Source organism: Vigna angularis, chromosome 7, assembly GCF_016808095.1.
Source record: "Vigna angularis cultivar LongXiaoDou No.4 chromosome 7, ASM1680809v1, whole genome shotgun sequence".
Taxonomy (NCBI): Eukaryota; Viridiplantae; Streptophyta; class Magnoliopsida; order Fabales; family Fabaceae; genus Vigna; species Vigna angularis.
The window spans coordinates 15,809,828-15,929,505 of record NC_068976.1 but is presented as its reverse complement, the minus strand read 5'-3'; the positions used below and the strand labels follow the sequence as shown (position 1 = coordinate 15,929,505).

Below are 119,678 nucleotides of genomic sequence, written 5' to 3'. Positions count from 1 at the left end.
TTAATTGTAATGGATTTATAGTGCAGTGCAAATAGTGCAGTTTGCCCACCCCTACTTATTTGTTGTTTTTCATATAATTCTTAATAGCTACGTACTATTTTATTAACTATAAACAAGTCTAAATCATGTTAAATTCAATCATGACAAAGCCACGATAAAGAAAATAGAAAGCAATAAAATGTTTTAAATGGGAAGACTTTGATATCATTGTTCAAATAGAGAAAAGTCTGAATATTGGAGTACAAAAGTCCTACATATTTGGATGAGATTATTTTATGAAATGGTATTTATAAATATAAATGAAAACTCAAAATCCATACAAATCAAATCAATAAATTAATAATGTTGTCAATAATGCTGGTAGTCAGGTGTCAATGTTGTCAAACGTATCCTCGTCCCGTGGTATGGAAATGAAGACGAAGATAATTATAGAGAATAAGAAAGACCCAACTGAGGAACATGTCGAGTCTCTATTACCTAGGAGGATGAGCGCGTAGATCCTTTGGTTAGAAATCAGTTCTCCAAGTTTAGGTGGTATAAGATTTTAAATTCGCGATTAAACATCTTCTATGTTTTTTATAGGGGTATGTCCAAGGACATTGTGTCCCTTAGGAGGGTAAGCACCATTGACAATGTTTGTCATGGTCGAGAAAGGTATTTTCTTCAGTTACATGTCCGAGTATCTTTTGACGAGTTCATAATGGATGTGTTTAGGCTTCTTAACGTAGCTTCAACGCAATTACATCTGAATAGTTGGAGCTACCTTCAAGCCTTTAGATTATTGTGTAAAGCTTTGTATCTATCTTCTACTCTGGAGTGTTTTTTTCTATTTTTACCTTACACGGCCAAGGGATCCAATTACTTGGTTATCCTTGGTAAGTAAGTCCTGCTATTTGCCTCTTAGGTGTCTACTCTCAATCCTTCAAGAAATTTAAGAATGAGTTTTTTAGGGTACTGATTAACTTTGTTGGCCGCTCACACTTTTATGATAAAAATGATAATAAAAAGTCTTCTTCTATTGGACTAACAATCATCTTAAGTACAAAGAATGATTAAAGGACTTCCTATTTGAGGTGGATCGAAGAATAATATAGATATTAAAACAACTTATTGAGAAGTTGTTGGCTAAGAACATTGTTAGGGTTTACTTGTCCATTAGGTCGGTTGTTAAGTTAGATAATAAATTCAGAATAGATTATAACTTGACATTTTTTAAATTAATCCACACATTTAAGTTACATGGTTTAACATTTAGTCAAAATAGAAGACGAGGATAGATATTAAACACAATTTCTTTTAAGTGTTTTTGACTAATTTTGACTAAACTTATTATTTTAACAAAGTAAATTGATGTTATTTATTTACCAACAATAGTATGGGTTTTCGTAGTTACCATTGACAGGATTATTTTTATTCCATGGTAGTGAAAGTTGTTTTACCTATAATAATATAACTATTAATCAGCTAATTTAAGTTAATAATTTCTTGTCACGATTAATAGGTGTTATTTTCCAATTGACATTATTGAAATTATTTTTGTCAATATTGGTTAGTTATTTATCGACCTATTAGAGTTTTTTCAATCAATGTAAACAAAACTAATTTTTCTTACGAATGTGAGTTTATTTTTCCTTTGTTATCGATAAAAAATGTTTTTCAAAGGACATCATTGTGTTATTTTTTCTCAAAAGTTGATCAAGTCTTTCTTTATAATGTCAAATGAAAAAGTTATTTGATAAAATTTGATTATATTAATCTGTTTATCGACATGATTAATCGGTTTAATATTGATTAAATTTCTTAACCGACATTAATAAAAAAAAGTTGAGAAAAATAAACAATACTTTTAATATTTTTATTTAACGTCAATCAAATTAATTATAGACGATATCATTTAAAAAATACTGACCAATATCAATAAAAGAAACTCTTTTAACTTTAATTGATGATGTCTGACATTTTGATTAAAAACATAATCTTAACTAATATTGACAGAAAAAATATCATCTATTTATAATATTGAATTATTAAATATTGTTTAATTTTAAAATAAACTTTTATATTTAGTAATAATTAAACTACTCTACTTAAAAATTGTTTTAACTAAATAAAAAATTTAAAGAATAAAAAAGTTTAAAAGAAAACAAAATTCAATGAAACTCTTGGAAAGTTGTAAATATCCATGTGAAAATACAATTGTGTGAACATTATTACATATATTATATATGCGTGAATATATCGCTATCAAAATAGATAACTTGGCTTGACTCGGTCCGACTTATTACGAATAGGTTACTTAGTGAGTCAACCTAATCCAGTTTACTTGTTAGAAAAAATTTCAATCTGGTTCGACCCATTATGGATTGATGGATTAAATGGGTTGGCTCACTAGCTCATTTAATTATATTTTTTTTTAAAATAAAAAAATTACAATTTTTTTTAATTCAAATATAACTAAATGTTACTCTAAAATGATGTTAAACTTCAAAGACAATTCAAAATAAATAAAAATATATCATACAATCCAAACGTAATCCAAAAACATGTACAAAAGATGAACAAATAAGTTTTTAATATTGATAATTTTTGTATCACTTGTTCATTTATAATATTAGAGTATTGAATAGTAATAATATAGAACACAAAATAATAAATAATTAAATTAAATTAGATGGGTTGGTGAGTCAACCCGACTCACCACGAGTTCAACCAAGTGAGTGAGCCGAGTTGAAAACTAACCCGCATAAAAAAATCACATTTTTTTCAAACCCAACTCGGTTCAAACCCGTGGTGAGTTGGTTGGCTCGCGGGTTACAACCCATTTTGACAACATTAATATCTATCATTTAAAAAATATTATGATAAAAATAAAATGGTTTGTAATTTAATATATATGTAAATTACATTCAATTGGTATGTGAAGTTACTTACTTTAATTTAAATTTGGGTTTTTATTGTCATATTAATTGTTAGGTTGTGAAATAAGTGAAAAATCTATGTTTTTAAAAAAGATTTATATTTCATTATATCTGAAATTAAGGAATGGTGGATGATAGATTGTAGAGTTAATACATGGAAATAGTTTATCCTATATGTCATCTCTTTATATAAGCAAATACTAACCATTTCCTAGTCTCATACTAATATTGGAAACGAGTAATAAATAAGACTTGCACCACAACCTCAATATGTTAATGTGGATCTCTTATCAACATTAACTATCTACAATCCTAAAAAACAATATTAAATATCTTACTATGGAGAAATTCATTTATTAACAGACAATAAATATATAACAAATAAATAAAGTTAATTTCTTACATAACTTTACCATCCCACAAAGTTATAACAAAGAGATCAACCAAGTTTGTGAATAGGAATACATTCGTTTATCTTTATAAATCAATTTCATGTATAGATAAATCATCCACATACATGTCAACATTCACACTACCCACATAGGATGATCAATATGATCTCTCCGACAAATGGAGATCATAGATAAGAGGCATCACCCTCTATTATAACATATTTATCCAAATAAAAAATAAAATAATACAACATAAGATAAAAGTAACAAAAAAACATTTTGAATTGCACAGTTCAATAACCCATTTCTTATATTTCGAATGTCTGTTTAAAAAAAAAAGACACTAGTAAAAAGTGTATCTTTTGATAGAATAATTTAAATTTTTATATAAAAAATATCAATTTTCAATCACTACAATTTTATTTTTATTGTTACGTAACATTACTATCCTACAAAGTTCTAACAAAGGGGATCAACATAGCTTGTGAATAAGGATATATTTGCTTGTTCCTTAGAAATCAATTTCATGTATATAAACATCCTCCACATACATATCAACATACACACTATCCACATAAGAGGATCAATGTGATCTATCCGACAAATGGAGATCATAAGTAAAAAGCATCACCCTCTAACATTCTAACCATGTTTATCCAAATTAAAAATAAAATAATACAACATAAGATAAAAGTAACATAAAAAAACATTTTGAATTACACAATCTAGTAACACATCTCTTATATTTCGAACAACAATTGTTTGTTTAAAAAAAATTACACTAATAAAAAATGTATTTTTTGATAGAATAATATAAATTTATATATAAAAAAATATCAATTTTCAATACTAATTTTGATTAGGTCATCATAACCATTTCTTTATTTTTCTTACACAAATGTGTCTCTCTTAGTTTTTATAATATATTAATAACAAATTACCGCATAATTAAAATTTATTATTAATTACAGATTTAATTTTTATATTAATAAATAGTATAAATTTTACTCTGAACACTTCAAGTCTTTAACAACATAAATTCCATTACCGAATAAAAATTAGTATTTGGATAATTTCTCGTTAGAGCCCAACTTGTCGGAAAACGAGAAAGACACATATTCTCTGACTTCCCTCGCAACCACATCGCGAAACCCCCCCGTCCAACCTCCGCCGCCGCTACCCGGCGGCGCCAGAGTCAGCGCAGTCAATGGGTCATCCCCAAAACGACGTCGTTGGGAGGCCCTGCGCTTGAGCGTGGCGTTCCAGTGGTTCTTAACGGCGTTATCGGTCCGGCCCGGAAGCAATCTCGCAATGGCGGCCCACTTATTCCCTAACCGGTCGTGCGCGTGCAAGATAATCGCGTCCTCACGCGTGGTGAACGGTCGGTGCTCCACCGTTGGACTTAGCTGGTTGCACCACCGTAACCTGCACGACTTCCCAGACCGGCCCTTTACGTGTAGGCTTATCAAGGCCCAGTTTTTCGGCCCATGGGCCTCCACAAGCCCAGTCAGAACCCTATCTTCTTCCGCACTCCACGTCCCTCTTACTCTAACACCATTGTTGCTGTTATGATTATTACTAGGATTGGATTCAGAAGAATGAGAAGAGGATGAAGAAGAACATCGTTTGGTTCTTCTCATTTTACTTTTTGGATTTGATTTTTGAGTCAGTCTGATTCTGGTTATATATGAGAAAAAAGAGTGTGAGGTTCATGCACGAGTGCAATTCAAGGGAGCTTCTAGGAAGGTGGGTGAGGGATTATGTAATTTAGGGTTTGGAAAATGTGTCTTGCACAGTCTCTTCAATTATTTAGGGTTTCTATGCTTAAAAAAATTATTATTTTTATTTAATTCTCTGCTTTATTTTATCATCATCATAATATGATAATTTAAGTAATTTATAATAGTTTCTTTATTGTAAAATAATAAAAAGAAAGCTCAATTTTCATTATGAAATCCAAAGTTTTATGGCTGGCTGGCTAGCACTCTTGATTTGATTGATTAGGTTGTAGAGTTGCAACGTTGTATTATTGTTCTTACTATTCTTGATTTCGGTTTGTGTTATGTTGTTTCCTTTGACTGGTTTTGTCGCATTGCTATTTAGTAAACGTCTTTTTTCTTTTCATTAATGATTATTCTCTTTATCTTCTTTTGTTGGATAGCTGCTAGTAGTTTCAATAGTATAAACAAAGAAGTAGATGATTTAAATATTAATCTAAATAAATAATAAAAGTATATAATATTAATGTTAGCCTAATAAATGCTAATTTAAATAAACAATAAAGCTAGTGTGTAGCCAACTCTAAAATAAATATAATTTGTAAAAATAATAAGATGCAACAATTAGAATAATGCTAGTTTTATTAACTTTTAACACTTTTTGAGTTAGTGTTAGTTAAGTTTATACTAAGTTCACATTAGCACACATGTTTTAGTTAATGATGGTTTAGAATCGATTAGACCGATTTTATTAATGTCCAGTATTAAGTGAACTTTGTTATATCGTCACTTATTGCTAAAAATTTATAGCATCAAATATATCAGTGTACTAAATATAAACAATTTGATAAATAACTTAAATAGTTATTATTATTTGTTTGAATATTAAAATTATAATTAAAAATACTTAAATAGTTTTTAGACACAGTTACCTTAAGTTAAAGGAAAAGCACAGTGAGGAATGTTATTCTTATTCCTCCTCCAATTTATTGCGTAGACTAATTTAAATACACTTACCTAAGGTTAAAGTAACAATAAACACTCTTTTTTTTCTCTAAATAAATCTCATATAATTGTAATTTCATGACTATATTAGAGAGATGTATATATAAATACTCTTAATACTCAACTACAACAAAATTAAATAAAGTTTAATGGATTCCAATATGAAAAAATGGTGATAACAATTTTAAACGTTTTTCTTTTTTTGCATATTATTTCATTGGTTAAACCTAATAAAAAATAAATAAAACAAAAATGTGAGGCCACCTTTATTGATTGGTTTTCTCTCTTTATTTATATACTTTAGTAATTTTCAACTAATAAAATAGAGCATGATGAATATCTCAAATATAAAAGGAAAATTTAACTACTTTTACCTAATTTAATTTAATTACATCAGTGTAGAACTGACTTTCAATTAATTACATTATTACTAAAAAAGTTCTGGCTAAGGATGCCTTTTAGAAAAAAAAAATTATTTCCAAAAAAGTCAAATTAACCTTTTATTAGCTAAACTTATATTACGAATTGAAAAATAAAAAAGTTTTGTAATAAAATTTTTACAAACTCACTTATCCATACATTAATATTAATTTATGGACTAGTTAATTTATTTATTTTTCCTTTATATTTTTATCTTTTATAAGTTTTACCGAGAAACTCCTACACAACTTACATACGTACTACTTATAGACCTACTTTATATTAAATATTGCACCCTTCAAATTCACATTATTCTTTTATTTATCTTTGACTATTATAAGCCTTTTAATATTTTATCATATAGTTATAGTTTTACTCTATGTTTTGTCCGTATATATTTTAATGGATAACAATCGCATATAAATATGTTCTGCTTAAACATTTACTGAATTACTTTTGAGTGATTTGATTTATCAAATGAATTTTATATATAATTCTGTTTAAAATAGGAATTAAACTCATATAACATAAAATATATGTTTCACTTTATGATCCATTTGGCAGAAATTAAAGAAATGGACAAATGAAAAAAAAAGTGAAAATAAATGTTTATTCAATTAAAAAAATGGTAAAAAAAAATTCATCAAATTAATACAAAAAAATCATCTCAATGTAATCTTTAAAAAAAAATCATCTCTCAATATATTTCAATTCTTCTCTCTCCCATTCTTATCTGTTTCATATATTCCAAACATAAAGCTTGTCAAACATGGCGACACATGATGGCGATAATGTTAATTAATACCCTAGGTTTGAGAATGGCTATGCTATGACTTCAGTTTTGCAAACTCTTGCGTGATAAAAAATTAAGTCTCATAATAGATTGGTTTAGAATTATGCATTGTTTTTTTTAGCATTATTCATTACTAAATCTTCAAATAAGACAAAAATTATCATTATTTTATAGACTAAAAAGACTTATTTATTTCACTGTTTGCACACCAAAATATGTGAAGAGAATTATATATTATATAATCTAAAGAAATATATAGATAAAAGTATATTATAATATAGAGTTTTGAACCACTATACTATAAGTTGATACGAGAGTTTAACCTACATTTCTCGTAATGAAATATATATATTTCTAACATAATTTTAGATATTAATAAATGATTCGATAGTATTCTAACAAATAACAAATTTAATTAGGATAGATTCTAATTTATGAGTCTAATATTTATTTAAAAATGAATTTAAGTTCAATCCAACTTTACAAAATTGATTTATAAAATAAGATTTGTATTCATTATAAATAAATCTTATTTCTAATCGATGTGATATTCCATCATATATACAGTAAGTAAAATGTATTTTAAAAACATAGTAGCAAATATTAATTAAAAATAATAAATAAAAATGCATTATTAAAGTTAGACTTTAATATATATATATATATATATATATATATATATATATATATATATATATATTTGATTCTGAATTTGGAGCCACTACTTTATTTTGGTGGGATAATTATCACTTTTATTTTATTGGTGGTTTATTATTTCTTAAAAGAGTATGGTAGAAGAGCTAGCTGGTATGTCATCTTTGAAGTCCAGTCTCACATCTATTAATACAAAACTAAAATTAGGTTTGCACTTTTTGTGATCTATTTTCATTCTTGAATTATTACCTAACATTTCTTATATTGTTCAATTTTAATTGTTTCACTGAATCTCTCACTCTATTGAGAAGTCAACAAGTTTTAAATTTCTCATAAAGATATTTTATGAATATAGAAAAAAGAAACTTTTCATGCAAATTTGATGATAAAGAGCATTGTGAGGGAAAAATAGAACATGTGATCCTACGGTTCACGTAGAACTCGGGAGGACAACAACAAGTGTGATTGTGATTGTAATTTTGGATGAAAAAGTTAGAAGATATGTGTTTGATATGAATTGGTGTGCATTTGTTTATTTTCCAAAAAGAGAAAAGGATTTCATTTCAATTTTGGCATGAAGGTGGAACCATGGTGTCCCCTTTGGTCCCACTCAACTTTTAGAAGACTATGAGAATCCTCAGCTTAAATAGTTATTTAATTAGAAGTGGTGAATTTGATATATGATACAGGGCATGTGGGTTAAAAAATATTCCATCTCTTTTTCATCTTCCTATTAAAATATATGGATTGACTTTAAAGATAATAACAAGTAGATATGAGTTAAAGATTGAGACATGTTGATTGAAGTTAAAGGTAAAAGTTCATTATAGTGTGTGAAAATTGAAACAAGTTAATTTGGATTAAAATGAATCAATTCGAGTTAAAGATTGACAAAAATCAACTTAAATGAAAAATAAAATAAGTTAATCTAGATTGAAGATTAAATGAATCAATTAAAACAAAAATTTTCAATTATAATAAAAGATAATGAATATTTACCTTTTCAAATTATGACAAAATTATTGACTTCTATTGATTATAGACAGAAAGAAAAAAAACTCATAAATCAATCTTAAATTAAGAGATTTTTGTAAATATTTTGATTTTATGAATTTTTTAAATGAAGAACTTTTTTATTCTATAAATTTTCTTAACCCTGCCTCGTGCTAATTAAGACCAAATTCTATATATTGTGGGAAGTCTTACATCGACTCGACTAGAGATAAGGTCAATTTATAATATATAAGTGGATGCAAATTTTATTTTACAAATTGATTTTGTGAGGTTGAGTCAGACTTAAAGTGCATTTCTTAACATGTTATTAGAACTATGTATCCTAACAATATTTGTTAGGTTCGGAGTCTACTTCTTAAAATATATATATATATATATATTAAATCAAATTGAAAAGTCTAATTATTTTTTTAACAAAAGAAAATCTTATTATTTGATGGTATAAATAAAATATAATATTATTTACGAAGAAACTATAAATAGAGATAAATGATAAAAGTATTGAATTTATTTCTACAGGAAAAGTTTGTTGTTGTTGAGTGAAGTGTGATGCCCAAATTTAAGTGGGGGTTACAAATAGAATGTAGACAGTATGGGTTCACAAAAGCCACTTTTATAATCCAAATATATTGAAAATTCAAATTTAGTTATTATAATATGATTTTATTGTACTTTTTATCTCATAAAGTTAATAATTTTGACCTTTATAATTCTAATTGCCAACCCTTATATTTAAAATATGTACAATTTTAATTCACTATGCAATTTTTTTTAATGATTTTAATGGTACACCAATTCGATCAGTTAATTTATTTCAACATATACGATAATTTATTTTATAATTTATTCAACATTAATTATTTAATATTTACATTAAATCATTCAAATTGTAAAAATTAAATAGTTAACACCACGAATATGCTCGTATGAGTTAACAGTCACATATGTTACGAATCAAATATTAATTTAAAGACTAAATAAAAGTGTCCGTTTTCTAAATATATATGAATTAAAATAAAGTAATTAAAATGATCTACACACTGTATTAATTAGAGGAACAAAAATGTATTAAATTGAAGTTTTTTGATATAGGTATTTAATCACAAACAACAAATTTATTCTTTTTATAACAATTAATTAATAATTGCAGTAACATTGATTTTATATTGGTTGATGAAGTATCACCATTTAACATTATGTTATGATCCCTACCTAACTATTAAATTTCAAAAGGACAGTGACATTTTGTATACAAGCCAACATTTTTAAATGTGAATAAAAATACAATTAAGTGTATCTTTGCTGTGCATAAACAGTTATCAAAATTATTCATCACTGAAAAAAAAATTATTTTGGATATTCCACATCCAACATATAGGCGTCAATTTGATGTCGGATGTATTTTAATAGACGTCATTAAACGTCGGTTTTTACACTAATCAACGTCTTAAGTCTATAAAAAAAATACTTTTCAATTTTTGATGAATTCCATTTAACCTTCAATATTGTAGGAGTTGATGTCTAAACCATATTTGACATTCCTAGTTAACGTCTAAAATGTCATTTTACTTATAAAATTATCACCAATTATTTTTTATATTATATTTTTTTGCGTTAAACGGCGCTACGTTAAATGTTATTTCTGTATTAGTAAATTTTACATATTATAATATACAAATAAAAAGTGTAAATGATTATTTCTACTGTCAGACTTCATTAAAAATGCACCCAAAAATCTCCTGAACGGACGCTAGGTGTCAAGCGACGAGGATCCGAAAATCAGATAGTGGAAGGCAGGTGTCGGTAGATGAGCGGACGCTCGTTTTGACATGGGAAGCAAAACTTGATTTTTCATAAAATTCACGTCACACTCTCTCTGCATGCACCTTCTTCCCCAAACTCTGAAAATCTCATTTCTCCTCCTTCTCACTAAAAGCTCTCCCTTCTCTCTACCAAATCTCACCCTTTCTCTTCTCCGATCATCATTCAGGCACCGTAGAAGCACTTCCGGCGTCAAGAGCTTCAGTTTGAACCGATCGGTTTCGAGTTCTGAACTGGTAAGTTCTTCTTCTCCTTTAGTCGTTCGTTCTTTGGCACATGCAAACCAACTTATGGCTGCATGAGTTCATAGTCTCATTCTGAACCATTTTGGTCTGTTGTTTGGTTTAGTTTGAAGAATTGTTGAGCATGAGGGTAGAAGAAATTGTAGTCAGGCGAACCTTAATTCTGCCTCTAGGAACGTTCGTTCACGCTCAGAGGTAAGGGAAGCTTATTAATTTAATTTGTATGATTATTTGTATTGCATGAATGTTCGTTGAATTGACTGAATTAATATGATATATTATGGTTGCTATGTTTGGATTGTATGAAATGTGAAAATTTCTATGATATGGTTGTATGAACTTATGTAGATAAATGTTGAGAAATGAGTTTGAATATAAATGATTCTGGTATGAAATTTCCCCTATGAAAGTGTATGTTCGTCACTGAACGGTCATTGACCGTTCGGTTTTTCTAATAAACTTGGTTAGAATTGGATTCTTTCATTTGGGAAGAATCCTAGTTGAGGACGAGCGTCTTAGTTTCGAAATATTGTGCATGAGCGTTCGGCCAAGCATAGTTGGTTCTTGGTATTCGGTTATAAACTTAAGTTTATACATATGTATTTGTATATTTTCGGTTATTCTTAAACACTACTCCAATAGTATCTTGGTATATTTATCAAGTCTTCTAATATAAGTTTTTAGTAGTGCTCGGTCTTACACCAAGCGTTCATTCTCTTTCCTATAATTTATCTGATGAAAATAACGTTCGTCCAAATTAAATAGATTTTCTCTATCGTGCTCGGTCATTGACTGACATTCGGTTTTATTGATGCTAAATCCAAAGAAGCTAAGTGTTCATATGCGTTCGATTTCTTCATGGAAATTCTTCTAAGTATTATTTTTGAATGTCTTGACGTGTCTGTATCCATTGGTTTCGGCCTAGAGCCTTAGTACTGGGCATGGTCATTTCGGTGTACGGATGGAGCTCTTAAGAGTCAGTTCATCTAATTGGCTCACTTTGTAATTAACGTTCGTTCCATTCGTTTCTTGTGATATACGATTGTACTCGGTTTCTTTTTCAATCTGATAGTAACCCTCTTGGTCTAAATCCATTCTGGAACTGGAGACCTCTCGATCTCGCTTCAAGTGTTCGGTCTCATTCTGAGTTAGGGTTGAACGTTCGGTATTTGGTACCTTTATGGATCTTTGTGAGAAATGTTTAGGTGAGATGAATAATAATGAAAGATAAGAGAATATGATCTGGATGAAATGTGTTGGATTATGGACGATCGTTCCGGGGAGGAAGGACTCATGAATGAATATTGGAATTGGTAAAGTATGAATGTGGGCATGCTAAGCTGGCGGTTCATCCTGATGTTCCGTGAGCTCGTCCTCACGTAGAGGAGGGTAGGTCATGTGTGGGAACGGTAGGAGGTCCTAGTCCTTATGGTTAATTTGGACAGATAGGACTAACCTCGGGTGGCAGCTGTTGAGGGTATCCCAGTTACTACATCACCCGGGTGCACGAACGTCGTAGCTACACAGATTTCATACAGTCCGGACAGTCAGTCTAGTATTAGGTTTTGTATGAAACGTATGATGAATTATATTGTTTGGTTGATTGTATGAAATGTATGTTTATACATTAATTAAATTACATAAGCTTACCCTATGTTTCCTGTCCTGTCTGTTTTGTACGTTCGTCTTTGTCATTGCAATGATCATCCATGTGGATGTGAGTAGAAGGAGACGAGCTGTTGGAAGAGGCGCTGGAAGAAGAAAACCTGGTCGAGGTAGAAGTTAAGACTGAATTGTAGAACGTTCGGTCAGTAGTTTAATTTGTTTGTAAGGTGGTCGTTCGATCACCTTCTCCTTTTGTTTTGATTGACCGTTCGGTATAGGTTTTTTGTAAATCGTTCGGTCAGAATTGTATCCATGTGCAGCTTTAATTTCTCGTACCGCTTTGTAAGGCCGTTCGGCCATAACCGTACGCTCTATCTTAGTGTAAGATTGATCTGTGTTTTTATTCAATGTGATTATTCTATTATATAGTTTTATACTGTATTTTTTGGATGTTACACCTACCATTACAAATAAAAGTATAAGTAGAAAACTTTTTATTTTCTTTGAAGAAAATCAACTTTGATCTTGTTTGGAGTTGAAATTAATTCAATTTACTATAGGTTAAATGTGAGTCAGATTTTAGTAGGAAAGTTGGTGTTAGAAATAGAATAAAAAAACTATTGTGCTTTACTTTGAGGACAGCCAATTAATTGCTTATTTAATCAAATTAAAGAGCTTGAATTACTGCTATCTAATGCTAGTTAATAATTCTATGAATCTAGTTTGTTTCTTTTTCCTGCTTTAGGTTTAAACTGTATCCTATTTCTACAATTAGTTTCTCACATTGCAACTCTTAAAATATCTTGGTTTTTTTTTTATATTTGATTAAAAATAGTCATAATTGTCAAGATGAAAAAGACTTAAAGTTTATAATTGAACTTGATTATCCAATAGCCAAATTGATTTTGATATTTGTTCTTGTTTGCAACAAGGTCTTAATGGAGATAGTTAATCAAGATTTTTTTCATGGTCTTATACATACTATTCAACCAAAAGTTAAACATTCTTAACTTACCTAACTCAAAATTGATTTTGATTCTAAGTTGTGTGTGTGTCTCAAAATTGATTTTGATTCTAAGTTGTGTGTATGTCTCAAAATTGATTTTGATTCTAAGTTGTGCGTGTGCGTGTGCATGTGCATGTGCATGTGTGTGTGCGTGGAGAGTGTGTGTGCGTGGAGAGAGAGAGAGAGTGGAGAGAGATAGATAAAGTGAAAATTTTGGTATTATTATTTATTTTAAAATTTATATAAAAAAGGGTAGGTCAATTTAATCCAATGGACAATGAAATATACAACTTCTAGGCAGTTGCTTCCTCCATTCCAATATAGAAAATTCTCATTTTGTTCTTTTGAATTAAACAATCCAAAAATTCATATACAATGTATAGTTCAAAAATTAAAAGATAATATGAAATCTAAAAGTAATTTCTGAATTATGTAATTTCAAAATTAAAAATGACTTTTAAATTGTGTAATTGGTGAGTGAAATGACTTTGAGATTGTATAATCCGAAGCTATTCACTTTTAACCCTTTTCCACTTGTAGAAGTTATTTTTGTTATCTGATTTATAAAGTTAATTTTAACTTATGGATTGTGCAATAAATTGTGCAATGACTTTTGAATTTATTTCAGAAAAAACAAAATGAGACGAGGTTGGAGGAACAAACATATGAAGGTGCAGGAAGAAATTGCACAGCTAGTAAGAGATTCCAGTGAGGCCCAAATCCTTTTTCTTAGACGTCTTATACTAATCAAAAGCAACTCATTTGGTAAATCTAATTAAAATCATTAAACTTTTTTAGTGTGATTAATTATGTTTCAACCATGATACTAAAACATATATATGTAGTGACCAATATAACTATATAGTAATAAATAAATAATACGGTTACTTTTGTTCCATATCGATGAAGTAAATGTATATTAAATTGATCGTGATGATTTGCAAATTGCAGCTCACATCGTTTATAATTATATCTATACAAAAAAGAAAGAGAAATGACAGGGTTAACACAGCTTAAACCCACTTATCTCATATTACAATTTCAACAAAAGAATACAACATTTTTTTTTACGAAAAGAAAAAAACCAAGAAATGCGTAAGAAACTTGATGATGGTAATAAGCAGCTAGATTCCAAAACCAGCCAATCTTCCGAGAATCCCTTGTCTGTAAGGTAAGAAAGTTCTCTTCTTCATATCCTTTGACTCTGCTCTCTTCATGGCATAGTGCAACTCATGAGCTGAAACTTGTCCCTTTCTTCTCGACGAATCCGATGATCTGAAACTCGACGACCCTTTAACCTCCTCGTTACCATTCTTCTTATAGTACTTCTTCAACGGGTCCTTGCCCGACCCTCTCCCTTCAGAGGCACTTCGAAAAAGCAAAAGATCCGTCAACCACCACCTCTTTGAACCCCCCTTCGAAGAAGAACTCGAGGACAACACGCTAGATTCCTCTTTGTTACTCTTAGGTTGTTGCTGTAGTTGTTGTTTTTCCGCTTCCCATCTATAAGGAGAGTGCGATCGTGTCACCCTACGGTTCGAGCTCGACGACGGCAGCTTCTCTTTTCCTCTTCCTCTTCTTTCTTCACTTTTAGGATCCTTGGAATCGCGAGATTCATTCAAAGGTTTGATTTTTCCGCCGTCGAAGAGCTCTTCCGCTGAACGAGAAGACTTGTCGGATTCACGACTCACGGAAAACGCGAAACTGTAATCATCTTTGTCGTCATCATCATCTTCATCATGAATTTTGTCGGCAGCAGCTTCGAATGAAGAGGTTGCGGCGGATGAAAAATATTCAAACTCCGAGTACAATTGAGACAACCTTGAAGGACTGGTCGGTGCACTCAAGAAGTAATTTCCAAAACCTTTTGGCGAAGAAGGAACACTGTGATAGATCGAACCCATGTTGCTTCCAAAATCGAAATTATCCATAGTTGGACTACTCGGACTTTGTATCACCACTTCCATATCTTTCTTCAATCAAAACTACCTTAACCTAATAGTATCTGACACCTAAAGTTCTTCTACCTTCTTTGTATTTGTGTCTGTGTTTGAATTTCTGTGTTGGGTTTGTAGCAAAAGTTTTGTGTGAGAGATGTTGGTATTTATATAAGACATGGGGGTGATGGTGAAGGAGTGGAGGAAGGTGAGAAGAAAGATCATTTGATGTAGGAAAATTAGGGTTGGAGATTGTTTTGTTGACCATTTTTGTTGTGTCATACGTTAATTTAGCCGCCTTTTAATACCGTTTGTTTTTCTTTACATGAAAATTGTCTCTCATTTGGTGCTAGCTGTGATACAAAATCGTGCGTAAAGAAAACCATAATCAATACCCAAAATTGTTGACCCACATGGCTGAATTTTATATCTTTGGTTTGGTAAGCATCTATGTAATAATATAAACTCATATATAACTATAGGAAATTTTACGTGGTGACAAAGGATTCAATTAGGTGGCTCCATTATTTAATTCATGTCCACGTTTCAATATAAGGAAATGAAATATTTAACAAAAATACTATTTCACCAAACAAATTTATAAACGTCGTTCAATGATAAAAATATATTAAAAACATTATCCAATAATAAATGTTATGTGTACTAGTCTCGTATTAGTGATGAGAATTACGTGAAATCTCAGTAAAGAGAAAAAATGCTTTTGAAAAAATATGCTTCGAGAAGATTTTGATGTGAAGGTATTTCTAATTCCTAATGTATTATTTATGTACACGCATGTGGGTTTACAACACTATTGGGCACTTTTCAATGGTTGATGGTTAATTTACATAATTACCCTTAACTTGGTCAATTGAAAGCTGCTATTAAATTTTAAAAAAAACCATGGATTATTATTATCATCTTTGGTGAAGGTAAGGGTAGGAATGTCTTATAATTTCTTATAATCTAGAACCACTTGCTAATTCAACACGAATAGAAAATAATTTAATAAATAATTACAAAATTACATTTATTTTTTTAAAAGGTTGTCTTATATTTTATGGAATTTGGATAATGATTGATGAGGATGATGGTGAAATTCGTGGTTAATGATAAATACTCGAAATAGACCACAATGTGGATTTGCATGCAGAAAACAAAGTACTCTTAATTTGATGATAAAGACTTTATGATAAAAAATATTTTTGCAGAAAGCAATTTAAAATTATTGGTGATAACATTTGCATGAAATAAAAATACATTGAAAGCTTATTATTTTAAATGTATTAGTTATTGTTGTGTGGCGTGTTGCTTTTGACAATATCGTTCCCACGTTAGAGGTCACAAACATGTGTGATTAATGTCTCAACATGACTTGTTCACCACAACAAACCTTCTAGAATTGACCCTTTACTTGCACTGAGTGCAAAACAAACATTACATCTTATCTAAAAAGAAAATAAATAAAATAATAACATTAATTAATTAATACAAGTAAAATCATGATCAAACTAATAAGATTTATATTAAAAAATAAATTTAAATTTTATTTATTCATACAAAATCAATCTATAAAGTAATGATTATTCTATTCATATATTTTAAATTTTGACTTTATTTTTAATCGGTCTAAAAATCCTAACGAAATGGAAAAAGAAAAAAATGAAGTGTATATACACAAATTTAGTTTAACAAGGATTTCATTAAAAAGATAAAATAGACTTGAATTAGATTTACGAGAATCGTACTATTTTTAACTGAAAATTTTAAAATAATAAATTTATGAGTTTTTTTTAATAAAAGTGTTTTAGTTTTTTATTTTTACACAACATGATTGTCATTTGAATTTTCAATTGGTTTTACTTTTTTAGATGCATGAGATATAAAATGAAGAGGGTGGTTAACAATAATTAGTATGAATTTTAAAATATTGATTATATAAAGAAATTAGAACTAGTTGTGCAATTATGCTTGGTGTGGAATGGTTCAAGTCAAAGTCAACGGTTTGACTTGCTCATAATTTGTTCGTCTAGAAGAGGGCAGCATGTGTGTATTGCGGTCTTGTAGGAACTATTTGGCTTTGCCCAATTTCATTCATTACACCTTTTCCTTGTATTTCTGCATTTTATTAGTATACCCTTAATTTTTCACCTAATCTTTAATTACATAATTAATGTAAAAATAAAAAATATTATACATATTTTACTAAAATGAAAAAGTTTATTGCATTTTCTCTCTCTCAAACAATCCTAAACAACACTTAAAAATGACTAAATAAAGCTTGTTATAAATGAAAATCTATATATGTGTGATATAACTTTTGACAAACAGAATAAATTTAAAATTCTCATAGTGAAAGTAGGAAAACATCTTAACAAACATTAATTACAAATCAATTTTTATTTGTTAAAAAATATTTTTTTATGAGTAAGTAATTTTTCTCTTTGTTTATTAAAGTTAGATAATCAAAGTGATATTTAATTTGTGTTGTTCGTTAACGTGATTAATGTTTAAAATCTAAAATATTGGAAAAAACATCCAATTGAATTTAATGATAGAAATAGATCAATTGTAATCAAACTTATGTAATAACTCTTGAAATATAATGTGATGAGTTAATTATAAATGCACAATAGTGATTAAAATTATTTAATTTTGATTCAATTATTTAAGAAGTTAGAATTTAATAAATTGATAATTTAATTTATATTTATAAATATAAATTTATTTTAAATTATTTATAGGAGGACTGGTGTTGTGGATCTAACTTTAACCTATCCACATCATAGTATATCACTTCTTTTAATATATTTGTTAATTGTTGAAATAATCACTTCAACTTCAAATTCGATTTTTCTTACTTTATTATCTTTTATTTATACAATTAGAACAATATCTTATTAAGATTTGATATTTCTACTTAAAACAATTACTACTTGTATACTTATTGCACCTACTTAACAAATGTCATAGTCATAGAAAATTTAGATCTTGTTCTTTTGAGTGGATTTGAGAGGATTTGAAGATAAATTTTTTTGTTGTTTATTTGAGTGAATTTGGAGGTAAATGAGAGTGAATTTAGAAATAAATTTTTTTAATTTGTCACGTCAATACAATTTTATACTAATTCTCACAAATTCACTCAAAAGAAGAAGGTCTAAAGGATCTTTTAAACAAAATAAAAACATCAATACATAAGAAACAAAACAGATTAAAGATGTTTCGCTACAAAAATTTGTCTAATGAAAAATATTTTTCTAATTATAACTTAATATATTATGAAAATAACTTTTTCGAAAGAAAAAGTTTTTTAATAAAACTGAAAGATATATAATAATGAAATACCTTATTATGACTTAGAAAACCTAAAGTGGTTTTGTTTGACTCAAAAAGTGAAGATCCACCTATTCCACCAATCTTAGGGTGTGCTTGTTTATTCCCTTTGACCTTTATTTTTCACCTTTTCAGGACAAATAGTGGAACATGAAAAAACTGATTGTAAACACAAAAGAGAATTTACTTTTAAAAAATAAATAGAAAACTACTTGTTTTTTAAAGTAAACAAATTATACTACCACATACAAATAAAAATCTGCTTATTTTTATTTAAAAGTATTTAAAATAAATAAGGACAAATAAGCCAAATATTCAATATATATAATCATCTTCCTTAGAACTTTAGCGCATTACACAAATGAATTGAAATAGTTTCTGAAGTCGGTATAAAAATAATTTTGTTAATTAATCATATAATAGTCGTTTGCAGCTCACGTGCAAAGAAATTAAAATGAACAACTTATATAATTTTCCTTTCCACACATTTTGAAATGGTAATATAAATTATATAGTAACAGAACCTACTTGTAAAAAATATCAATTTGGAGCTTAATTTTGGTGGACCAACCACTGTTAAGACACGCTCAAGCAAATGAATGAATATAATTTAATATTTAAATATATTTTTCTCTGTGTAATTTTAGTTGGTAGTTTGAGAGAAAAACATATTTAATGCATATATGTTTGAAAAAGTTGTATATAATTATGGTAAATTATATTTACTTATTATTTATATTTATTTTTTATTTTAAATTTGTATTTATTCATGTATTTAGTGTTTTTTCGATAAAAAGATATAATATTTTTCTATTTAGTTTAAGTTAAATGTTATTTTGTCTTTTTGTAAAATATTATGTAGGAAAATGAAGATTTGAAGAGTTTTGGAGCTTGTTGTCAGGACTATTTTCACTTTAATCATAGTTCATTCGTTCAGCTAAGAATAAAAACACTTGTTCAGCGAATATATTGTCTCGCTTGATGAGACAGAACAGTTAAAATCAAATCAAAAGTTGATATTTTGCTCAATGAGTGTGTTCTCTTGCTTAAGGAGAGGTGAATTTTTGGAAATAGTTATTATGTCGTGAATTAACGAGAGAAAGTAGTTTTAAAGTAAGAACACAAGAGAACTCAAAATTTCGGTAAGAGACAATTTTAAGACATCAAAACTTCGTGCAACCATCTATTTCCACCAATATATGTTTTAGATGTACAGGAGCACTTACACTCCTATTACAATAGGATTGGATGTAATGAACTTAAATTGATGTAAATTTTCCATTGTAATATAATCTCATCGTGTTCATATGTTTTATCTAGATTATAATTGTGTATGATGGAATACCATGATATCTGAAAAATATCTAATCATTAGGAAATAAATGAGAATTTGGATATAGATAGAACAACGATGTGATTTGGGATCTACAGATTGACTCAATCATTTTGGTCATTCTAATCACCTTAATTTTAATGCAAATTGTATGTTATAACTTGACTAAGGGATTAACAATTTGACATATTGATTTATAATTAGTTGCTAAATCATTAAGATAATATGTTTTAATTAAAGTTGTAATTGATAAATAAATATAATTAGAGACTTTAATTAAAGTATATTATTTTATATTGGTGAAAACATGTGTTCACTTTCTTCTACTATAACAATTTTTTTATTAAATTATAAAATGACTTTTAGCTATTAGAAAATGTTAATAAATTATAAAATATTTTATATAAAAAATATAAAAAAAATATTTTTATGTTTTTCATTATTTCATTATTTATTTTTATATGTTTTATTTTATAGCTGTTTTTTTTATTATGAATAATTATTGGAATAAAAAAAGTAGTTATTAAAAAAGTAAAATTGAAAAATACTTTTTATTATAATGAATGATTTAAACTAAAAAGTAGTTATTAAAAATATAAAATTGGAAAAAAAATTGCTTATTTAAATTTTATAAAAAAAGTTATTAAAAAGGGTTAAAATAGAAAAAATTGTGTACACTAAAGTTTGAATATCCTTTATTGCTGTACTTGTACATATAGTTATTATGAGACAAATTTAAATTATATTACTTATCAAAATTAAATCATTATTTAAATATATTTTTAAAAATATTGTTTATATTTTTTAAATACTATATAAACTTTTTATAGCATAAAAACAGTCATATAAATAATATTTTTTTGTTAAAATTATATTTTTATAGTTTTGACAACTTTTAAATATTTATATAAATTAAATTAAATTTTTAGAAATATTTAATTAGTTTTATGGAAAATTTTCCACTTAAATATAATTTATTATATCTTACCATTTTTTTTAATTTTTATTTAAATATTTTCTTTTACTGTTTTTTTTTTTTCATTCATATAACTTGAATCAAAAACTATGTTTTAGAGAAATGAAATAAGACCACTTCAACGAACTATTTGGTTAAAAAAAACAACTTTCATTTAACAAGTTCTATTATTCTCTTGTTTCTATTTATGTTTTTGTTTTTTCTTGTGTCGAGTTCCAAAATTCCAACTATAAACACCAAGAGGATGATGTTGCAAAAGAGAATCAGGACCACTTAATATTCACTTATTTATTATCATCAATTAAGTGTACCAAAAAAATTATTAAGCATCCAAACCAACTTTTTTTTATTAATCATTTTAATTTAGAATGCATAATAGAGCTCAATTTTACATTATAACCAAATCATCTTTTAGTAAGGGTAGAATCTAAATTTGTTGCTTTTTATTATGTAAATATTTTGTAAAGACTGATTTTGTAAATATATTTTCAAAGTTTAAAGTGTTAGATTCCACTCCTATCATCATGTATTTTAAAAAAAAAATTAAATTTGTACAATTTCATTTTTTTTCTTATTTTGAAATGCGAAAATGTCTTCTAAGTTAAGATAGAGATTAAATTTTGCACTCTCTAGAAGAAAGAATTTTTTTATTATTTTTAATTGACAGTAGATTTGTGACATTATTTTTCATTTTGACTATTAAGAAGAAAGTCTGTGTTTGAAGAAATCAATTTCACATTGTTATTCAGGTTTATTTTTCTTTTCTCTTTAATTTTTTTTATATATACATCAGTTATTAGTTTATGCATTTGAGCGTTTTCTTTTGTAATTATTACTGTGGCTTTTTATTGTTGTTGATTGTCATAAATTATTACTAGTTTAGGGAAATTAATTTTGCTAAATATTTTAATATTTTGTATTGTTATATTGGTGTTTTTTTAATCACAAACACTAATTGTTTGGTGTATTCTTCTTAATCGATCGAATTGAAAAGCAGATAATTGAACTTTCTCACCATGAAATTTAATAAACTGATTATCCAGAAACAAAAAAAGGTTTAATTTAAGTTTGTTGTAATATAATATATAAGAACGTATTATGGACAAACAAGCAACCCCAAATACCAAATCACACTGACAAAAGATAAAATTGTAACTTCAAGGTGTAACCCTAAACTTTGACTTCTAGATCACCTCTGACCAATTCTTCTACAAATAATGTATTGTATTAAAATATTGTCGAAAAAATCTGTATCAAAATATTTTGTTCTCTTTTAGGAAAAAAGATTTAAACATTAAAAAAAGGATGAATGAACATTGAAATGGATAAGTAAAAAATTCTTACAAGATCAATTAAGAACAATCATCATTAACTCCAATGTTTAAGTAAGTATAAAATAATGGAAGTAAATAATTTCATATCTTATTATAATATTAAAAAGGAGGTCTTTATAAATCTTTTGGACATATCATTTGCTTGTAATCAATGCAATTCATATAGATTCTAACCAACCATTAAGTACTCTAAACATGAATCCATTATTGTATATTTGATTAATGCTTTGTGATGACTTCACAACACTAACACATGTAAATATAGTGGATAAGATAATTGAGGATTATGCAAGATATTAGAAAATCTAAATGTAGAAACGATCATGTTATGTTATATAACATCTCCAAAACTATATTATAACTTTCCTACTCTAACTAAGTTATAAACTCTTGGTTTCTGAATTTTGTTTCCTTAATGCGTGTGTCTGAGGGGACCAGTGTGATGCAGAAAAAACATTATGGTCTGGTTTATGACTACAACTTCACAGAAAATTTTTCATAGAAGATAAAAAAATGTGGTTTGGTTCCATCTTAAAGCATGTGGGTATGGACCAGTTGAATCTTAAGGAACCCAAATGTGGCCATCTAGTAGGGGTTCTCTTGGTAGTTGGAAACACAAGAATACAAAGAGAAAACTTAGTTAATGATTCATCTTTTAAGTGGCAAACGATGCTTGCTGCTGCAAAGCAATGAAAGCGTGGTGAATGCCATAATGGAACTGCAGTTAGAGCACTTTGCAGTATCAAAAGTATACTCATTAATTGAAGATCACTCTTCTGTCTCACCAAACTAACCTGCCATAAAATGGACCACAAGGTGTTTGCGTATTGGTTTAATGTTGGACTCTATAATCTTCAGTTAATGCGAACACCCTTTTGTTCATTGATTGACATGAAACAGATTGGTTTAATGCAGACCCTCATAACTTTATCTGCCTCTCAATGCAGTCACAAAAAAATCATCTGAAGAGTTTGAAGGGAGGGAGAGCATTCAACTGAGGTTTTAAATTTGGTCCCATAACAAGACTTGTAGTTTTAAGTGATTGATATATCATATTGGTTTAACAATGACTCAAATTTTATTGGAAAAGATACACACTTTGCATAGTTCAAATTCCATAGCTTATACAGTGATTGTTTTATTCACTTTAGTTAAGAAGGAATCTGATCATTTCTTCCCAAAGGGGTTGAGAACAGATTGTCATCTACATTGTCTGTATGTATGATCTACAGTTGTCTACAGAGTTGCAGTGAAGCAATGTACATGGAACTGAAGTGAAATTATGTGCATATCAAGTATCTAAAGCTGAACTCATATGGCATTATTTGTACAAACTGTGAGAGGGGTTCAGTTTTTCTTTCCTCTAGCAGTTTTATGGCTTGTTTCCCAAGTTCACTTGGTAACTGGAGGCAGATCCAGTCCAGCAATGATTCCAAGTCTTTTGCAAAGTTCAGTAAATACCAATCCAGCAGCTTAGGGAGAGCAAACTTTGAAGTTGAAAATCCAATTGCTGCATGTAAGAACTCTCTTTTGGCCACTTCCAGTTCATTCTCAACCTGAGATGCTGTGTAAACTCTCACCTGCATTTGGCATAGTTCATGGAAAATTACAAATTGAAAAAGGGGATAGAGTTGTCAAATCTTTACATGATTAACATAATACTGTGACTTTGTTTGATGCATGCTGCCAACCTCACCTAATGGCAAACAACTTGGTTGTTGAATGGTAAGTATATCAGATTTTACAATTCTGCTTTAAACGTCATATCAAAAAGATGATTTTTTATGAAAATGAGTAGAAATTACTCTTGTTTTCAAATTTCTAATGATGCAAAGAGACAAAAATGTTAATCATGAATGAACAGCATCAAATGTGGGGCTATGAAAGATTACATAATTCTGTGTAAACTACTGATCAACTTACTGCAGGAGAGGACCAGGTTCCACAGGAGAGAGCAAATGTAACAAGGGGTTCTGACAGTTCCAGTCCATACATGCTTCTTACTGTCATTTCATGATTTTTTGTTCCCTTGGAAAATGTCTGTTTGAAAACTTAGTGGTTAACTCTTTATTCTCATCCATGGAAAAGCTAGAGTTGAAATGGAAAACACTTACAAATCTCCAATGATAAGGAAGTCTAAGAATGAAGTGCTCTATGGTTGTTGCACTTAGCACATGTCCACCCACATTTATTGTTGCCTGAGTAACAAAAGAACAACATAAATTGTTGTTAACACACTTACACTATGTTGTACTAAACTGAAAGAAAAACAAGCAAAATAAGAAACAAAAGCTATTCTAATTGTCCATGGTATACCTTCCTCATCAGTGCAACAGCCATTTCAGGACTTTCTGGTATGCCATTTTCTATAAATGCCTGAAGCAAAGTAGAACTAAAATACCATCATTTATTATGCTTTAAGAAGGTAATTAAGTTCACCACTTTAGATCATTGAGGAAAGATAAATAAATTGTAAGAAAAAATAAATAGACACAGATTACACTAAATGTTGTTGTAATGAACATAGCCGACATACATTCATCATACAGGAGTTGTAGATGTTTATCCAGAATGCGAGCTTCTCCTGATGGTTGAGGTTTTCTAGGTTGACAGATTCTAGTTTCCTGAAAAGAAGTCTGCAAATTTCACAGAGTAAAAAGTCTAAAACTTCTAATTTCACAAATAATGTCAAATTAATGTCATGGAAAAAGTAGACTCAGTATTTGAATGTAAATGGAAAAATATTACATACTTCAAACGATGCTGTAAAAACAAAGTATTTGCAGTTCGTTTTGGATTGAAAGATTTAGCATCAATTTCACATAATTGCTTGTATGGACCGATATCCCTCTTCCCAAATTCCAAACAGATGCCGTATGGATCCACAAACTCTGTTCCTTCATCACAGTTTTTAGGTCTTAGATCACACAGGTGTGGAATGTCACATGCAGAACCTGGATTCTTCACAGCACTCATTCTCAAGAGAATGCTTGATAAGCACTTCACAATATTTTCTGAAATTATATTTGGTCTCTCAGCTTCTGGTGAACTTTTATGTGTACTATGGTTTCTCAAATCTCCAATTTGCTGGCTGTTCAACCTTGGTTCTTGCTGCACATTGTGAAAGCTCACATTCATTGACTAAGAAATAGTTCTTCAATTTCATCTTCTGGCTATATCATGATATCACAACTCAAAATTATTTCTAAAGTATACTAAACGTGACACACCTTTATTTTTGGATGATCCAACCTTTTCTGTGGGGATTTATTGTGAAGTTTTCTAATTGGATATTTGTTCATATGGTTGGATGATTGATTCCTGCTCTTGGAAGAATTACTACAGGATTGATTCTCCTTATCCTCTAGCAATCCAAAAAAATGAGGAAGTCTGACTAATTATTTTCAGCAGAAACTGAATTAAATGAAGGCTCAAATCTGAAGCAGCAATTAATTAATCAAAACCAGTGAAACATAATTGAGTTTCTCACCTGTGAGAGTTGTGGTAGGCATAGTTGCAGATGATGCTGCAGATTTACCAACTGTTTGGGATTGAAACTTCAATTTTTCCAACTTGGGACTGTCCATTGTTGAGTTTGACTTGTTTGGAGGAGCTGAAACTGAATGTTCAAGTTTCCTCATAGAATATGACATGTAGACAGCTTCCTGGTACAAATCCTGCCTGAAATGCACAATCTTCTCTTCAAGCCTAACAATTTCCTCTTCCAGAACCGCCACTTCAGCCAGAAGAGCTAGTATCTATAGTTTTGAACATCAAATTTCAACACAAATTTCATTTCCAATCTCTTTCTAACATATGAAAAGACTGGAATGCTTGTGTTCAGAAAAAGGACTAAAGGAATTCATATACTAACGTATGGAGGAAGATATGGAGGAAGACGAGGTAAAGCTCCCAATGGCCTGTTGAAAGCCCTCTCCAATGCTCTATGAATATTCTCTTCATGCCTAAGCTTCTTCTTCAACCTATCCACCTGAAAAGTTGGAGAATTCAGCTCAGTTGCCAGCTACAATAGACCACAAAATCATACCCCAAACAAGGACAAGGAACAGTAACATTGACATTGCATTACATCTTGTTTCAAAGCCAATTTTCTTTCTCTGCTTGAGGCTTTTCCAGTTTTATTTGCAATTCTCGAGCTTCCCTGCATCATCTACCTTCTCATTCAATGCAAAACAAGTCAGAATCCACCAAAGAAAAAAAACAAAAGACAAGAACAAATATCAAATCAAATCCAGAAAGCTAACAAAGGCTGAAACAATGGACTTTTGAACGAATAACCAATCATGGATTATGAAACATGTTTTTTCCTTTTCTTTTAACACACCCTCTTTTAACACAATTAACTGATCTGTGTCATGTTGTTTTTGTCTCACCGAAACCAAAGCCAAAGTTTATGAAGAAAGCTGTTACGCTCCTCAGACACTTTTATAATAAAAAAAGTGATTTTGGGCTATTACTGTGCAAACTGTTTTTCAAACACAGAAACGACATGGATGTACCCTTCTCTGACTTCTGAATTTTAGCAAACTTCAATTACTTTTTCTTGCGCTATTGGAATTCGAGCTTTCCTAGTCCCGACCCTTCTGTTCATGTTCTCAACCTATGCTAAAAATCTGAAACTACCACTCATACCCACTAGTAAATTTCATAGCCAAATTCATTGAAACTGTTCTCAATTGCTCCGGGTGATTAAAGATCAAACCTTTTCTTTTTTATCTTGGCATTAAGAGAACCAGCTCAATGATCCAGAATGAGACTGAAACACCATCAGAGAAGAAGAAGCAAACGCTTCAATTCACCACATCACAAAGAACATGGTGAACACAGAATCACAAGCAATCAAATACTATACATGGTCTGTAGAAGAAGAAGAAGAAGATGGATGGTGGTGGAGAAGAGTGTTCCACCGCTTGAGATAAAAAAAATATTATAGTGGAGTGGTAGGGGACAGAGAGAGAGAGAGAAAAAGAGAGATGTGTGATGAAGGTACTAGTTTGGTTATGGTGAATGGAAGTTGAAAGCAATGGCTGGTTGTGTGAAAAAGAGTAGAAAATAGAGATAGAAAAAAGAGCTTCCAATTCCAACCTGGTCCTGGATTGGATGCAGAATAAGACACAGCTAGCTTCTCAGATTCAATTATCAATACCATGAAAAGCCTCCAATCTCAGCTTATGTCATCATGAACCGACATGCATATTTCCCTGTCTTAAATTTTTTAACTCCAAAATCTTCGCGCTTTAACTCAACTATTCACCTTCACCCTTTGCTTTTAACATCTTCTCTTCCTCACATGGTTTGTGAGTGTGTAATTAGTGCACTCAAAGTAATGATTAACCTTCTGTTATGGTGCTTTTAAGCACCATTAGAAAGCAGATTTTGATGGGGATTGATTACTTTTTACTGTGGATAATGTGTTGCAGTTATTTTATGCAGTAGATCAGTTTATGGGGTGCTGGTTTTTCAGCCAAAAGCTGCACAAATCACATGCGTTGCCATGTAGGAACTTTGTTTCCTGTTTGCTGATAGATTAAGAATTCAATCTGAATGATCTATCATACATTTTATCACTGTTTCTTTTTTTCTTACTGTAGGTTATTCTGATATAAAAAATAGAATAATGTAATTAAAATAGAATAACGTAAACGTAGTGCTAAATAAAAAAAATAAGTTTTTTTTTATCTCAATCTGTATTCTCCACTAAGTTCACATAAAATAATTATTAAATAATAAGAAAAACTCATCTGAAGTGTTTAAAATATAAAATCATGCTGGATTCACGAAGCTACTGTCAGAAAAAAAAGTTATTGGTTGACTAAAGATACAGCGAAGAAAGAAGACAAAAATCTAGATAAATAAAAAGAAAAAAAAACTTTATAAATTTTAAACTTCTCCTTCTTTCGAATTTCATATTTTTCTCTGTTTCATCGTGTTAAATGTAAAATAATCGATAAGTAAAAATGCATAAGAAATATTTTTATCTAAGGTTATGATTGTATTTTAATATAAGAAAAAAATCAACACGTTTACCCAAAAATAATACACACAAAAAGGTCCTGGTCACACACATAATCATCTTCATAATTGAAAGCACCTTTTTTTGTGATGACTATTTTTCAACCTTTTCAGTACAGCTGATTCAAAAGTATAAAATAAAGTTTAATGATTATTTACAAAAATATCATAATGAAGACAAAGAACTATAAGCAGAACTTAATTCTTAAATTAAGTAGTTTCTATAAATATTAGGTCCCAATTGGATTTTTCTTCTCTAATTAACCTAATTTAATAGGCAACAATCAAGATTTTGAAAACTTAATCCTTGTTTATACATTAGATTGGTTTTTAGTTTGCAGTTTCAAATTAAGCTAATTGAGTTAACTTTTGAATAAAATAGTAATTCAAATAATCAAACTTAATTTGTTCTAATTAAATTTGATTTTTTTATTATAAAAAGTTATTATGCTATGGTTAGACGAAAGACATTTTCAATACTCAAAAAATAATTAGACACTATAATGAATTGGAATGATTCTAACTAGTTTTTTCTCTATGTATAGTAATTACGTGGCCAAATGATAGTGTTGGGGTTATTCTCATACTAAAAAAGATTATTTTATAATAGTTTTCTTTCCTTTTAGGAATTGTTAATTAGTATTCTATGTAACGAGAAATATGGGGTAGATCTAAGAATTTTATTTAAGATAAATAAAAACATATTTAACTATTTTATATAAAAAAATATTTTTTCAATTTTTATTTTTATCTTGGAAAACGCAAGTTAGTTATTTACATTAATTTACAATTTTTATTAGATCTCGACTTTTTAGTTAAATATGACCACCGAATTTTTAAGTCACTGATTTCCTATAATCTAAAAATAAGCTTCTCTTTGACATTAGTTTAATAATCACACAAATTTTTATTTTCATCAAAACAATGTGCTACATATTAGTGTAGTGTCATCATAACTCTCACTTTTTAAATCTAAATATTTCTTTAATTTTTATTAGTTTTTCTATTCAATTGTATCATTTATTATTATGTTGATTTTTCTTCCCTCTTTATGTGTTATTTTGATGGAGGGTGTCCAGTATTATTTTTTGTGTACACTTTGCAATTGGTTAAAAAAAATGTAAGAGAATCTTAAATTAGAAAGCTAGGTTTTCTATGTTTGATTTATCTTAAAAAATAACATTCTAAAAAATATTCCGAAATGATATTTGTCAAGTTTTCCAAAAACAATTTATGAGATGTGCGAATCTAAAAGTTTCTTGAAATAAGTTTTTAATAAAAATAGAGTTAAATTTATTAAATTACTCAATATAACAATATATTTAATATTTGAGTACAAATCTAACATATTTCTCTTTGAATGTTAGAAAGTTTAATTATATAAATGTTTCCAAGAATACTTTTACAAATTAAATCAAATCTAAGGCATTTTTGTGAATGATGCTTTTTATGAGTTTTGAGAAATGATTAGGCATAAAGATTTTCCTCATCTACCAAACGTTCACTTATTAAGATGAATTTTGCCATAGAAGTTTTTAACTTTTTGAGAAAGAAAAATACGAAGAAAAAACATGGTTTTCTATATAATCATAATACATATGAGAGTAGATGACGAAATGTGTATTTTTTATATTTTATTATAATTTTTAATATAATTATTACTATAAAATGAGTATTTTAACCTATGTCCATGCTAAATGGAATTATAAAAATAACAAAAAAAATTATGAATAATTATCGAAGTATTATCTATTTGATAATTTTTACAAACTCATTATAAATTAAATATTTGAATCGCACATTAAGTAAAAGTTGAAATGTTGAATATCATATAAAAAAAACATACTTAAAAACTCGACTATAACATTAGGAAATAGTCATATACAAATGGTTAGAGACTACAAACAATGATAAGTAATGAAATCTTCGTAGAACACTTAAGTGCCAAAGATAAAGTTACCTATTAATTTTAAATGAGAAGCCAAAAACATGAGTTTTTTTCTATATCATTTGTTCTATTTTTTTTATTCTAACTCTTATAGTCAGCAATTTTCTATATCATGTGTTTTGTGATTACTATTTTTATGAGGAATTGGTTGTGTTGTTGGTTTTGTGAAATTTGGTTTAGAAAAATTGATCAAACCTACATGGTGCAAAGGCTAGCTAGAGTATAGTATGATATTTTGTGTCTTTGGTTTGAATGAGTCTTGATTATTTGTATTTAATTTGCAGTGTCGACGTCAATTGGGCAGCTATGAGTGTGGGTATTATGTAATGAAACACATGCATACCATTATTTGTACAAACATAACTGAATCATGGAATAAGGTATTAAAAAACTAACTAAATAATTTAACTATTGATTACAATATTGTTTTAACTCTATTATTTTTTTTTGTAGATCTTTAATGATTCATCTTCCATAGAAGTTGCAGACATTAAAGACATTACAAGGAATTGGGCTTCTTTTACTTTAAGTGTTAGTAGAAACTTAGCTATACTTCAATAGTGTAGGTAAATATTTGGATTTAATATATAGTTTTATGTATAAATGATGTATTAAATATTATTAGACAATTTAATATTTTAAATGATCTCTATGTTGTTAGTTTCATTTATTTTGTTAATTTGAAACTATATTGATTATAAATTGATTGGATGAAGAGGAATATGATTATAATTTCATTGGATGAACAGGAATATGATTATAATTTCATTCGATGTCAATTTGTTAAAATCAATTTTTTTTAAAAACATATATTATGACGTATTAAATAATTTACGTTATAATATATTGATTTTGAAAACAATTTATTATGATAGGTGAAAAATTGTACGTCATAATACATTCAACATATTATGATTGATAAAAATATTTACATCATAATACATCACATATTATAACGTACTAATACATCTACGTCATGATACATTTCACCATTTTATGACGTACAAATGAAAATTTGTCATAATAAATTGTGCATATTATGACTGATTTTAGAAACTACGTCATAATATGTTCAAGCTATTATGACGTAAATTTCTGATACGTTATAAAATGTACAGACATATTATAACACCCAGAACTATGTCCCCAAGAACTACGTCATAATATGTGATTTTTCTACGTCATAAAATGTGATTTTTCCATTAGTGATGATGTTAAGTTATTTAATTTTTTCTTTTTTATAAAAAGAAAATAATTACTTTTTGAGAAGTAATATGGTGAAGGAAACAATATCCCAAAAACAACATTTTAGAGTGATATGAAATGAGTTATACTAAATTGAAAGAAGATATTCAGTAAATATTACTTTTGAAAATGTAAATGAAGATAGATTTTGGGAAATAATTATCATGGAACAGATTTAGTATACATGAATTTTAAACTTAATTTAATCTAAATTTATACTTATTTATATATTTTAAATTCATTGTATCTTTAATCAATGTAAAACTTTTTACTTTTTTTGTGTGTATAAGGTATTTATAAATTCTTTTTAATATTTTTTACAAAAATCATAAGTTACATCATAATATCACGAAATAAGCTTTTAATGTAAGACCCGTAAATTTTGGGAATGGTGGGGACATGGTGGGCACCATATTTTCATTTATTGGGCTGCACACATCAAAGTGGAGGGTCCTCCTTTTGTTGGCTATGATTGAAGGAAGTGTTGAAAGAAGTTGATGGAAGGAGCACATCATACAACTCTCGGCATCCAGCAGATGGAGAAATCACATTTCAATTATTTCTCTTAAGTGGAGACAACATAATGAAGAGAAGGGACCACCACCCCACTTGGAGAAGCACCTCACGGTTTTTCTCTCTAGCTGCACCGAAGTGTCTTCTCTTCCTTCCTATTGATGAGCTTCAAGTAAAGACACCAAGGCAACCATGAGAGACCAACAAGCATACGTAGCTGCCACAAAAGAAGTCCAGCCATTACAACCATGGAAGAAAAAGGGGAGAGAGTTGCTGGAAAAATCTGGAAGAGTTGCTGCAAGATCTGGGAGAGGTGAAACGGAGAGCGTCCGGAGCTGCAGCTACAAACCTTGGGAAGATTGATTCAAGAGGGGTGTTGGATGCTGCATCCAGAGAAGTGGAGAGCTCGTGGATTTGGAAGGTGATCCGCACACTGTATTTCAAGAATTTCAAGGAGGTCTTCAAGAGGTAAGGGGAGCTAACTCAACTTGGTTTCTAGATTTTTTTGTGGATGTGACTATGATTCCAATTGCTTGATTTTGATGTGGGGAGCTGTATGGAAATTGATTTTTGGTTAAATGAGTGGAATGATTTCAAGAAAATGATTCAAGTGGGTTGTTACTATGGTTTTGACCTATGAAATTTTGGTATGAACTCTATGATGCAAAATTGTTGAATATATAATGGATTAATAGTGGATTTTCGTTCTAGCATGATAATCTATATGTGTATGAAGTTTTTGGTGGATTTGAATGTGAAATGAGATGGAAACCATGATAGTTTACCCTACTTTTTCATCAAGTGCGAAAATGGTTTGTTTTGGATGATTGATGAAATTTAGATGGATAAATTGATGATTATGGAAAGAATGGTGTGGTGTGAATGATTAATTGGTTAAAGTCTAATACAAAGTGGAATGATATTGTTTGAAGGTATTTTGGAGTTGATTTTGAGATCAAATCTATGGGGGTTTAAGAATTGACTTAATGAAGTATTGGTTTTAAGTGAGAATCTGTAATGAATATCAATTGATTGGATATTTACAGAGTTGTTTATGATGGAAGTTAGCTAATAGGTGGTGAAGGTTGAATTAGTAGTTGTTATAGTGTGTTTGCCATGTGGATTCAAAGGTATTTTAGGGGTATTGATAAGTGAAAATCTAAAGAAGGTAAATCTGAGGTAAACTAAACATTTTAAGCTTGATAGTGAGTGATTCAAAACTGGTTTGAACGTTGAAAGTGGTAGAAAATGGAAGTTAGGTTCCTTGGTAGTTTATATGTTGAAGTTGGATTGATTTTGGACTATTTTTAGGGGTTTTAACAAGTGATATTTTGAATTATATGTTCTGGGCTGTAGGTGTTGATTTGAAATCTGTTATAGAGCCAATTAGAACTTGTCCAAGTGGTTAGTTTGCATAAAACAAGAGTATAAGGTGTAAATTTGAGTTTAGGTGTTTTTGGAGTGTCAAACATGATGTGAGATACCAAGTTTCGGGTTTGATGATCAATAGATGTTTGATTCGAGTTATAAATATGTTTTCTCATCAATCCTAATGTTTAGGAGGTCACTTTGATCATTAGAATAAGTCTCAAGTGCATAAAAAGCCAAATCTGCACTTGCTGTCAACTGATACGGCGCTCCAGCGCCCTCGGGACGCTCTCCAGCGCGCTTAAACTGGTGCAGGTCGCGCTCCAGCGCCCTTTGGTCGCGCTCCAGCGCACCTAAACGCAGCAGCAAGGTACAGAATTTGTGTTTGATAGTTTTTGGGGTTCCGGGTGTCCGTTTTGGACGTTTCTTGAGTCGTTTTGGAGGTTTTGAACCCTTCCGGAACTGTTGGTGATGGTTTCAAAGCCATTTTCTTTGTCTAAGTATGAGTTACGGGGTTTTGTGTTGTTTAGTGGTTCTTTTAGGATTGTTATCGTCAGGTAAGGTGTATTGGATTGATTATTGTTGTTTGCTTAACAGATTGTCATGTATGAGGAATGTTTGGAATGCATGATATGATATGATTTATGTGAGAAGTATGTGAATAGTGTTCGGATGAATAGTGTTCTGTATAATGTTGAATTTTAAGTTCCTTTGCTTTTGGATTGAATTATGTGTACCAATGTTTGGAATATTATTTATGACATGAATTATGTGAATGTATGAAATATGTCGGATTTGTTGTGTTAATATGGCGGTATTTGATTATTCATAGTTGTGGTTAAGTTTCAAAGTAACAATATGATTCATGGACGTAATTCCATGATCCTCAAGGAGAGGATACATGGTGGTGTTTTGGGGTTGTATAGAATGATTACATGGTAGCTCAGTTTTGGGGGTCATCCTGAAACTCCAATGGTCTTTCTTCTCATGTAGAGAGGATTGAACATGTGGTGAGGAGTAGCAGGAGGTCCTAGTCTTGGATGCTTCCATATGATCCAAGGTGAGTGATAACGGATTAACCTCGTGATTGTGGCCGGGCGGGAGTGCCCAAAGTTTCACCAGGCGGGAGTGCCAGAGCGGGAGTGCTCAAGTTCCATAAAGCCACTACGAGTGCAAGACCCGCCATAGTTCGGTAATCATTCTGGTCCGGACGAGTCGGGATAAAAAGTAACAAGTCAGGGTTTAATGTAATAAGTCTGGTGATATTGATTTACCATGTATGATTGACTTTTGTATATCACGTTAAATTGTATAACATGCTTTTTATATCTAGCTCACCCTTGCATTGTTTGTGTTGTGTGCTGTTTGGGTATGATTCGTTGGCGATGATCATCCACTTGGATGGGAGCAGATGTTGTCGAGGAGAGTCCTTTAGAGCAGGAGCTGGAGGATACTAAGGTTGCGGAGTAGTCTTCTTAGGAGTTTCCCATATGGACACGTGTAGTGTTCGACTCTTTAAGCTATTTAAGTTCGAATTTCCGTTTTCTTTTATTTCTGGATGACTGTAAATTTTACATTTAATTACACGTCATGATCCGACTGTTCTCTTTATTGGAATGTTGACGTCTTGATTATGTAATATTGGTTATTATATAATCGGGATGTTACATTTAACATCTAACATTTAATATCAAATTAGAAAGAAAAAAACAATGTAAAAAATTACTAATAACATTTTTATAAATAAAATGAACAGTTAGACATTGAATCATCTTAAGAAACGATATTATATACACTTTAAATCTCATATACATTTTAAATAATTATTTTATAGGAACGGCTAGATAATATTTGACTTTGAGTTTACTATAATAAATATGATTTTATTTTTGCTAAGTTATATTTTGAAATTAAGAATATAGATTTCAAAGCATATCTTGTATGTATATTTATTTGTTGATATTTTTGCGTACATATTAATACGTCATTCTTTAATTGTATTATTAATTATTACGAAATATAAAGAAAAAAATTATAATCTTTTATATTTTGAACCTAACTAAATATATTTTTATGAAAATTTCAAGTTTTTTTTTTTGTCAATTTTGTAAACCAACGTTGGACCAAGGCTTCCAATAGATATAATACAAAATTAAAGCAGTGAAAGAGAGAGTTAAAAGTAATTAAGAAAGTAGATGATTTAGACAGCTTGGGTTCCTAATCATCCAACCAAATATTTCTCCATACTTCTGTCATGAATTTTCCATCTCCAAATTATCATTTGAAATTGACGTAAAATAATTAATTATCAAATTAAGAGTAATTTCGTTGTCTTTTTCATATAATTTCTTAATCATATAAATTTTGTAGGTGATTAAGTTGCTGCTACCTCCTCTTCATCACCAACACACTTTATAATATCCTTTTAATTGTTTGGTCAAATTCTATTCTTCCATGCCCCACCTCCACGCTCTATTATTTATTATTTATTATTTATTTAAGACCACAGAATTTCACTCCATTATCAAAATTATTAAAAAAAAAGTAATTCATTTTTTAAAAGTGATGAAAGGAAAACTATCCTATGAATGACACAAACTCAATTTATGATACTAATATTTAATTGTTCGAATAGAGGAGTTCCTTATCAAGGTTTAAAAAATAATAGATGAACAGTTTTATATTAATGATTTGTAATATAATTCACAAAAATATCTTTAAATGTAATAATATTTAATGAGTCAAAGAGATGAAATTAGATTTTTTTTAAAATAGGATCGTATAAAATACGATTTCAAAACTATTATTTTTCTAAGAGAAAAATGAAAATTCTAATACTAAATTATGTATTTTTATTGTCTAAAATTATTGATCAAGATCTATTTAAAGATCAACTAATTAAATTATAATTAAAAAGTATTTCATATAACTATTAGTAGTATTTCATATAGATAAACTCATAAATATATTACATTAAATATTTTTAATAGAAAATGATAATAGGTTTCTTTATATATAAGTTGATTTGATTCTTATTGGTATTAAATTCTTTGGTGTATTTGTTTCGAAGATTCAGTCACCTTCATAAATTGTTCAAATTATTTGAATATTATTTTCTCTAAAATATCAATTGAAATAATAAAATTATTCTTCAAAATATAGTTTTCTTATAGGAAGTTTATATTAGTGAATATTTAAGCAAATGTATGTTAATGGATATTGGAAGATTGTTACGTTGTGTAAAAAATGCATAGAAAAAAACATTTAAACCACTTTTAAGTATTCATTTAAGATATCTATTTTTATGGTCGACATATCCACAAGTATATCAAGAATAAATTTTCAAGGAATGTGCAAATATGGATCACCAATCATTATGTTCTAAAACAAAGTGTTCATAATGAAATTCGCTACAGTTATGGCTGTAAAACTCAATTTTAGAAATCGAAATAAAAAAGACAGCCCTTAAAAAACCTAATGTCTCTATAGAGAGAGCTTTTTGGAATAATCGCCACTTATTTGATATAATATTTCTATGATGAAATAACTCATTATTAAGATAGACAATTAAGGTTGAAATTTTATAATATGTTTTTTAAGAATGTTATCTTGACACTCAATTTATTTCATTAAATATATTTTATTCAAATTTTATGAATAATCAATGTCAAAATAGTTTTTTCTCATTGCTCTTATATCAGCCGTCTCAACAAGCAATCTAAGTTTCAATGGTGGTCTCATGAGATGAATTTTTTGAACAATGAAAATTTTGATTATAATCATCAAAAATATTCAAACCACCACTTCAATCTTACTATCGGTTGAAATGTCTATTCTAAATTAGATGAAAACAACTTGTTTTACAAAGAAATGATTAATTTTTAATTTAAAATTTTTAACATCTCTACGATTGTATCACGTCAAAAAAATTTAGTGTAAATACAAATCTCACACTAAATGAAAATAAGAAATTTGAATTAAAATATAATAAGAAAATTCACAAATTTATACTTTGAGTGATCATGAATATTAAATATCTCAGTGATGTAAGATCGCATGCTATGAATTCCTTGTACGTTGCCAATGTCTTTAATTCTTCTGAAGTTCTCTTATATGTACCTCTGCAAAAAAGGATTGCACCAACAACGAAGATCTGTAACATTTACTCCATGCATAACAAAATCTTTATATATTATTTTATGGTTTAATGTTTTAATAGATCTTTGTTTTCGTCCAACATTTTAAATAGGATCCTTTCTTTTTTGGCGTTTCAATTGAATCCTTATTTTTATAAAATTGAATCAAATAGGATCTTTTTGTTAAATTGATGAAACGACGTTAAGTGTTGTATCACCTGGTATGTTGACAGTATCTGATACAACACTTAACGCCGTTTTATCAATTTAATGGAAATGTTCTATTTAATTCAATTTTACAAAAATAAGAATCCAATTGAAATGCAAAAAAAAAATCCTATTTAAAATTTTAGGCGAAAACAGGAACTTATTAAAACATTAAACCTTATTTTATCCTTTTTTTTTTTCTCCAAAATAAAGCCAATTAATGCATATATATTTGGTATAGTTCTGGAATAAAATTTCACCCTAGACTTTATTTTATATATATATATATATATAAAGAGAGAGCACTGTCCTGCTAGTATGCTATTTCGTACACATTTTGATGGCACTCAGACCCACAAATATCACTTCTTCATTGTCATCTTTACGTGGCCACAACGGGGCAACTTTTGGATTTAAATGAAAATTAAGTTTGACTGAATTTAATTAAAAGTGATAAAAAAATAATTTATTATAACTTTAAAGTAGTTGGAATTTGAGGAGAATATTGCTTTTAACTGAATTTTAAAGTAATGTCAAACTTACTTATAAACGTAGATGCAAGTATTGATGATTCAATAAAAAGAAAAGGTTGAAATTAAAATACTTACTAAAAGTTCACATATAAATGTTCCTCATTGTGTCAAACTAATTCAGAATTAATAAACATGTAATAGTTTTAGTTTTACTCTTTTTATATAAAAAATACTAGAAGAAGGGATGAGATTCCGGTCCAAAACAAAACAACAACACCAATTTCAAAGAATATTTATATTTTTTTTATCTCGTTTTAAAAAAAATAGAGGGGCTCAAAGTTAATCTAATTTTAAAATTAATCACAAGTTTTTTCGTATTTAGTGGAGAAATTATTTTTCCATTTTTTTTGAAAGTTGCTTAACTAATGTAATTAGAATTTGATTTCAAAATAATTATGAAGTTTGTAGTTAAACATCAATTACAAATATACTTAAAATAATGTAAAGTGAAGATAATCTTCTTCTCATAAATAGATCTTTATGTATAATTGAACTGAATTTAAATATCAAATTTTAATAGGTTAAATATTTTAACAATTTTGGTGAGTCTAGTATTCTTAGTACGTAACGGATCATTATCAATTATTGATAAATATTTAATTTCACAATCAAATGTCTAATCTTTAATGTAAAATACTGTATTAAAAAGAACTTTGATCTAGTAAAAACAAAGTCAAAAAGATTAAATCCCAAATTATTAATTGGATGGGATAATATTAATTGGATGTTCAACCCACATACCTTAATATTAAGAAAACATAGTATTGGTTGGATTTCTTGCTTACTCTAATCTTTGTCGGTGTCTGAAAATCTGTAAATGAATACAGAAATTAGTTTCCAGAATCATAAAAGCTTAGATGATTCTAAAATAAAATGCGAGAAGTAGTTTCTGAGTAGTATTTTGATTGCCCCAACATTCGTATCTGGATACATGTTACATGTTCTACGGCAGTGAAGGTGAAGAGTTTCTGTGTACGTATACAGTATACCCCACATATATATGTACGTATACAGTATACCCCACAAACATCTCAGTTAAATCGTTCAGCATTCAAATCACTGTCCTCATCACTCACTTTTCATCCATCATCTGCACATTCTCTTTCTTTTCAAATTTTATATCAGAAATCTTATAATATATATACTGGTATTACGATGATATTAACGTGTTGAGTTAAATTTAAAATTTATTTTTTAATATAATATTATAATCATAAATTAAAGCCTATTTTAACAAAATTTAATGTTTATTAAATTTATTATTTTATCCATTATCAAATTATCATTGGACACAATATTTATATCTTCCTATGACATTGCTTTAGTATACATATATAGTTAAAAAGAATAAGAGATCGAACTACCAATTTACAACGAATGATAACTGTTACATGGGGCATGCGAAAATACTGTTAAAATGAGACAAAGTGACAGAAAATACAACACAAGTTTGATAATTTTGTGGTGAGACCATTGCTTGTCAGCTTCTATATGGGTCTACCTTCGACTTTGCCACCTTTTATTTTCGGAGGGTCCCTTTTCTTTTAAGTCCTAAAATGGTCAATAGTTCAAAACACACTTCAAAATCTTAAAATATAAACCCTAATTTCGTCGTACCGTACCATGACACACTTTTACATTTATTTAACACATGGTATAAAGATAAAATAATCATAAAAGTGTAAAATTTTGTACTTTTTTATAAAAAAGAGAAAAAAAACTAACTAAGAATAATATCAAATGAATATAAAAAATTTAGATGAATCAAATAATATTTTTCTTTTTTTTTTCAATCCAGTTATTTATTCCTCGATTCAGGTGTTCTGGATTTTTTTGTTTTTCATTCACCTGTTTGTTCGTGTTGCAACAACATTATTCGTTTGTCTTTCTCTGTGTATGCATCTTCAAACAACTTTAGGATGAGGATTTGAATTCTCACTATCGTTTCTTCTTGTGTTTATTCATTTTTAGGTAAAGATGTCTTGCTACTTTTCTAACATGACACAAAGGTGCTAGCTAGCCAAGAAGTTGTTTTCATCTAGAACCATTTATATTAGTTTATAAAATTTCAAAACTTTAGAAATTAGCAATTAAAAACTTTAATATAAGTGTAAAATAATGTGTAATTTTTGTATTAGATGAAAAATTATAATTTTAAGTGTTTTTCAGACGGAAAGTTTGAAATTATATATTATTTCAGCAAATTCTTCTTCTTCTTTTAAATTTCAAATTAGCATCTAAATAAATGTCATAAGCTAAATATACAAATTAATTTCTTAAACATTTTTATTTCAGTCAAACGAGTTTATAAACTAAATAAATAAACTATAAAAATCATACTTGCACTATTACGTATAATTTTTTACTTGAAGATCATAGTTTTTAATTGAAAATTTATTGTGACAGAATATGTTTTTGACGCAAGAATTTCATTTTTGGCTGAATTTGTAGTTCCAAGACTTAGGTGAAGTTACGTTTTTTATTTCTTTATTCTTACTTTTACTTGCATTTATTTCCAATAATTAAAAATATATCATCAACTTAACTAAACTTATCAAAAAACTAATTTTGGGCTAAAGAAACTGTAGGATGGGCCTCGTTGTACTTCAAAGGAATTGGGCCAATGAATCAAAAAACAGAACTAACTGATAAACTTAGGCTTTTTCTTCCTCCACCCTTACAATTTCTAACTGTATCCCCCTAATCTTTAAAAATGATATTTTATCTTTCATAAACCTCACCTATGCATTACTTGATGCAAAAATATTTTAAAACAAGTTTTCGGAAAATTCTGAAGCAGGATTTTTCAAACATAATTTCATGAAGTAGGATTTTTCAAACATAATTTCATTAAGAAAGTTATTATATACCTAACTCAATTTTATAAATTTAATTTATAAAATAAAATTTGCATCCACTTATATATTATAAATTAATTTTATTTATAATCATTATAAGATATTTAATACATTCTTCTCCTACACGTACATATATATTTTGTAAATAGAATTAAATATTAATAAATGATTTGAAATAGGTGAACAAACAAACAACAAATTTTAATAAGATAGACTTTAATTTATGACTCTTATGTTAAAATATAATTAACCAATTTATACTCAATTTCGTTTCCAAAAATATAATTCTGGTCCTTTTCATTTGCATGAACATCTTTTTTCCATTTTCACTTATTATATTATTCATTCAATAATTATATTTTCAACAACGATTTTCAACAACGATATTCAAGTAGAAAGTTGTATATTATATTTAAGAATATAAAACTTGTTAGAATATATAAAAATAGTATAATTGACTTTAGAATTGTTTTGCGTAATATACTAATTTTGTTTCACATATTGATTAAGAGTTCTTTAGGTGCTTTGACACTTTATTATAATATTTATTGTAAATATAAATCATTAATTAATTGAAATTTGAGAAAGAAATAAAAAAAAAGTAGAGTTTTGATCAAAGTTTTAAAACTTAGAAATGTCTTATCCAAAGTAAAATCACTAAATCTATGGTATCACACTTAAAAATATTAATTTGTGTGTTTTAAATTAGAAATCCTAGGAACCAATGCATAACAAATGTATTTCTATTGTTTAATAAATTATATAGTGAGAGATAGGCAGATACTTATAAAATGTAAGAAGCATTACTAAAAGTATCATTCGGGCAGAAAGAAAGAAAAAAATATTTGGAGCCCAAACCAGCTTATTTGGCAAGTATAGTTAAAAATGTGAAATTTGAGATTCTCAATTTTAAATAAGACTTTAAATTATAAAATAAAATATTTTAAATTCTAAAAATAAAAATATAAGTAAAAAGCTATTAAAATAGGAATAAATCTTTTTACATTAAAATAAAAGTTGCAAAACCTAAAAGATAATGCACGTAAAATAAAAGAGACAAGTCATTAATAATTGAATCTTTCTTTTAAAAGACGCTAAACCAAAAATATTCATATCCACACGTGCCTACATCATCATACCCATCTCAAAAGCTCTTTCAAATCTTCCACTAACAATTGCTTACCAAATATTAGTCCCCAAAATTGTAAAGGACAAAATCACTCATAAATAATACGGTGAACTACTATACTAATTAAATACTTTTCATCATTATAGAACTTATTCATTTCATATAATAAAAACTTATGTCACTCTTATATAAGAAAACTTGTTAAATGAATCATATTACTATAAATAATTTGTATCTGATATAATAAACCACAACGAAACCCAAAAGTTATTATTGAAGATAAATGTTGGAGGTTCTTTTAATATTATTTATAATATATACAAGTAGAGAGATCATTTCCGTCTTATAAATTACACACGTGACGACAATTTTCACTTTATAAATTAATTTTATAAAATAAATTAAATTTAAATTCATTTTTTAATATAATATCATAATCTATTATAACAAAATTTATTGTACCTATGAAACTACCTACAAAGATTTATCTTATACACAAAATATACAAATCTCACCGTAAAAGAATGTGTATTATACAATCTTATGTCAACTAGGAATTTCCAGAATATAAATAAGAAAAACCTTGTTTTTAAATTTTGTTTTGAGAGAATAAGATAACTCTCTTCTCAAAAAGAAAAAAAGAAAAAACACGTATGACTTATAATGTTCCTTCTTGATGGGACAGATAGTGTCCATATACATATCAATGCATGGATTTCTCAACCATTTTCTATTTCAATTATTATTATATGAGTTAGGTTTATGACAAAAAAAAAAGAGTCTTAAAATAAACACATTGGTTTGGTTAGAAACTAAATTCATGTATGCCTAATGTTTTGCAGGTTTCATTTTGTTTGGTTTATTTTCTGACACCAATGCACTGTGTTTGGGTAATGGCACACGACACTTTCGTCTGAATATGCAACATAATAAAATGAAAACCTAAATTTATGATATCAGCTTCATGTCAATGTTGTAGTAAATGAGCTACAGAACAAACCCTCTTTTCAAAATATTCACTCGTCTTCACACCATTAAATATTCATAAATCCAATTATATATATAATTTCTCATCAATGGAACTAATCATTTGATGTTCACATATACACCACTTTTATAATTTCTACATTCAAAACTGAAAACAATGCTTTCATTTAAATTTATATTAGTTATATATGCTTTCATCTTACCAAATAATAAATATATAATAACATTATTTCCACAAAGTCAGAGCTTGAACTGCCTTCCATTAAATACTAATGATTGTTGATTAAATCAAGATAGATATATATATATATATATATATATATATATATATATATATATATATATATATATATATATATATATATATATATATATATATATATATATATATATATATATATATATATATATATATATATATATATATATATATATATATATATATATATATTGAAAGGTTTTGTATAATTTAAGAAAAAAAAAAGTTGTGAATGGTGAATATAATACTCTAACAACAAAAACATAAATGAGTTAATACATATGTAACATCACTTTATTCAGTTGACAACGCAAACACATCACAAAAGAGTATATAACTTCTCATCACCACCCAATGAATGATATACATTGATTTTTGTTCATATATTATCAAATAACGATAGATATTTTTATTAATAGGAATCTTATATTTTTTTTTCTATTGAAAATACTATTTAAGGGTATGGACCAAGGATTCAAAATGTAATTTAAAGTCTCGAAAGAGGTATATATATATATATAGAACGGAACACTGAGAAAACAACATAAAAGAGGAGTCCAATGTTGTCAAGAAAAACTGTTGTGTGGTTGATGTTTTTGTGTTGGTGGCTGTTTGGCATATCATGCGAGGGGAACAAACAAGGGGAATATCTGTACAGGTTAATTCGATCAAAGAGGAGTGATGAGAAAGGGATGTCATCAGAAGAAGCTTCAGTGGGCAGAAATGGTGGTGATGAAGATTTATGGAAGGTTGAAGAAGAAAGGGTGTTGATGGAAGGTGACAGAGTGAAGGGTTTACCAGGAGAACCAGAAGGTGTAGATTTTGATCAGTATGGTGGCTATGTAACTGTGGATGCCAAAAGAGGAAGAAGATTGTTCTATTACTTTGTAGAGTCACCTCAAAATGCTTCTAACAAGCCCCTCCTTCTATGGCTCAATGGAGGTAACTATTTCTTATATTTTCTTTCTTTCTTTCAATATGCTATGTATACTATCAAATAATCAAAGCCAAGATTATTAAGAGGTGGGTTTTAAGCCTAACTCAATCCCATAAATCGAGGTATAGACATATCGTGCGTGATAGTAGAAATTGGGTGGTTCGATAATGACCCGATAGCGGATGGAATAGAAATGTCCAAAAAACAAGAAATATCGTTAGGATAAGCTTTTAATCATGACTCTGATACCATATTAAGAAGTGGATTTTAAGCCTAACTCAACCCCACAAAACTGGCTTGTAAGGTGAGGTTTGCACCTCACTAAGATATTATAATTTGGCCTTATCTCTAGTCGACGTGAAACTTCCAACAAAAATCGTGATTAATTTGGTATACTTACATCAATTTTTTCGTATGTATTATTTATGACAAAAAAATTTAAAATAATTTAAATAAGTCAAAATTTCACATTGAATAAAAAATAATAAAATATATGATAAAATATTTATAAACTCATTATTATCTTAATATGTGTATTAAGTCTCGTATCATATATATAATATAAACTCTTCTACAACGTAATCCATAAGTATAAATGGTGTCAAATAATTTATATATACATATAACCTAATAATAACCTCTGTATAGAAATATAAACCTTACAAAATTTTCATATTCGTTTAAGTTTCGTAAAAGGAATTTTTATGAAATATGTAAAATCTAATAAATATTTATAGGAAAGGTTTTATTACAAGATATGAGAGGTTAAAATAATAAAAGAATTGAATTTATCTCAACAATTAATAAAATCAACTTTTTGCTAAGGGGTTAGATTTTTTTTTAAAATTTACAATATAAATGGTAATTTTTGTGACATGATATTGAATAAATGATATTTCAAAAAAAAAAGAATCTAAAAAGCCTATTTAAAAGTATTCCTTTTGCCCCCAATAATAATAAAGTGGACTCAATTATGATGAATAATACGGCACCATGACCCCACCCTTTATATATTGTAGCAATAAAGGTAGAAATTAGGTTTTTATTTATTTATTTTTTATTTTTTATTTATGATTAATTGATATATAGTGTGAGATAATATAGATTCCCAATCAATCGTATGATTGAACAATGACAACACAACTTATACATATGCTGTAATGGAATTCTAACACGGAAGCCATAATTCATTACTGCCACAAAAAAATTATTAAAATATTTACAAGTTTAATAAGCAAGAAATACTTAGAAGTTTAGAATACTCTTATTGTTATAAGTGTCCATGCAACATTGGAAGCACGAATCTCATAATGTCTTCAATGGAAATATTGTATATCACCTCTTTTACTATGTTTTATTTATTTCATACGGAAAGTTAACATGTTTCTATCATAAGAACAAAACAATATAGTGTACAATAATTATATCAACAATCTTAATATCATAAACACTCCATTAATGCTTATTATCCATTCTTATCACTCTCATAATTTCATAACATGTTATCTATATATTATTAACAGTAAACTAAAATAAAAACTGTTGAGGGATTAAACTTAATAACTTAATTAAAAATCTTTTTAATGGACTAAATAGCTTAATACTAGATAAAAAATATAATTAACTTATAATCAATTAAAAACTTATAAGTTAATTTTTTTTAAGAGAGATTGATTTGTTTTTCTATTTTTCTTTTTGAATAGTATGATTTAGTCTTATATTTTGTTTTTGTGTAGTTGAAATATCAAAGAATTTATAATGATAATTATTCTACGTTTTTTAAAAATATAAATTAAACATAGAAATGGAAATATTTTCCTTTTCTAGCAATGTAAACAAACTTTAATGTAAAAAAAAAAAACCACTGAATGTGTGATTTTCAGGACCTGGTTGCTCTTCCCTTGGATATGGAGCCATGCAAGAATTGGGACCTTTTAGAGTGAACAGTGATGGAAGAACACTTCGTAAAAACGAATATGCATGGCACAATGGTAAGCATCTCTATACATATGCAAAATTACATGATGTCAAAATATTAGAAAAATATGTTTTTTTCTCCACCATCCATTTGACAACAACTATTTGATATTTATATTGAAATAAAATGATTAAAAAGAATAAAAAATTTGTATTTATAATAAAAAAGAAAATAAAAAATAGTGAATAATTTTGACACTCAAATAAAAGTAAAAAAATTGAGTGTGAAAATACCATTTTTCTAAAATATTATCTTTTTTCACTTGGAATTCATAACTTAAGTCTCTCAGTTTCACAAAATTTATATTTTTTTATCGAAATATATATTTTGTGTATAAAATTAAATATTAATAGGTTGTTGGATTATAATGTATAGAATGATATGTTTAATAAGTACAAATCTATTTTAATATTATATTAAAAAATGAATTTTAAATTCAATTCAATTATATAAAATCAATTTGTAAGATGAAGTATGTAAACTTTAAATTTATCTTATGTAGTTGACATACAACTTCTTAAGTGAAACTCGATTTAACAATACACATAATGAAGAGACGAATTTTTGTATTAATTTCTAATGAACCATTTTTGGTAATTGGCAGTGGCAAATGTTATTTTCCTAGAGTCTCCAGCAGGAGTTGGATTTTCATATTCAAACACTTCTTCAGACTACTCAAACACGGGAGACAAGAGCACAGCAATGGACTCTTACACTTTTCTTGTAAAGTGGCTTCACAGATTTCCACACTACAAATCTCGAGACTTGTTCATCACAGGAGAAAGCTATGCTGGACATTATGTCCCTCAGCTAGCTCACACTATTCTCACTAATAATAAGCTTACAAATCTTACAGTCATTAACCTCAAAGGCATTGCGGTGAGTGAGTCAACTTTTGCTGTATATATATATTTTTTCGTTTTGACCAAGAAGATCATTCCATAACTAATAACATGCTACAAACTTTGAAATCATATGAAATGCTTGTTTTGGTATTGTCGATGCAGATTGGGAATGGTTGGATAGATGATAATATATGTGCAAAGGGAATGTATGACTATTTCTGGACACATGCTTTGAACTCAGATGAAACCCATGAAGGAATTGAAAGGCATTGTGACTTTGAGAGTGGGAACATGACAAGTGAATGCAACGAATACCAAATAAGAGGGGATAATGAGATTGGAGTGATTGACATTTATGACATATATGGTCCCCCTTGCGATCCAACTGCAACAAAACCTGATCAAAGTTCTGCCACTTACTCTGTAAGTTTCATGCCTCTTCCTCTCCTATGTATTTTTGTTACGTGAAGTAGACTAGTCCACTTTTTAAGACGATTAAAAGTTATTAATATATTTAATTATAGTCAAATCCAGATTTATCATCACACCTTTATTCTCTTTTAATATGAGAATGAAGCAAATTACTTGTTAAGGAGTAGAATTGACTATGTATTAGCATGGTAGGGTGAGATGACTTTAACTTGGTATTCATTTACATTTATCAAAGTTAGTATTAATGATTGATGTCAATTTTATATATTTTAGTTAATATAGGTTTGAGTGACGGTTGTTAGTGTCAATCCCAAAGAAGGAACCTATCATCTGTTTTTTTTTTTTATTCATTTATTTGTTTGTTTTTGCATGATGAAGATGATATATAATGAAAGCATTTACAAAGAACTAATTTCAAAAAGGTTATTATATTTATGTCAACTTTTTGTTTTTTAGTGTATATTTCGACACTAAATATCTGCATTCAAGGCAACTTTAAATACTCTTTTTTTATATAAGAAAAAAAATACAGAAAAATATATATACATTAAACAGGACTACAAAACACCTAATATAAGTTCAAGTCATCTTTAATGGAATTTCATTGTCTCCTTCCAAAACTCTATTTTGTAGTTTTAAGATTTAGAAATTACCATGTATATAAGTTACCAAAACAGAGTAGTCATAGTTACACAAAAACTAGTTGTTACATTTGTGTGCGCTTGATGTAAATCAACGTAATACTTGTCAAGTGTTTATAACTTTTACTCCCTCCAATTGTTGCTTCCCTTATGTACCTTGAAAGGAGTATGTTGTGAATGGACTTCTTTAACTCCAATTGTTGCTCCTCCAACTTTGAATACCTAATAAACAAATTTGATCATACTAATTTACAGAGAAATTACCTATACCTACAGTGAGAAAGAGGAATACTTATATAATCTAATATGGTGTATATTGCCTTTGTCAATATTTGACAGACAGTTCATTTGAGATTAGTGCTTGTGAATATTAAGAACGCATAGATGAATGGAGTAATATTATTTTGGTGAAAACTAAGGCATAAAACTCTTGAATATCGAACATTGTAGGACAGCAATTTCGACCCTTGTTCTGACGAATATACTAAATCCTACTTGAATCTGGCTCAAGTACAAGAGGCTCTTCATGCTAAAGTCTCAGAATGGTCTCCTTGCAGGTACACAAAATTCTCTGATTGTGTTTTTCTCAATGCATTTTCCTGAATGAATTGTAACTGTTCTATTTCCTGAATGAATATGCATGTGACGCTTGTGTTCAGTGGAGTGGGATGGACAGACAGCCCAGCAACAATTCTACCCACTATAAATCGGATAATATCAAGTGGCATAAGGACCTGGATATATAGGTGATAGTACACTATACAAATTACTTTGTTACATCGAAGACAGTACTATCATGGCTTTTTTGTAACGTTGTTGTTCTATAATGCAGTGGTGATACAGATGGGCGCGTTCCCATAACATCATCTAGGTATTCAGTAAATGCCTTGAAACTTCCAGTGGAGACAACATGGCGTCCCTGGTATTCTGGAGATGAGGTAATAACTTAATAAGAATTTTCATTTACCATATATAATCAGAATTTCAAGCAGCATCTAGGTAATCAACAACATACAAAATGCAGGTTGGAGGATACTTGATTGGGTACAAAGGACTCACCCTCATCACTGTAAGAGGAGCTGGGCACATGGTTCCAAGTTACCAACCAAAGCGAGCGTTAACCATGATCTCGTTTTTTCTTCGGGGAGAACTTCCTCCCGAATTGAACTCTTAGGTCTATTTGGTCTCAATATCCTTAAAATAGATGCGAAATATTTGATGAGTTTCATACAAATTCATCAATGAGATTTTCGCCTCTAATTAGGAAAACAATATAGCACCTAAGATCAGTATAAATCCTTATAAAGGTAAAAAAACAAAAAAAAATTCAAGGATAAGTTTATGTAAGTTACAGAAATACTTCATTTATCTCTATATGAACTATTAATATTCGAGCAGAAAAAAATGTAACTTCAGTCTGCCAAATTTCAACTCTTTAAGCTAAAGCAACTCAATTCCAAAGTCTTTACTGCCTTCTTCCGTCCCCTTTCTTTCCAAATAAACATGAAATTAGAGGGAGAGAAAGACTAAGGAGTTATGAAAAAGGGCCTAAGTTTATGCCAATGTCCGTTTTATTTCTTTTAGGTTTAAAGGTGGAACAACCATATTTCCATGTACTGTAGAAAGAATGAAGGAGGGGTTTCTGGGAATCCGAGACACACCTCTTTCCATTCCGGAATGCCAAAACTAAAGATATGATTTAATTGTTCAAGTGTGGGGGAAAAATGCTCAAAAAATATATAGACTTCACCCACAAAAAATGCGCACAGTTTCCATCTCTTGGTGTAGAGATGGGACGTCAAAACTTTCCGGACATGAATTGGGCAGAACTAAAAAATGATGCACTTCAAATCATACCATAGAGAGAAAACAGAAACCAATACAATCAAATAAAGGAGTATGAAATTATTTTAGAGGAACCAAAAGTGAAGATCTAACTAGTCCTAAGGACACTCTCTCCAACCACATTAGTTTGAAATAGATTTCAAACTAAACCAAAGAATGCATAAACACATTCAGAAACTCGAGCAAAATATGCTCAAATTCCGATCCATTGAGCACAACAAAGTGGACGAGATCTCTTACATCTATGAACTCGAATTCTATAATTATCTTCTGAAAAGCAGACATGCAGGTAAAATTTGGCAAAGAAGAAACCAAATGACCCTTGAAAGCGAACAAAGCAAAGCTTCAATGTCAAACAAATAAAATGCACGCAGAGCACACAAGCTGTCATACATAAGACAATTATTCCTATAATAAGTTTAAGCTCCTCTTTAGTCATTACTCCTACAAGGCCTAAACAAATGACTAATTGAATCCCTACAGCGCTACCTCAGGCTATCAAAATTCATTTCCACTCCACAATTAGGAGGGATTCTTAAAAATTCAACAGATCAGGCAAGTTACAAAGCGAGAGAAGTTAATTTGCACATTGTAGGGTGATTCTGTGTAACTTGTTGTGAAAGCTACTTCTCTATTGCACTGCACCACACTGCATTCAGCTTACTTGTTGCTGGTGGGCACCATAAAGAGGGTAAGCCCCATACGCAGCAGTATATATGCTGGGATCATGACGAGGAGGCAATGCGTATCCATAACCATCATAAATAGAGGCCCCATAATATGCCCCTGTCCAGGGGTTGCCGAAATCCATTCTAAACTGCAATCCAAAGAAATACCAATGTAGAGTGAATCATCACAAATGTAATTTAATGACAGGCAGCATAAAGTCAATACAGTACAGTAACACTTCCAAAGTTTTTTATGGGAAAATGAAATTCACAAAAACTGAGCTTTAATTCATTGATCTTAAAAGAATATAAAAAAATGTTCGTATAATTTATATTTTAAATGATTATAAGAGGCCAATAGAAACCATTTTCTTTAAACAGATACAATAAACGCCGTTACTAGGAAGACTTCCAAAGTCATCAAACAATACTTGTTTTAGATTAACATACAAATGATAATGTGAATGTGGGGTTCTATATGACTTTACCTGCTTATTTGCTGGATTACGGCCCCAAGAAAGTCGGACAGTCTGCTTTCCAATTGTTGTCCCGTTTAGCTTCTGCAACGCCTCTTCAGCATTATTTCTGAAAAAGTTTATCAGAATAATGTTGTTGTGATTACACAAAAAAGAGTCTAAAATTATGTTATCTGTCAATATGAAAAGAAACTAAAATACCAGAATTTGTACCTGTTTGCAAACTGCACAAAACCACATCCCTTTCCAACAGGTATCTTAACAGAGACTATCTCACCGTACTGGGAGAATGGCTGCCTGAGGTCCTCATCTGAAACATTAGGGTCGAGTCCTCCAACAAATATCTATAACGAGTCATCGGTTAGATATTAGAAAGTGGTAGCAAATCACTAGACTACAAATATTTATCCAATAAAACTGGAAAACTCACTGTTGTGTTGGTAGAATCTGCTTCAGATTGGCTGGATGTGCCATTTGACTGACCTCCTAAACAAGGAAACTTACAAAATCAATACAAAGCTGGTAGAAATATTTCAAATTCTTACCATGGCAAGAAATGGGAAAACTAAAGCAACATCAACAACCAAGACTATTCCTACAAGTGGGATCAACAATAACCTAAAATTTCTCACTTAGGTGAGGATCTAAACATGAATCAAAAACAAATTTAGAGGAAAATAGAGGGAGATGTATTATCAAAAGGAAATTGAAGACGTCTAAATCAAAAACAGGGGGAAATTAACGACCAGGTATATGTTTGGAATAGTTTAGTTTGAAGCTTAAAAAAGCAATTAATTATCATGCACACCATAGGTGACCTAATTGACACTTCACACAATCCGAACCTATGAATAAATGGCATGATTTTTAACTACCCCAACTCCTATTAATGAAACCATCAAAACATATTTGACGTTCATTTACATTAGTAAACAAACATAGTAATTGTCTTTTTTTTCTTTCTTTTGCTGTGAAAACTAAAAATAACATGACATATGACATATATTTCAAGGAATTTACACCCATTTAGAAAGTCATTGAAATCGTCATCTAAAGCACAAAACATTCATTTCAACTTATTGAGCAAGAAATGTAGTACTCAAACTAAAGAACAGCTGAAAATTTAAAATGATATAAGTGGCTGGAAGCATTTTCTTTGTACGGAATGCATTATGTACATATCTTTTCCTTTACCCTACCAAATGAAAAGAGATATATCAGAAATCAGAAGCAAGTGATCTAATTTGGGATACCCTGTGGGTGGCCAGATGATTTCCTTGGAGTTGCAGCACCAATGCGCATAGGCCTGCTGGAACAGTAAACACCATTCATCTGAGTCATGGCCTGGGATCTTTCACTGTCATCGCCAAACCTGACGAAACCATAGCCCTTTGAACGGCCAGTATTGGCATCAAAAACAACTTTTGCAGCTTTAACAGAAGGAAACACACTAGCAAAAGTTTCATGCAACAAACTATCTGTAACATCTGCAGCTAAATCTCCTACAAAAATAGAAAGGTCAGGAACATTATCTGAACCCTTGTCTCCTGTGCTAAATGATGCCCAGTTTAGACGGAATGCTTGCTCTGTATTGGGCATCAACATTCCAGCATAGTTTTGCAAAACTTTTTCGGCAGTGGCACGTGAATAGAACTCCACAAATCCGTAACCTTCTGATAGGCCAGTTTGCTTATTGCGAATGACCTTGATAGAGGAAATCTGTAAAATTATATAACAGTCAGAAGCTTGGATATGAGAAGCATAGGCCACATCTTTGTCCTAACAAATTAAGCCTCCGAAATGCAAATTTTTTTTCATCTAATTAATGAGTGTTAATTAACGTAGACACAAGAAAGAAAATAAATGACATCCACATTTATATTTCCACTCTTCGTCCATCAAACAAATACGAATTTATTTTCATCAATTATGTGTGACCATTTTATTTTATTCCTGCAAAGGAAAATTTTTCATTCACTCCACTAAAAACAATTTTGGACAGCATAACCATACATAGCTTTAATAGAAGTCAAAATATCACATAACTAGTAAATTTATATATAAAATTTCAAAGTTAAAGTTATTAGTCAGACCCTCGGTGCTCAAAAGAACTTTTCCTTTTCCATATATCAATGAAGTTGACACTTCAAACATGCATGCGTTGACAATCTTGTATAGTACCGCGTTAACACAGAAAATAAACCCCACACAAGCACCAACCCCAAAAAGAAAAACACGTAATTTACCTGTAAGCACCCAAACCTCCCCAATTAAATCACACAGAAAAATCCAACCAACTAAAAAAAGAAAAAAAAATCTTCAATGCAACTCCTTAGATTTTTTTCACTGATATAATCTCTATAACCTTAAATCGAGATAAAAGTCTAATTCAATTTTAAAAACCCTCAAAAATACGAAAAAAAATCAAATTATGTTAAAAAATGAGTTTTTTTAACGTTCTCGAAATCAGCTGATAACGAAGAATAAAAAAAAAAACACTCGTATAGAACATTGTTTACTACATCTCTTACTAATAAGAAGAAATCTTCCGCATACGTAATAAATATAAACACAAATAGGAATTAAATCCGAACGCATTATCATACATATAACATATATGTATGTACATAAATATACATTGTAACAATAATAGTTTTAACTGTTTGAGAAATTAAACAACACTATATCAAAATTAAACTATAAAGAATTACAATTATTTTCATTCAATATTATGCATACGACAACAGTCCTCATTGATTAATGAATATCGAGTATGAATGTGTGTACCTCGCCGGTGGAGGCGAAACAGCGATGGAGATAGTTCTCGTCCATCCAGTGATGCAAATCCCCGATCCAGACGGTTTTGTTCTCGCTGGATCCGTTCTGATGCTGCTGATGCGGGACGTGCGGCGACGCGTACTGGTGGTGATGAAAAGGCATGTACGGCGGCGGCGCGTAGTGCTGCGGAGGCAACATGTGGTGCGGCATTACCATGGCCGCTGGATACTGCATCGGGAGCCACTGCTGCGGCCGCGCCACCGCCGGAGACCCTGCCGGCTGCAGCGGAACATTTTGCTCCGCGGACTGCGACTGCAACGAGGAATCGGAACCGTTCGATTGTTGCATCGTAAATCAATGAATAAAAAAACCAATCAATCGATAAAATCAATCAATCGATAACACTTCCTTTTTCTCGCTCTCACTCTCTCTGTCTATTTTTTTTTTATAAATGGATGTTAGTGAAGTGTGGAAGGCCAAATATAAAATAAGCTAAAAACGGAAAAAAAGGAGAAGAAGCGAGCGAGGGGTTTCTAGAGAAACAAGGAATCTGGAAGCGAGGAGAGAGAAGAAGAAGTGAGCGCGGCACGGAAGGGGTATATAAGAGGATGAAGAATTCTTATTCCTGGGTTGGCTTCGTAAACGCGGCTCTCCTTTTCACCGTTCGATTACTCCACTTCCTTTGATTTCAGCCGTTGGATCTAATTACGAGGGATTTGGAATGCAACACTGTTATGCTTTCTCTTCTATCTCATTCCGTGCCGCCGCCACCTTTCCTTCTTTCCCTAATTAACTCTTCTTTCTTTCGATATTTATTTCCTCTTTTTTTCTATCTGCTATTTAACATCTTATCTTTTTTATTTAAATTTATATTTCTTTAAATCAATACAAAAACAATATATCCTTTTACCTACATTGCAATTATCTTTTGTATCAAGAAAATAAAAAACAATATTATACACGAATTTTTAAATTCATATTCATAATTCTAGCCTACAAATTTAAATTCCGTATACTTTGTATTATCGTATTTTAATTAACTAAATTAATATATGTATATATATATATGTTAAATAATCGTGTAGGTTTAGGATTCGGTTAAACCAAAATAATATAATCGAAAACTAAACCAAAACTGTATTCTTTTTTTTAAAGGAATAAAATATGGAAAAAATGGTTAATAAATAAAGATACATTTTTTATAAAAAATATTGATTGCTAATATTAAATTAAAACGACATCAAATGCAGCTTAATTAATTTTTACATATATGAAAAACATAACTTCCATATACTATTTGATTCTGTTTAACTGGTGACTTCAAATTCCTTCTATATATGCTGTAAATTTAAATTGCTTGAGTAATATCTTAAATTTAAATAAAATAATATGAAATAAATATGTATGTATATATTAATTTTAAAAATTAAGAAGTCATCATAAACAAACTAGTTATTTTAAACGACCAGTGGTTAAAAAATATAGATTCATTTATTAGATAATAATGTAGTTTCTGTTGTCTTTTCCTTGACATTAAAATTTAAAAATTAAATTAAAAAAATTATCGTAACCGAAGAAAATTGCATCTGAATTTGTTTTTACTGTTGTTTTTTTTCATCTTTTAGTACTGCATCTGGTGTCAGTGTTGTTAACATTCAGACATTCACCTCGGGTCAATATTTTTTGTTTCGATTCCATGAATTATCCATACATAATGGAAAAAACAACGTCGTTTATAACATAGAAGTCATAATAACTTATTAGTACGTAAGACTAAACCTAATTTTAGGTATAAGGGGTAATTATAGCTTCCTTTACAGAGATAAATCTAAATTATAATGATAATTAAGAAATAAAACAAAGTTTGTTGTAATTCTAATACATCTTTAAAGAAAACGATTCACATCATTATACCAATTTCACAAAATGTATTATTTTTAAGAAAATGAAACTAATTATTGTGAGACATTAATTTAAATTATATTATTCACTTGGATTTAAATTAAATAGTGATTATTTAATTATCTTCTAAGATACTAATCATAGTTTTGAAATCTTATATATATACTTTCTATAATTTAAAGTAGTTACATAAATAATATATAGATTTTATAATTTAGTTAAAATCAGTTTTCAATAATTTAACAAAAAGTAGATTAAAAGTAAATTTTTATAAAAAATATATGTGATTTTTATGAATAAATCAATTTTAATCAAAAGTAATCATTTAAACATAATTTAATCTTATATGATGATATTATTTAGTTTATAATTTTGTGTGATATATATATATAGAGAGAACGCGAGATGGCCAGAAACAAACTCTTAAATATCATTGACAGAAAATAAAAAATATTCAACATTTATTGTATTTATTTTATTCAGTATAAAAATTCGGTGGACAGAAATTTTACATTTAATATTAATTAAATGCATTATATATATCATTTAATATATTAAATACGTATATGTAAATAATATTAATTGAATGCAAATAATATAAATGTTATATTAAATATATGATAAATGATATTACTTAGTAATCACATAAATAATATATTAACAAAGTGTTGGCCATCATTGACTATATAAAATTAACAAATTTTAAAAACAAGTTAAATAAATAATTTAATTAATATTCAAGGTTTTTTTTATAAATTTTAATATTTTTTATTGAGTTTTTGTTTTTAACATATTCAATCGTCAATTTACATTTATATAAGAATCACAACGTCTCACATTTGTTAATAAGTGGAGACAGATGAAGTAAAATAATAGTTTTGTCACCATATTAACGGAAAAAAAATAAATAATAAATATTCAATTGAAAAATATAAAAAATATTAAATATTCAACGGATAAATAAAATTTAATAAGACTCGTTTAAAAGTATCCAAAAATTTTGAAAATCTATAACTTAATTAAGCCCAAAATTATATTGCTATTTTATACAAAATAAAAAATAAATTTTATTGTTATTATTGAAAACATGAAATCACCATCACACCTGCAGAAGCTGAGAGTCACTTGATAGTTGTAAGTGATAACATAAAATTCATTATAAATATGATAATATCGTTATCAACATGTTCTTAAGTAAAACAAATAAAAGTCATTTATTAACTTTTTTTATAATATTTGATTAATTTTAACCATAAAATCTTATTTATCTTAATATGTATAGACAAGTAAAAAATATATGGCACAATTTTAAAAATTAAAATACTCAATAAACAAAAAAAAATTAAAAGAAATTGAATACGATCGAGAAGAATGCATTATATACTAGTAAATGTATTAAATGCATATGTATTTTTTAAACTCATATAGAATATAATTAATAACATTATTTATTATTTATTAATTATGTTATGGTGTACATAACATACAGAATATTCAGTTTTAAAATAATGAATTCGAATATTTTAATGATAAATTAATTTAATAATATAAATAAATGTATTTAATTGTCTAAAACACTCATGATTATCTAAAATACTCATTTTCTTTTTAGAACTCTTTCTTTGAATTCTCTTTTCCTTCTCTCCAAATACATTTAATGAATGCATTTAATACATTTAATGAATATAATAAATAACATTATTTGTTATTTATTATTTATTAATTATGTTAGTGTGTATGAGATATGTAAGAACATAAAAAATATTCAATAAGTGTTTTAAAATAATGAAACAAAATATTTTAATGATAAAATAATTTAATAATATAAATAAAATTTCATAAATGCATTTGATTGTCTAAAATAGTCATCATCTCTTTAGAACTCTTTCTTTGAGTTCTATTTTCCTTATCTATAAGAATTCTTATTCATGAATCATTTGTTTGACGATTAAGAAGTGTCTAGGAGATCATGGTGGTGAATCCTCCATTTTCTACCGATAAGTTTTTTTGATAGAGCAAGTAAGTTTTTATTTCTTTTCCTTAAATTCGTAGTTTAAGACACATGTATATGAGTTTTATCGCATGTGTCGTTCTTTTTTTTCAAGATTCTTGTTGATCAGTAGTCCTAAGGACTTACTTTGATCATTGTTTTGTTGTTTGTAAGTCTTTTCAAAGTTCTTTGAGTTAAGGTAAGGGTATTGCACCGTAGAGAGTTGTGGTTGTTTCTCTAACCAGGTAAGGGAGGCTAGTGTTTTCTTTTAATTAAATTATGAAATATAATTTGATATTTGATAGTATGTGAGATTAATGCATGTTAATTGTTCTTAGTATTAAGTATGTTTGAATGAATGTACTTGGTTGAATGATGTTGGTGGAATTTAATGATTCTATTTGGGCTTGATTATTGTCATGAATATTATTGTTGAGAAGTTTGGTGGTGTTAAATTGGTTATGATGTTGAGAAGAAGTGGGTTAGGCTGAATTATAAGTTATTTTGGTCAAAAATGGAGATTTTGATAGGTGAATTTTAGAAGTAAGGGTATAAGGGGAGAAACAACAATCTATGACATATTGTAGGGTCTTTTTGAAACTTGTTGGCACATTGAGTTAATAAAAATCTGATATGGAAATAAGTAAGAGGTAATAGAATGGTTTTATAAGGTTTTAAGTACAAATTTAGAAGTTTTGACTCGTGAGATTATAATGTAGTAGGTCTGGACTAAAGTAGAGAGTTTGAGATCTGTTGTTAGATCATTTCTGACTGGTTTGGACCCTTGGATGTTAATCTTTGCATGAAAAAAAGTGGAAGTGAGTTTAGGTAAGTTAGAATAGGCAAGTTAGTGTAGGGTGTCCATTTAGGCTAAAAACATGTTTCTAAAGCATTCTTAATATCTAGGATATCATATTATCCAATTGTATAGGTATAGAGAGCTGTCAAGGTCAGAAAATAGAGGTTTGTAATGTTTTATGTGACGCTCAGCGACAGTTAGCGAGGCCTGAAGGCTAGATTTGTTATACGTTTGACACCCAACTGCAAGAGGGTGGCGTTCAGGCACTATAAATGCGAGAGGGATGACACTCAACGACTGAGAGGTGCTGGTCAGCAACAATATACATAATATGTACTCTTTATTTTCTTTTACAAAATTCATAATTGATCCATAATTCTTCTTCTTTATAACTCTTTAGGGATTCTTATTCATGCTGTGTTTTTTGTGTTGTGCAAACACCCTTCACCCAAATTACTTATAAAATCATACTAAAATTGTGAACACACCTATGGAATAATATTTCTATATGTATTAAAAAATAAAATAGAAAAGTTTTACGAAACAAAATAAAAACTATTTTCTAGAATGTCTTGCACTAATAAACTTTTCATTCCATTTTATTGCACAGGATAGAAACAAAAATCTCATTCCATATTTTTAAATTGTTAAATGTTTAAAAAATTGGGATTACGAAATGAAAAAAGAGGTGCAAATAGGAAAACCTTTGAGTCCAGTCTCAACGTGTAATATAAATCAATTAAAAAGCCCAACAGAACTTCTTTAAAGGTGAAGGTCCAGAGAAACAAAAACCACGAGCGTAGCGTTCAGTTCAATCAAAATAACAGGTGAAAATTATGAAAAACAAAACCGAGTCCACTTAATTTATATATATATAAGTATAGTTAAATTATAAAATAAAAATATGAAACAATATATATATATATATATATATATATATATATATATATTTCCTATTAAAAAATTAATATGCATTTTAAATTATTTCGAAATAGATAATAATACTATTACACATATAAAATATTAGTTATTATAACATATATAGACATATATTAATATATACTTTTAATATTGATAAAATATATGTATGGAATTAAAACAGGTAATTAAATTGTTTAGTACGACATATCTATAGTTTGTTGACTTAATTAAGTTTAGAATATTAATAAATCTTGCATAAAAATAAGTTACATAAATAGGTTCCGAAAATAGATCCAACTTTTTGATATAGATATACAAACCTTAAAAATTATCTTACCACAAATTAGCCTCGAGTTTAGAAATTATAATATATACGTGTTAAAGTCTAATTTCACTTCATCTACTTTTTCTTTTAGTACTCTAAAAAAAAAGTCTAAAAGAAGAATAATAACAATTTTAAAGAGTTTTTTATTTAAATATTATTATTTTGTGTTTTTTGTTTACTACTACTATTATTATTTTACGCTTAATTGGATTGGAATGTCACAGTTATATATATTTGTACTAAAAATAAATTACAATAAAATATTCTACGTACTATTAAATTGTATCTAAATAATAAATAATTTCAAATTATAAATATATACCAACAAGGACATTTTAAGTTGTTTTGATCGGAAGTTTTTAGCTTTACGAAACGTTGTGTTGGAACAATTACCCACGTGTATCTTTAACTACTTATGTTTGCTTTTTCATTTTTCATAGTGTATTATTAGCATCTTTGTAAAGTTAACTGCACCAAGAAAATGGGATCACAATATTGAACTAACACATCACATATATGTTTACATAAAATATTCAACTGAGAAGAACTAAATATAGCAGCAATTAACACTACTGCTTTCCAAACAATAGGGACATAATTTACGTAATACACACGCAAAGCACATATTGAAACTACATGTTCAGTGACATGACTATTTCATCAGCCACATTGCATAATAATAAATAATGCAATACTAATAATATCAGTAATAATATAAATATATAAATATGCATGAACCATATATATATATATATATATATATATATATATATATATATATATATATAATATAATCATTTTATATCTGCAGGAGAATAATGATATACACCTATGGCCTTGTGGCACCATTGTTAGAAGCTTGCTTTGGTGTAGGGGAAGAATGACCAGCACCAGGGCTGTGACCAGGATCCGTTGGTCGGAAATCATCGATCCATTTGTCATCACGACCAGCATTATTCGGAGAATCTAACGTTGCTTTTGTTGCTGTTGCGACGTTTTCAATCATGCGGCGCCGCCACAGGAGATTAATGTTGTCTTCCACTGCAGCCATTCCCATCACGTGCTCCTTTTTCAGTGCCCTCGCCTCAGCTGAAGCAATTCCATTGAGATAAACCAAGCATAGAAGAACGCAAGTGATCATGAACACGTGCTTCAAATTGGCCATTGTGCTGTGAAAAGTGAGAGAGGTTCTGTTGTGTTGTAGAGTTGTTTTAGATTCGAATTGGTTGCAAAATGTTGTGTATGAAGGTCTTTATTTATAGGCCATTAGGGTTTCCGTATATTGTTATAATATTAATTAGTGATGTAATTATTTTTAATGTGAACGTAGGAAAATATGTGGTGAGAATATTCATAATGGTGAATGTAAACTTTTACATCATTATGTTCCCTCAAGATTCTTTCTCTTTAGCAATGGCGAATCTTCTAACTTTGGTTACCCCACTTTTTTGCCAACATACGTATTCAATTCAATCTATTTGCATTGTTCGATTGAAGTTTACTTGTTCATACTATCAAATTATGTGAAATGTTGTGTATGTTAACAAATATAATTTATATTACATTTTGAATATATATTTTATTTTTTGAAATTGTAAATTTTGAATATCTAATAGTAATTGGCTTTGATAAAATTTTAAAACATTAATATAGCCTTGAAATGAATAAAGAATTATAATTTAAGCGTACATATATAGTTAGGAATGTAAGGAGAATATACTTTAATTGACTAGATACTTTCTCTTTTGGTGCTAGAGTATCTTCCAGTACAACTCTTCCTCTTTTGAATACTCTTTTGCAACGTGCTCTAAATATTTTAAAAAGTCTTGTGCAATTAAGTGGAGTTTGATTCTATGACCTAGCTTTTACAATTAAGTTTAAGTGAAAAATAATTAAGTATATTTTTAATCTTTAAAAAGACAAGAAAATTTTAATTTTAATCATATAGATTTTATTTTTATACTCCAAAAATTTAAAATAAATATTTCCAATCCTTAAATTGGTTTTAGTTTACGTAAAATACCTTTTTTTTAATCTTTCTCGATTTTAAAAATAAAGTATTATACCAAAGATCCTAATAACTTAAAGAAAATATCTCAATTTCTTTTTCATTTAAAATATAAAGAATTAAGAATGTCATATAACACTAGATAAAAAAACAAATAATTTATTAGAAAGATCATAGTTTTTTTTATAGTGAATAGAAAAATATATGGTAAGGTAAATAAAAATCTAAAATATTGATTCATTAAAAATGTCATCCATTTATATAACAAATCTATAGTCAAAACATATGTATCTCCAATGTGAAACTATAATTTGATATTGATCCGATAAAACATAGAATAATAAATTAAACAAATAATAAATTTTACTTGAATAAACTTTAATATAACAATGATATAAAATTAATATGTAAGGTAAAATTTACTTTCATTTATATACTATCGTAATTTGATTTTATATATAGAGATACAAAATCTTTTTGAAGAATTAATTTAATTCTTACATTAATAAAGTGTAGAAAATATAAAAAGGAAATTATAAGAAAGAATATAAAAGAAAATGGTTTACCATGAATAGTGTGGGACAACACTACACAAAACCCACTTTGGAATAGTCTGATGAGACGTTTCTGGTGAGAATGAACTTGACACTCCAAATTGTTGGCAGCCATAGCAAAGTTGGAGACAGTGAGAAGAGAGAGTGAAGTTGTGATTGGAAGTAACTATGTCATTCATCACACTTCACGTGTTATTGCCGCCCAAGTGAACAAGTGTATTGAAGTGTCCTACCACACTTTCAACAAGTTTATTTCAACATCCATTTTCTAATTTCGCTCGTTAACTATTCAAAATGCCAATCTTACGACTCTCTCTATTATGGTACATCTTAGTGGTATTTCGATTCCCCCATCTAATTTCTCTTCCTCCACTCACTCCACTACTAAACCCTACGTCAAGAAAAAACACAATAACAACAAGCAACCAATGCAAAACCACAATTCCCACTAGTTTCTACTAAAATGATGAACAATCCTATTCATATTGTTGGAATAGGCGTTCACGTACGTTTAATGTTGAATCGTGATGATTTAGGTTAATTTGTCTTATTACAAGATATTTAATATACGGAAAAAGAATGTGCATAAACCACAGTTTTCAAAAGGAATTTGTTCACTGAGAGATACAACCAATGTGGGAACTGTTGGGAATTAAGTGTAAGTTCAAGTTTCACACTGAATAAAAATGAGAAAGTAGAGCAATATATAAAAATGAAAGACCCATTAATCCATTAACTCATTGTCTTAAGGTTTTTGATAAAAAGTGGTGTCGATCTCTTGTATAGTGAGCTCAGATCTGAAAGGATTTCACATGTTTGAAATATTTAAATTTTCTAATCAAATTTATTTTGATACGTCTATAATTTTATGTTAATAATTTCATATAAATTAGAAGTTAAGACGTAAGATATAGTTTAAATATTTTTTTCTATGAAATTTCATACTAAAAAACAAATTATTTATCGGATGTATGACGATTAATCTTATCAATATTAGTGGACGAATTAAAATCAAAATGTTAATGTTAACATTGTACAAATAAAATTTGTTTGTGTTAGTGGGATTGGTAATCATAATTCATTTCTATAATTGTTAATATCACGGTTATTAATTAATTATGATGACGTAAATACACTTCTCTAATTGACTGTTAATTATGCATTATGAGAGAATCTAACTAAAGATTTTTGGGGAACCAATTTGACCAAAGCATCTTCTTCTGGAGAGCTTATGTAGAGGAAGTTATTAATTAGTAAAACTCGTCACCTTGATTTTGTCGAGCACTAATAGTTAATGCCCTAACTCAAGTCCATCATAAATTTTTTATTTTTCTTTGGGGTCAATATTAATGAAATGGGAAGAGTTTGATGCTCTTGAGTTCATGATAAATTCTTCTTTAGATTATTTAATTGATTTGAAGTAGAACTTCGTTATAATTAGAAACTGAAAAATTAAAAGGAAAAAGAAATAGATAAAGCATCATAAATTATAGCTTAGATGAAAATGAAGAACAGTCAGCAGAATATATTTAGATTATTCACCCAAACATCTTCAATTATTTTGTGGCATAAATAAAAGTTTAATTTTGACTTACAAAATAATTACCGAGTCAATTAATATTTTTTACTAAATTTAAATTTAAATTCCTTTTCAATTCGTGAGTGAGGTTTTCTATTAATTTTCACTATTTACAATTTTAGAAAATCTTCTCTTATATACTTATATATTGAGCTTCTTACAATTTTTTTGATAGATTTTGATACGTAAATAATTTACTTGTCAATGGTATTTCTTATTAAATGGGTGGTGAACAAGGTCACACTAGTGCAACGAAGGGCTATTGTCTCAATTGTTTTGGGTTTATGATCGCAGTTCCTGAATCGAAGTATATACAGGCGAGACAAAAATGGGTAACCTTTTTGCCTCGGTTCAGAACCGAGGCAGTATGTGTGGATCTTTTGCCTTGGTTGGTTTCGAACCGAGGTGGTAGATGTCTTTTTTTTCAAAAAATGGGGACTTTTTGCTTTTCAAAATATTTTCTTTCTCTTTTTTATCTGGGACAACGAAGGCGGTGACGAAACAGCCAAAGGCGGCAACTAACGATCGGAGGTGACGGAGAATGGCCGAAGGCGACGATGAACGACCGAAGATGGTCACAAACAGTCGGTGGCGACGATGTACGACCAAAGGCGGCAACAGACAACGTAGTTCACACGAGAGAAGTAGAGACAACGACGACGACCGGTAGTGGAGGCAACGGCGGCAGAGCGAGTTGAGGATGATGAGTCTGAGGTTAAGTTTGTTTGGTGGGAGTCGAGGATGGTGGTGGTAAGAAGGTTGTGGAAGGGGGGAATGAAATGGGAGAATGAAAGGGGAGAATGAAAGGTCTGAAATTGAAAAATCGAAGAAGCTATTACCTTGGTTAAGTAGACAACTGAGGTAATAAGACTCTACTGTCTCGGTTCTAAAGACAACCAAGGCGTAAACCTTTTAGAAAAAATTCAAAAAAAAATTATAAATGGCAAAATTTAAAGATATTTCTAACTATAGGCATCTGTTCGTGCTTAAAACGAGGCATAAAGGCCTTATGACGTCAGTTCAAATGGAACCGAGGCAGTACAGGTTGACAAAATTGATTTGAAACATTCAGATACAGAGGTTGCCAGCTTTTGGCAGGACATACTACCTCGGTTATGCACGGAACCGAGGCAATAAGCCTAGTTTGAAAAGACTGGCAGGTGAAAAGGCTGATTTGTAGAGGAAAAACAAAGTTTTTTGCCTTGGTTGGTCAGAGAACCGAGACAGTATACCCCTTAGGCATCAGTTCCAATTGAACTGAGACATATAATTTCACAAAAATTACGAAATTGCCTCCGCGTTTTAATACTCTTCAATTTTTTTGAAACCGAAGTATAATGTGCGAGTTAAAAACTTTTTTTTACTTGTGTCATAAGTTTAGTATTTGAATTTTATAAGGCTTCTCTATTAAAACATACTAATATGACATAAAATTTAAAATCTTGATCATAAGAATAAAAAGAATTCCCTTGAAACCCAAATAACCAAATAAAATAAAACATTAATTAAGAGCGATTTACACTATCATTAACCTGCCAAAACCAGGTTAAATTTTTTGATGTAGTCATTTTTATTTATTTTATATATGCACAATAAATATTAGAAGTATATTAAATGTTTTCTAAATTGATTAATTAATGTCTTTACGATAAGTTAAAATAGTTCTTACTTTAATCTATAAAGTTACTATATTATAATTAATAACTACAACTTAATTTAAAATACAATATTATTATTATTATATATATATATTTTTTAATTTTTTTAATTTTTTTTATTTTAATTTTTAACTTAAAAAAAGTTGGCCAACAAATTAGACGTACGGACACGGCAAAACGTATTAGTTGGTTAAAAAATTTAATCGAACTCGTCAATTTTTGCAAGTTTGCATATCAAAATTCACATGCTATTATATTAAAGTAAAAGTAATAAAAATATGAAAAAAAATTATATAATATAACGGATTTCACTAACACACACACACGCAAAAAGAAAAATAATAATACGTCATATGATAACTCTCTCTTATAATTAGTTGTATTTTTTAAAATAGCTATTGTAATGAATGGTCTTACCCTACATTATAAAATCATTTAAAAAATATGCGATACTATTGATACATTATTGAAATTATCTTAAATAAATGGACATGCCAGTACAGTTCCTTTAGAATATTCTTCCCCTAGTCCTCCCAGTCTCTAGAAATGCTATAAAAGTGTAAGCTATTTTACCAAAACCAAAAACGAAAACCAAATGGTAGGAAAAGCTGTAAGCACTATGAACCCCACTAGGATCTTGTGGGGTTGAGAATGAATATATGAGGATTTTTCTCTCAGAAAGCAAAATTGTTAGATGCATATATATATATATAGTCAAATGAATATGATGAATTGAGTTTACTTTGAAGGTGGTTTTTCCGTCGATTAAAGGACACATGAGACGTTGATGGAGAGTTGGGGTTGGTTCCTGAAGCTGGGGAAGTTCGTTTACCACCGAATATAGTGGACGTGAGTGCCACCAAAGATCACTGTTTCATGTTTGTGCTGTCAAATCATTATACAACAACATCAATGAGTTTATAGAGATGCTAGGGTCAGGGCAATGCAAAGCAACCATAGTGAGATTCATGAAATTCTACTTACTTATAAATTATCTTCACTTAATTCTTTATACATTTCTTCTTCAATGGAATTTGTTATATATATATATATATATATATATGTTTTTTTATCAGAAAAACATGTATTAACAAAGGTCATATGTCAAAAGCGTCAAAAATTCGTCAATAATAATTTTTTTTTCGATAGATTACTGATAGATCCAAATCCATTAATAATATTTAGACGAAATCTTATATTTTTCAACCGATGGATTTTTTTATATTTATCAACGAAAAATTTGTTAGTAATTATAGAAAGATTTATCCGTCGATAAACACAAAAAAGTCCATCGATAAATATACCGCTCTAGTTCATCTTCTTCCTCTATTCTCTTCTTCTATTTTCTCAGTTTTTCATTTTTTTATCAATCTTCGTTATTCTTAAACCAAAACAAAAACTCGATTCATTCCAAAACCAAAATCAAAGACTAAACCTAGGTACCCTAATTGTTTTAAAAACCCTAAAATTAGAAAAAATCCCCAATCTTTCTTTTCGGACAACCATATTTTATTCATCTCCAATGGCACACCACACCACAATCATGCCGGTGTTCTCAAAGTAACCATAGTTTCTTCATCTCCAATGGCACACCACACCACAATCATGTCGGTGTTCTCGAAGCAACCATATTTTCTTCATCTCTAACGGCACACTACGTCACAATCATATTTTCTTCATCTCGTAGTGGAGACGTTCTCCCTCTATCATTTGCAGTGTTTCTATCTGTTTGATGGAAAAGATGGCAACGTGCAACACTGCTCCGAGTGGTTCTCCTCCGTCAAAATTCCTTGTAACTACGGTAGCCTAAGCTGAAATGGGAGAAGCGTGGGAAGAAGATGGCTACCAAAGAGAGAATGGACAAAGATGAGATAAATGACTCTTTGGAAGAGAGAAAACAAAATGAAGAAAGTGTCTCGTGAGAGAGAAAGATATAACTTGGTTCGCGGAGAGAGAGAGAAAAAATGGGCGGGTATTTTACTACACTTTTTAGCGATGGATTTACCAACGAATTTTGTTCGTCGATAATTACCGAAAGATTTTGTTTGTCGATAATTACCGAAGGATTCATCGAAAGATTTGTTCATCGATAATTGTCGAAGGATTTACTAACAAATTTTTCCGTTAAGTGAAATGTGAATTACTGACAAATTTACCGTTACCGAAGGAAAAAATATGTCGGTAATATATCCGTTAGTAAATTTAAATTTTTGATGAATTTATTTCCATTAATAAAATTTCGCCTATAATTTCATGAATTTTTGTAGTGAGCAACAAAAAATTAAATAAATATAAAAGAATATTTGGGAAGATCCTCACCCTTTTGCAAGATTAAAGAAACATTATATAATTAGTATTGATAGAAATTGAAGATTACCAAAATGCCCCTAGTTATTAAAGTAATATAAAATGATAATTATTAATGTTATATTTAATTATAAAAATGAAAAATAATTAATGAAATTAATTTTTAAATGTAAAAAGATTATAATTTAGTAAAATTAATTTATTTTTAAATGTCACCAAATCTCACTATCAAAACCATTAAAAATGCACCAAAATCCCTCTGAACGGACGCCAGGTGTCAAGCTGAGGGGAGTCAGAAATCAGATAGTGGAATGCAGGTGTCAGCTGAGGAGCGGACGTTCGTTTTAAACAAAACTGATTTTTTCTGAAATTCACGTCACACTCTCTACATGCACTCTTCTTCCTCAAACTCTGATAATTTCCATTTCTCCTCCTTCTCACTAAAATCTCTCCTTCTCTCTACCAAAACTCACCATTTCTCTTCTCCGATCACCGTTCAGGCACCGTAGAAGCATTTCCGGCGTCCTGAGCTTCATTTTAAACCGAACAGTTTCGAGTTCTGAAATTGGTAAGTTTCCTCGTCTTTAGTCGTTTATTCTCTGGTACATGCAAACCAAGTTTTGGTTGCATGCTGTCATCTTGTCTGAGCCATTATTGGTTTTCTATTGTTTGGTTTAGTTTGAAGAATTGTGGAACGTAAGGGTAGAAAGATCTGTAGTCAGACGAACCGTATTATGTCTCTAGGACGATCGTTCATGCTCAGAGGTAAGGGAAGCTTATTTAATTTAATTTGTATTTTTACTGTTCTGTATGAACGTTCATTGATTTGCTAAATTAAAGTGAAGCATGAATTACTGAGATATTTGACTATATGAAATATGATGGTTGCTATGTTCTGATGTATGACATATATGAAATTTACTATGATATAAATGTATGAAATTGTGAAGTTATATGTTGAGAAATGAGTTTGAATATAAATGATTCTGGTATGAAATTTTCACTATGAAATTGTACGTTCGGTACTGAACGGTCCTTGACCGTTCGGTGTTTCTAGTAAACTTGTTTGAAATTGGATTCTTTCATTTGGAAACAATCCTAGTTGAGGACGAGCATCTTCGTGTGGTAATACTATGCTTGAGCGTTCGGTCAAGTGTAGTTGCATCTGAGACAAATTGCATTCCATCTCTCCAAATCTCACCGCATGTGAGTGAACAGTACTGGAATCCTGTGTTTCCCTTCAAATCCGTCTGCCCATTTCTCTTCAACCGAATGGTAAAAATTTCAAATCATCGCTCTCCAACTTCCGTAAACAGTACTTTCGCTCCAAGTGAACACGGTGTAAATGACGAACCCGTGGTGGACCGGGCCGGATCAGGTCGGGTGACCCGTTTTGACAGCTTTAGTTAATTGTTAACTTAATTACGAGCTAGATGTAATTTACTTTTATAAATGAACCATTATAAAAATTTATATCATAAATCTTATTATCCTTAAGTTTATATAAATGACATGTTATATATAAGTTGTACCGGCAGAAAGAAAGACAATCTTTGCGACGAAACATTTATAAAAAAATTGTGTACACTAGTACAAAAACAGCGTATAACGTTATACGTTCAACGTCCAACCATTGCATAGCCAACGTTAAAAATGATCGTTGGTATTTTTGTAAATAAATGCAATTATTAAACGTCGTTTAGAATTATAATTCGACGTAAGACGATATAAAATGTCGAATGCCTCAGCGTTAGACGTCAAAAGGCCAGTGAATTCAATAAAAATTTGAGCGGGAGATTGACAATTCATTCACTTTATCTTAGCGCGCGAGACCCTCTTCTCTGCTCAAACTTTTCTCGAACGAAGTTTGATGACCATCACATGTAATATTTTTTTCATTTGATACAAATGCATGTTAATTAACTACTGTAGGTATGATTTTCGTTTGTTTTCACCGATTATTTTCGTGTTTTTGTCCTTCATAGGCGCATTTTGCTTTCTCTCTAACTGGTGGCAACACTTTATTCCGATGAACCCACCTTTTAAATGTTAGTTTTCGTTTTCGTTTTGAAGAACTTATTTGTTAAACTTATTTGTTGTTTTTTTGTTGAATTTGTTTGTTGTTGTTTGGTTGAACTTTGTTATTGTTTGGTTGAACTTTGTTTCAGGTTTCCTAGAGTTGTTAAAAAGGATTACAATTAGTTAAAAAAATAAAAAAATTGATTAACGTCATATATGTTCAAAATTCGACGTTAAATTAACGTCGTATATTGACAAAATTCGACGTTAAATTAAAGTCAAATTTTTTAAATTTGACGTCAATTTAACGTCTCCCGATATGACGTCGCTCTCGAATTTGACGTGAAAGACAAAAAATATTCGACGTTGTACGTTGTTTTTGTACTAGTGATATCATCGTTATGTCAAACCCAACTTTTTGAAAATGTTTAAAATAATTCAATAAAGAATTCGATCATCTCTTCTTATATGTTTCACATGTTTTCATACATTTCTCTTTCTATCTATAAACACACATTTGCACGGATACAAATGACTTATCATGCTTATGTATTTGTATTTTTTTTTAATTTAAATAAATAAATATTTTTTTAAAAGAATAATTTAAAAATTAAAATAAACATGCTTTAGTTATTTTAAATAGAAAACTTAAACATTTACATAGTGAAATAACTATGTAGTTACGTGTTTACTAAATAAAATAATATTTTTATTCATTAAAAGATAAAGAGATAAGATTATTTTGTTATAAATTATAAAAAGGTAGTTAATATATATATATATATATATAATATTAAAAGGAGAAGATACATTATTATAAAAAAGTTAAAGGTTAAATATGTTTTTATTTCATACAAAAATGAAATTTGTTATTATCTAAAATATTAATATATTTTTGTCTCTAAACTTTAGAAATGAATGAATAATATTTTTAACTTAATTACATTAATTTTTATTTGAATGTGAAACACATTTTTCATCTTACATTAGAACGAACAAACATTAAAATTAAAACGTGTCAAATTATATAAATAATTAAAATACTATTATAAAACACATTTTATACATTAAAAAAAAATTAACATACCTTAGTTAAAAAGATGATACTTATTCATTTTTAAAATTTTGAGATTGAAATGTATCAAATTTTTTGATAAAAATAAATTTTAGTTTTGTGTTAAAGTTTAAAGTTAATTAATCAATTTAGATTGATTTTGGGTTAAAAAGTTTAAAATTCAAATCAACTTATATTTTGAATTGGTTTAGATTGATTTCTAATCAAACTTTCTAATTGAATATATACCATGCCCATTGGATTCAATATTACACTCATGTGAATTAAAATTCTTATGAATGATTACATTTTGTTAGAGAGTGAGAATTATTCTGAAGAATATTTATAAAAATCACTAATTTATTTGTATAATAAATAATCTAATAAAAATATGGTATATTTAGTAGAATTTATATCTTTACTTGATAACTTAGTTTCTGACCTCCATGGTAACGGTTTTCTTGAAAATCTGATTAAAATTCATATTATCAGGAAATAAATTTCTTTCTAAATTCAAAATGTTGAACTTTATTCTTCGCAGTTCTATTTTGTTCAATATATTTAGCCATGTCATGTCCAATGATTTGAAATATATAAATGACATTAGACGATCCAATACAACAACACAACAAAAGTTGAGTTCACAATTTCAGGGTGAATACTGTAATAAATACTTTTGTAGGTGAAATTATAGTATAATTTAAAGTGGTCAATTATTATTAATCTTTTTTCTATAATCGCGTGTTGCAATATTCCTACAACTTAATTTAAAATAATCTATCTATTATAGTAAATAGTTTTTACAAAAAATATATGTTTTAATGTTACATATTTCATTACTTTAAAATAATTAAAATATTTTATACTTTAAGTTATGTTATTTTTGTTAATTGAACCTCCGTCAGTTTTTTGGTTTCTGAATCTACCGATCTGGGCTTGGGCTGGCCCAGGACAAAATCAAAATAAAATAATACGGACTCTGTTTGGGGATTCTATTTTGCATTTTTTTATTATTATTGACAATTAATTCTCTTTATTTAGTCTTTTGTTTTAATTTTTATATTTTATTCTATACTTTTTTGTTTAGTGACGTGAAAAACTGTCACAAAATGAAGACACAAAGACTAAGACGTAAGCAAATTCCTTATTTTAATGAGTTGTAAACCGAAAGTTGGTATACATAGACTAAGGGTGTGGTTTGAATAATTGCAAAAATTAAATTATTTTAATGATAAATAATTTGTATAATCATTTTTATTATAGTAAATAATACTTAAAATCATTTTTTTTAAATAAGTTTGATAAAAACGATGTGAGGAAATTCATTTTCGTTTGATAGAATAAAAATTAAAGTATGAGATAAACAAATGTGCATATGGGTTGATAATCCTTGGATTGTGATTCAGGTCTTCTAATACAAGGTTTGGGCTAAAAGGCCCAAATAGAAAATGTTAACCGTCCTACAAGTTGCAGAAAGCATTACAGTAATTAATAGGACGGTGGTGGAGAAGGAAAACGCAATACGTAAGTTGTGACTTTGCGAGAGAGACGCGGAACGAAGCCGCAGAAACTTTGAATGGAAAGTGTGATTGATTTTGGGAAAACCAAGCCAAACAATGTGTTATATTGTACTTCCAGCTTATCCCAAATAAATACAAATTAAATTAAAATAATAAATAATCGCGGTTGGCGTGTCCAATGTGTAAAATTAAAAAGTAGCTTGGTTTCGCGGCGTGTTTGGGGTCAACGTGCAATTAACGGTTTTTAAGAGAATATGCCGTTGATGTTCCTCGCAGACATTCTCAGATGCCAAGTGGGTCTGAGTGAGAAACAGAGAAAGATAGAGATAGAGATAGATAGATAGACGCACCTGTTAAGTTTTCTTCTCTTTGATTTCTTTCTGTTGCACGCTCTTCTCCTGTGATCTTTTTTCCATTTCTCTCTCTCTCGCCATTCAAGGTACCTCTTCTTTCTCTCTTTCTCTCTCTAATGATTTTCCGTCGTTCAAAGATTGGAACGTCGCTTGCAATTGATTATCTCTGCAACTTCTCTTCCAAAGATTTCGTTCATTGTTGCTTTTCCTCGAATAGCTTTTTCTTAGCGTCGTATATTTGTGGCTTGAATATTCTGTTACCTGTTTTGTTGCTTTATTTGGCTGCTTTGCCGCAATCTTGTACGATAAAGAAAACGATAGCGGAGGAAATAAGAAAGAAGGAAGAAAAACAGAGAGAGAGATAATGAGATTAGGGCTTCGTTCTCTCTTACCTAATTTGATTCATTCAACTATATATAAACTATTCGGAGAAGTTCAGTTAACTTCTTGATAAGGTTGATTTCGTGGTTTTCGTAACTCTTAGTTCGCGTTTTGCCTGTTCGTGTCGTTGATTTGATATCGATGACTTCGGTTAGGGTTCTGCGCATGTGCTGAGATCATATGAGAAGCGTGAAGTTCATGCACGTGTGAGAATGTTTGAATATGGAAGTGCGATGGAATTCAAATGAATTATTATTAGGAAAAAATGAAGGAAGGGTAAAAGAAGAAGGATGGGTGGCGAAGACGTGAGGCAGAGTTTGTCGTGGTGGTGAACGAGAATGAATTGATTTGTTGTTGAAACAAGAAAACAGCAATTCTCAGCTTTTGCTTTTTGTTTTCTCACTTAGTTTTTAATGCTTTTGTTCAGCGTCTCATGCTTGGTCGTTATGCCATTACTTGAATGAACATTTAATTGCTTATTGAATGGTTTTATTGTTCCTCTTGATGTCGATGGTGTGGTTACCTTTTTGCAACGAATACTGATATTACTGCCTTTTTTTAAACTTTTGGTGCAGGATTCTGTTCGTGCAGCTCTCTATGGTTTTCTGGAGCTCCTAAAGTGAACTTCATTGCTAGAAATTTGATACATAATATTAGATTTTTTTTAAAAATTTAATTGGAATGGGCTCTAGCAAGCAGTCTGCTCGTATTCTTGATACGTTGAAAATGGAGAGGGTTAGAACTATTTTAACCCACACTTATCCATACCCTCACGAGCATTCCCGCCATGCTGTAATTGCTGTTGTTATCGGTTGCCTCTTTTTCATCTCATCTGACAATATACATACTCTTGTAGAAAAATTAGACAACAATGTTAAATGGTGGTCTATGTATGCCTGCTTGTTTGGGTTCTTTTATTTCTTTTCATCACCATTTATACACAAGACTTTCAAACCGAGCTATTCAAATTTCAGTCGATGGTGAGTTTCTTTGGTGAATGTGTTGCCATTTGTGTATATGCTATTATGTAACTTTATGAAACATTTTATAGAATTAGAAATAATTAGGCCTCCATTTGTGCAGGTACATAGCTTGGATTTTAGTGGCAGCTGTGTATCATCTTCCTAGCTTTCAGTCAATGGGAGTGGATATGAGGATGAACCTATCTTTGTTTTTGACCATATATCTCTCTTCCATCTTGTTTCTTTTTGTCTTCCACATTATATTTCTTGGCCTCTGGTATATTGGCTTTGTTTCACGTGTAGCTGGAAAGAGACCAGAGATCTTGACCATTCTCCAAAACTGTGCAGTAAGTTTTTGGAGATGATTGTTTGTGTCCTTTGAAGTTGCAATATTGTTCTAATGCTATTTCTTTTAATGAATAATAGGTACTTAGCGTGGCCTGCTGTGTATTTTACAGTCACTGTGGTAACCGTGCCATGCAAAGAGAGAGAACGCTTTACCAAAAAAATTCTAACTGGTTTTCTTTCTGGAAGAAAGGGAATGGGAACACTTGGCTTGCAAAGTTTCTTCGGATGAATGAATTGAAAGACCAGGTTTGCTCATCTTGGTTTGCTCCAGTTGGTTCTGCGAGTGATTATCCTCTCTTGTCAAAATGGGTTATTTATGGCGAGGTACTTATAATAATATAATTATTTGATTATAAAGTCTGCAGCCTTAATTTATATATATATATATATATATATATATATATATATATATATATGTATGTATTAATGTGTGTTACACAAAAGTTATGATGCCAAAATTATTTTTATGTATTAGATAGCTTGCAATGGATCGTGTCATGGTTCATCAGATGAAATTTCTCCCATTTACTCACTTTGGGCTACATTTATTGGGCTTTACATTGCAAATTATGTGGTGGAGAGATCAACAGGGTGAGTTGATTTTATGATGTGCTAAACTTTCTTATCTTCCTGCTTGTAGTACGTTTAATGTTTTAAATTGTTCAAAGTATACATTTTTTTCTGATATTAAATTTCAATGGAAATTACAGACATGAAATAACAATTTTATTTGCATACTCAAATCAACAAATGATGTCAGTTTTTATTCTTGGCAGACGACTGCTGTTCAACATTTTATGAAAATTTTCATCTGTTTCTTGTAAGTTTTTTCACTTGAGCAAACAGTCTTTTTTCTTCTATTCATCCATCCAAACATATTTTAAAGAAAAAAAAGTTAAGTTTTCTTATGTACTGGCTGTTTTGGTAATTTAGTTATTGTATTTTTGTAATGCTGTTATATTCTAGATCATATTTATTTTCCCTGCACAAATAGATGTGCAAAGGGTCCATGAGACTTGATGCAACAGTCTTAATGACTAAAATATAGCTGGTATCATATTTTCAAATTACATTTATTGAGTATCAACTGTTTTCACACATTGTTTTTCTTAATTTATTCGTTTATATGTCTGAAAAACCGTCAGGTGGGCTCTTACTCACCCATTATCTGTTAAAGAATATGAGAAGTTGAAGAAGAAGCAAATGAAGCCTGACTTTTTAGACATGGTTCCTTGGTACTCTGGGTATGTACGTATATGTAAAATACCTTTACTCCAGTTATTTTTTTTAAATTTTATTTCTTGCAAAGAGGGTGTTGAAGGTTGTCTTGAATGTGTGGTTACACTTGCTAAATGATGCAGAACATCTGCTGATTTATTCAAAACTGTTTTTGATCTCCTCGTATCAGTGACTGTCTTCGTTGGGCGTTTTGACATGCGCATGATGCAGGTAACAATATTATTGGCAAAACTAAGTAAATGGTAATTACTAACAGCATTAGACCCAAATTAGTCAACTATCCTCCTACGATATGAAGAAGTTTGCTTATGTTCATCCTTGGTCTTGTTGCTGGAATTTCATTTTGCTTATATGTCAGTAGTAACGAGTCTATTTTCATTGACAGGCAGCAATGAGTAGGGTTAGTGATGGAAATCAAAACGATGACCTTCTATATGATCATTTTAGTGAGAAGGAAGATTTTTGGTTTGACTTTATGGCTGATACTGGTGATGGTGGGAACTCATCTTATGCTGTTGCACGACTACTTGCCAAGCCTTTCATTCGAACACTGAAAGATGATGCTGAGCTTACCTTACCACGTGGAGACTTGCTACTTATTGGGGGTGATCTTGCGTAAGTTGGCTGCACTCATTATTGTAAATTGTGGCTATTATCACATGATTTGGTCAATTATGATTTCTTAGCTTCTTTGGAATGATAAGTTGACACCATTGACACCATTTAATGCCATGGTTCTTGATTGAGAATTTTAGATACCAAGGTCTGAAGTTAAATCATGAAAATTGAAATTCCAGGTCTTCTTTATTTCATATATTTATGCTGAGGGCTACCAACCAGATGCAATATCATGTTCCATTTATATTACCCGTCAACTACTTTTTAATTAAGTAATGGCGTACAGATTGAAGGCAAATGTGTCTTGTTTGGTTTTGTTTTTTTAAATGTTTATACTGGATGTGTTACATGCGATCAAACTTTTGAATATCATCTTAAGCTTATGGACCATGATTTTTCAATATCCCATAACTGCTTCCTTCCTTTTTAAAGACTCTAGTTTGGTACTACTAATTTCAGGTCTTAGCATGCTTTGATATTGATTACTGGTTTCCTACTTCATGGACTGGTTACTCGGGTATAAAGATGTAAAGGAGTTATTTTGAACAAAATATTTTATGTTTGAGCTTGTCCTGTGAAAAGAGAGAGACAGAGAGGATTATTCAAGTGTGGCTAATTTATCTAAGTCTTGGCTCACATTACGTTATTTTTTTCCCTTTATATGAATAGATGTTTATTTAATTTTAGTATTTAGTAGATACCTTTACACTAGGTGAAGTAAAAATAGAAATAAAATGTATTTGGTTTAGATGTGTTTTAACCTCTGAAATGAATAGATTTTGATTCTAGATGCAGTCAAAATTTTCCATTTTTTGGTCTATCTGGAATTAGAAATCATTATTTTTTTTATTCCTAGTATATTGTGACGCGTGTTTACTCCTCATATGTTGAGTAAAAGGTTGAGTAATCATCCTAGGTGACACTTCTAAATTTTTTTCAAGATCCCTAAAATAAATGTTACTTATCTAAGCTTAAAACGAATGTCGGAGACCAAAGTAGTGATTTCAAAGTTTAGAATTATAAAAATACTTTGCATAGACTAAACATTTACTCATTTTATAAGAACCAAAAATAACTATTTCAAATTTTTTAGAGGGATTAAAAAAAGATGACTTGAGACTGGAATGAAATTTTTAATTATGAAAATGATAATTTTTCTAGTTATAAAATATGAATCTTGATGAAAATGATAGATATGAGACAATTATATATATATATATATATATATATATATTTTTTTTTTTTTTTTTCTTTCTGGTAAATGAAATAAATAACATCACAATCATGGGCTGTTAATGTCAATTATGCAAATTTTAAGCTGGCTCATTTAAATAATGGTACACAACTTTAAGCTTGGGTTGTTTGTTTTAGCTTGTTAAATGAGCTTGATTGTGCATTTAAAAAGGTGGAATTGAATAATTCATGCATAATTTACTCATTTATAACTCGTACTAGTGGGGCTTAAATAATATATGGTAGATTTCCTATGTTTGAAAGGTCAGCTTAGATAAAAACTGGTTTTTTTCTTTGAAGTGTCATTTAAAGTTGTAACTAGCAATCTCAATGTTCTATATCTATATTTATTTCCTTGAATTACTTATTTTTTAATTCTTTTTTTCTGTTGTAGGTATCCAAATCCATCAGCATTCACATATGAAAGGCGTCTTTTTGTTCCTTTTGAGTGTGCTCTTCAACCTCCTCCATGGTATAAAGCAGAGCAGATAGCTGTGAACAAGCCGGAGGTACCCTATGGAGCTCCATTGAAACAATACAATGGACCTCAGTGTTTTGTTATTCCTGGAAACCATGGTTAGTTTTAGCTCCTTCATTGGGCCTTACCAATCAATTACATGCGTTATTTTTCAAGGAGATATTTTTCTTTTTTAGTATCTATTATTTTTCAAGGAGATATTTGTTTTTGTTGTTTTGCCTCATCTCACTTTTTCCTCATGCCAATGTGGTTAATAAATGATAAAATTGTTTTCTTCTCAGACTGGTTTGATGGACTCCAGACCTTCATGAGGTATATATGTCATAGAAATTGGTTAGGTGGATGGCTCATGCCCCAGAAGAAGAGTTATTTTGCTTTGCAACTCCCTAAACGGTGGTGGGTTTTTGGGCTCGATCTAGCTCTTCATGGTGACATTGATGTGTACCAATTCAAGTTCTTTTCAGAATTGATAACGGAGAAAGTAAATGTCCTGCCTATTTTATCTTTAGTCTCTTCATTTCTATGAAATTGTGAAGTTATATCATTAATGCTTTTGTTCCCATGTTTTTATAAGGAACTGTGCAGTAATGCTTTTATTGTTGGATGGAATCATTTTAGGATGTGATTATATAATTATAGATAGTAGTACTTGCGAATAAAGTGTTGTGCTTGACTAAATGCTTATTTACTAGCTTAGAAATCTGGGGAAATAATCTCATTTTTCAAAACTCTCAAGCAATTTGTTTAAGTAATCGGGTTTCTTCATAGTAGCTTGAACCTACACTAAACTTTAACACACAGACTGTTCCATTCATTCGTTGAACTGTGTTTTTTGTAATCTTGTTATATTTTAGAAGTGTCTCCAAGTGTTTTTCATGGCCACGTGATTTTCTTTAACATACTGTTTGCCTTTAGACTATTAAAGTAAATGTCAGCTATCAATCTGATTGACCACCACATCTATTGTGACCATCTTTTTTGTCATGGTTCGAGAGGATGATGACTCTGCAATCATTCTTAACTCGTGAACCTAATTGGATCATCACCTGGAATTGGAAAGATGTTACTGGAAAGAATATGTCACATCTAATTGGATCATTATAACTCTATCTTTGGCTGTTGTCACGGTGTTTTTGTTCTTTCTATTCACTGTTTGTCTTTAGACTATTAAAGTAATTGTCAGCAATCAATCTGATTGACCACAACATCTACTGTGACCGTTTTTTTGTCTAGGTTCGAGAGGATGACTCTGTGATCCTTATAACTCATGAACCTAATTGGATCACTGACTGGTATTGGAATGATGTTACTGGAAAGAATATTTCACATCTGATTTGTGATTATTTGAAAGGAAGATGTAAGCTTCGAATGGCTGGGGACTTGCATCATTACATGCGTCATTCTCATGTAAAGTCAAATGGGCCTGTACATGTACATCATCTTCTCGTTAATGGTTGTGGTGGAGCATTTCTACATCCTACCCATGTTTTCAGTAAATTTAACAAGCTTCACGGTGTCACCTACGAGTGCAAAGCTGCATATCCTTCATTTGAAGATTCAAGCAGGGTATGTAGAATGTTAACTAACTTGTCATATCCCTGTTTATATATATATATATATATATATATATATATATATATATATATATATATGTATGTGTGTGTGTATGTTTATTTTACTAGCACATTATATATTTTTATATTTGATGCAGATTGCATTGGGAAACATTCTAAAATTTCGAAAGAAGAACTGGCAATTTGATTTTATTGGTGGCATTATATATTTTGTGCTAGTCTTTTCAATGTTTCCACAAGTGAGTTCCTCCATATCTTTGTTATTTATAGTTTTATTTTTATGCTTTCAATTTGATGTCAAATTATAATTGAGATGTGAATTCTTGTTTTTCCCCTTTGGCCCATAGAGTAATTGGAGATTAGCATTTTGCTTATCTGTTAAGGTACAGTCATTGGTTACTATTTGCTAAAGACACGATTGTTTTCTGTACTTGTTTTCTAGTGTGAGCTGAATCACATCCTCCAAGATGATACATTTTCTGGCCACATAAAGAGTTTCCTTGGTACTGTGTGGAATGGATTTATTTATATTCTGCAGCACTCATGTGTGTCACTAGCGGGAGTTATACTGTTACTATTTGCGGCATATTCTTTTGTTCCACCCAAATTGTCACGGAAGAAACGAGCAATAATTGGAGTTCTGCATGTTTCTGCTCACCTTGCTGCGGCACTAATTCTTATGTTGCTTCTTGAAATAGGCGTTGAAATATGCATCCAGCATGACTTGCTGGCAACTTCAGGTTTGGTTTTTCTATATGATGATATAAACTTTGGTAACTTGTTACACTCAAGTTGTTAAATAATTTATTTTAGCTTAATTACTGTAGATTCTTTGTTTCACAAAATTTCAACTTTGTAATTCACATCATATTGAGATATCCATAAGGGCATGTTTCATTGCTTATATTTCAATGCTGGAAGCTAGATTCAATGTATAACTAACTGCTGGACCATAGATCTGGTGGTATTGATAAAACTCTTTATTTAGTGAGTTTTGATCAAGATCCTGTGTGACTATTTGCTATTGCTCATCATAAATATATTATGGAAGAAGATTTCAATACTTTGTAAATTGTGTCTGTGTGATGATGATATTTGGGTTGTAATGTCTGAGTTATTTTTTTTGGCGTGTAATCCAGGGTATCACACTTTATATCAGTGGTATAGATCAGTGGAAAGTGAGCACTTCCCCGATCCAACTGGACTCAGAGCTCGAATTGAACAATGGACATTTGGACTTTATCCGGCATGTATCAAGTATTTAATGTCTGCTTTTGATGTGCCAGAGGTGAAAAAATTCGCTGTATTATTTTATTTTTGACTTTTCTTGAAACGGACCCCGTCACATAGAGATTATTATTTTCTCAGGTCATGGCAGTCTCTCGGAGCAATATTTGCAAGAACGGATTAGAATCTCTTTCCAGGGGGGGTGCTGTAATATATTACGCTTCTGTCTTCCTTTATTTTTGGGTATTTTCGACCCCTGTTGTTTCCTTGGTGTTTGGGAGCTACTTATACATTTGCATCAACTGGCTTCACTTACACTTTGATGAAGCCTTTTCGTCTCTTCGAATAGCTAATTATAAATCATTCACTCGATTTCACATCAATTATGATGGTGATCTTGAAGTTTATACTCTGGCTGTTGATAAGGTAGGAAGTCATCACTTATTCAACTATTATTCGGTAACTCTTTTCTTTCTCTTGTAAGACTGTTACTTTTGGCTCAATCATTTACACCCCTTCTCTTCTGCCGGAGAACCTTTCAATAATAATAATAATAATATTAATAATAAAGATAAGAAAATTGAGTATGCATTTGTTAAATAATTTCCTTTGTGTAGTGAAAAGTTGTGCATATTTCTAGTCAAAAGAGACATGCATAGCAACTGTTCTTTCTTCGAAATTAATGATGAAAGCTTCAGGTGCCTAACTATCTTTGGGAGTTTTGAGAAGAAAGAAATTGAATTTCATAACTATCATGTTTGGCTGTGGTGCTGGGATTTGATTTTTTTTTTGTTTCTTATTCAGTGTTAACATTTTCAATGTGTAGGTTCCAAAGGAATGGAAACTTGATCCGGAATGGGACGGAGAGGCGAAACATCCACAAGAGTTGAGTCATTTTAGAAGGTTTCCGAGCAAATGGAGGGCAGTCACCGCTCACCAGGATCCAGTACATTCGGTCAGAATTGTTGACCATTTCGTTATTCATCGGACTGAAAACATTGACTGTGATACTACTACATCTAACGGGCCAGTTCAATAATATGATTTGTTGATTTGGTTATCCCATTTGTAACATTATTTAGGAAGCAATTTGAAGTAATGAAAGAAAGAAAAGAATGGTAGTGTCTGCATATTTGTTTCATTTATCTATTACTTCAATGGCTCTATTGGTCTTATGCAGTCGCTGACGAGGGTGCCGCCGAGCGTCCCACGTGGTAATCTTTAATTCCATCTAAGTTGGTAAACTAAACGTATTCAAATGTCTAAACGTGGAAAAGAGTATGACTCAAATTAGGTAAAGCTGAATTAATGTTAAAATTAGTAAGTGTGAAATTTTGTACATTCGAGTTTCTGACATACTGAAGTCAAGTGATTTTAAATTATATGTTTTGGAAGTATTTTAAAAATAATATATTAATCTGAAATTGATTTTTAACCATTTCCATATTATAATAAAATTTTAAAAGGTGTTTTTTTTAAAGTAAAATTTAAAGCTTTACGAGTTAAGAGAATATTTAAATTGTATTCTAGAAAGGTATTTAATACATCCCAATAATATTTCTTTTGAAAAGTATAAGAACTTTAAAAGACATTTTTGTGATTACATAGTAATTGGAAATATGAATTGGCGATTGGAATTGTTCATAGGCACAACTTAACAGACTTCAGCAGTAGCTGTGGTGTTAGTCACGAGCTCGCTTCCTTAAATATTTTAAATATTAAATAACCGTCGCATTAAGACTATAAAGACTATTTACTGATATCAACTAATTGTGTTAAAATAATAAAAAACTGTTGAATGGAAGTTGGAAAGAACCTCCGGAGTAATGATGTGTTATCTTATGCTTGCATTTTCTTGCATAAAATATACTTCAGACACACGAAGCTAATTTGAAACTTGCACATTTTGATCAACTTCACCAAACCCTTTCTCTGCCTGTGGTTAAAGTTTCCAAGTAGTGGCTCTGGAGAACGTAAAGTAATCCAATTGCCAGTCAAAGAATTTTGTATTTTAGTGTCAAAGTTAGCTATCATGTGGAACTCTATTTGATTAGTCTGGGACGAGAAAATTCTGATATGGTGTGCCTCTCAGCGTTTTTTGCACTTCTTCTGTTAGGATATAGGGTATTTGGATATAATGGGAAAGGGGATTACGATAGAAGGCACAGGAATTTTGTATAAATAGATTGATTGGATAGTTAGAAGGCAGTTTTTGGGTAGTTGATTTGTTAACAGGCTTTGTCATGTGAAAGGGGTTATGCCCTTGTTTCTGTAAGTGTCCAGAGTATTCTTTTGTGTACAATACACAGTTTTGTTCCCATTCTTGTTATCTTTCTGTTCTGAGAGGTGGTTTAGAGGGATCTTGATTAGGTTTCTTAATCGCAAACCTATCAATAGTTTCCGATTTGCTTCCATAATGGGCCAGTGTGAATCTTCACCTGCCTGCTGTGCATATCTCTCGACGGCAATCCCAGAATTTCTTCAACGTCTTTCACCTTCTGGAGATGGAAAATAAAATTCAACATTGAATCACCAACTCAAAATCCAAACTTTTTAATTAATATATTATGAGTATTACACGATGAGATTATAATATAAAATTCTATGATGGTGCAGTCACAACACATGGTTCACACTTAGCGTGGCATTTTTAAGAAGATCCTCATAGTATAGAACAATGTGAAGAGTGTTCTTAAAGTATTGAAGAGCTTTTGCAGCTGTCTCCTTTGTTCGCTTTATCTCTGTCATCAGCAACGTGGAATTGATCCATGGCCTGTATTTGGCCAGAATTCCAGCCTGCCAACAAAAACTATTTCAAGCATTTCTTCACATTTGCAATCAATGCACATGTCTAGTTTTCATTTTTTTTAACGTAAAAGATATTTCTCAACCAAAACCTCTGCATGTTGTATTGCATTTGGGTATAAAACTCATAATAACTTTAATGCGATCAATGATCAATTACATTTCAATAATCACTTTTCTCAACATACAATAGTCTAATCCAAACACAAAGGCACATACATATCAGCAATAAAGAAATGGCAACAGAGAGATTTTGAAAGACCTCTTCTTTGGAGTGCACATGAGACTTATGGGTTCCATTCAGTGGCTTTGCAATTTTGTCATAGGAATTGGCAAGAACAGATACCATTCTACGGAGCAAATTCCTTCTGAAAAGGTATATTGTAGAAACTCCTCTCCTTTCAAAGTACTCCACTATCTCCTTATGATGATCCATTAAACCCTGCAAAAATATTTGCATCTCTTCTTTTAGCAACAACATCATCATCATCACCAACCCAAATCCATGATGGCTCATGACATTGAAACACTCTTCAGTACCTGATTAAGCATCCACTTGAACCCCACAGCCGCTGAACACTCATTTTTGGAAGCACCACTGAACCAATCAAGATTGAACACTTCATCCATTGTCTTCAAAATTGAAGTTACATTTTCCCTTCTTTTGGCCACCGCAAATATCTCCCCATTGGAACTCACATTCATATGACTGTTCAACAAAGTCTCAAACCATCCACTCCCCGATCTTTGCATTGTCACTATGCAAACAAATCTGACAGGATTGCATGCACACTGTTCCCTGTTCATCCACCAATCATTCATTCAATACAGCTAAATGATCAAATCAAACCCACGTAACATATATCTGAGGCAAATTGAAAACTTTTTCTTCCTCAAAGTATATTTATATGTATCCTAAATCTTCATGTATGCATGAATTTATATAACTAAATTAAAAACATGCCTGTTGTAAGTTTTGGGTTGTGGGTACTGCAAGTAGGGTGCTTTCCATTCTTCTACACTAGAAGTATGACATGTTTGGTTGATGACTCTCTGTTCTACCAACTTGGTATTTACACGAACTATTGTTGGTTTCTCTAAATTAACTGAGCAAATGTATAGTCCACATGTTGCAGCCATGACGAAAACTACCAACCTCAATGTTGCGGGAAAATTTTAGTAGCTTTAATGTCCATGGAGTCCTGAAAAATGAAGTAGTCACCACATGTCACACTGATATTGTAAGATAATGGAATGTGATTGAGTTTCAAGAGAAAGCAGAAAAGAAAAAAAAAAATGATAATAGCAATGATTGATGGTACCTAGTTTTCTCACCTTCTTGAGGACAAATATTTGTTGAATCATGTTTCACGGGAATGAAGGACAACGACAAAGACCATCTTCCTCCCTTCACTGTTTATATGTCCATAACCCCTTGCTTCATCTTCTCTATGTTTTCAGAGTCTCGAAGTTTCCACGTGAAATTCAGCGTTTTTCAAGCAATTTGGTCTTGCAGTGGTTCCCTTCTTTGTATCTTTTTTCAGTCTGCAGCTTAAATTACACGACGGGTAGATTGTATAGTACTATCTGATATGCTTATTTTGTATGTGTCAGTGTATCTTATCTTAAGATTTAAATAGATTTTTGGTGTGTGTGGAAAAAACATAACATTGACCGTGACTTGGGTAACACGATGCGTATCAGGATGGTCCATAGTTCTTTCTTTGAAACATGACATTGACTTAGTAACACGATGCGTATCAGGAATCAACCTCTGTTTTCGATGTAGAGGAAATTAATATTTTATCTCTGTTTTCCATGTATATTTTACAGAGAGCCAAATAAAAAAAAATTTGAAATAATTATTACAGATAATTTCTTTTAAATTAACAGTGTAAAGGAATCATCACATTAATGAAACATTATAATTGAAGACAATGGATGAAAATTTGATCCAAGTATTTATTTAATATCACACCATGTATTGACCGCGACTTGGGTCAAATGCTTAAGCTTATTTTCTTCTTCTTTAACTTTAAATAACCAATGAAAATATGATCCAAGTATTTAATATTTTAAGGAATTTGGAGTTGATTTTATATTGTAAACGTTTGACTTTAAAATGAGACTTTTTAGTTCATATATATATATATATATATATATATATATATATATATATATATATATATATATATATATATATATATATATATATATATATATATATATATATATAATATAGGGGTTTGCTAAGGCGTGTGCGTCTTTTTCAGTTGGTACATTTTAACAATGTGTACCGGGTTTTAGTAGACAAAATTATCCTTATATATCATGGATTTTAAGTATTAAGGTTAAGGATATTTTAATAATTTTCATTCTAAAAAAAAACTTTTGCTTACCTTTTTTCTTTCATTCTCATTCTTCTGAACCTTTTTTTTCTTTCATTCTCATTCCTCTCAACCTTTTTTTCTTTCATTCTTGTTCCTCTCAACCTTTTTTTCTTTGATCTCTCTCACTCCAACCTTTTCTCTGTCATCCCTACTCCCTACTATAGCCCCAATTGGAAAAATCAGAAATCAATGTAGTTAAACAATTTGCCTTTAGACAAAGGTTCATTCAAGATCTTTTCAATTTCACCATCTTCACTAACCTCTCTAATTTCCTCATCAGCATATGTTGAATAATCATCTCTAAAAAAACCTTCCAGGCCAATTACCAATTCTTTCTGATGTCTGGTGAAAATTAGATAAAATTATATACGACAAAAATTATAAAATAAAAACTCGATATAAAATCATTTTTTTGGAAGAAATTGTTTAATAACGAGTGTTTCTGATTTTTTCCAGGCAAATTACCAATTCCTTTGATGTCATTATGATTGTGAAAATTAGATAAGACAAAAATTATAAAATGAAAACTCATTATAAAATCATTTTTTGTAAAAAATTGTTTAATAGCGAGTATTTCTGATTTTTTCCAAGTAAATTACCAATTCCTTTGTGCTTGTGAAAATGAGATAAAATTAAATAAGACAACAATTATAAAATGAAAACTCATAAAATCATTTTTTGTTTTCTGATTTTTTTCAGTTGGGCTACCATAGGATGACATAGAAAATGTTGGAGTGAAAAAGATGAAAGAGAAAGGGTTGAGAGGAATAAGGGAGGTGATCAAGGTTTTCGGGTTTCTTTTTTTTAGTTTTGAGAATGAAAATTATTAAAATACCCTTAACCTTAATATATATATATATATATATATATATATATATATATATATATATATATATATATATATATATATATATATATATATATGTAAGTTGTTGTCATTCAACACAAAATAATTGACCACTTCAGTGAATTTCTGATAACATTTAGACAAAAAAATTAAAACGTTTCTTTTAAATACTAAAAATATCAATAATTTCAACTCATTAAAAACATTTTCAAGTAAATTTCCTTGTAATGGAACACGAACAAAGTCAAAGAAACAACACATGTTGCAACACGTAAACGCGCAACTCTTCCAAAATTTTCAAAATTTTCGACCATGGATGGTTCATGGTTAACTTGTTTGATGTTGACGATAAATTAGAGTGAAGATTTTTAGCGATAAAACGAGTAAAAGAATAAAAGCACCTAGTCAATTTTACACAACAAAAACTACAGTGGAAAATTTCATGGATTCTATGCTCTCACCAAACGGGATCATAATGAATGTCTAAACTGAAACTTTCATAACTCAATAGTATTTAAATTACAATGGTTTTCAAGCATTGTTAAAAAAAATAAAAGCATTAATTAACAGGTAAAGAAAATAGTGGGGGATGGATACAATATGAGGGAAGGCATTAGTATTAGTATTCAGTAAGACCAAGATTCATGAACCTAAGGTGGTTCCTACAATGCTACATCTCTAATTGAAAAAAATGAGTCTCTCTGCCTTTTGCTGTGCCCTTCAAAAATCCTTGTAAAAAAGACTGCAAATCCATCGCAGGTGTATGGCACCTTGGCCAGGCGGCTACAAAACATAGAAACTAGCGTGATAAGACATGATAATAGCAATAGTCAGAGAAAACCATCAAATAATCCCTAGACTTATAATCACCAGTCATTTTAGTTTAAAAATTTATGAGAAAAAAGTAGTCCTCCAAAATTAATAATTATCAATCACTTTAACCCTAATATTAAGGATCTATAACATTGATAGCTATTTGTTTTGGTTACATAGTGTGCAAAAAACCATACCGTTTAGAAAAACACAAACTGAATCACTTTTTGAGAACAGTTTGTTTCACACTAAACCAATTTAAGGTTTAGGGACTGAATATTCTAGTTGTCAAATTTAGGGACTACATTCATAATAATTGTTGTATGTTAAAGAACTAAATTGGTTTATTTTGTAATATGAGGACCAAAATGAGAAATGGTGTTAATTTGAAAGACAAAATTGACTAATAATTGTAAAGGTGAGGCTCTAAAGTTGCTGGTTTATATCAGGGACTAAATTGATCCTTACTTATAAGTTATAATCAAGGACTAATTTAGTGCATTATTAGAAATATTTGCAGCACAGGAAAAACAAATGACGATTTCCAAGCTAAAATTCAATTAAAGCTCTCCGACAACCCAATATCTGACAAAGCTACATACGGTCACATTTATTGGACGTAATCAGTAGTCCAGTTATACAATAACACAAATTAAGAAGTGAGATACTTTCTTTTTCCTGACACAGATGTGAGATACTTGAGAGCATTAAAAGTGTAGCAAACACATATGTCTACCTAAAAATGGAATACGCTGTCTAAGAGTGTATCAAACATAAGTTAGGGTGACCCCTCCTCCATCAATTAAAAGCCACGAATCTGAGGAGTTAAAAGAAAGAAAAGGAAATATTAGAAAACTTACCATCAAAGAAGGCAGAGAAGTTCAGAAAAGAAAAGGAGAACAAAATGTCCATTTATGAGACAAGAAGAAGGACAATCTGTCCCATAAACCGGAATGACTTTGGAGTTTCTTTTAAACATCTATTCTTTTCATCTCGAGACCAATGCTGCATGAACCACAATCTCACATCAATAAAAAGAATGGCGTAGCACCTAAATATAACACTAAAGCAACAATAGTAGGATTCTTTGTAATCTACCTCGGAAAGCTGGTTGAGCTTATCACGGACATCTTTCAACAATTTAGGTACATCTCCTTCCCATTTGTAAAACTCCAATTCCTTACCTTCCAAGAGCTTCTCAGAAACCTAAAAGCAACAATAATAGAATGACAAGCAACCCCTGGTGATTTTTACAACAAGCAATTAAGTGAATTCTTTGGACAGGGAATTCCTCAGTTCTGATTCAATGTCGACTACAGAACTTCAACACCATAAAGTAAAAATACATATTCGTTTTCACAAGGATGCATGAGTTTGTAGAGGGCCTACAAGCATATTTTTATGGAACAAATTGAACACCAAGCTATCATTTAGTATGTTTATTCTATTATTTTACAGTTAGGTTTTGCCTATAAAAGGCCTGACCCTTGTATTAGACCTCTCTATCAATTTGAGTACTAAAATGTGGGAGATGAACAGTGAGCACGTTAGAATGCTGGGTACCAAAACCACATTGCATACATTTGAGTAGGTGAGAGAGATCAGAAGGTACCAGTACTACTTTCATGTATTGTCTTCATTAGTAAATCAAAATGCCATTTCAAATTTCTCTTCACCCCACTATCATGAATTCAACACCTAAAATTTGATTTATTGTTTGATAACAATCTATTTTGCAGTAGAACTCTCTTATGGTGAGCATGTAATGTGATCAAATTTCAAATCATCCTTTCACTTTTAGTAAACAAAAATATAATTAGATGATTAAATTATCCACTAATTACATCCATCACTGACAAGGTCTCCTGACCTATCTCTTTCATTTGTCCCTAATATTTCTGATTGAAAAATGATAGCTGAGAAAAAAATATTTTTCTTTCAAACGGCAATGTATCTTGCTGAGGCATGTAATTTTTCAACTAGATAGACAGAGAAAGGAACTACACTAAGAGGGGACATGTGATAGTATTCCTTCATAAACAACTTGTAAGACAGGAAGTGAGTACACACCTTCTTTCCAATCACCTGACCAGCAGCTATATGACAAAAATAAATATTGTAGAAATGGGATAGAAACAAAGGTGCGCTTGTCTCTGCAAGTGACTCTAAATATTTGGCATATGTAATCCCCGGAGAACTGGGATTTGGAATCACGTTTCCTTGCTCCTCCAACCATTTCAGATCCTTCAAAAGCCCTTCTGATCTTTCCAACCCAGTTTTCCTCATGTATGCATCTGCAAATTCATGAAATTCTCGCCATAACAAATTCGAATCATTTTTTTTTCTCCACGGAAAACTAGAAAAACAAAGCAAATCACATATTCTTCTATTTTTCACCTTTCATCTGTCTACTTGAAAATAAATATTTTAATTAAGAACAAATGTTTTCGATATTAATTTTAAGTCCCCCCTGGATAACTACCTCAGACTCTCAACGTCAACCTTTGTTACAAATATTATTATCATCGAGATGAAACCTCAGTTTTGATTAAAGAACAATATAATGGATTTTTATATTTGCAAAAAAAAACAGTAACTATTTGAAGACAATAATCTGAAAAGGAAGCTGCAATGCAATGCAATGAATGGAATGGAATTGGAATTGGACTCACACGAAACGTTATCGGATTCGTCGACGATGCGCTGGAGAGTGGCAAAGATGAGGTGAGTGTCAACAAGGTAAGCGATGAAGCCTTCCATGGAGGCGTGCCACGCGTCGGAATCCGATTGGTCGGGTGAAACGGCGGCATTGTGGAGTCTCATGGCGACGAACCTCATCTCTTCGGTGATGCCGGTGGTCTCTCCGGGATACAGCTTCCGATACCTCTTCCTCTTCTTGAGCGGAGACTTTGGTTTGGGTTTAGGAGTTGAAATTTCAGTGTGAGAGTGAGTGAGAGTGATGTTGGTGTCGGTGGAGCTTCTTGCTGTTATGGAAAACCTGCAAATGCAATTCTCCTTATTTGAGACTGAGATTGGGAGTGAGAATCGTAGCTGTGGCATGGCTTTCACTGTTAACCCCATCATCTTCTTCCTTCAAACTCTACTATCCGTGTTCTCTATTTATTTTTATCATTATATTGATTTTAGTTTTAATTATATTATACACGTTAATTTTCTAATGACTTTTAAATAATAATTATTCTTTTAATCCTATCACAAATTAAAATATTTAAATTTCTTCTGTCGTCACTGCATATGTTGGTAGACTTTATTGAGTAAAATTGATAATTTCAAATTTTCAATTTCGATTTGAAAATGAATATAAATAAACGGGTTCATTTCTGAAGTTGATGATAGAACAGATTGAACTTCAATTTTATATATTAATTTCTAGCTATATTATGCGTAAAGAAAATTTAACATAAATATAAAAAGATTAATGCAGAATATAAAAAATTGGCTAAATGTCAAATTTTGATGCTCGTGAAGTTACCGTGGAATAAAAGTATTGATGTGTTTAATTCAAAGTTAATTATATTTACCCGTTGATCATTTAATCAACTTTGTTTTTATGAAATTGATCAATTATAAATATTAAAGTAAGGTACTCAATATGATAAAAAAAAGTTATGGATTACATCTATTTTAATATTATAATTCATTTTGCTTTTTAGTTTTTTCAAAAAAATAGTAAATATTACTTCATAAAATTATGTCTCTTGAGTTGCTAATAACCATCATATAAGATGAACAAATGTAAAGTCTTGATTATCATATTGCTTTTTTACTATGTTATTCTTGCAAGCAAAATATATTGATTTATTATATTTTGACAATTAACATCAAATCAAAAGCATAATATAAAATTATTTCATTTTTGCATTAAAAAAGCCACAATCAAGTAAGGAATCGAGAATAAAAAATTTCCCAAATTCATTGTATATGTTTGTATGACCTTTTCTTATATAATTAATTTTTAATTGTATCTTATAAATATCTTCTTGTTCAATTGCACTGTCACTTTTAATTAATTTTAAATTCATATTAGGGAGTTTGAATTATGTCTTTTATGTTGTAAATTCTACTACAAGTCTAGTGTTTAAAATATTCTCAATTAAATTTACAATAAAACAAAAAGAATATACAGTTAAATCAATGGCACATTATAACTTTCATTTTGGTTTCTTTAATTTAACCCACGTTGAACCTTTAAAGATGCAGTGAAACAAACTGCTTGAAGGAGGTATTTGTAAAATATGAATCATGAATGTGTAAGCCATTTTTAAGCAACGATCATGAAAATTGTATTGTTGCTTGCATGAATATCATGAAACAAATCAGTTTATTGACATAATAAATCTGTGGTGAACAGTATAAGTAAATGAGAGAAGATACAACAAAGTGATTACATTTGTGTTTCCTATTTATGTACAAAAGGATTGATTACAATCCCTACGGGTCAGTGGACAAAATGAATGGTTGATGAATGGGAAACTGTACAAGGTAAGGCAAGCCATATCTAATACAAGGCTTGCACATGTTAGTCCACCTTTAAGTTTCATTAACTATGCTAAACTTGGATTTCTTGTACATGTCGTTTTTGCTGTTGAGTCAAGCTGAAGGCATGGTCTTCCCATGCATTTGACATATAAATACCACTATAGAACACCTAGCTAAGCTCTTCTCCGGAAGCATAAGCTGAGTCAAGGCATGCTTTTAATCTCTGCAAGAACTTTAACGTCTCCGTATACGAAGGGTCTGAGCGGCTCACTGGCTTACAAGAATTTATATGATCTGTTGACTCCAATACCTGTTGCAAAATTAGAAGCTAAATCAGGAAAACAAACGCTAAAACTGCTATAATACTACAAAAAAGTACAGTCGATTTGAATATTGCAATGGATGCTGGGATGGGTGGGGTGACAAAGGTCAGAGCTTGGATATGCTGACGAAAATATTTTACTCTTCATTTCATTTTCTTTTTCTTATAAAATGAGATAGAATTTCTCAATATACTTACGACTAATTCCCCGAATCCGGGATATGCTGACTCAATTGGTACAATTTCTGTTCGAAAGGCCCATCCACCATAAGCTTCAACTATTGGAGTTACCTTGGTCTGCAAAAAGTAATTCATAAGTCAAACTCATGAAAAGACATCGGAATAGATACTAGCAAATAGCTTAATTGCTGATTACCTCACAAAAGCTGAGAACATCAAGCAACCTCTTCTTATGAAGTTGACGAATATAGTCATTAAGCTCTATCAGTTTTTGAGATCCACTTCTTAGCTCTCCTATCTGTTAAACATTAAAAACCAAGAGCAAAAACACTCTTTCAAATTGTAGCAATTATTATTGAAACAGGAAATACGTTAACCAACATCTACTGCTGAAAAAGGGGTAGGTAAGTTCAAATACTAACTGTGGGAGCTGGACGAAGCACGAAGCCCATTCGCCAAGGCATATCTGCAAGTTTGCTACCAAAATGTGGGCAGCTATAAAAAACCTGCAACCAAAAATAACATTAAAAAACCTGCATACTTTAAGCATATATTTAATTAAAGAATCAATACTTACAATTCCCATTGTATTCTTCACAAGATTATCAAATCTTTCCTCCTTTGCTTTATGAAGAATTTGCTTCACAACCAGACCTCCCATACTGCAAACAATAGAAAAGCACATAGACAAAACAAAGTGAGGTAAAGTTAGAATAAACAAATAACTTAGTGACTAAAAGACATTTGAAAAAAATACAATTTACACGACATATATAAATTACTAGACAATTAATTTTGTCATCGTCCAAAAGGACTTCTAGGCTAACTCTATACTAGAAAGGTAAAAGCAGTTACAGCTGGGACACAAACCACAAAAGTACTTGTCACCACTTGTTCTTAATACATACAAAGTGACGTCTACATCCATCACACCTCAACAATTCTTGCCAAAAATAGAACAAAATAGATTACACACAGACACGTATAGGTACTAATTTGTTCTGCATCCTATTTTGCTACTTCTATTTCAAAGCAAATTGTATAAACATGACATGTTTATATTTATCAAAAAAAATGTTGCAAACTAAAACTCTGTATGATGGTGAATCAATCATGATATTAAATTTTTAAATTTAAAACCCTTTTTGTATATAATCACTAACGAAAGTAACATCAAGATTTTTCCCTGGTGTCATTGAAAGAGTGATTGAAGAACAAATTATGATTAAAGCATGCCTTAAATATGTGTTAGGTCCTATAACGTACCTAATTTTTCCTATTTCAGTACTTAAAATTTTTTTAAAATAGTCCTTCCATGTGATATTCAATTTTTTAGCATTAGTCCTTGTCATTAAATAGGGTTACTGTTAATGGCTGGTGTGGCTAAAGATTCAGGGACTAAGGAGTTGAAATAATAATAAAAGAAAAAAAAAAAGCATACTTACAGGGATTAAACTAAAAATTGTACAAAGAGAGTGTCATTACAAGATATCTGAATTAAATGTGGAATTTAAATCTAATTCAATCCCACAAAACCAGCATGTAAAGTGAGGTTACTTATATATTCTAAATTGACCTTATCTCTAGCTAAGGTAGAACTTCCAACACCAAGTATAGGCTGAAGAAACTAAATGCCAAAGAATTGAATATTGCAGGAAAATTTTAAGAAAATAGTTTTAGAAGAAGTAAGATAAAATAATGCAAGTATTATATTAGATGGATTGATACACTAAAAGCATATCAAACCAAAAAAACATTAACATGATATACCTGAAAACAAGCAATAATCAAGTGAGATGCATGAATTCCCTAACCTAACAGTTCATGATTGTTTAGAAGTTCACACACACACACACACACACACACATATATATATATATATAGATAAATAGATTTGGATATATAGATATATAAGACACACAAATAAATACATACAACAGTCAATGAAGTACCTTCGTAAGCACAAGTTACTTACACTTTCAAAGAACGCATGTCAATCATAAAAATGACTAAGTAAAGTGCACAAAAGTTCAAGTAAACAATCATAGGCAGCTAGACTAACCTGTGAGTAACAAAAACAACAGGTCTATCCCCAATCCCTGCAGCAACAAGCTTCTCCAATAGCATAGAACTAACCTCCTGCAAATTTCAAAATAAACAAGTATATCAACTACACAACAAAGAGGCCTGGCAGTAGGTAAGTGAAAGGAAAGTGGTATGGATGCGAGAGAAATTGTCAACTGCAACCATATGCAGGGAGGAATTTAAGTATTTGATTGTAGATATATAACTGTATAGTTTTAGAGAATTTTAAGAGCTGGGATACGTGCCCCTAATAGGCAAACCAGAAACATGAAAATATCAAACTAATAATGAAGAAACAAAAGGATATAGAAAGAAAGAAACGTTCTCACAACTGCTTCACTCAAATCCAGTAAATTGTTTAGATCTTCATCCATAAAATCAGTCTCACTTAGTAACAGTTCATTTAAGCGCAGCTTTTTTTGACAGTCATTTAAGCACAGGTTAAATGTCAATATGATGTCTAGATTTATATTTTCATAAAATGGTAACAATACTGATCATACAATCTTTGTAATGGTGCTTCAGCCCCAGACACGAAGATGTGAAAATTGCAATTTGCAAGTTTGTATGGTAATGCAGGTCGAGAATGACTGTAGCATTAAAAATTGATAAATTTCTTTAACCTTAACGAGGCTCATAGAGTATGAAGACCCCCAAATCTGTTTTTATAAATTCAAGTATTAGCAACCTCCCAGATGACTAAGAAGCAGAGCATGGTAGAGAAATAAAAGCTAATGCTGTTTCTAGATAATAAATAATGAGGTGTTTTAAAATTGCAACCTGAAGAGGCAAGCTAGCTCCCGACCACTGTGTGAGATTAGTCTGCATAAAGCATTTACCTAAAGAGTTAGATGGAGGTAAAGGGAACCACGCATGAAACAAACTCTAGAAAAGGTGATAGAACTAACATCACAAAAAGAATGCAATTCATATCCCAAACATCTCATCTTACTAAGGCTAATATGCCCCAACTTTACTAAGGCAAACCTTGTATTTTAGGGTAAACAACCGAGCCTCAGGAAAATCACTGGAAAGCCATTCACCAGGCCAAAAGGTTCCAAGCTTTCCTGCTCCCTCGTCAACCTTCTCAACCAAATGTGAAGAAGTTGAGGATTTTTCCTCAGCTATACGCCAAGTTTTGTAAGGCCCACCACGGAGCCCATGGACAAAAACTATGTCTAGTGGAGGCAAATTTCTATCTGGGTTGATTTTAGTTGAATCATTAGAAATAGAGCAGTTGCTGTTATTCAAGGACTCTGTTCCATTGTCAGTATCAGCAGAAGGAGCCAGAGATATCATTCTTGAGAATGGTTCTTGTTGACCTGTTTCTTTGGGACATTTCCAGTGGGGAAGATGAGAATTTATCAAGAATATCATGTCATCATAACGAGGACATGCATTCCTATAACTTTTTACACCACCGTCAGAAGGACCTCCACTTCCACTCCTTCCATTAGGCTGGTCATTGCAAAACACATTTAAAAGTGCTGCCCTGGCATAGCTTTGAATTTTAAGATCATTGCAACCTGGAATTCGCCCATTAGCACAATCATCAAGCCATTTGCACCATGTTTCATCAGCTGTGATGACCTTCTTGACTTTGGGAAGCAGTGAGAGGATGGTCAACAACCGAGCTGCATGCTTGCGGATATGAGCAGTGGGTGGAACTCGGACACTAGCTGAATTATATACATCTGATGCAGGTGGTTTGCCATCTACATTTGATATCCGCTCCTTCCCCTCATGTGCTCTAGATGATGCATCATAAGCCTCAATAGCAGCCAGTTTCTCATAATCATCACTCAACATAAAGCGCCTCAGCAAACATAAAATCCCAAAATCAACTATCATGTCCTGACAACCAGAATCTTCAGCACAAACTTCGGTCAGAGCTTTAATTCCTTTCAGCGTTGCCACAGCAGAATCTGCAGCATCTAATTTAGGCAAATTATCTTTTTTTAAATTTTTAAACGGTCCAGCTAAAGGTTCCAGAGACAGAAAATCTGCCAGTGGGGATGCATCCCCAGAATTAGATGCAACTCCCATTCTTTTAGCTGCCAGATTAACAACTGCGGTGGATAGTTGACTGGCAACTTGTGCAGCAGAAGCAATATTCGCATTATTGATTAATGTCTGCAAAAGGTTAACACGGCTAAAATGTGCATCAAAAGCAGACTTGGAATTGAAGTAGCACTGTCAGATATAGTGAAAGGTCATTTAGATAGAATGAGAAAAAATATTTGCATACCTTTACATTATCACTTTTTGGTTGATTGGTTCCATTATCATTTGATTTCTTGATAGAACTATGCACTTCAGATAGCATCACGGCTAACCATCCTTGAGAAAGTGGTACAGATGTTGGACCGTAGTCTTCCATGATCTGAGAAAGAATCTTTATGGCTGAAGATCGTATAGTATCAGAGGAAAATGTTCCAAAAACCCAAGGTACAAGAATGCCTGACCATTTTTGACCCTCTTCAAGCGACAAGTGCAGCTCTCCAGTACAAAGTAGCTCTAATGCCTTTGCCATTGCTTCTTGAACCTGCTTATGTTTTGTCATCTGCTTGGCGATTTCTCTCATTGGGTTAAGACCATTCTCCATCAGTATATTCTGCACTGCAGGGCTCCTCTCAACAGACAAGAGAAGGGCAGATAAAGCTATATTAGCCAAAGAAACATCTTCATGCTTGGATGCCTGAGATATAGTAGAAAGAATACTCGAAGCCCATTCAGAAATAGATTCATTCAAAGGTGCATTGCGATCTTCTAATAGCAACCGCACCACCAAACTTGCATGCCATTTTACAGATCTCTCGGGTGCCATTAAAGCAGCCATGACTGCCTGTCCATCTCGATCCAGTTCTTGAATACGAGTTCTATTTGATTCCGATGCTGTTGCCCAATTTGCTAATGCCCATGTGGCAAAAGGAACAGCAACATGTTCACAGTGCAAATCATCCCAGAGACCAGGAACAACAGAAGAGGATACATTATTTTGTTGCCGAGAATTGTCGTACTTATTTTGAAATTTGATAGTTTTAGAAGTTTGATGCTTCAATTCTTCACTATATGAATCACTGCTGGTCCTTGAAAGCCCTAAAACAGGAGTACCTTCAAGTATCTTGATCCCAATCCCTTTGCTTCCGGTCCCACCATCATCATCTTCACCTTCAGGTGGCTCATCCAAGTGCAAACCCCCTTCCTCAATTACTTGTAGGGCAGCAGCAATGTCTCTAGTTTCAGCCTTTCCAGGCAATGATGGATTAAAAGACACGTCTTGTGTATTGTCACAGCTGGACGTAACGATATCCATAATGGCAGCCACAAGCATGCTCCTGCCTTTCAAAGAATCAGAAATATCAAATGCACTACGTCTTGAATGCTGCTGCCACAAAAATTTGCATAATGTCACCAATGCCAGAATCAGAAAAAGACACTATCGTCAACATCTTCAGTGAAGCTTGCATTTATATAATAGATCTAGCTGTGCATGAAAAATAGTTCAAAAGACATCTCCAAGGATTACATATAACTTCTCAGTCTTCTTACAAAATATCCTCAATGAATAAATAAATAAACTAAATGTAAATTGAGAAGTACAACATTTAATACATTCGCAACCGAAATACGTGATATTATTCATTTAATCTTTCATCACATTTAAAAGATTAAACCCTATTTATGAGACAAGAGGCTGTATAATCAAGCACACTAGGAATAAAGTCCAATTGATTGTTCAGTTTGCAAATGCGAATGAAAAAAAGGCGAGCACACCAACTAACATAGAAAAACCAATTCACAAAAGGAATAATTTACCTTCTTATTCTTAGAACGCCGAGGCTGACACGAAAAGATGAACCTCAGAAGATTCGGAACCGCGTGAGGTCTCCCAAGCACCGCCGCAGACACGTTAGGGTCCGCAATCAAATAAGCAAGCGCCCTCGCGGACTCCGCCTGAGTGCCGCCGCCTCCGCCGCCTTCTTTTGTCACGGCCTCCAGCAGCCAGTCCACGACAGCGCCGCCACCTGCCCCGACGATCGCAGCCCTACGGCCGGAGTTCGCAGCAGCGATATCGGCGAGCAAGGCCGCGACTCGAATCTCGAATCCGGAGCGCACCTCATGGTTTGCCGACGACAGCACCGAGCACAGAGAGTGCCAGAGGACCGCAGCCGCGACGCCCGTGCGCCTGGCGTGGTGGAAAATACGGTCGAAGGAGTCCGCCGCCTTGCGCGTGGAGTTCTCGGCTCTCGCGTAGAGAGGATTTGGTTCTCCGCGGCGATCGGATTCGTGGCGGACGTAGTCGTAGTTGAGGAAGGCGGCGGAGGTGAGAATGGCGGCGGCGGAGAGCGCGAGGACGTGAGCCCGAGAGGAAGATTGCGGAGCGATAGGAGAGAGGTTGTGGCTGTGAGCGAGGATTGGTGCAATTTGAGAATTCTCTACGCTTTTCTTTGTTGAATTGCAAGTTTTTGTCGAAGAAGAAATTGTTCGAGGAAGATGATGGCGAAAAAGTGGTAGCGTTCTGTTAAGGATTCGAAACATTTTATTTTAATTTTTTTATTATTTTTGGTTTTGCTGTATTGCGAAGAGAAGGGATGAGAAAGAGAAGACTCGAAGATGATTTAGAAAATGGAAGCGGCGAGTATGGCGGGAGCATATCTTGCACTTCTTTGTAAATAAATGGTACATGGATGATATTCAATTTTCTATATCAAGAAATTTTCTTACACGAATATGCTTTCGAATGATTTCGATTTTGTCTCTCTGTCCAGGTAGACATGATAGAGATTAGGCAATTGCTTCCTGCACTCCTCAATTTCTACCTCCACCCTCGTCCATTTTCACCTGCACCCCTCACTCTTTATAATTCTATTTTTATCCTTTCTATTTTTTCATTTGTAACTTAGGTTACATACATACATATATATATATATATATATATATAACATTCTTTGAATTACTTTTTGGATTTTTTTTTCAAATTATACATATACACAGATAGACAAAGATAGACAAAAGAGCGTTAATTGAGAATTATGATATAGATTAATGTTTCTTTTTAAACTTGATGAATTATAAAACGTGATGCGTTAATTGAAAGACTGAATGATTTTCTATCATGTGATGACTTTTCCTTATTCTATTTATGTATATAACATTAGCCTTATTCAATATATTATTTTTCTTCAAATACACAATCCTTTAAATTTGTAAATGGTAATGATTTTCTTTACATATATTTAGAAAAGTTCTTTTTATGAAGTATATTATATCGATTGCAACGAAAATCGATCTAATATTTATATATTAGATCGGTTAATATAATATATTTAATATATTTATTAGATCAGTTGATATAATAACTAAACTTAATTTAAAAAAAAAAAAAGAAAAAAAATCTTGGTTGACCTATTAGAGGGTAAGAACGAGTCTAATAGGAATATATTAGATTTAATATAGTCTATTTTCAAAGCTAGCATGAAATTCTATTTTTTTATTATTTGTATTTCCTCTCACATTAGTGTCACCTCTATTGGTCATTCCTTATTGTGCACTATCTTTGTTGACAATATCTCATCATGAACCCTCTTTGTTGTTTCCTGTCATCGTCGCTCGTTTCATTTTTGGTGAACTTCAACCATTAATAGTGTTCACCATAACCACTACTGTCACGCGCCTACCATTGGTCATTCCTCCTCCGCAGTAGTCGTTTTGAGCACCTCCTTGTTGCGCCTTGCCTTGGGTTCCAACTACAACACACTCCCTATTTAGATTCGCCTCCACTCTATTGTTGTCATATCTCACTCCGCACCACCACTAAAGCTCACTCCCATTTCCAGCGAGGTCATCGACGAGGTCATCGACGAGGTTCATCTCCCTTCTCTCCTCTTTATCTATTTTGTTCTTTCTCGATTTAAGTTTATTACAAGGGTGATTAGGGTTGATTGGAGGTATTCTAGGAGACTATTAAAACCAAATGCAGATGGTGAAACCAGTAATTTCTCGTAATGATTTGTGTTGTTTATGAAGTTTGAAAATTTGTGTTAAATCACCTTAGATGATTGTGTAATTTTTTGGAGTTGTGTTTCAATTATTTTTTTAGTGCATGTTGCTAGTTTTTTATTATTGTGTATACCTGTTCATGTTTGATTGTTAATTATGATTGGAATTAAGACGTGAAGAATGAATCCATATCTGTTTTGTCTTTTTCGGTAATAGATTGATAATTCCACAATTGATCTAATATTACATCGTCTTATATTTGACAAGTTGTGGAACCAAATTAATATATATTTCAAAACTGATCTAATATATTTATCTTACACTAGTTATAACTTTTAAAAAAATCATAATAAAAGTGGGGTGATTTTCTACGAGAAAAATTTCCCGGATTTGTTTTAATGTGTTATGGAAAATGAATTCTTGAGTGATAGGTTGTAAGGATATGGTGAGGTGCCAAACAGTTTTAGTATTTGAATTTGTTGGGCAAAAAGAAAAACACAACAGACTTAAATTTTGTTTTTTGTTTTAATTATTGCATATTGTAACCATAGATAGGCCTGATCCATTGTAATTTATATCACGTTATGGTTTTGTGCTGTTTGGGCTCAGCCCACGTTTTTTTCCCTTCATTTGATGCATCGAGCCTTATTAAAAAAAATCTGATTTTAATTAAATGTGAAGTATCTTATTTTCCAGCATAGAGAAAACCGGTCAAATATCTTGGTCTGTTATACATTTTACAAGTAGCAAAGATGGATAGTGATTATAAATATTAATTACAGTAAAATAAAATATTTAAAAAGGAGATATAGCTTTATTAGGGAATTAGAAAAATAAACTGCTGAAAAAGAAGCTAGGATTAAATGTGACATTTTTATGACTTTATGAAAATTTGCAGATACAAGTTCTGATAACTTAGGATTTCATTAAAAAAGTTTTAATAACTTAGTAAACTCAAATTACCCAATGACTGCTTCAATCTTTCGATAAAATTAATAATTTTTCATCAAAACAAAATCCTAATTATGATAATAAAAACTATTGTATAAACTTCAATTAAATATTTGAAAACTATGAAAATATTTTTTATAGTTTAATTAAAAATTATAATATGAAATGTTAATCAATAAATAATTAATTGGTTGTGAAATCTTGTTTCTGAATGTTAAGATATTAAACATTTCTAAAAACTTAATAAAAATTTCAGTTAATAATAAAATGATAATATTAATTGCAAGTATTTCATAATTAACATTAATAAAGTAATTACTAATGATAACGAAAGATTTAGGGTAAATGATTTTTCTATATGCAAATATTGTATTTTGTATAAGTAAAGGTTTTTAGAAGTATTAAAACACTTTGTGATAAAAAGCTCACAGTTAAGGTATGAGAAGCTGGTTAATTATATAATTTGATATGTGTTTGACGAATTGATTTTGATAGAAATTTTTTTTTTTTTTGTAATTTACTAAAGTGTATAATGGTATTTTGTATTTAAATGATGATAACTAGTGTTTTAGTTGAATTGAAATTGGTTATATGTAGAAGTGGTTAGTTATAGTAACATTGTTCAATTTGATTAATTATTGAGAAGAGAAATATGATGTATGAATAAATGATGTTAAAATCCTTTAATATATATATATATATATATATATATATATATATATATATATATATATATATATATATATATATATATATATAATATGTGTGTGTTTGTGTGCATGTTTGTGTGCATGTATATGTGTTCGTGTGTGATTGTATTTGTGTGTGTGTCGTGTGTTTGTGTGTGTACTTTATCTTTACTTTCCTTGTCTTTTCTCTAGATGTGTAAAGGATCTGTTCATCCTTTTAAAGCTTTATTTAGAAATTATAGTTGAAAACAAAACAAATTTGTTTGATGAGAAATATATTTATTTTAGAGTAAGTTTTTCTTTACCTCTTTTTTCTTAAGTTGATTTTAAGAGGTTTTTCATAGATGGAGACTAAGGACCTTACATGTGGTCCTTATAGAAAAAAAAGAATTTTTGTTGATCCAATACCATAAAGAATATTTTTTGTTTGTGTATTATTAATTAATTTTGATAATAATGTATGAGAAGATATGAAGTAACATGAAAGTCATTTAAGTATAAACAGACTAATGAGATATAAAAAACAAATATATTTTTTACATTATATAGATATAATATGATTTGTTATACAGAGAAGTTTATTTTATTTTAAAATATTGTTAATATTATACAAATATTTATTTATCTTATATTAAGTAATAATAATGTAATTATGGAAAAGTTATAGTCATCATTGAAAAAGTTTCCTTTCGGGAGACAACCAAATGAGGGGGTTAAAAAAAGGTTTTAGCCCAAAACTTTCTATTAATGAGTTTAACCTAACTACAAGACTTTAATTAACTCTTATAAATAATACTTTTATTTAGGTTAAAGATTGAGACAAAGTGAGGTCGAAGGTCGAAACAGGTCATTTCGGACTGAAATTAGAGACAGGCAGTCTCAGCCCAAAAGTCGAGACGAATGTTCTAGATCAAAGGTCGTGATATGCCATTTTGAACAAAGAGGTAGAGACAAAACAACCTGAGCCGAAGGTTGAAATGAGTCATCTAGGTCAAAGGTCGAAATTAATCATGAGAACTAAAGTCAAGATAGATCGTCCTAGGCATAAAGGTAGAGACAAAATGACCTAAGCCGAAGGTTGAAATGAGTCATCTAGGTCAAAGGTCAAGACTAATCACGAGGACTAAAGTCAAGATAGATCGTCCTGGGCATAAGGTCGATATGGGTCGTTCTATGCCGAAAGTTGAGACAGGCCGACCAAAGATGAAGGTTGAGACCAGCCATTTTGGGTCGAAGTTTGAGACGAATCATCTAGTGTCGAAGGTCGAGATGATCCAGATATGAAATGGATTAGGTCGAAGTTCAACACAGGTCGAAGCTTGAGACCATTTGTCTCGAGCCGAAGGCGAAAATGTGTCATCAAGGATCGAAGGTAGAGATAATCCCTCCCAGACAAAAGGTCAAAACAGAAGGTCCTAGGTCCAAGGTCCAAATGGATTCCGAAGATTAAGACGGGTTGACCCAAGCCGAAGGTCGAGACGGGTCGTTTTAGGTCAAAATTTGAGGCTGATTAACTCAAGCTGAATATAATAATAAACCAATCTGACTTGAAGATCAAGACATGTCAACTCAGATTAAAAGTTAAAATGAATCATCGTAGACTAAAACTCGAGATGGTTCAACCCAAATCGAAACGAGCTATCTCAAACTAAAAGTTAAGATAAATAGGCCTTGACCTTGACTATGTTTTCAAAATAAAGGTAAAAACAGCATACAATCTATCTAGAACAAATATCAAGATTAGTTAACTAGGTTGAAGCTAAAAGTACAATTTATACCTTGTAACTTTTTCTTCTTCTTCATTTTATCTCTTATAACATTTTATCTCTTATAACTCATAAATGCAGGTATAAGAAAGAGAAAACAACGTGTATATATATATATATATATATATATATATATATATATATATATATATATATATATATATATATATATATATATATAAAATTTATTAAGCTTTTTGTTTTTCGTTTTCTTTTATCGATTTTTCTTGTCACGGGTGACACGAACATAAAGAAAGTTTTGTTTTATTTAGTGCCATAATTTGCTTTAAGGGGCATCAAGAACAAGAAATGGAAAAGCCAATGGAAAAGGTGGTGGTGGAATATGTTATGTTTTTAATTTAACACGTGATCAAAGATAAAGAAAAGCCCCTCTGATCTTGGATTTCTTCTCACTTCACCAAAAATGATTTACATCACCAAATAATAGTCAATTACATAAATAAATTTAATCAACTTCAAATCTTATTTTCAACTTATGGATATATATTTAATTTAATACTTCTTAATTAGTTAATTATTGTATTTTTATTTTATGTGAATAGGTTAAATATAATAATAGCATGCACGATGGGGATATAGGGCAAATTAATTATCAATGTTATTGTGTGATTTGATGAATTATTAGATAAGTGCAAGTTTGACCTCGACTATGTAAGTTTGTCCCCTATTCTACATACATAACATGAATTAACCATATGAGATGTACCCACATGTATATCAAGGATATCATTTCAACACCTTTACCATTTTTTAAGGTTAGTTGAAGAATTTTTAGAGAATTAATTATATTTATAAAAAATTTGAAAAACTTAGTAAGAAAATATATTCTTTAAATATTTTTTAAAAGAATTTAAAATTTAAAAATACATAAAAAATAACTATATTTTTAAAAAAATATAGTTATTTTTATTATTATAACTAATGTTATTTTTTTTTAATGTAGATCAATGATTTTTTTTATTAGTTTGTGTGTGTGGTTATTTTTTATTATTATTACTAATGTTATTATTTTTTTAATGTAGATCATTGATGTGTGTGTCCTTTCAATTATTACTAAGTACACAAAAATGGTGGACCCATAGTGTAATTTGCTAATGTGAATAATTCATCATGCCACATGGTTTTTATGGGTGGCAATTCATCATGCCACATAAGTGTGATGTTTTAACTCTTATCAGAAGAGTTAAAAAAATAAATATTTATGTTCCTAATATTTTAATGGTTATAATCCCTCGTGTTCCTCGTTTGGGTTCTTTACCTAAGCTTTTGTTGTTTTTTGTTTTGACGTATGATTGTCATTAATGTTGTCTTTGACGTATTAATTAGTGTTATCTTCATTGTGATGAAAGTAATTCCAGTGAGTATTATTTATTTATTTGTTTTTATTTTATAATTTATTAATGTTGTTTTAAAAAATTATAAATGATTATATTTGTACCAAAATAATTTTTAGTAATCTTTCACTTATATAATGTGATTATATTTGATTTAATTATTCAAAATCATTTATTAAACTTGATTGATGTGGTCAGACATTTATTCTTGCAAGTTATAGTAAACATTTATTTAAAAAAAAGTAATTTATTTTGCTTATAACTATTCCTACGTACTTTTTTTTTGTCTCAAGTTTACTAGTTCAACCATTATGTAAAATTTGAAAAAAATTATTTGTTATGTTACAATGAGAATTTGTTTTAGAATATTTATTATTGTTATGTGAAAATATGCTTATTTTATTTTTCAACTATTTGGAAGTATAATTTTCTTGAGGGTTATTGTGTTTTGGCGTATCTAATCATTTAATCTCTAGCAGCTTGCATCGTTTTGTTTTCGGGAAGTCTGTATTTATATAATTTTTACAACGTAATTCTAATTTTAATAGTGAGAATGAAGTAAAGATTTAATATCATTGCATGAATTTTTGAATTTGAGAAAATTACACGTTACTTAAAATTAAAACATACTTTTCATGTAATGAATTTCTTTAAAATTATACAAGGTGAAGATGATATTATTAATTTTAATATTTAATATTATGGTCAATGAATTTGAATGTTGTGGCTTTTATTTAATATTATGGTTTATGAATTTGAAAGGTTATGAATGAGTGAAGTAACAAAAATTTAAAAAAATTGTGATGGTGGTTAAAAGCCATGCTTATAAAATAAAGTGCGCCACATAATGATAATTATGAGATGAAGAAGATATTTGTGTATCATTATGAGATGAAGAAGATATCTGTCGAATGGATATGAAGTATAAAAAATATAGGCATATTCTAAAGATTACATATTATAAAAAAGAAAATTGAGAATTGAAAAGAATATCTTAAGTGTGCATATCATGTCAGCAATAAAAATCAAATCAATAATGATAAGATGACAAAGGGCGTTTCCCTTGTGAAAGTTGTTAGATATTTTTATCATTCCAATGATTAAGCATTTATCTCCAAATAAGAATTTATTTCTATGCTGGAAATATATTTGTTTGCTATAGAGCAGCATTTGATTGTTTTTTTTTTCGTGAAATGATAGTTTTTTTTTTTGTCGATGGTGAATTAGTTAAAAGTCATTTTATATCATTGATGCTTTTACTTCTTTGGTTATTGATGTTTTAACTTTTTTGTTTGGTTAGATATCTTATGTTTCTCTCTTATAAATAATATTCTCTTTTTTTTTTGTAAGTATTTGGATGTGCTAATTTTGTGGAGTCTTCCGAAATTCAATTTTTTTAATTTTTGGTTGATAGTAATAAACTTATTTCTTGAAAAGGAAAGTAGCTTAATATGATAAGAAGAATTTAGTTAGTAATTTCGATAATTGTTGGCTTATTGTCTTATAACTTTTGGGGTTATAAATTAAGTGTTGAGAGTGGGGAGTTTTATCAAGTTCTTTCACCTTGAAGGAAGTACAATAAAGTGTGCTTTTTGATGATGAACTTGTTAATGTTTTTTTTAAGTGATTAGATTGTTAGATTCTAGGAAAATTTCATGTAGGATAGTTTCTTGGTTGGATAGAAGAGCTAATATGATCTTAAGTTTAAAACTGCATAAATTTGTTGTTGTGTCACAGTTTTAATTATCCCTTAATCGATTAAAGCTATGAGAAAATTTTAATCGATTAAGATAATAACATAATTGATTAAAATGGGTCAGAAGCACACCAATAATTTACTCTCTATTTTGATCGATTAAGAAATTAACCTAATCGATTAAAATAGTGTGTAGAGCTTAATCAATTATGAAATATAACATAATCGAATAAATGCATCAGTTTTGTGTCTCTTCTATATATATGTGTTCTAACTCAGTTTAAGACACGAAGAACATTCTATTTTTGAACAAATTGAAGCAAGAACACGACTATACCTGTCTTGGAACAATCTTGGAGGCATCAACCATAGTTTTAAAGAATTTCAAGGCCTCCAAGGCTTCAAGAATGGAAGAGTGATCAACCTAGAAATCTGCTTTGTTTGTAATTGTGAAAACTGCATTTGTTGGTTCATCCAGGTTCTACAATCCCTTTTTTTAATCTTTGTGTTTGTCTTAGCTAGGTAGGCAAGACTTTAAGAGAGTGTGTGTATAGCCTCTCTAAATTAGAATTTTTGTGTATTAGAGTGTGGTGTGGATACATGAGAGATTCTTGTATTCTTGACTATTACAATCTATTGGATTCAGTTGAGAGTTGAACCAGTATAAAATTGTTGTGTTCTTTTGCTTTGTTTCTACATTTTAATTTGTTGGTTAGAAAATCCTTTGAAAATAACATTAAGAACTTAAATTATTTAGATGATTTGGAAGATGAGAAATCATAATAGATTTTAGGATCCAATTGTGTTTCCTTTTGTTATTTTTCAAATTAAGAAGTTAATGTGTATGACTGAGAATAAATCTAAAAGGCATATGAGTAATATTATTTTTGATATTTTGGTATTGAAAATTTTCAATATTCAAACTAGGGTAGGATGGTTTTATTTATAGACGTAATATGACAAGTTTCATTTGTTAATTGACTTAAAGTGAATACTAATCATGCATCTATTGGTTGTCTTGGCTTAGCTTTATGTGTTGGTATTCTTAAAGGAACTTGAGGTGAATATATGGAAAGGATGTGTACTTCATCCATAAAGCTGAAGACTCATGAGGAGTAGGAAGGAAGTATGATTTTAGCTCTAGAGTTAAGTTGGTTTTGGTTGCTAAGCTATGTGTGAGAGTTATGTTGATGATTGAACCTCTTGGACCAAGTTTACATGTGGATTCATTATTTTGGTTGATACAACAATAATTATTATTTAATTATGTGCTATTATATGAATTAACGAAAGATTGAATGAGACGTGTTATGAAGTGTTATTATTATATATCTTTAAGTTTAATTATTATGTTTTCTTTTAAGTTAGCTCACCCTTCATGTTCGTGGTTGTGGTTTTCACTTGTGATGATCGTATGACTTGTATTATAAGTGAGCAAATATTGTTGTAGATGGTGATTTAGAGGCACAATAATGAGGAGCTTGAAAATTTCTTTGGGAATTCTTATTTCAAATGTACTTTGCATAAATTTTAATTATTGAATATTTTTAAATGTTTTCTTATTATTTGAAATAAATGTTATTGAGTGGAACATTTATCAGATGAAATAAATAAATTTTTTAATTTTATTAAATAAATTTAGAATATGCACTAATTTTTTTTAGTAATATTGTGAAGAGGTGTTACATTGGAGCATGCTTCGAAGGAGGACTTTCAAAGATTTTGGTTGAAAAGTGATTCTTCTTTAGTTTGTCATGGATTTTTGGATCAATGAGTGGTTCCTTGGAGTCTTAAAGAAAGATCACGTCGGTGCTTGCATTTTAGTACACATATAATTCAAAGTTTCTCATGTTTTTTTGAGAAAGAAATTATTATGCTAATAAATTTGCTAATTTAGCTTTCACACAATGAAAATAGTATAAGTGATTTAATGTTTTGCCTTCATGTATTTATTTATATTTTTTTATAATGAATACAGTTTGTTTATAAAATATAAATTTTATTATAAAAACACACACACACATAACAACACAGACACAGACACAGACACAGACATAGACACAAACACAGACACAGACACAGACACAAACACACACACACAGACACAGACACATACACACACACACATAGACACAAACACACAGACACAGACACACACACAAACACACACACAAACACAAACACACAGACACACACACAGACACACACACACACACACACACACAGACACACACAGACACAGACACAAACACAGACCCAAACACACAGACACACACACACACACACAGACATAGACAGACACAGACACACACACACACAGACACAGACAGACACAAACACACACACAGACACAGACACAGACAGACACAAACACACACACAAACACAGACACACAGACACACACACACAGACACACACAAACACACACACACACATACACACACACACAGACACACAAACACACACACACACACAGAGACACACACACAGACACACACACACACACACAGACACAGACAGACACAGACACAGACATAGACACTGACATAGATAGACATAGACACACACACAGACACAGACACACACAAACACACACACACAGACACAAACACACAGACACAGACACACACACACACACACACAGATACACACACACAGACAGACACAGACACAACCACACACAGACACAAACACAGACACAGACACAGGGACACAGACACACACTCACAGACACAGACACAGACACAGACATAGACACAGACAGACATAAACACACACACACACACAGACACACACACACAAACACAGTCACACACACACACACACACACACACACACACATGTACACACACACGCACGCACACACACACACACACACATCCCTAACTTTTTAAAAAAATAAAAAGTTTACTCAAAACCAAAATTTATTAAGATAAACCTTTCTTATATTATGTTACATTCTAGTCCCTATACTTTAATAAAAGAAAGGATAACAAACAACTACTTTTTATTTTACTTTGTATTTTATAGAGATAAAGTAGTTTATATAATTGGAAAATGAATCAGTTTTATATTTATATATAACTTTTACATACAAAAACATTTATTTTTGTTTTAAAATAATTCTTTTAGATTTAAATTGAAAAAGGTACTTACACGTTAGAAATAACGTTTATAAATGAATAAAAATTGCATTCAATTTCTTTTAAGTATGTCAGGGCCATTAAATTCCCCAACATAGTGGAAACCGTGTGTCCGTAAGAGGGAAAATGAAACTCGGGAAGTGGAAGACAGGTGGCTGCAGGAGAGTGGACCAATCGGTTTGTGCAGGGGGTATATAAGCTGAAATTTAAAATCCGGTGCTACTTTCTGCATGCACCCTTCTTCTCCAAACTGCTGAACCTCATTTTCTCTTTCTTCTCTCTAGATTCCTCCATCTTCTCTTTAAGAATTCTCATCTTTTTCTTCTTCCGATCACCATTCAGGCAACGTTTGAACTCTCCCGACGTCAAGGATTTTCATTTAGACCGATCAAGTTGTGGTTTTAAGCTGGTGAGTTCCTTCTCTTCTTAGAACGTTTGTTTTCTGACACATGCAAGCCAAGTTATAGTTGCATGAGTGTATCATCTCATTCTGATAGCAATTCTGGTCTTTTATTTTGGTTTAGTTTCATAAACCAGGAAACTCTAAGTGTATAAGATTAGTAGTGGTGAGCCAGATACTGCAACTATGAGCGTTCGGCTGAGTTTAGAGGTAAGGGAAGCTTATAAAATTTGATTATGATTCTTCGTTTTGAATGGTTGTATGTTTGTTTGATTAATTGATGAATATGAAGTATTGGTGTTACTGCATTGTTTGTTTAAATGAGTGGATGATTTATAAATAATGTAAACTGGGTTGATATAGGTTTGATCTTAAGTCTGCAACTTTCTGCGTAATTCTGTGTTTGTCACCGAGAGTCATTATTGACCGTTCGGTTTTTCCCTTTGAGCATTCAGTCTAAACTGGATTCTTCTTCTGTAGAGAATTTTAGTTCATGACCGATCGGTTTTCTATTAGTATACTGGTAAATAAGCGTTCGGTCTAAGTATAACTTTCTATTTATATTTCGTAATCAGCTTAGTTGAGGTATTCAATAATATTTAAAGTCGTAGATATTATAGTTATCTGTTATTAAAAATAAGTTATATGTAATTGTATTTAGAATATATTCCTTCATGGTATAAGCTCAGTAATGCTCGGTCTTGAATCAAGCGCTCGGTCTCAGTAGTGCTTGGTCATAGACCAGGTGCTCGGTCTCAGTAGTGCTCGGATTTAAACTAACTGTTTGGTCTTATAACATTCCGTAATATATCTGCATTAGGTATTAAGAGTGTTCGTCCAAACTCAATAGTGTTCGGCCATGGATTCTAGTGCTTGGTTTAAACCCTTAGGTCTCTGATAAAAGAATTCATTATTTTCGGTTAACTTTAATTATATGTATTTTATAGTATTCCAAACATTCTTGAAGTTCTGTGTAGTAAAGACCGTTCGATCATAATTGTTGAGTAGCGAGTAAACATTTCGTATTATCATAAGTGTTAGGCTTCTGATGAGTCTTACCTAGTATGGACCGTTCGGTCTTGTTCTGTAGATAAGTGAAAGACCGCTCAGTCTTATAAGGGTTCGGTTATGTTAGTCTAAACAATATTCTCTCGTTCGGTTCTGTTCCAAGATGGGATCTTGTTTTCTGGGTTTCGGTTTAACTGTATTGATGAAATATGATGGTATTTAAAATGTGGTATGAATGGAATAGTATGGAAATGAAAGAGTATTCTAGGGAGGAATATCTCAGGATTGGTTATTCAATGGTAGAGTATGAATGTGGTTATGCGTAGTTGGTGTTTATCCTGATATTCTGTGATTACTCATTCTCAAATAGAGAAGAGTAAGTCATGTGTGAGAATGACAGGATGTCCTAGTCCATAAGGTGAACTTGGGCGGAATAGACTAACCTCGGGTGGCAGCTGTTGAGGGCATCCCAGCTATTACATTACCCAGGTGCAAAAACGTCATAGCTACACAAAATTCATACAGTTCGGACAGTCAGAGTCAAGGGATTGGTCGTTGCGTGTATTACTGTATGGTTATGGTTGGAAATGTATGATTGGTTGATGCATGATTGACCTATGGATTTTATCTTAGATTTGTGTGAATTCTAGAGGTGTCAATTTGATCCATGACCCCGGGGCTAGCCCTAACCCATTCTTGAAAAAGCCCCCTCTTAAGAAGCCCCTCAAATGGGGGCCAAAAAAAAGCCCCAACCCCCAAAGCCCCCTCTCAAGGGGGTTAGGGTCAGGGTTAAGGTGGGTTTAGCCCACTAAAATTTTTTTGGAAACTAAACTTCAACATTCTTAATAGTAACTATTAAAAGTACTAAATTTTATATTCATGTAATTGATTTCTTATTTCAAATTATTAAATAAAACTAATTAATTATACTATAATAGAATATTTAATATTCAAAATAACCACTTTTTTAAATAATTAAAAACAATTGCAAACCACACACTTAATTTTATACCACTAAATAGTATTACAAATTTATTTTACTGAAATATTATAAAAATGCTTTATTTTGTTGTCAATTTTAATTAAATTATGTCTTATGTTGCAAACACCAATTATTAGAAAATTATATATAATTAGTAATATCAAAATAACCCCAAAGAGAGATAATAACATATTAATTTGATTTAATATTTGCACTGCTTTTACAGTTCTTAAAAGGAATTACTGTTTTGTTTCCTCGATTTCTAAAATATCACTCAATCTGCTTTTAATTATTTAAAATTAAAATAATTCAAAAATTTATTATCTAAATTTTTTTGATCAAAAATAGTATTAATATTTTATGTGTAAATTAAACTTATGTTTTATTTTGTTTTTTTCTCTCTGATAATCTTTTCTCAAAATCACCATAAGATATATTATAAAAAGAAAGTTAATTTCTTAAAAATTTATAAAAAAAATGAAAATTTTAAATAGACCTAAAGTACTAAAGAATGACAAATGTTAGTGTTTCAATTCTTTAACTAACACATTAAATAATTTATTTTTAACTTTCAATTAGAACACATAACATAAATGTATGTTTATATTTATGTTTATGACATTTAAAATGTAAACATTTTGAGTGAGTAGTACGACAAGATTGAATTCTATGGGCGAATACAACTGCACAAGGTTTATGAGTTTTTTCTTTTTATTTATTATTTTTGTTATGAACATGATTTGTTGAGTATAAAATGAAAAAGAAAATCATTTATATTTAATTTCTTTTTCAATAACTTTCTAAGAAAATAAAGAAGCCTATTTTTTTTTTTAAATTAAGAGCTTCAATTAGAGAAAATCTTCTCTTAAATTTCAATTAGGATAATTTTAGATAAAATGTTAATTTCTTACTTATAACTTAAAAAAAAGTGAAATTAAATATTTAAATTTCAAATTTATAAAATGATCCTTTAATTTTATACTTAGAGAATCTAACTCAATAAATATTGTCATCTTGTTTTTGCTTCTTGATTTTAGAACTCTTCTCTTATAAAAATTTCAATTTATTTTTTATAGTAACTATTTTTGTAACAAATTAGGAGTTAATTATATTTTTTCTTGTATTCAAAATGAACATTTTTTTCTAAAAAAGAAGGCCCATGGGTTGGCCCTAGCCCACAGGGCTTTTGAAGATATTTTGGCCCCTTGGGCTTTTTCTACGAGGGGCTTTTTGGCCCCAACCCACGTGGGTTAGGGTCAAACCATGTAAGGAGGGCCAAATTGACAGGTCTAGTGAATTCTATGTTTTCTGAATTAATTAAATTACATAAGCTTACCTTATTTTCCTGTCTTGTCTGTATTTTCCGTTCGGCCGTCATTTCCTGTTGCAATGATCACCCTGTGGATGTGAGTAGAAGGGGAAGAATGTCTACTGGAAGAGACTCTGGTAGAAGTGGAAGTGAAAGCTGAACCATAGGACCGTTCGGTCGTTAGAATTGGTTCTATTTTGTATAATCGATCAGTGTAAGCTTAGTTTTGGAACCGTTCGGTCTAGACTTTTGTTTTGTAAAGTTTAAATTTTGAAGTATTGTTGTAAGGCCGTTCGGCCATAAGCGTACCTCTTCTCTTTCAGAACTGAACTGTAATATTGTTAATTGTAAATATTCTATGGTATTATTTTATACTGTATTTCTGGGATGTTACAAAGTACACTTTTCAAAGTACCGTGAATAGAAAAATAATATTAAAAAAGAAAAATATATCAAAAATAGTAAATTAAATTACAAGAAAAAAATAGTTGTCAAGTAAATATTAGTACTTTACACCAATAGTATGATTAATGATTTTTTAAAAATAAAAAAATTTAATTAATTTTTTAAATTACATATTTAAGTAAAAAATAATAATACGATTAAACCTTAATTTTGTACTTTACAGTTACTATTTGATAATTATTTTTTTATGTTGTCGTTGAAAGGTGTATGAAATAGTGGTGAAGAGCATACGTGAATATGACAAATAAAGAGACAAATGCAATTATGATATTCTTATCCTTTTCTAATTATTTTCTTATAATTATAGTCTTTTGAAATTGTTGCCTATGAAATTAAGTAGGTAAGTGGAAAAATATAAAGTGACAATAATAATTAAGGAGACTCTTAAAAACTCCTGAGAATTTAACGAATTAATTATAATTTAAACAAGTCAGACAAGAAAATTTAAAAAAGTCCTATAACCTAACACGTGGCTCATAGAATAATATAAAATAATAGTCATGCTATTATAAAATAATTAATTATGGTGGTTGGAATTTATATTGACACAATTATTTAGATATTTTCTCATTGACTAATTGACTCATGGTTCATTACTATCCATGCGTTAACAATCAATATTACTTTTTTTCATTAATGATAATTATTATTTTTTAATTTTATACTCTATCAAAAGTAAAAATATTCTCCAGGAAAAATGGGTTTTATTAATAATTAATTGAAGGTGATTTAACTAGTTACAAGAAAATACCTAATAACAATATTGTGAAAGATGGTATTTCAAAATTATTCATTATAAAAATCTAAGTATAAATTTAAATTTTATAATAAATAAAAGTGAAAAAAATTGAATACCAAAATAAAGATTCATAAATTTATATCAGAGTCAAAGATTATTATTAGTGATCAACTCGAATAAATCTTTGTATCGAAAATTTACCTGATATAAGATTAAAAAATTGTATTTTATTGAAATAAAAAATAATATAAAAAAATACTAAGCTTGAAAGAGAAGTGTTAATGTAGACAGATCCATCACTAATATATTGGGATAAATCAAAATTAAGTGAATGAAAGAAAATTTGAGACAGAGAAATATACATTTAGTAAATTTAAAAGTGAACCTTTTAATGTGTGTCCAAAAGTATTTGTTAAATAATAGTAAACATATTTTACATGAATATTTCAATATATAAATTATAATATGATCAAATTATAAATATATATTTTCAATATATAAATATATAATAAATAGATTGTTTATATGTCCACTCCTCTAGAAGACACACTGTGACATCCCAAAAATACAGTCATAACTATAAATTCAGAAAGAATCACATTTAATAATAATTCAAACAGTTTTCCACTAAAAACAAAATGAAGAAAAATAAAATTTAGAACGAACGAACGCTCAAGGACGAACGTCCTTGAGTACAATTCAATAGTTAAGGACGAGCGCGCGAAGCCGCACGTCCACACAAGAGTTTACAAAATAAAACCGAACGTACAAGAAACCTGACCGAACGGTTTACACAAGACAAATACCGAACGGTCGAAATCAACTTAAACGAAAACAAGGGATGGTCGAACGACCACTCAATTCAACAACTACACTACTGGCCGAGCGGTCTCACTGCTCGGTCTTCACTTCCACATCAACCAGATTCTCTTCTTCCAGCAACTCTTCCAAACGCTCGTCTCCCTCTGCTCACATCCACACGGATGATCATTGCAATGACAAGACGGACGTACAAGAACGATGGACAACACAAGGAAAACGAAAGGGTAAGCTTACGTAATTTAACTCATGCATCAACATATAAATTCCAGCAAACAGTTCATTTCACACATACATATCAACGTACGCATTCATCATACATCACATAATTTAACGCAAGTACAAAATAAAACTCAACACGACTGACTGTCCGGACTGTATGAAATCTGCGTAGTTACAGGCGTTCACGCACCCGGGTGGTGTGGTAACTGGCATCCTCATCAGCTGCCACCCGAGGTTAGTCCGTTCTTACGTCGCCCATGTTAACTTATGGACTAAGGACCTCCTGCCGTTCCCACGCATGACGTGCGTCCTCTACTTGAGAACGAGCACTCACGGAACATCAGGATCGAACAGCCAACATTAACTTCCCACAGTCATACTTGACAATTTCCAATAATTTCCAAGAGTCGTTCCTACCTGGAACGCTCGTTCAATATTCATAACTTTCATTTCATCTCAGATATTGTTCACCATTCACTATTCATCAATCCATAATCATTTTCATCTTAATGGGGAAAGCATAAAAAACCGAACGTTCTATCTCAAAGAAACGAGAACGAACGCTGTGAGCGAGACTAAAAGAACGCTCGTTCGTATTAGAGTACGAACGACAGAGAAACAGTTACGTTCAGGAAATGGCCAAGTATGGTACTATTCATTGGACGAACGCTATTTGGTGGGAAAAGAGAACGAGCGCTCAAAATAATACCGAGCACTATTAGGACGAACGCTCATTTCAAAACCGAGCACTATTAGGATGAACGCTCAGCTCAAAACCGAGCACTATTAGGACGAACGCTCAGCTCAAAACCGAGCACTATTAGGACGAACGCTCAGCTCAAAACCGAGCACTATTAGGACGACCGCTCAGTTGGAGACCGAGCACTATTTCGGGCGGACGCCCATTATAAGGCCGAGCCTCATTTATAACGAACGCTCGGTATGAAACCGAACGACACTTTGAGCGTACGTTCAGTGTAAGACCGAACGCCTTCTAGTACGATCGTCCGGTGTAAGACCGAACGCTATTCTGGGCGAACGTCAGGTGTAAGACCGCACGTTCAGTAACTCAGATTGATAAATCTTGAAAATAAACTAAGAGAATTTTGGAGAAGTAATACGAACGGGAATATGCACTGCTACATATATATATACAAGTACAAAAAGAGAGAAGTTTATCAAACGTACAAGATTTCTACAGTGCCAAACCGAACGCTCAAACAGAGCATTCTAGGGTGAGGACGCTCGTCCTCAACCACAGATTTAGTCAAATGACAGAATCAACATTTCAACCATATCACTAAAGAAAAACCGAACGGTCAATGACCGTCCAGAACGAACGTACAACTTTTCATGGAAGGTTCATTTCTCATCAAAATCATATCATCTCATTCGTTCATATCAACCCAAAATCTCAAATTTCATATATCTCATTTTATCCAACATCTCATGCATAATATGTAACTTAGTCATATATCATTTTCATTCCATAAAAACGAACGTTCATGCAATCAACCACAGCAACATCATACAGTGAAATAACGAACGTTAATATCATCATTCATATCATCCATCATGCATTTCCTTATACAGTAAAATAACGAACGTTCACACACATACATACATCAAAACAGTTAAATTAAGTAAGCTTCCCTTACCCGGAAATGAACGAACGTTCACAGACGCACACAGACGCTCTCCACTGAGACTCTACTCGCCAACGCTCGTTAATTCACTATACGAACGAACGCCAAAAACTAAAAATCAGAACTACCCATTTTGAGAAAAAGACGAACGTACAACTTGCATGCATGAAAACGAACGTCAGAGAGGAAGGAAAGGACTTACCGGTTCAGTTTTCACGAACCGAACGTCCTTCTGGAGTCCTACGCCGAGCGTCCTTCAGCTGCGCCGGAGATACTGATCGGAGGAGGTGCAGTGGTGGTTCCTTAGAGAGGGAAGGGTGCAGAGAGTGTAGAGAGAAGGAGGAGAGAACTTAGGTTTCTCAGAAATGAAGTAAAGAGAGGGACATGCAGGGGAAGTGGGGAATAAGTTCAGAATTCCCACTTGCCAGCGCACGTTCGCACTCCACCAGCGCACTCCATCCCGCCAGCGCACGTCTGCACTCTGCCTGCGCACTCCACTACGCCTCTGACAGCCCACGCCGGACGGTCGACCACTGCATTGTTGCCACGCGTCTTCCACCACCGCGGACGCACGTTCAGTCTGGCTGACACACTGTTCTCCACTACGCCGGACGCACGTTCCCACTGTGCTCTGACTCAGTTGGGCGTGCGACAGCTGGCGTTCGTCAGTGGGTGTCGGACACTATTGTCGGCCATGTGTACTGCTGAGGTGACACGCTCTCCTGCTGCCACGTGGACGCACGTTTTTCGAGGCCTGACACACACAATTACCATGTGAAGAATTACTCTGCAAAGCAAAAACAAACACAAAGTTTTCCCTTCGCATTCAATCTCATTAAACACTGTGGTCCAAAAGACACTGTTTTTCCAACCTAACACGTGAAAACAGATAAAAACCACGTGATTATAAAAGTTTTGAATATTCAACATTATTCACTATATTATCCATTTCGAGGTTTCTGGAAATTAATTTAACATACGAGAAATCTATCCTACAACCTTAAGGTGCTAAGATTTTGGTAGGAGATTATATTATATTTCTAATATAGCTTAACTTATGATTGATTAATCCCTTTTGAAAGAAACATATAGTAATCTGTTCAAGTAATTGAAGAATTTTTATTCATTGAAAGTCTTTTTGCCTGAGGTTTTAGACAAATTTATTCCATTATAGTAC

General features: G+C 30.6%; 10 protein-coding genes across 25 annotated transcripts; 2 read left to right on the top strand and 8 right to left on the bottom strand.

Annotated features, from left to right (window-relative positions):
• Nucleotides 1–4,335: 4,335 nt before the first annotated feature.
• LOC108340920 (transcription factor MYB73) lies at nt 4,336–4,950 on the bottom strand. The gene has a single exon (XM_017578490.2). The coding sequence runs from the start codon at nt 4,948–4,950 to the stop codon at nt 4,369–4,371; it is 582 nt and encodes a 193-aa protein (XP_017433979.1). The 3' UTR covers nt 4,336–4,368.
• Nucleotides 4,951–14,583: 9,633 nt separating this feature from the next.
• Nucleotides 14,584–15,843, bottom strand: LOC108338058 (uncharacterized). Its single transcript, XM_017574731.2, has one exon. The coding sequence runs from the start codon at nt 15,553–15,555 to the stop codon at nt 14,713–14,715; it is 843 nt and encodes a 280-aa protein (XP_017430220.1). The 5' UTR covers nt 15,556–15,843; the 3' UTR covers nt 14,584–14,712.
• Nucleotides 15,844–23,605: 7,762 nt separating this feature from the next.
• On the bottom strand, nt 23,606–27,797 carry LOC108339228 (uncharacterized). 3 transcript variants are annotated; one of them, XM_017577306.2, is made up of 11 exons: nt 27,608–27,797; nt 26,592–26,676; nt 26,376–26,492; nt 25,992–26,259; nt 25,732–25,895; nt 25,254–25,612; nt 25,038–25,137; nt 24,818–24,877; nt 24,616–24,699; nt 24,425–24,541; nt 23,606–24,081 (listed from the first exon to the last, which is right to left on the bottom strand). In XM_017577306.2, exons 2-11 carry the CDS (start codon nt 26,670–26,672, stop codon nt 23,782–23,784), a joined length of 1,650 nt encoding a protein of 549 aa, XP_017432795.1. In that variant the 5' UTR covers nt 26,673–26,676; nt 27,608–27,797; the 3' UTR covers nt 23,606–23,781. The 3 variants fall into 3 exon arrangements, with proteins under 3 accessions (XP_017432795.1, XP_017432067.1, XP_017433569.1); XM_017576578.2 differs by having other exon boundaries at nt 27,225–27,688; XM_017578080.2 differs by having other exon boundaries at nt 25,732–25,865; nt 27,225–27,664.
• Nucleotides 27,798–44,216: 16,419 nt separating this feature from the next.
• Nucleotides 44,217–50,011, top strand: LOC108346531 (serine carboxypeptidase 1). Its single transcript, XM_017585608.2, has 8 exons — nt 44,217–44,659; nt 46,538–46,645; nt 47,237–47,511; nt 47,640–47,900; nt 49,001–49,107; nt 49,210–49,296; nt 49,383–49,488; nt 49,575–50,011. The coding sequence occupies exons 1-8, from the start codon at nt 44,278–44,280 to the stop codon at nt 49,722–49,724; spliced, it is 1,476 nt and encodes a 491-aa protein (XP_017441097.1). The 5' UTR covers nt 44,217–44,277; the 3' UTR covers nt 49,725–50,011.
• A 674-nt stretch (nt 50,012–50,685) lies between these two features.
• Nucleotides 50,686–55,122, bottom strand: LOC108346538 (polyadenylate-binding protein RBP47C). Its single transcript, XM_017585613.2, has 6 exons — nt 54,327–55,122; nt 52,793–53,258; nt 51,970–52,025; nt 51,753–51,883; nt 51,552–51,648; nt 50,686–51,212 (listed from the first exon to the last, which is right to left on the bottom strand). Exons 1-6 carry the CDS (start codon nt 54,663–54,665, stop codon nt 51,051–51,053), a joined length of 1,251 nt encoding a protein of 416 aa, XP_017441102.1. The 5' UTR covers nt 54,666–55,122; the 3' UTR covers nt 50,686–51,050.
• Nucleotides 55,123–61,060: 5,938 nt separating this feature from the next.
• On the bottom strand, nt 61,061–61,463 carry LOC108341882 (precursor of CEP5). Its single transcript, XM_017579548.2, has one exon. The coding sequence runs from the start codon at nt 61,417–61,419 to the stop codon at nt 61,084–61,086; it is 336 nt and encodes a 111-aa protein (XP_017435037.1). The 5' UTR covers nt 61,420–61,463; the 3' UTR covers nt 61,061–61,083.
• An 11,680-nt stretch (nt 61,464–73,143) lies between these two features.
• Nucleotides 73,144–82,496, top strand: LOC108345676 (uncharacterized). 5 transcript variants are annotated; one of them, XM_052880055.1, is made up of 16 exons: nt 73,144–73,392; nt 74,263–74,667; nt 74,771–74,996; nt 75,076–75,321; nt 75,473–75,588; nt 76,143–76,241; nt 76,359–76,446; nt 76,622–76,851; nt 78,482–78,663; nt 78,847–79,046; nt 79,799–80,131; nt 80,277–80,378; nt 80,582–80,879; nt 81,279–81,427; nt 81,508–81,609; nt 82,193–82,496. In XM_052880055.1, exons 2-16 carry the CDS (start codon nt 74,369–74,371, stop codon nt 82,403–82,405), a joined length of 2,883 nt encoding a protein of 960 aa, XP_052736015.1. In that variant the 5' UTR covers nt 73,144–73,392; nt 74,263–74,368; the 3' UTR covers nt 82,406–82,496. The 5 variants fall into 5 exon arrangements, with proteins under 5 accessions (XP_052736015.1, XP_052736014.1, XP_017439860.1 ...); XM_017584371.2 differs by having other exon boundaries at nt 73,146–73,392; nt 81,508–81,792; XM_052880056.1 differs by having other exon boundaries at nt 73,149–73,392; nt 74,263–74,306; nt 81,508–81,792.
• Nucleotides 82,497–83,001: 505 nt separating this feature from the next.
• On the bottom strand, nt 83,002–86,097 carry LOC108345702 (uncharacterized). 2 transcript variants are annotated; one of them, XM_052880058.1, is made up of 5 exons: nt 85,507–86,096; nt 85,136–85,373; nt 84,712–84,970; nt 84,434–84,613; nt 83,002–84,162 (listed from the first exon to the last, which is right to left on the bottom strand). In XM_052880058.1, exons 2-5 carry the CDS (start codon nt 85,309–85,311, stop codon nt 83,983–83,985), a joined length of 795 nt encoding a protein of 264 aa, XP_052736018.1. In that variant the 5' UTR covers nt 85,312–85,373; nt 85,507–86,096; the 3' UTR covers nt 83,002–83,982. The 2 variants fall into 2 exon arrangements, with proteins under 2 accessions (XP_052736018.1, XP_017439887.2); XM_017584398.2 differs by having other exon boundaries at nt 85,136–86,097.
• Nucleotides 86,098–87,878: 1,781 nt separating this feature from the next.
• Nucleotides 87,879–91,334, bottom strand: LOC108333338 (probable inactive heme oxygenase 2, chloroplastic). The gene is made up of 5 exons (XM_017568755.2): nt 90,894–91,334; nt 90,292–90,515; nt 89,320–89,427; nt 89,082–89,226; nt 87,879–88,191 (listed from the first exon to the last, which is right to left on the bottom strand). Exons 1-4 carry the CDS (start codon nt 91,303–91,305, stop codon nt 89,134–89,136), a joined length of 837 nt encoding a protein of 278 aa, XP_017424244.1. The 5' UTR covers nt 91,306–91,334; the 3' UTR covers nt 87,879–88,191; nt 89,082–89,133.
• A 1,210-nt stretch (nt 91,335–92,544) lies between these two features.
• Nucleotides 92,545–99,995, bottom strand: LOC108347329 (uncharacterized). 9 transcript variants are annotated; one of them, XM_052880282.1, is made up of 11 exons: nt 99,128–99,992; nt 97,557–98,696; nt 96,296–97,441; nt 96,089–96,130; nt 95,932–95,967; nt 95,286–95,362; nt 93,801–93,885; nt 93,646–93,729; nt 93,420–93,521; nt 93,242–93,340; nt 92,545–93,031 (listed from the first exon to the last, which is right to left on the bottom strand). In XM_052880282.1, exons 1-11 carry the CDS (start codon nt 99,848–99,850, stop codon nt 92,891–92,893), a joined length of 3,675 nt encoding a protein of 1,224 aa, XP_052736242.1. In that variant the 5' UTR covers nt 99,851–99,992; the 3' UTR covers nt 92,545–92,890. The 9 variants fall into 9 exon arrangements, 8 of the variants coding, with proteins under 8 accessions (XP_052736242.1, XP_052736243.1, XP_052736245.1 ...); XM_052880283.1 differs by having other exon boundaries at nt 97,557–98,693; XM_052880285.1 differs by having other exon boundaries at nt 97,557–98,795; nt 99,128–99,267.
• Between the last annotated feature and the right edge of the window lie 19,683 nt (nt 99,996–119,678).

Excerpts from the sequence above, each read along its gene's own strand:
- LOC108346531 (XM_017585608.2), top strand. The coding sequence starts at position 44,278 with ATGTTGTCAAGAAAAACTGTTGTGTGGTTGATGTTTTTGTGTTGGTGG. Across the intron at positions 46,646-47,236 it reads CGAATATGCATGGCACAATG|TGGCAAATGTTATTTTCCTA; the intron begins GTAAGCATCTCT and ends GGTAATTGGCAG. Across the intron at positions 49,489-49,574 it reads CCTGGTATTCTGGAGATGAG|GTTGGAGGATACTTGATTGG; the intron begins GTAATAACTTAA and ends TACAAAATGCAG.
- LOC108339228 (XM_017577306.2), bottom strand. The coding sequence starts at position 26,672 with ATGATGCAGGGAAGCTCGAGAATTGCAAATAAAACTGGAAAAGCCTCA. Across the intron at positions 24,542-24,615 it reads TTCCTTATCATTGGAGATTT|ACATTTTCCAAGGGAACAAA; the intron begins GTAAGTGTTTTC and ends GTTTTCAAACAG. Across the intron at positions 24,082-24,424 it reads GAACCTGGTCCTCTCCTGCA|GTGAGAGTTTACACAGCATC; the intron begins GTAAGTTGATCA and ends TGCCAAATGCAG.
- LOC108341882 (XM_017579548.2), bottom strand. The coding sequence starts at position 61,419 with ATGGCCAATTTGAAGCACGTGTTCATGATCACTTGCGTTCTTCTATGC.
- LOC108347329 (XM_052880282.1), bottom strand. The coding sequence starts at position 99,850 with ATGTTTCGAATCCTTAACAGAACGCTACCACTTTTTCGCCATCATCTT. Across the intron at positions 98,697-99,127 it reads GGCGTTCTAAGAATAAGAAG|CAGCATTCAAGACGTAGTGC; the intron begins GTAAATTATTCC and ends TTTTTGTGGCAG. Across the intron at positions 93,730-93,800 it reads TGAAGAATACAATGGGAATT|GTTTTTTATAGCTGCCCACA; the intron begins GTAAGTATTGAT and ends TTTTGGTTGCAG.
- LOC108333338 (XM_017568755.2), bottom strand. The coding sequence starts at position 91,305 with ATGATGGGGTTAACAGTGAAAGCCATGCCACAGCTACGATTCTCACTC. Across the intron at positions 90,516-90,893 it reads CGAATCCGATAACGTTTCGT|ATGCATACATGAGGAAAACT; the intron begins GTGAGTCCAATT and ends ATGAATTTGCAG. Across the intron at positions 89,227-89,319 it reads AGCTCAACCAGCTTTCCGAG|CATTGGTCTCGAGATGAAAA; the intron begins GTAGATTACAAA and ends TGGTTCATGCAG.
- LOC108346538 (XM_017585613.2), bottom strand. The coding sequence starts at position 54,665 with ATGCAACAATCGAACGGTTCCGATTCCTCGTTGCAGTCGCAGTCCGCG. Across the intron at positions 51,884-51,969 it reads CAGATTCTACCAACACAACA|ATATTTGTTGGAGGACTCGA; the intron begins GTGAGTTTTCCA and ends GACTCGTTATAG. Across the intron at positions 51,649-51,752 it reads TTTGTGCAGTTTGCAAACAG|AAATAATGCTGAAGAGGCGT; the intron begins GTACAAATTCTG and ends AAACTTTTTCAG.
- LOC108345676 (XM_017584371.2), top strand. The coding sequence starts at position 74,369 with ATGGGCTCTAGCAAGCAGTCTGCTCGTATTCTTGATACGTTGAAAATG. Across the intron at positions 76,242-76,358 it reads ATGGTTCCTTGGTACTCTGG|AACATCTGCTGATTTATTCA; the intron begins GTATGTACGTAT and ends TAAATGATGCAG. Across the intron at positions 80,132-80,276 it reads CATTTGAAGATTCAAGCAGG|ATTGCATTGGGAAACATTCT; the intron begins GTATGTAGAATG and ends TATTTGATGCAG.
- LOC108340920 (XM_017578490.2), bottom strand. The coding sequence starts at position 4,950 with ATGAGAAGAACCAAACGATGTTCTTCTTCATCCTCTTCTCATTCTTCT.
- LOC108338058 (XM_017574731.2), bottom strand. The coding sequence starts at position 15,555 with ATGGAAGTGGTGATACAAAGTCCGAGTAGTCCAACTATGGATAATTTC.
- LOC108345702 (XM_017584398.2), bottom strand. The coding sequence starts at position 85,311 with ATGGCTGCAACATGTGGACTATACATTTGCTCAGTTAATTTAGAGAAA. Across the intron at positions 84,971-85,135 it reads CAACCCAAAACTTACAACAG|GGAACAGTGTGCATGCAATC; the intron begins GCATGTTTTTAA and ends GTGGATGAACAG. Across the intron at positions 84,614-84,711 it reads TCAAGTGGATGCTTAATCAG|GGTTTAATGGATCATCATAA; the intron begins GTACTGAAGAGT and ends ATATTTTTGCAG.